Source organism: Acipenser ruthenus, chromosome 5, assembly GCF_902713425.1.
Source record: "Acipenser ruthenus chromosome 5, fAciRut3.2 maternal haplotype, whole genome shotgun sequence".
Lineage (NCBI taxonomy): Eukaryota > Metazoa > Chordata > Actinopteri > Acipenseriformes > Acipenseridae > Acipenser > Acipenser ruthenus.
In genome coordinates this window covers 88,294,642-88,438,820 of record NC_081193.1, presented here as the reverse complement: position 1 = coordinate 88,438,820, position 144,179 = coordinate 88,294,642, and the positions used below count along the sequence as shown (strand labels likewise).

Genomic DNA, 144,179 nt, shown 5'->3' with positions numbered 1-144,179 from the left:
TTGTTATTTTGACCAGTTGTCATTTTCTGCAAATAAATGCTTTAAATGACAATATTTTTATTTGTAATTTGGGAGAAATGTTGTCAGTAGTTTATAGAATAAAACAAAAATGTTCATTTAGCCCAAACACATACCTATAAATAGTAAAACCAGAGAAACTGATAATTTTGCAGTGGTCTCTTAATTTTTTCCAGAGCTGTATATATATATATATATATTTAAAGCTTTATCATTTAGGTTTAATATGATATTTAAATAAAATGCACTCATGATTATTTGAAATCCTTTGCATTTAATTTAATTTGAATCTAGGTAGACCAGCTATTTTATTACAGCAAAGCTCTTCCATGCGAATGATTAAATGCCATCATAGACACAAAAGCAGATCAGGCAACAAAACAGGGGTATTAGGAGAGCCAAGCCCACTGAATGTGTAAAACACAGAAAGCAGCCCTCCTCCAGTCTGCCCACAGAAAGCAGCGCTCCGCCAGTCTGCCCACAGAAAGCAGCGCTCCTCCAGTCTGCCCACAGAAAGCAGCCCTCCTCCAGTCTGCCCACAGAAAGCAGCCCTCCTCCAGTCTGCCCACAGAAAGCAGCCCTCCGCCAGTCTGCCCACAGAAAGCAGCGCTCCTCCAGTCTGCCCACAGAAAGCAGCCCTCCTCCAGTCTGCCCACAGAAAGCAGCCCTCCTCCAGTCTGCCCACAGAAAGCAGCCCTCCGCCAGTCTGCCCACAGAAAGCAGCCCTCCTCCAGTCTGCCCACAGAAAGCAGCCCTCCTCCAGTCTGCCCACAGAAAGCAGCCCTCCGCCAGTCTGCCCACAGAAAGCAGCCCTCCTCCAGTCTGCCCACAGAAAGCAGCCCTCCTCCAGTCTGCTCCCGCTGTCACCCAGACACAATCAGAGGAGCCTGTAATTATGTCTCTCTGTAAGCCACTGAACATCCTGTACAGTAAGCCCTGGATAGCTCTAATCCCATTCCAATACATCAGTCATTTTAATACAGCAGTAGGAGCTAAACAAGCTTTTTGTATGTAATTGAATCTAGGTGCAAGGTCAGCTAGGAAGCAACGTGGCTGTACAGAACAGAGCTGTAGAAATGGGTTGCATGAGGATGAATGAGACAGTGGAAATGACTTCTCATGTATTATTATTATTATTATTTACAGTTGTTTTTAATGTACTGATAAAGCACAGAAAAGAGTGTGGAGTTGCAGTATGCCTCCCTTTGTTGGGATGCAGCAGACCATGGTGATATACTTTATTATTATTATTATTTATTTCTTAGCAGACGCCCTTATCCAGGGCGACTTACAATTGTTACAAGATATCACATTACTTTTACATACAATTACATTATTTTTTACACATTATTTTTACATACAATTACCCATTTATACAGTTGTTTTTTTACCAGAGCAATCTAGATAAAGTATCTTTACTAGAGCAATCTAGGTAAAGTACAGCAGCAGTGCCCCCCACCTGGGATTGAACCCACAACCCTCCGGTCAAGAGTCCAGAGCCCTGACCACAACTCCACACTGCTGCCCTGTGGAAAGTGAAAGACCAGCATGTTAGGGTTATTATTTTGTACTTTTTTAAATGTAATTTAAGAGTGTGGCGTTGCAGTGTGCCTCCCTCTGGCAGTGTCTCCAGTATTGTGATATCACTTGGGAAGCAGTAGATCATGATTACTGTATAGTCTCTGCATGAGGTGAGCACAAGACGGCACAACAATACACGCCTTTTTGTGAACAAGCACATCAAGGTTCCTTACAGAGACAACACAATCAGGCCACAGTCAAGCAGGGCTTGTGGTAAAGTGGGCTGCAAGAGCATATCTGGTGGTACCCATGAGCTTTATATCTGCAGGGCTGGTCTTTGTGCTCCAGGGACCAGCAGCGTGTTGATATCCTCTGGTGAGCTCCTGGGTTTACAGAGCTGATGGGATTAATAAAGGAATCAAATGACAGTGATTGAAAGCTGGCACAGTTACTTGTGCATTTGTTTAAACACAATTTGTAGTTATTCTGACCTTTATATTCAAGTACAGTATGGAAAAGCATGATACTGTGCTATCACTGAACACTGATGGTACAAGATAACTAACTGGCAAAGGGCAGAGCTTGGCAGCTGCTTTGTAAAGGAAGCCATTGATCAAGGAAGAAGATGCATGAAAGTGCATTCATGTCTGTAAGAGGGGAAAAGGGACACTTTTATAACAAAATAGCTTTCATCTTGAAAGGGAGAACACGCCTTGATCTTCAAACCTGTTCTTAATTTTAGATGACAAGGAATAATAGATAAAACAGAGAAGTGAAAGGAACCCCAGTGAATACCCAGCTATCTAAAGGAATACTCCTTCCAGACACACAGCAGCCTTACTTAATAACCCTTATTAAAGAATACACCGTACCAGAAGCAGTGTGTATTTAACCTTGTTAGGTATTGTATCAATATTCACATTCATTTGTTAGACTGTATTAAATGATAAGTACTAATGGTTTGCACTGTGCTTTGGTGAAGCTGTGTAGCGGGTATCCATTCCCTGCTGAGAACCTGCTTTTCCAGAGCTGATAACAATGACTAGATGTAATAATACACTGGCCTTATTACCCGCAGGTCTCTCTGCTCAGGGCGGGTCATACTGTGTGGAATTGTCTTTGAGGTACCTCCCGGGACCTTGACTGGTTTTCTCACCCTTTGATTGGAAATCAGTCACCTCTTTCCTCTTCCTGGGGCTGCCCATGGCTTGAGATCGCTGGCGTCAGTGTGCACTTACTGTCCCTGCAAACCCAGGTTAGTTATTGTACCTTTCACCTTACGGGATGGGCTGGTGTTTCCAGCAGGGGGATTCATTGAGATAAGAAAACACTGTCACTGTTTATTTCTTGGTTGAAGCAGCTAGGCTTCCTTTGAGCATGGAAAGATGCTGGTTTAATGACAAAAGTACATACTTAATCCCTGTAATCCAACCACTGGAAAAGAAACAGAACGCTGGATTTCCAAAGTAACTATATCATATGTACTCATGGTATCTAGGGCTGAAACTTGCGTCTCAGTGTGTATTTTCACACACTGTGCCCAAAATAGCATAATTAATGACTCAGAGGGACTATGTGTTGTGAGCCGACAGCGGCTCGCCACTGAAACTTGTTAATTTCTCAAAGCTTGTCAGAGGCTTTCCCACTTGTGTGATAAATTTTAATCATTTTTTGATCAGCTGCATTAAACCGTACCTGACTGAGTGGGTGGAGGGAAACAAGGCTGGCACTCAAACTGGACGTCTGTCTTGTGTCAGGATGGTAACCCACTCCTCACAAAGAACACCAGGGAAACGCTGAGGATCCTGGGATTGTTCAACTGCGATTTAAAAACAAAAGCCCAGCTCCTTTTTGAGAACTAACTAAACAACAAGTTAGTTTACTCTCTGATGTAAAGGGAGGCTGTGCCTCCTATCCCTTTTATAACTGTGTCCGAATCACAATCCGTATTTACAATGCCAGTCCATTAAACAAAAGTCCAAACACATGGAGTTCTTTGCAGTTTCAATAGTTATCTGCATTACCTTTTAGCAACTCACACTGCTGTCCCACCAAACAAACATTTCTTTGTTCTTTTTTATGTAGTGTGGTGTCTTCTCCAGGTGGTTAATTGGCTGATTGATCAGCTAACCAGGAACGGCATTGTCACAAATATGGCCGGAGTGGGTGGCGGCAGACCAGAAACAGGAAAATAAACAGAGAGAGATGTGGAGTTTGGTGAAGCTGAGCGAATGCATTTAATAAATAAACAGAACAGAAAATAAACGGTGGTAACAAACAAAAACACAAGGACACGGCACATTCGCCAAACAAAAGAGATAAACAAAACGAACTATCACTAAACAAAACACGGTGAGCTTCTTTAATGATTATTAATTCATTATTTATTCTCATTACCTCCGTCTCCAATCCCGTTCTCCACTCACCGAACACACAACCCCGGGTGAGTGAAAACATGCTGCTTTTATGCAGCTGTACCGAGACTCGACTGCTAATCAATCATTCAATTGGAGTCGCGGTACAACTGCATGTGAATCAATAAAGTGCAATTCCCCGTGCTCACATATTACATTTTACTTGCACGTGAAGTGCTGTGCAATCCTCGTGCCTAATGTTAAACACTCGTGTTACACAGATCCGTTTATATCCCGTGTACCAATGACTATACACCAACATTTAACACACCACATGCAACATATAACAGAAAATACACACAGGGGTGGGCACTTCGTCACAGGCATGCTTAGCATTCTCAGGCTGATCAATCAGCCTCCCCAGAAACACAGCACACCACTTACCTTATTAAAACCATGTGGCTGTGCAAAGGGTGGCATTCTTGGTTGCACACAGTTCCCCTGCTCTTGTGCCAAGATGAAACACCCATATTGGAATGCATAGCCGCTCTGCCCTGCCACACCACCTCATCGGCGCAGGCTTGGTATCCAGCATGCATTCAACGTTGTTCACCGGAGTCAGACGCACTGTAATGCAACCGATTACAATCGACCAATAATGTGAACTTACTGGACAAGCAACAGTTTTCATGATGCTTTATTATTTATTATTGTGTTCCTGACAAAAATAATCACCGGAACCATCCAATCTATCTATACATTTATTGTGTATATATATATATATATATATATATATATATATATATATATATATATATATATATATATATATATATACACAAGACAAATAATCTTCGACTCTGACAGCGACTAAAAAATAAAATAAAAAGCATACCCCACTGAAACACCTTTTCCTTAAAAATATGTTATTTTTTGCAGTTCATTATCAATCTAGTTTAATTCACCATTCCTGAATTATCAAAAAGAAAATTATATTTAAGATTATTTAATATTAACTTAATTTACATTTTACACATACAGTTTACTGATATATCCTGCAGAACGACACATACTGTTTACTGATATATCCTGCAGAACGACACATACAGTTTACTGATCCTGTCACTGCACTTCACGCTGCACTTTAAAGATTTAGCTGTGTTTTCTCACAATGCCGTCCAAAAGTCCATTACTTTCAGAAATTTACAAACCGATTTGTTTTCCCCTGAAATTCAACAGGGCTTGACTTCAGCAGAGCTGCTTTAAGCATTTGTCCAGTTCTTGTGTTCCAAATATTGACAAAGAACTTGATTCATTCTGTGATGAAGGCACTGAGAAGCCCTCAGCATGACATCCAGGAGAAGATGGCTTTTTCTGTTTGTGCTGGAAAGCTGCTGATGTTTCTGACAGGGTTTCTCATTCCAGGCATCACATTGCACCGCGTTTAATTGTGCAATGTGATTGCGGATAGCACTGATATCCGTAAACTCTTTAACACCTCTCCCTCCCCCCCACCCCCTCCCACTCCAACCCGAACACCCTCTGTCTCCCCTACTAACTCACCCCCCTTCTCCTCCTTCTCTCCCCTCTCAGACTGTGACCTCTCCTCCCTCCTCCAGGGCCACAAACCCACAACATGCGCCCTGGACCCCCTCCACTCACATCTTTCAAGCTGCTGCTCCTGCTCTACTTTCCTTCATCTCCTCCCTTCTCAACACCTCTCTCCTCTCTGGCCTCTTTCCCTCTGCCTTCAAACAAGCCTCTATCAACCCCTCCTCAAAAAACCTACACCTCCCACCTCCCTCCAGAACTACAGTTCTGTCCTCCCTCTTACCCTTCTTCTCTAAATCCCTCGAGCGGGCAGTACACCACCTGCTCTCTGCTTTCCTGTCTAACCACTCTCTGCTCGACCCTTTCCAATCTGGTTTCCGCTATGCTCACTCCACTGAAACTGCTCTCCTGTCTGTCACTAACTCGCTAAACTCTGCCCGTGCTGCCTCTCTCTCCTTTGTCCTAATTCTCCTTGATCTTTCTGCTGCCTTTGACACTGTCGACCACTCTATTCTCCTATCCTCTCTCGCTGATCTGGGAATCTCTGGCACTGCTCTGGCCTGGTTCTCCTCCTACCTCTCAACCGCACCTACCAGGTAACCTGGCGCTGCTCAACCTCCACACCTCGCCCTCTCTCAACAGGAGTCCCCCAAGGATCAGTCTTGGGTCCTCTCCTGTTCTCTCTCTTGCTCTTAAATGTACTGTAATTTTTTATATGTATTTTTAGTAGACAACTGTATGTCGTCCTGGGTAAGAGTGTCTGCTAAGAAATAAATTAATAATAATAATAATAATAATAATAATAATAATAATAATAATAATAATAATAATAATAACTACCTGGAGCCTTCTTTACCAAACACCTCACAGGCTGGGCGCACAGGGAACAAATCTCCTCCCTCACTACTGGACCCTAAACAAGCCTCACTTTTCATTCACGGAAGGTTTGCAAGGCTTGCCTACGCAAGCTGTACTGTAACCACTGGGTGATGTATGCAGGAAGGTTGTGGCCAGTGCATTGTGGGTCCAGACAACGGCTGTGTTACCAGTGTCTCTCTCCTCATCCAGTTCAACTACCCATCTCCACCACTGCCGTTCCCACACACCCTCCACAGCAAGCACTTGAGACGATACATGACGCAGTGTAAGTGCTGTACCAAGGCTTTACAAAATAGCAACAGCATTGTTAACATTGCTGTATTGAATTGCAATGAAGGATTTATTCTTGGATTCTCACTGCTGGGCTCGAGAGCAGCACAGACTCACTGTGCCTTTCAGCTCTCGCAGCCACAGTCTTCACCGCACACACTTTAACTGTAATGGATGGAAACAAAGCCATTATTACCAAACTGAATTATTGTGCAGTCCGTCCCATTCCCCCATCACGCAGCAGGGCACACCACATCCCCCCTGCCTCCCACAGCCCTCATTCGGAAACCAATCTCTGTTACTGCCAGCATTGCAATAGAGACCAGCAGTGATTGATTGATGCTCTTCATGGTATTGCTGATCTATATTTGAGGGAAATAAATTACTTTTTTCAGTGGCAGTGTCCCAGGCTGCAATGGGAGCCAGAGGACAGGGAGGGATGCTCTTATACTTCCATCTTGCTGTGCTGCCCAGAGGGGAGGGAGGGAGGCTCTTATACTGCCAGCTTGCTGAGCTGCCCAGAGGGGAGGGAGGGAGGCTCTTATACTGCCAGCTTGCTGTGCTACCCAGAGGGGAGGGAGGGAGGCTCTTATACTGCCAGCTTGCTGTGCTACCCAGAGGGGAGGGAGGGAGGCTCTTATGCTGCCAGCTTGCTGTGCTACCCAGAGGGGAGGGAGGGAGACTCTTATACTGCCAGCTTGCTGAGCTGCCCAGAGGGGAGGGAGGGAGGCTCTTATACTGCCAGCTTGCTGTGCTACCCAGAGGGGAGGGAGGGAGGCTCTTATACTGCCAGCTTGCTGTGCTACCCAGAGGGGAGGGAGGGAGGCTCTTATACTGCCAGCTTGCTGTGCTACCCAGAGGGGAGGGAGGGAGGCTCTTATACTGCCAGCTTGCTGAGCTGCCCAGAGGGGAGGGAGGGAGGCTCTTATACTGCCAGCTTGCTGTGCTACCCAGAGGGGAGGGAGGGAGGCTCTTATACTGCCAGCTTGCTGAGCTGCCCAGAGGGGAGGGAGGGAGGCTCTTATACTGCCAGCTTGCTGTGCTACCCAGAGGGGAGGGAGGGAGGCTCTTATACTGCCAGCTTGCTGAGCTGCCCAGGTGCATGGAGAGGAGATCTACGAGGTCTGCGTGCTTGGCAGCTTTACAAGGCTCTTCAAGGCTGTGTTTATCAAGCAGTTTCAAGTGGTCTCCATGTTCCAAAGATAATGATAATAAAAAACCCAAGGGAAATGCTCAGCAGTGACGCTCTCCTCTGATCCGTGGAATTTCATTTGTCAACCTCCCCCCTCCGTGCCGCTGCTCCTCGCAATCACTGTGCACTATTTTGTTTATAATAATTCATTCTCTTTCTACAATCAATTGCGCTGTGCTCATATATCTCAGGGTTCATATACTTCACACAGTCAGCCTCAGGTGTTTTGTTTTCCTTATCGCATATCTTTGCCTTTTGCACAACGATAGTGTTTTATTTGGTGGTTGTTATTATTATTATTGGTAATTGCCCTGTCCGGTGACCCTTTGTTCTACTCCTCCTGGTGCCTTGCTGTCCTGTCCTTTTATTCTTCAGTGTCCTTTGGGGCTATTATATATCCACCTTGGGCTGAAGTAAAGCAAGGTCAGGCCTAAGTGCCACTTGGATGGTGATCTGACCTGGACCCATGTGTGTAACTTTGTTTCAAAAGTTTGGGGGCGTGGATGGTTGCTAAAGATGGGGCAAGAGGTTACTGTAAAACAATCTCCCTGTTAATGAAAAGGTTACTAATGGAGACTGGGGTTGACACCACTGATGTAAAGCATTTAAACTGATATTGATACTGGAGTGGAATAATCAGATTGTTTTCAATGTACTGTGCTGTGGTTTAAAACACTAACCCTAACGCTGCTCACAGAGGAGCTCTTGTAAACCACTGAAGCAACTGTTTATGAGAGGAGTCTGTCTGATCTGCTCTCCACACACCGCACTTCGGAGGCTGGCCACCAGATTTGAATGCAGAGAATCCCTGGCCTGTGAGCAGAATTGAACAGGCTGTAGGATTTCAGATGTATATTGCTGTTCAGCGCTGCAGGGGGAAGCACTGTTCTTCTGTGCTCTAACACCCACGCTAATAAATAAAAGATCTAAGATGCTGGGCTCTGAATCATGGGGCACTCCATTAAAATCCTCTGTGCTGAGACAGGACGGGTTCACCCACACAGTGAAAGATAACTCTTCTGTATGTGGGAGACACACACAGTGTTTCATTTAGAGTAGTGCAGTATTCAAGTGGCACATTTTTGTCATTTACATTGTATTTTATTATTATATTTGTTTGAACCTGCTTCATAGGCCTGTCTGAATGATGCAAATCTGCTGTATTTCTAAGATAAGAAATGTTTTTCCTAAAGGGCGATTTGAAATGGGAGCTATTGTTACTGTTGATATGCACTGCACATCTCCAGATCTCTTAATAATATATTTTGTCTTGTTTTCTTTCATTTTCCGAGCCTTAGGATGTGTAATCCAAAAAAAAACAAAAAAAAAACAAGTGCAATAAGGCAAGCGACAGAGCCTTGTAGCATTGAAATACTGACAAACTGAGCTTCAGTAAACAATTCATTATATTGTAGATAATCCCAGAGAAAACAAGAAGATGAATGGAAAAGCCATGACTGAATCCTGTATGTTTATCAGGCACACTGGCTCCACAGCAAGGGACAGAGCAGGGCATCACATGTCTGATTATCAATCACACAGGCTCCATGGCAAGGGACAGAGCAGCAGCAGAGCAGGGGATCAGCTGTCTGACCATGTGCACTTGTTTGTCACTCTGGTGTATAAACCGTACAGATTTTAGCCTTTGGCTATGTGATCTTTAATGGAAACAGAGAGCTGTTACTGAAATCTAATCAATACACTCCTGTCACAGCTCCTGGCAGAGCCGCTCAGGTTGCAATGCCCTCATTGCCACTTGTAAAGGGAAAGTCTCTTTTCTTAGCAGCTGATGGACATGGTTATTTACACTGTGGAGGAAGCAGGGGGCTCAGGAGATTGGTATTAAACACAGGGGGACACCATTCAGCCAGTGCTTCCACTTTATTAACTCTGTGGAGGAAGACAGTGGGCTCAGGAGATTGGTATTAAACACAGGGGGACACCATTCAGCCAGTGCTTCGACTTTATTAACACTGTGGAAGAAGGCAGGGGGCTCAGGAGATTAGTATTAAACACAGGGGGACACCATTCAGCCAGTGCTTCGACTTTATTAACTCTGTGGAGGAAGACAGGGGGCTCAGGAGATTGGTATTATAAACAGGGAGACACCATTCAGCCAGTGCTTCCACTTTATTAACTCTGTGGAGGAAGGCAGGGGGCTCAGGAGATTGGTATTAAACACAGGGGGACACCATTCAGCCAGTGCTTCGACTTTATTAACTCTGTGGAGGAAGACAGGGGGCTCAGGAGATTGGTATTATAAACAGGGAGACACCATTCAGCCAGTGCTTCCACTTTATTAACTCTGTGGAGGAAGGCAGGGGGCTCAGGAGATTGGTATTAAACACAGGGGGACACCATTCAGCCAGTGCTTCGACTTTATTAACTCTGTGGAGGAAGACAGGGGGCTCAGGAGATTAGTATTAAACACAGGGGGACACCATTCAGCCAGTGCTTCGACTTTATTAACTCTGTGGAGGAAGACAGGGGGCTCAGGAGATTGGTATTAAACACAGGGGGACACCATTCAGCCAGTGCTTCGACTTTATTAACTCTGTGGAGGAAGACAGGGGGCTCAGGAGATTAGTATTAAACACAGGGGGACACCATTCAGCCAGTGCTTCGACTTTCTCTTTCAGCATTTGTAATCTATTTGTACTCACCATCCCTCCTAGATTAGATTAACTCTAGATGAACAGTTGCTTTAGATTCATGGGTAACACACTAGATTAACAATAGAAATGTGAAGTCAGTCCAATCCCTTTCAATCTTACTGAATAAAGAGCAAACCACTGACCGTCTCCTCTAGGTTCATGTGCCTCTTCGTTCAACGTGGCATTGTAATTACTGTACGCACTGTTGGAACATTTTATTTAGAGATAAATGAATTGTTAGGTCTTAAAATACAACTCACAAGCATAGATTCTGGTTAGATTTCTAATGAGACTAGGGGCCTGATTAACATCTTTTAGTCTTCTGAATTCTGGTTAGACCCTGGGAAACTGGTTGTATCCTGGCTTTTGACTTTGGAACAAAAGACTGACCAACAAATGTCCAGCCCTAACATGAAATATATTTGCCTTTTAGGGAGACCGCTGTTTTGTATCAGAGCTGCAAACCTATTGATAAACATCTTCCCAAATAAGTAAAATAGATATAAACAGGTTTTGCTTAGAAAATACAGCTGGTTTATGAGGGGTCATAAAAGCTAGCCCCTTTAGGGGGACCTGGACAGAGACAGATACTTCAAGGACTGAGAAGAGATTTGTATAACTGTAACTAAGAAACTTGTTTTCTTCTGATTGGGTTAAAGGATAAAATGATGTCATGGGAAAAAGAGTATAATAATCCTCATAAAGTACTGCCTGTTAACGTGCGTCTTTTCTGTGCTTGGAGGCGATACCGTTCCTAACTTCCTCTACCATAGTCAAAGAACTTTGCAACCAAGATTTCAAATGACTTTATTTTTACTCATAAGTGAATGAAGAAATTCACAACTTCTTCATTTTAAATTACAAGACTACAACATGCACGTCAGAATGTCCAAATGAAATGCTTTAATAATAGGTATGCAGGAGGTAATAAGCTACTGTCTTAGTGACAAGTTAATGGGTTAAGCATTCGCCAGCGTGACCCTGATCCTTTCTTATCACTTTCTTCTCAGAAGGGCCCCGTTGTCATGGTGCCAATAAACCAGCAGAATACGAGTCATTCCAAGCACCTTTAAACAGGACTGGACACGAGTCATTCCAAGCACCTTTAAACAGGACGGGACACGAGTCATTCCAATCACCTTTAAACAGGACTGGACACGAGTCATTCCAAGCACCTTTAAACAGGACAGGACACGAGTCATTCCAAGCACCTTTAAACAGGACTGGACACGAGTCATTCCAAGCACCTTTAAACAGGACGGGACACGAGTCATTCCAAGCACCTTTAAACAGGACTGGACACGAGTCATTCCAAGCACCTTTAAACAGGACGGGACACGAGTCATTCCAATCACCTTTAAACAGGACTGGACACGAGTCATTCCAAGCACCTTTAAACAGGACGGGACACGAGTCATTCCAAGCACCTTTAAACAGGACTGGACACGAGTCATTCCAAGCACCTTTAAACAGGACTGGACACGAGTCATTCCAAGCACCTTTAAACAGGACGGGACACGAGTCATTCCAAGCACCTTTAAACAGGACGGGACACGAGTCATTCCAAGCACCTTTACAAAACAGGACTGCCTTCACATATACTGTACTGCAACTCCGACAGATAATCACTAATCATTTGGGCTTCAGAAAGGTTTTATTTTTCAGTGAAATTAAAGAATGACTTATTTTCTTCTGAAAAGAAGCTCTTATATTTTTGAAATGGGAATGCCCATGCAAAAGATTACTTTTGAAGGGAATCTACAGAGTACAGCATGACACATTCACAGCACACTTTTAAACATCCTTGTGTGTGCATTGAAATCACATAACTTACATATTGAGGCAGGGACAGGGGAAGCCAGTCTTTGGAACTTGAAGGCTGTCTCTCATTAAAGCATAAAGAGGACTGCCCTGAAAAGCACTGTGTAAGCATTAGGCAAATGGGATATAAACAGAAGACTTATCTTTGGGTAGTGTTTAATTTGAGAGCTGGAATTCACGAAATTGAGTTTCTAAATCCCTGTGTACTCTATTAAATGTGTCTATTCAATCAGAAAGGCTTAACAGCCAATAGCATATTTTAGAGATTATAAAGAAAAAAAACAAATACATGTGACATGTAGCTAGTTAAATCATACCCCAGTATGAGATGCCCTGGGGCTGTGATATTCTGCACCTCACTGGTTATTATAGCTTGTTAAATCATACCGCAGTATGAGATGCCCTGGGGCTGTGATATTCTGCACCTCACTGGTTATTATAGCTTGTTAAATCATACCGCAGTATGAGATGCCCTGGTGCTGTGATATTCTGCACCTCACTGGTTATTATAGCTTGATAATCATACCCCAGTATGAGATGCCCTGGTGCTGTGATATTCTGCACCTCACAGATGCTTATAGCTTGTTAAATCATACCCCAGTATGAGATGCCCTGGTGCTGTGATATTCTGCACCTCACAGATGCTTATAGCTTGTTAAATCATACCCCAGTATGAGATGCCCTGGGGCTGTGATATTCTGCACCTCACAGATGCTTATAGCTTGTTAAATCATACCCCAGTATGAGATGCCCTGGTGCTGTGATATTCTGCACCTCACTGGTTATTATAGCTTGTTAAATCATACCCAGTATGAGATGCCCTGGGGCTGCGATATTCTGCACCTCACTGGTTATTATAGCTTGATAATCATACCCCAGTATGAGATGCCCTGGTGCTGTGATATTCTGCACCTCACTGGATATTATAGCTTGATAATCATACCCCAGTATGAGATGCCCTGGTGCTGTAATATTCTGCACCTCACTGGTTATTATAGCTTGATAATCATACCCCAGTATGAGATGCCCTGGTGCTGTGATATTCTGCACCTCACTGGTTATTATAGCTTGTTAAATCATACCCAGTATGAGATGCCCTGGTGCTGTGATATTCTGCACCTCACTGGTTATTATAGCTTGTTAAATCATACCCCAGTATGAGATGCCCTGGGGCTGTGATATTCTGCACCTCACAGATGCTTATAGCTTGTTAAATCACACCCCAGTATGAGATGCCCTGGGGCTGTGATATTCTGCACCTCACTGGTTATTATAGCTTGATAATCATACCCCAGTATGAGATGCCCTGGGGCTGTGATATTCTGCACCTCACAGATGCTTATAGCTTGTTAAATCACACCCCAGTATGAGATGCCCTGGGGCTGTGATATTCTGCACCTCACTGGTTATTATAGCTTGTTAAATCACACCCAGTATGAGATGCCCTCGTGCTGTGATATTTTGCAGCAGTCACTCAGGTAACACAGCGTCTGGGCCCGGGTGTAAATCAAAGCATTCTCTTAACTCTAAAATGAAAGCGAGGTGCTGTCTGTAATGCTGCAGAATGTTAACTCACATATGTGGGACTGACAGTTGTATCTAACACGCACCAAGTTCTTTTTCATTGTGTATTCATTTTATTATAAGTTATAGGCAGTGTTGATAAGGAAGAAGCTGGATTGCAATATCCTGGGGTATGATTTAACAAGCTATAATAACCAGTGAGGTGCAGAATATCACAGCACCAGGGCATCTCATACTGGGGTATGATTTAACAAGCTATAAGCATCTGTGAGGTGCAGAATATCACAGCCCCAGGGCATCTCATACTGGGGTATGATTTAACAAGCTATAAGCATCTGTGAGGTGCAGAATATCACAGCACCAGGGCATCTCATACTGGGGTATGATTTAACAAGCTATAAGCATCTGTGAGGTGCAGAATATCACAGCACCAGGGCATCTCATACTGGGGTATGATTATCAAGCTATAATAACCAGTGAGGTGCAGAATATCACAGCCCCAGGGCATCTCATACTGGGGTGTGATTTAACAAGCTATAATAACCAGTGAGGTGCAGAATATCACAGCCCCAGGGCATCTCATACTGGGGTGTGATTTAACAAGCTATAAGCATCGGTGGATTGCAATATTTTGTTATTATTATTATTATTATTATTATTATTATTATTATTATTATAGAGAACAGGGGACAGGGAAGTGATATAGTGAGATGAGCTTCAAGCTTTTATTACTTTTTCAAGGGCAATGTGTTGATCTCAGCATCAACACACATGAACACAATCCCCTTTAAGCATATCAGATTTGTTTAGTTTCCTTGATTTATTTTCTTTTCTCTCTTTCTTGGTTGAGTTTCGAGCACATGTTTTTCATCTGCTCAAAGCTGAGGTAGCTGTACTGGTTTCCAGTTGGTTAGAGTGTTGCTGCTCTGGTTTCCAGTTGGTTAGAGTGTTGCTGCTCTGGTTTCCAGTTGGTTAGAGTGTTGCTGCTCTGGTTTTCAGTTGGTTAGAGTGTTGCTGTACTGGTTTCCAGTTGGTTAGAGTGTTGCTGTACTGGTTTCCAGTTGGTTAGAGTGTTGCTGTACTGGTTTCCAGTTGGTTAGAGTGTTGCTGTACTGGTATCCAGTTGGTTAGAGTGTTGCTGTACTGGTTTCCAGTTGGTTAGAGTGTTGCTGTACTGGTTTCCAGTTGGTTAGAGTGTTGCTGTACTGGTTTCCAGTTGGTTAGAGTGTTGCTGTACTGGTTTCCAGTTGGTTAGAGTGTTGCTGCTCTGGTTTTCAGATGGTAGTTGTACTGGTTTCCAGCTGGTTAAACCTGGTAGCTGCATTGGTTTTTCAGCTGAGTTGCTTTGTTTATTTTCAGATGGTAGCTATACAAATTCTGTGCAGTTATGTCTTATCCAATGCTCCTTACTCTGTGTACATTTTAAAAATAATATCAAATATCATTTTTTAGTCAAGTCTCATTGTATTCAATGACACTTTCCCACTGAATTTCAATTAGCTTTAAAAACAATAAAAGCATCATGCGTCCCTTCCTGAACATGCATGACTCACAATGCCTTTGAAGGACTCAGCCATGGCAGCCAAGCCACAGCTATCAGCATTTAGAGGTTTTATTTAACAGCATGTAATTAACGAACCTACAAAATGAAGCCATAACAGCAGTACCTTATTTCATGTAAGATTTTGAAATGTCACATTTTTCAGTTTTTCATTAAGTATATGGAAAACCACAAAGCGGTGTGTAATCAATATATTAACGTAACATTATTTAGCAGGTTTCATTTGACTTTATGAAGCAAAATGAGTTAATTCTATAGGGTGATGTAAAATGTTTGTCCACAGCTGTAGAGTTTGTTCACGTAGCTGACAGTCTAAAGCACATGAACATATTAACAACACAGTTGCTGAACTAATTTCCGTTTTAATTATTTGTTTGTAATAATTTAGAAAACTAGTTTTGGGAGTTGCTGTATAGATGACAACCCATAATCCCTTCTTAACATTCATTATTATATTCCATTGTACAGTATCTCCACTCTTCAGTTCTAACTGTTAGAGAGATTAAGTTAATTAGACACTCTCTGTGCTGTATGTTGAAGTTAATTACGCACTCTCTCCATTGTACTTTGACATTAATGATGCACTGTGTTTTATCTGTGCTTCCACTTGTTTGCTATGGTAGTGCATTAGCTGCACAAAGCTGTCATGTTGCAGAAAGGCATCTACACTCCTCTGCTTCCTCTGTCTCCTACTCATTATATTGTAAACACTTCTACAATCATCGCCATTCGTTTGCATTACCCAATTATCAGTCTACATAAAACTGCTACACAGTAACTAAAACTCTGATAAAGATTTACCATTAGGCAATTATTCTATTTATCAGCTGGGCTGTGCAAACACTGTGCCAGTAGTTGCTTTAATGGGAGAGCGATTCAGATCTCAAGTGTGTATGACCCCAGCACAGCAGCTCTGCAGCGCCTCCATAATTTAATAGTACAATAGTGCATACAGTGTGAATCAGCTGCAGCTTCGAATCCTCCCACAGAGCATCGAACTAGAACCAGTAATACTGAGGGTTAGAAGTTTCAACTGAACACTCTGTATGAAGAAACTTGGAAGTGGGAAATTCTGCTTTTTTAGTGGTTGAAAAACGCCATTCACTGGTAAGCTTGCTAAACAACGACTTGAGCAGAAAAACAACAGAGAGTGACAGAGAACACACCAAATATCAGAGTCTTGTAATTTTTTTTTAAATTGTGTCTAAACAGCTCCCACTGCCAAGCCAAGTACCGCTTCCCACAGGAGCTCCACAGTGTCGACAGACTACTGCCCCTGGAGGACAAAGGACAGTCCTGCAGGCGTCTGCTCTGAGATCCCCAGAAACATTTCCAGCTGATTTTACCTCTCTATCCCTTCCGGAATTCCCAGCGAAGACAAGCAACTTTGCACAGCCAGGATGTGAACCTGTGCTCCTCTGACTGTATGACTCGCTCATAGCATCACGGGACCTTGCTTTTACCAGGTGGGCCACTCAGGGACCACTGTAAGAGGTAAGCAGGTAACTAAGCAGGTAAACATCAAATATGAAGAAAATCTAGATTGTATAACATATCCCCAAACCACTGATCCATTGAACTGCCTCTTTTAGGTTGTGTGGGGGTTTTGTTTTGAATTGAATTGTTTACCACAATGTATCCTGCTGTAATATATGTTTTTCTAATGAAAGATCTTAAAGGGAAGGTCCAATCTACAGTTAGATTGTGCATGAATACCTGTGAGCCATTGTTGTAATGGACTCTTGTAATTGATGAGATTCCTTTAAAAAAATTCCAATCTATTGTCTTTTAAAGTCTTTTCAGAATATACATCTTATAAAGAAGCTGGTATGTGAGTCTGGATTAATGACAGTGAGGTCCAGTCAAGTGCTAGTCAACTGGCACTGTCCTGTAAACTGCTTAAACACACATCTCTAACTGTGCACACCTTGTTGCCCTTCGCATCGACTAGGGAAAGACTTGCAGACCTCGTTTCACTCAGAGAGCACAATATCTCAATTATCACTTACTGAGGTCCCAGGGAGATAAAAAAAAGCCATTCATTTTGAATATGCAAAATTTTTCCCAGACGGGGTAATTAACCCACAGCTCCAGCCGTCCTGATTAATTTAGGGTGAGATTGTTTGCAGGTGAACTCCTTCAGAGCTACCCCATACGTGGCTCTTGAAGTTTATTGTGTCACGGGGGTGGAATAGAAGGGGGCTCCCCTGCTAGCTTCACTGACAGCTAGAAGGGAGGACAGTCTTGTAACTGGAGGCGTAAGGAATGTGAAAGTGCACAGCAGTGCGTGTCAGACAAACAGAGTCTACAAGGGGTGATGATCTCTACACTAAGTATCTGGATTTAATTCCAGGAGTAGGCAGATAAGCGAACAAGCGAACACCATCAATTACTGTTCCCCACACCCCATCCAACTGCACCACAGACTTTAACAATACTATTCTTTATTAGTAAGGCAGGTATTTCAGTACTCATTGCGGGATTAGAATCTTTTTCTTTATATTCTTTGTACAACAAAGCAATTTCCACAGGGATGAAGTTATTCCACAAACTGTATCCTCAAAGACACCTAACTGGCTCAGCTATTGAAGGTGTTTGCTGTGATACACCATTCTCCATGTGTTCACAGTGTCCTTGCTTCACGTTGTGTAACACTGGTGTGCGCAGGTACTGCATGTTTCAAAAAGTACCTGGGACCCTTAACAATCACTCATTATCATACATGAGAGCCACAATGAGATGTTTAATTCAAATCCTGATTAACTGTATCCCTCTAGCATACTGATGAGGTGCTTTGCACTGAAGCCACCATGTTGTTGTGTTAATTAGTGGATGTGTTAATTAGCTAATAGGGTAATGAGATGGGGAGATAGATTGTGACATTACCAGTAGGGATCCTGACAGCTTGCCTTGAAGTGTTGATGAAATAAGAAAATCTGACGTTTCGTGTACCAGTAAGCAAATACCTGCATAATTAAATGCAAATCTCTATTAAAAATCTTTCTGAAATATTTCTTAACTCTAAATAGCCAAGATGCATTCCGAAATTACCCATAAAAGTATGTGATTGATGCATCTTGGAATATTCTGGATTATAATCCTGGAGAGGTGGGATCCCGGAAATCTCCCCCGGTAAAGGCATTACTGCGTGGTGTGCAGGGTGAGTCATACAGTCAGGGGAGCGCAGGGGTCCCCGAGGGTTTCCCTTGGTAAAGGTACTACCGTGTGGTGTGCAGGGTGAGTCATACAGTCAGGGGAGCGCAGGGGTCCCCGAGGGTTTCCCTTGGTAAAGGTACTACCGTGTTGTGTGCAGGGTGAGTCATACAGTCAGGGGAGCGCAGGGGTCCCCGAGGGTTTCCCTTAGTAAAGGTACTACCGTGTTGTGTGCAGGGTGAGTCATACAGTCAGGGGAGCGCAGGGGTCCCCGAGGGTTTCCCTTGGTAAAGGTACTACCGTGTTGTGTGCAGGGTGAGTCATACAGTCAGGGGAGCGCAGGGGTCCCCGAGGGTTTCCCTTAGTAAAGGTACTACCGTGTTGTGTGCAGGGTGAGTCATACAGTCCTGGCTGAAGTTGCCGGTGATTGCTGGGGATTTTGGAGGTAGCGTCGCATTGGGAGGCAAGACTAACAGGGACTGTGTCTCCTCATCACGCTACAGCAAACCCCGCTGGCCAAGTGGACACCTGCATGGCTGGCCTTTGTCCTCCAGAGGCTTGCTGACATTCACTCTTGAGTTCCTGGGTGTAAAAGAGGAAACTGGCTCAGTCGTGGGATCGGAAGACGCCAACTGAACCTTCAGTTCTCCTGAACTTTGTGGGGAGGAAATTAGTGCAAGGTTTTCATTTCCAAAAATTTAAGAACCACAAAGGTATAAATGTCCATGTTGTCTGAACACGCCCCTTTCTGAAGCAGTGTGTGACGCCATGTTGTCTGAACACGCCCCTTTCTGATGCAGTGTGTGACCCCATGTTGTCTAAACACGCCCCTTTCTGATGCAGTGTGTGACCCCCATGTTGTCTAAACACGCCCCTTTCTGATGCAGTGTGTGACCCCATGTTGTCTAAACACGCCCCTTTCTGAAGCAGTGTGTGACACCATGTTGTCTGAACACGCCCCTTTCTGTCTCACACAGGCTGTTCTTTCAGTGCTCATCAAAACTGATTAATAAAAAGGACTTTTCAAAATAAGGGGAACAAAGAGGCAGTTCTTTCCATGAGATTTACAGATGGCTAAGTGGTGTTGATATGTCACTTACTTCAATGTCATTAGTGGGTTTAAGGAATTAGACAGTGAAAAGATTTTAGTGCTCAAACAGAATTCAAAGTGCTTCATTATAACATCAGAGGGGAGCAGGCAATTATCACAGCGAAGTACATTTTTAGAGCAGTGGAATTCAAAGCAGATTAAAGACCTGAAACAGAGGCGGGTCTGGGGTGGGGGCTTTTCTGAGGATCTGCAGAGCTGCTTTTTGTACAATTTAAATGCAATGTCTCCCTTGGCCTTTCTAAATCTGTTGGCTCACTGACAATCTTTTTCTATGAGAATCTCTTAATCTTTTACTGTGGGAATCTCTTAATCTTTTACTGTGGGAATCTCTTACTCTTTTATGGTAATCTCTTACTCTTTTATAGGAATCTCTTAATCTTTTACTATGAGAATCTCTTAATCTTTTACTGTGGGAATCTCTTACTCTTTTATGGGAATCTCTTAATCTTTTACTGTGGGAATCTCTTACTCTTTTATGGGAATCTCTTAATCTTTTACTGTGGGAATCTCTTACTCTTTTATGGGAATCTCTTAATCTTTTACTGTGGGAATCTCTTACTCTTTTATGGTAATCTCTTACTCTTTTACTGTGATAATCTCTTAATCTTTTACTGTGGGAATCTCTTACACTTTTATGGGAATCTCTTAATCTTTTACTGTGGGAATCTCTTATAAAGAAAGGTCCAGTAGGTCCAGTAGGGGCCGAGAGTTCCTAGGGGGCGGCGCACAATTGGCTGAGCGCTGCCCGGGTAGGGAGGGCTTAGGTCGGCAGGGGAATCCACGGCTCACCGCGCATCAGCGACCCCTGTGGCCGATAGGGCGCCTGTGGCTCTGCAGCGGAGCCGCCAGATCTGTGTTGTCCTCCGGCACTATAGGTCTGGTGGCATTGCTGTGGATCTACAGTGCGAAAAATGACGGCTTTGAAGGAGCACGTTTCGGAGGACGCGTGTTCCAGCCTCCGTTTCCCGAGTCGGCGGAGGGGTTGCGAGCGGTGAGCTGGGGATACAGATAATAATTGGGCGCATGCTAAATTTGGGTGAAAAACCGGGGTAAAAATAATTGGCGACGACTAAATATAAAAAAAAAAAAAAAAAAAAAAAGAAAGGTCCAGTAAAGGAGCATTGCATGACCAGGGACATCAATCAGTCAATCAAGCTTTATTTTATATAGCGCCTTTCATAGTGGATCGCCATCACAAAGCACTTTACAAGATAGTGAGGAACAATGCATAATACATTAAATACAGATAAATACAAGGCATAGCACATTAAATACAAACAGTAAAAAACAATGCAAACACATTAAAAGGTACATAAGGACTGTTTTATTTTATTGTGTTACATGTTCCCATGTAGTCCTGAGAGGTCCATGCGGGTCCATGTGAAGCCATCTTGAGGCAGGGAATGAAGTTAAATGAGTGTTCGCCAAGTGTGGTGCAGTTTTGCTTGGGGATAACAAGCAGGCCAGAGTCGGAGGACCTCAGCTTGCGGGCAGGGACATAACGGGTCAGTAGGTTGAGGAGGTACTCGGGACCTGTGTGATGAAGGTCCTTGTAGGTGAGCAGGAGAATTTTGAAAGTAATCCTGAACTTTACAGGTAGCCAGTGCAGCTGGGCAAGATGGGGGGTGATGTGTTTACATTTTTTACATCTGGTGAGGATCCTGGCAGCGGCATTCTGAACTAGCTGCAGTCGGCTGAGGGCGTGTGCCGGAAGACCACCATAGAGAGGGTTGCAGTAGTCGAGTCGAGAGGAGACAAATGCATGACAAAGTATCTTCGCATCCGGGAGGGAAAGGTATGGATGGACTTGGAGATATTTTGAAGATGGTAGAAGGAAGATTTGACCACAGAGGAGATGTGGGCATCAGAGGAGAGGTTGCTGTCCAGAAGTACACCAAGGCTTTGTACTATGGGAGAAGGCAGCAGCAGACAGTTTCTGAGGTTCAGCGCAGCTATATGCATCCACACAGAGGGGAAGAAGCATTGCATGATCAGGGACATGCTGTATGCGTGCATCCACACAGAGGGGAAGGAGCATTGCATGACCAAGGACATGCTGTATGCGTGCGTCCACACAGAGGGGAAGGAGCTGGACTTTGAAGGGAGACTCTACTGGGTGTAATCTGGATTAGCTCACTGTCAGCAGAGGGGTTCATTGCATTGCATTTACTCTTCGCACCCCATTCATTTGCTAGCATGTTTGTCTTTTTACAATCCTCAGTATCTGGAATGAATGGAATTAATTGATAATGATAATAGTATGACCATCTGTACTGCCTATCATTCTCTTCTCATCATGAATTACACTTTTAATCTGTTTGCAATTCTATGATAGAATGCAACTCTACAATCTGTTATTGGAGATATCATTAACAAGTATAGATCATGATTGGAAACTGATTTACAATAAACTTTTAAAATAAGATTGTTGTTGTTAATAATTGACTGCATCTTTTATCTTTCCCGAGTGGAAGACTGTTCTGCAGTTCACGGGTTATCCCTCGATCCCCACTGGCCGCTCGTAACATGTTGCTTGGCAGATTACCTGTGACCTCCTATTCGTCTGTAAATGGCAAAGACCCGTTCGGGAGCAGCTCTCGTTCATTCAGCTTCTTTTCTCGCTGTCAGCTGTTGACCCTGCGGCTGTCCACACTGCCGCGCATGCTTCATTGCGATTAACTATTATTGTTTACCAGGGAACATGTTTATCAAATCAGATGCTTTTTGATCACAAGTACAGTTACTTAGTAGAGGTTTTCTTGTAACCGAAACATATCTGCTGAAACAAACTGCTGATAATTGCTAATAGATGTTTGTCCAAATTCCACTTGAGATTTCCTTTTAAAAAGACTAAAGGAATACAGAGGGAATAACCAAGGAGATAAAAAAAAATACCTTTACCTGTAACTTTTATAATATTCTCTTTACTTACTGCTGCACTCTCTTTGTTTCATTATTGTGTTTTTGTGAAGTGCCTTTGACTACACTGTAATTACTGTATGTGTATACGCCTGTCCATTAACTTCACTCTTTAAACTAAGAATGCTTTAAACACAAGCGTCCTTTAAACATGAAATAAAATGGACACAGCTCAAGGATAAGCGTAATGAACAGGGTGCATGATCTCATGCAGAGGCAGGCAAGGGGGGCACTGCCGTCTCGAAAAGTTAAGCAAAAAATAAATAAAAATCACATGCTGAGTGATCACATACATTTACTTTTATTTGCATAAATATTACTTATTTTGGACGCACGATGCTCCACGAATGTGGTAGTATCAGTTGATATAACCAGTATCGGTGTTTTTTAACACCTGCCTGAACTCTAGCGTGTGTTGATTGTGAGTGGAGGACAGCAGTAGAGAGAGAACGAGAGGTGGTGAATGACGATATCAGTAACTCTTATTTTCATTTTTTTTTGTAATAAGTTAAGAAAACAGAATGACTTTTGAGCTCCAGTTAAAAATAAAAAATGAGGATCGGCTACTTCAAAGCTCAACACCATACGTGTTGCAGGTCCAAGAAAAGATGCTAGACATCGGAACGCATTTTCATGGAAGCAAGAGTAATAGCAGCATAGTAATTGCATTTCTTGCCATTTGTTGGCGATGCAATCCGCAGGTACCTGGGCCGAGGGTTTTGTGGGGCACATTCTCATTGGAGAGCGAGACTCCGCCCCTCGGCTCTAACGGGTGCCTGCGATTCTTGGGGGCTTGCAGGCGAAGAGGAACAGGCCGTTCGGCCCTGGATGTCCGCGGGTTCGGCTGAGTCTAGTGACCTGCCTCGTTGGATTCTAGAAAAGGGCGTGGGTGACTATTGTGATAGTCCTGGCTTGCAGGGACCTTTTTGTTTACATTTGATGCATACCAATATTCATTAACCTGCTGCTAATGAGTCATCCTGTTACATATATTATGCATACTGAGCAATATTAACTTGCTGCTAAAGAGTCATTTTGTTTACATATAGTATGCATGGTAATGAGTATTAACCTGTTGTGAACAGTTGTCAAACTACCTGTATTGTGTGCTAATGTGTGTGTGGTGTATATATTAGTGTTATTAGATAAGTGACTAGTTAGGTCACTTATGAGTGGTTTGGTGTGCATGTAGGTATGTATATACTGTATATATGATCCATATCGTATAGTCCATTGATAGTTGTGCAGGGTTGCTTTATGTTTGTGAGCTCTATAATAAAGTGAACTGAGATTTTACTTACCTGGTCTGTGGTCATGGTTGCTCTTGTGGGGGTAGGGGTGAGGAGCACGAAATCAAAGGTACCTGTGGGGAAGGGGGAGAATAAAGTAAATAGTGCTGGTGATTCTGATCAGTATAGTCTGTTGATCAGTAGCAGTGCGTGACACTTCATCCTGATTTAGTTTACATGATCACTGAGTCCTCCAGGTCCTATCTGAGCTTACATGCTGATTTAGTTTACATGATCGTTGAGTCCTCCAGGTCCTATCTGAGCTGACATCCTGATTTAGTTTACATGATTGTTGAGTCTTCCAGGTCCTCTCTGAGCTTACATCCTGATTTAGTTTACATGATTGTTGAGTCCTCCAGGTCCTATCTGAGCTGACATCCTGATTTAGTTTACATGATTGTTGAGTCCTCCAGGTCCTATCTGAGCTGACATCCTGATTTAGTTTACATGATTGTTGAGTCCTCCAGGTCCTATCTGAGCTGACATCCTGATTTAGTTTACATGATCGCTGAGTCCTCCAGGTCCTATCTGAGTTTACATCCTGATTTAGTTTACATTATTGTTGAGTCCTCCAGGTCCTATCTGAGCTGACATCCTGATTTAGTTTACATGACCGCTGAGTCCTCCAGGTCCTATCTGAGCTGACATCCTGATTTAGTTTACATGATCACTGAGTCCTCCAGGTCCTATCTGAGCTGACACCCTGATTTAGTTTACATGATTGTTGAGTCCTCCAGGTCCTATCTGAGCTTACATCCTGATTTAGTTTACATGATTGTTGAGTCCTCCAGGTCCTATCTGAGCTGACATCCTGATTTAGTTTACATGATTGTTGAGTCTTCCAGGTCCTCTCTGAGCTTACATCCTGATTTAGTTTACATGATTGTTGAGTCCTCCAGGTCCTATCTGAGCTGACATCCTGATTTAGTTTACATGATCGCTGAGTCCTCCAGGTCCTATCTGAGCTTGCATCCTGATTTAGTTTACATGATCACTGAGTCCTCCAGGTCCTATCTGAGCTGACATCCTGATTTAGTTTACATGATCGCTGAGTCCTCCAGGTCCTATCTGAGTTTACATCCTGATTTAGTTTACATGATCGCTGAGTCCTCCAGGTCCTATCTGAGTTTACATCCTGATTTAGTTTACATTATTGTTGAGTCCTCCAGGTCCTATCTGAGTTTACATCCTGATTTAGTTTACATGATCACTGAGTCCTCCAGGTCCTATCTGAGTTTACATCCTGATTTAGTTTACATTATTGTTGAGTCCTCCAGGTCCTATCTGAGTTTACATCCTGATTTAGTTTACATGATCACTGAGTCCTCCAGGTCTTATCTGAGCTGACATCCTGATTTAGTTTACATTATTGTTGAGTCCTCCAGGTCCTATCTGAGTTTACATCCTGACTTAGTTTACATGATTGTTGAGTCCTCAGGTCCTATCTGAGTTTACATCCTGATTTAGTTTACATGATTGTTGAGTCCTCCAGGTCTTATCTGCTAAAGCTTACATCCTGATTGCCTGTATGCAAACAGGCTGAAGTACATTATGTTATGAGAAGCTATATCTCAGAATAATGAACTTGTTTAAAATGTGCTGTGCATGGTTCCTCTTTGTTTCCATTGCACATTCTTGCGGAATAAATGATCCAGCTGACTTTCTGTGTAGCGGAAAGGTCATGGATAATTCTGCTCGAAAAGGTCAGTTAATATTAATAAGGTAAAGACAACAGCTGTAAATAATAATTCTAAAACATCTTGATGTTTTAATCTAAATGCAAATCAATACCTGAATAGCTGACAAAAAAGAGAGGTCTTTACAGGGCTTGGGCCACTCTTCAAACGCTGTGTCTCGCATGAAGATTATTTTCTCTCACTTGGATTTGTTCTTATTTACTACTGATTATATTGTATTTTATAACTGCTCTTATCTGTAGTGTGATATTTTGTATCGTGATACATCGTTACAACTGTAAGTCTCCCTGGATAAGGGCATCTGCTAAGAAATGAATAATAATAATAATAATAATAATAATAATAATAATAATAATAATAATAATAATAATAATGTGATTAGTTACTTATAAACCAGCCCTGGATAAAGGTAAGATTTACTACACTTTCTGCATGGGCAACACTTCATTATAACCAGGCAACAAGCACTTACAGAATGTTTTTAACATAATGAGGTCATTACCCTTAATTTTCTCTGTGAAGATACTGTGAGGAATGAAGTGATCCAAGGGTGAAATTTCAATAATATGGATGCATTATAATATGTAGGATGCACACATCTGCGTGTCTGTGATGTCTGATTAAAGTAATGTAATGGTTGAAACTATATGCCAGATGTCTATCATAAAATGAAACAATACAAACTGAGTTGGTAATATCTTTTTAACAATGAGAATCACTGGCAACTGTCGCCAGCTACTATGCCTTATGCAATTCAGATGCTGTGTAAATCGTCTGTATCTTTAATATCTCACCTGCTTAGCATCCTAATTAGCTGTAAAGTCAGAGCTCGCAGGAGCAGAAGGCTCTCTTCCGCAAAGGCCAGCCCAGCAGGTGTCCGCAAGCGAAGACCGATGACTTTGCACAGCTAGGACATGAACCTGAGCTCCCCTGACTGTATGACTCACCCTGCACACCACGCCTGCACTCCCGTGACTGTTTGACTCAGCCTGCACACTACGCCTGCGCTCCCCTGACTGTCTCTCACCCTGCACACCACACCTGTGCTCCCCTAACTGTATGACTCACCCTGCACACTGCGCCTGTGCTCCCCTGACTGTATCACCCTGCACACCACACCTGCGCTCCCCTGACTGTATGACTCACCCTGCACACTGCGCCTGTGCTCCCCTGACTGTATCACCTTGCACACCACGCCTGCGTTCCCCTGACTGTATGATTCACCCTGCACACCATGCCTGTGCTCCCCTGACTGTATGACACCCTGCACACTACAAGGCTGTGCTCCCCTGACTGTATGACTCACCCTGCACACCATGCCTGTGCTCCCCTGACTGTATCACCCTGCACACCATTCCTGTGCTCCCCTGACTGTATGACACCCTGCACACTACAAGGCTGTGCTTTTACTATGGTTTTGATCTGTATTCAGAACCTTGAAATGAAGTCCTGAAATGGTGCTAACCATGCTGAAGGGTACTGGATCATTTTGTGTGTTGTGTATATTTCCTCCTCCCCACTGCCACTGTTTTTGACTAATTGGCCTTTCCTCTTTAATCTTGCCTCCTTATCCACTGTAATTCAATCTCTTTATACATACACATTGTCTCTGTTTTATTGTATATGGCTTGAAGTGTTTAAATTCCAATAAAATCAAATATGTTTCTTGTCCTAGAGATAGATACTAAAATCAAATATATTTATCAAAACCTCCTGTGCCTCAGGAACTCCACACAATATCATTACTGATTCTCCTGTTTCTTGTGTGTTACCTTGTCTGTTACTAAAAGAGTTACACTAATTCATTACTTGAGCTTCTCTGAGTTCTCATCAATGCTTTTTAGTAACTAATGCATTCTTTTCTAATAAGTTTTCATCAATGATTAATTGAATTTGAATGAGAAATGGGATTTCTGAAGTCTTACTGTGTTTGTATAAAGCTGAGGTGCGCTTACAGTTATACTGATGTTATATTGAGTGTAATGTCAAAGCTCTTAAGAAAATTTGATTTCATATTTAAAATAATGAATAATATCTAACCCCCTCTTCAAGTCATCACCGGTTCTGGGTTGAAAAACTCTTTGTGAGAATGTGAGTCAGCAAGCAGTTCACTTCCTAACCATTCTTAACCTGTTCTATTTTATATTAGACGTGTTGATTAAACTCCAAAGCTTAAGACACAATCAGAAAGCAATTTATCATTTACAAAACATGATTTCCTCCAGGACAAAAACAAAGACCAGGCAAAACACCTCTTACAATGTGAACTTCGGGAAACTGTAAATTAAAAAAGAAAGAAAGATAGATACCAGCAGAAGTTGCAGCCATTTTAATATAATAACATAATAATATACATCGCAATGTATTCAGTCCATGCTGGGCTCTGACTGAGATGAAAGCAAGCATTGTCACAGGAGGGAGCATGATCTGGATACACTGCAAGCCTTAGAAGGAATCTGGTGAACGCTCCAATGTAAATGTTGAGAAATGTGCAACTTGTGATGTGTGATTAAAATTTCCAAAAGAGTCAACAATATGTTTAACATTATAACACTGTGGTACAGACAGCACAGGCACAGCACAGGTAATGTGATGTGTTTCTTGTAAGCACTGCAGAGTGCTCTGTACCTCTTTAAAGAGTGCAATCCTGTAGAGCAGCTGGCATTAATAAAACGGAATGCATCTGCAGTGCCCATGGTTCAGCAGGCCCTTCAAACAGACAAACGGATATCTGAAATGTGCTTTGCAATTACTTCACACTCACAAGGCCCCATTATCTCTGTTTTAAGCATTCATCAATAGTAATGGTGCACATAGATCAGATTGCCAGCTCGCAAAGTTCCATCAATTACGTTTGCTTACACAGTAAATATTTAGAACCCTGATTCATTTATGAAAACAAATTGCAACTCCAGGTCTTTCCTCTTCTCAGGTGCCTCATTCATTACAGAGAGACGTCCTTCCCTCTCCATAATGCAGAGAAGTAGCTGCTGTGCATTTAATGAACTCAATCGGTTCACTCTGCTGCCAGCGCGCGGGGAGCAAGTCCTCCTGATTATACAAACAGGCTTTGCTTTTGGAGGATAAAGCAGCTTGCAATTCTGCACAGTGGGCTGGAACACACAAAGCCCTTTCTTTCCCTGATTTTGCAGATACCTGATTTTGCAGATATCTGATTTTGCAGATACAGTTCCAGCACTCTGACTGATGTCTTTGAATTAGGCTGGGTTCAATACGTCACTCTCCACTGAGACTGTGTGTAAACGGCAGCCTCCTTCCACAACTCCACCAGCTTTCCTACTGGGAGACTTTCTGTGCCAAAGTGTGAATTTAACAGCTTAGAGAAAAAAAAACAGACAGCATTCTTCTCAAGATGTGTTGTGTAATGACTATGTGTTTATAATGTATAGGGAGAGACCAGAATAACTGTGAACTGTTGTCACATTTTGCACAGGTGTTGCCAACCACAGCACTGCACACCTTTTTGTTTCTTTGTAAGTTGTTATGTGCTCAATTATTTAACCCCTGTTTTTTTACCCAATTTACAATATCCCATTAATGTTTCCCTCACTGCAGCAATTCCCCATGCAGCTCAGTAGAACTGAAGGTTCAGTGGGCCTCCTCCGATCCCACGAGCAAGCCAACTTCCTCTTCAACACCCAGGAACTCGAGAGCGGATGTCAGTGAGATTCTGGCCTAGGACCTAGGCCAGCCCTACAGGTGTCGGCTCTGAGCTCACTGGACACCTGACCACAGGAGTGCCAGAGCCAATGTGACGCTCCCTGTGGAATCCCCAACGAAGACCAGTGACTCCACACAGCCAGGACGCAAACCCGACTCACCCAGATGAGCCACTCGGGGAGAGGGCCCTCATTTCAGATTTTCTGTATTACACAATACAATCACACAATGTGCTAAAACTCAGGTTATGAAACCGTGCACAGTCATGACAGTCACCTGCAGTTTATCAGCCCAGCTGATGGGAATATAAGCCACAGCAAGAAACCTGGCTCCCCATCCTAAATAATATCACAGATCTGTCTTTCTGCTGCTACACTTTGTCACACGGCTGGCTGAGTGGTGACGTCAGAACCAGAGAATGAACAAGACAGACAGGATGGATGAAATGGTAAATGCGCTTGCTTGCGTCAGTTTATTGTAAAATAAAAGGTTTGAACAAAACAAGACACAGGACACGGCACTTGCGGCCAAGATAAACAGACAAACAAAACAAACAGACACTAACAAACAGGGACGAACACTAAACAAACACGTACCGTGCTGGTCTTCCAGCACCACGTAGCAATTGCTTACTTTCTCTTTTTACTTTCTCTCCTCACTCTCTCCTGTTCTTTCGCCCTGAACACACAACCCCGAGTGAGTTCAACGTGCATCTATATATACTATTGTGCCGGGATTCAATTTCTAATTAATTATTCACTTGAATCCCAGCACGTGAATTAATTATGTGCAACCTCGTGCTCACATATTAAATACTTTAAATGCACGTGAAGTGAAGTGCAATCCCCGTGTCTAAATACAATTATACATTTTAAATAACTTGTTCTGCACACACCCATTTATATCCCGTGCAGCCATATCTATACACCAACATTAATACACTACATGCAACATATAACACACAAATGCACACAGAGGCGGGGCACATTTGCCACACACTTCCACACCAGTGAAAAGATGGACTTTATATTGATGCACTACCCCTGGAACTGGAGCCATAAATGTGAATACAGAGGCACTTTGTTTAATTGTGTCATTTAAAGACAATATGTCACTTAATCACAGTGTCATCTGTAACTGAATCTCCCTCTTCTTCACCAGCATGTCTATATGTCTGCTCCTTGGAGAGCCCTGTAGTAATTACTGCTGAAGTGAAGTTATTGCCAGGGGCATCAGTGGTGTTGAGAGCTGACAGATATAACCAGTACACAATGGGGTTTCACTCACACTGTCAGGAACCCGGGGGCAGGTTCAGCCACTAGTGAACAATTCAGTTGCTAAAAAGACAAAACATTGCAGCTATGAAGTGAAATCGCTCATCTTTATAAACTGCCAGCACCAGGGAGACACAGATAGGTAGAGCCCTGCACACTGCAGTTACTCTGAGGTACCAGGGAGACACAGATAGGTAGAGCCCTGCACACTGCAGTTACTATACCGGTACCAGGGAGACACAGATAGGTAGAGCCCTGCACACTGCAGTTACTATACCGGTACCAGGGAGACACAGATAGGTAGAGCCCTGCTCACTGCAGTTACTCTGAGGTACCAGGGAGACACAGATAGGTAGAGCCCTGCACACTGCAGTTACTCTGAGGTACCAGGGAGACACAGATAGGTAGAGCCCTGCACACTGCAGTTACTATACCAGTACCAGGGAGACACAGATAGGTAGAGCCCTGCACACTGCAGTTACTATACCAGTACCAGGGAGACACAGATAGGTAGAGCCCTGCACACTGCAGTTACTCTGAGGTACCAGGGAGACACAGATATGTAGAGCCCTGCACACTGCAGTTACTATACCGGTACCAGGGAGACACAGATAGGTAGAGCCCTGCACACTGCAGTTACTCTGAGGTACCAGGGAGACACAGATAGGTAGAGCCCTGCTCACTGCAGTTACTCTGAGGTACCAGGGAGACACAGATAGGTAGAGCCCTGCACACTGCAGTTACTCTGAGGTACCAGGGAGACACAGATAGGTAGAGCCCTGCACACTGCAGTTACTCTGAGGTACCAGGGAGACACAGATAGGTATAAAGATATAATAATAAAAGGGGCTTTTTTGAAGTTTTGTAGTTTAGTATAACGGTTAACAATTAATTTCCTAACACGTTAAACAGTGTTGCATGTTTTGTGTTAGTGGTTAATTTAAAAACGAATTTCAGAAGTTATATAAAAGCTGGCCTCATAAGTAAAGCTTTAATACAGTAACATCACAGTCTGTAAAGAAATGTAACCCCATGGCAATGATGTGTCTGTTAATCCCTAAGCAGGAGCCTGACACTGGCTGAACAGGGTTTTTTTTTTGCAGATTTAGTTTTTTTAATTCGTTTATAAATAGTTTCTAATGGTCTTCTGTTGTTTTATTTTCATTGCTAGTTTCAGTTTTATATTTCTACATGACCAAAAAGTTCAAGTTAGCCTCGATATTCTGAAACATCTTCATTTGCCTTTATGTTTTGTTTCTTCAATAAGAACGCTCATATCTCCTAATCTATCAGCAGACAGTACACTTTTGAAATACGTACAGATGTGTGCAGCAAGGTAAGCAGAATGGCTTTTAAACAATTGGAACTGACAGTCCCCTGGTTTGGTCCTGTATACTGTAACTGTGGATGCTGTGAACAAAGTCTGACGGATTAATAAAAACTGTCTTCAATACCATGTCAAAGATAACACACGATCATTGCCCTGGTATCATTTGCAGGATAAACCATTTTTCAAATCAATAAAATTAACCTGCTTCATTGATCTCAATTATGTCCAATTAGTTTTGTTTCTCCTTTGCAGAATAAAAAAATCCCTGAAAATTAAATCAATCTTTCAATGCATTTGAAATACGCCAAGCAGCGCTCAGTCAGGACAGCACATGCAGTTTGTAAGCCACACAGTGTTTGAGCAGCCATGTTGATCTGGGGCGCTGTGGTTCAGGTAGAGATCAAGCCAGGTTTACCTCACTCGCCAGACAGCGTTTGAGCAGCCATGTTGATCTGGGGCGTTGTGGTTCAGGTAGAGATCAAGCCAGGTTTCCCTCACTCGCCACACAGCGTTTGAGCAGCCATGTTGATCTGGGGCGCTGTGGTTCAGGTAGAGATCGAGCCAGGTTTCCCTCACTCGCCACACAGTGTTTGAGCAGCCATGTTGATCTGGGGCGCTGTGGTTCAGGTAGAGATCAAGCCAGGTTTCCCTCACTCGCCACACAGCGTTTGAGCAGCCATGTTGATCTGGGGCGCTGTGGTTCAGGTAGAGATCAAGCCAGGTTTCCTCTCACTCGCCACACAGTGTTTGAGCAGCCATGTTGATCTGGAGCGCTGTGGTTCAGGTAGAGATCAAGCCAGGTTTCCCTCATTAACCAGACAGCGTTTCTAAAGAGCTGCTCGGGGGACTCGTTAACACCACGATCACGAGAGCAGGATGGCAGAGCAGAGCAATTCTACACAGACTCTCCCTGGAATGGATAGGAATAAACTCAAGAGCCCTCAGTGAGAGGAACAGTGGCGCTGAAGAGCAATATGCAGCAGCGATAGGGGCAGGGGGACCCAGCTGTTTCACAGTTTTAGACACAAACTATTGAAGAATAAAACTATGGCCAGTGTGACCTAGTAGTTATATAGCTGGAGACTTCTGCTCTCCACACTTTCTTTTCCTCCTCTCCCTGTTCTTCACCTTCAATCACTTATTGTGAAGCTGGGGTTTGCTGACTGTAAAGGGTTAATAGAATCCTAATGTTACATAACAAAATCAGAATGGTCAAAACAATTAAGTAAATACGTTTATTTATTTATAGTGTGCAGTGGCCAGCAAGGTCACAGGATTATTATTATTATTATTATTATTATTATTATTATTATTATTATTATTATTATTATTATTATTATACAGCCCTATTGTTCATCCTGAACACATTGGGCTAGTCCACTTTTATAACTGTCTTCACAGGGCACACTCTGAGGGGGGCAGAGTTTTTCCCAACTTCATTGAAGCAAGGAGAGAAATATGGAAACATCCTGTCAGTAAATCTGTGTTTAAAAGTGTAGAGAGGTCTCATATCACTGGAGTCAAAGAATGCCACCTCCCCCACATCACAGTCCAGCTGAACTCTGATCTTCTGGGGTTTCTTCTCCACAGTGAGTCCTGTAGACCATGGTGAGGTCCATGCCCAGTACTGATCCCCACCCCTCAGGCCTATAACCCAGTATCCTGCTCCTGGGTTCACAGTGAATTCCCCTTTCCTTTGGCTGGACTCTTTTGTCACACCCAGATCCCAGTCAGTTTTGTTTCCAACTTCAACATCCCAGCAGTGTTTCCCTGAAGTGAATCCCTCAGACCCCAGCACAAAAACATAGGAATCAAACCGCTCTGGGTTGTCAGGAAGCTGCTGCCACTCATCGCTGAATCTCACACTTGTTAGATCCTCAGACAGTGTGAGCCAGGGTGCTGCTGTGTTGGGATCCAGAGTCACTGGAGCTGAGAGAGGAAACGAGAGACAGGGTTAGAAATGAGAACATCTACCTGCAGACTAAAGCATTGTAATACATTAGGAGGCAGGAGATGTGTATTCTATTTAGTATTATAATGCATCATTTCAAATATTATTATTCAACATCAAACAATATAAAAAAGCAGGTATGTGCCTGTCAAAATATCACACTAACAGCATGTAAACCTGTTTAATCACAGCGTGTAAAGACCCTGCCCTGATTGGCTGAGAGGGTGTACAGTATATAAATACTGAACTAATGTCCGGCTGGATGATTTGAGTAGAACTCTGGCACCGGAACTCTGGGCAGTGAGAATTGTAGCTGCTCACAAAGTTCTATCACAGAGCACTAGAACAGAACACTGTGACACTGCTCAGCACTAACATTCTTAGAGCTCTGGGAGCATTCCAAGACAATGGGCTGAACTCAGAGAAGTCTGTGTTCTACTGCAGGAGTTTCTTTACAAGGAGTTTTAATGCAGACCAACATGGGATCAGAAAGCCTTTTGCTCTCTTGGAATGCTCTTCCAGCTCACCTCAATACTATGAGCAGCTCACAGTGATTAATATTGAACTGAGAGATGATCTCTGTGATGGATAGAAGTGTATTTGCTACAGGTGTGTACATTTCATTGTGTATTATTATTGATTGTAGAGAGCTGTATCTTGCTGCTTACACATGTTGTGGATTGTGGTTATATGCACCCCCCCCCCCCCCCCTCCTTTGTGATGCTCCCCACAGGACTCACTGTATTGAACAATCCCCAGCATCTTCTCCCACACTTTGTACTTCAGAGAGCCCAGGTGCTCGGCTACATCTATCAGCGCTCCTGAAACACACTGTGGATCCTGCAGTGTGCACTCGGCTCTGCAATCATATTCAGGAGTTAGTGCTGCTCTGTGTTTGCATTCAATACAATACAAGAGAGGAAGACAGGCCAGATCTTACATACCTTCTCTTTGTGTCTTTGTACTTCTGAAACAAACAAGGAAAATAATTGAATACATTATTAAACAACAATCCACATTTTATATAAAACAGCAGCAGCGATGCCCAGCTTTCCATGTTAAACTCAGTGTTGATACTTCACATACACTCTGGCATTCCCAATAATGACCCGCCTGTGCTGGTTTATGGTGCGGGGGGGGGCGGGGGGGGGGGGGGGCTCGCTCGCTCACTCAGTGTCTTGCTATCCCTGGGGGGATATTGGTGTGTGAGTGTCGTAGCAGTCTTGCAGTCTCCATTGCACAAACACATTGTATGGGCACATGTCTAATCATCTGTTCCCTGTGCTAGTCACTGTGCATTCACAATAAGAACATGTCACACACAGTTAAACAATCACTACCTGCAGGAAGAAGATGTCTTCAGCTTCCAGCTCCTGTTCTATCACTCGGATTGTGTCTGAAAGGGATGAGATTTCTCTTGTAATATTTTCAATCTTCTCTTTCATGATTCTTCCCTTTTGTTCCTCTTCCCTCCTCAGTGCAGCTATCCTGGCCTTTTCTTCATCTCGTAGAAACTGGTGAAGTTTCTCAAACTCCTCCTTTATCTGCCTCTCTGTTTGCTGGGCTTGTTTCTATACATGAAAAGGATCACTTTAGAGTTAGTTTGGGTGTCCAGTGAGCATGTATGTTGTGTATTGTTTAAATCACTAATCTAGTTCTCTTACCTTGATGTGCTCTGCTGTTTCATCACATTGTGCTTTAACTTTATTAAAGGTTTTCAGCTTGTCCCTCAAGGGCTCCAGCGCAGTCTTGAGTTCTCCCTGAAATGCAATGAAACCTGGAACTGAAAAGTGTCTTCATAGGTGTAAGAGCAGCAGCATCTAGTGATCACACAGCGTTCTCTACAGCTAGAGCCAGACTCTAAAACTGAAAGTGTCTGAAAGGTTAAGGACAGCTGCTCAAAAATAGAAAATGTGTTCTCAACGCAGTCTTTCAAGGACTGCCCAATGCGCCCCCACTTTAAAATAATTCTGTACTGGTGAGTTTATGACTACTTTATTACTAAAGATTTGAGGCATTTTAAACTAAAGTAGGTTAAAGAAAAGGGCTTGTAACCAGGAGGTCCCCAGTTCAGATCCCGGCTCACTCACTAACTTACTGTGTGACCCTGAGCAAGTCACGTAACCTCATTGTGCTCTGTCTTTTGGGTGAGATGTTGTTGTAAGTGACTCTGCAGCTGATGCATAGTTCACACTCCCTAGTCTCTGTAAGTCACCTTGGATAAAGGTGTCTGCTAAATAAACAAATAATAATAATAATACTGTGTATATGCTCACATGTACACACTGGTATGTATATTTTAAGTAACACGAATGAACATGAATAGTGATGTATTATGAATAGATTTAAAGTGAATTAAAGTAAAGCAAGGTTATCTGGTGTAGTTTAAGTACTGGACCACACAGCCACCAGTATGTGTGAATGAAGCATCAGTAGCACTGGTAGTACAGTATGGTATAGCTATACTTTAGTATAAACAGTACTTCGACCGTATTCCTGCAGTTACTACTTTTTACATTAGTAATTTAAATACACTTTTTTCCAAACCTTATAATTCCGTACAGCTTCCTGGACTGGACGGAGCTTGTGATTTTCATGTTTCTCTGAAGTTTGACACACAAGACAGACAGCCTCTTCATCATCCACACAGAACAGCTTCAGTTTCTCCTCATGCAGACTGCAGAGCATTCCAGGAGGTGCTGGAGGTTTCTCACTGTGATCTTTTAAGAAGCACTCCACGATATTCCTGAGCCTGAAATCCACAGCAGGATCCTCTATTGAAGCCCTCCTCCTGCACACTGGACACTCCCGAGTTCCCTTCTCTTTCCAGCACTGATCCAGACATGCTTTACAGAAACTGTGGTTACAATGAAGAGTTACAGGATCCTTGAAAATCTCACAGCACACAGCGCAGGAAAGCTCTTCTTCCAGACAAGAAGTGTTTGCTGCCATTTCTGTACAAAGTCACACCCTGCCTAGCTCTCTGTAATGACTCCTTTCAAACTCACACAACCTCAAACTTGTTCACCTTACACTCGGATTTGCCTTAATTCCTGCAATAATAAGAATCCCTGCTGATAATGATATACTCTACTGTGTGGCAGATTTACTTCACTGTGAGCTTTAAAGTCTTCCGTTTCATGGATGTTCTTATGTTTCTCATGTTCCCCTTTCTCATTCAATCACAAAGCTGTTCCCAAGATAGACCCCCTTGCACTTCCTGTACAGACCTGTATTTCAAGCTGCAGATTCCTTAAGTGGGCGAGGTTGTACTGAGTCAAGGTTTTTAACTCCTGCGGCTTTGTTTAGTACTTGATTATCTCATTGTCAATGCTAGGTATATTCACAGCTCCTGCATGGTGTAATATAGACAGACTCGCATCCTGGTACAGTAAAGCAGGGGTATTCTCTTTCTTTGCACTCACATTTACTGAAATATGTTTGCTTTACAATTAACAGGAGTCTTCATGCACTTACTCCCCACTCATAACTATTACAGTAAAGCTACATCAGCTAATAGTGTGAGAACAAACACTGGAGAAATACAACCAGGATTTCAGACACAATACAACTGCTACAGCAGCAGTGTCTCCCACCTGGGATTGAACCCACAACCCTCCGGTCAAGAGCCAGAGCCCTAACCACTACTCCACACTGCTGCCCTTACTACTTCCTCCTGTCCCAGTAGAGGAGCCTGGCCTGCGTGCAACACTCCCTAAAACGATATGCTGCTGAGAATGCTGAGGATTGAAGAAGTGATCTTCAGGGGTTAAACACAGCCTGCAGTTCTTGGCACTGGAAGGGTTGAAAAAGACCTGACAGCGCCTCGCTCTCATTGTGTGAGTCCAGACCTGCTCCACCACTTCAGGAACGAGGAACAGAGAAGGAGCAGCAACTCCTTTACAAAGCATGTTTGGATTCTAGGCTTTCACAGTTTGTTTAAAATATTTATCACTTGTGTAACACTGGTTAGAAATACTAATAGAAACTAATAGAGGTGTGACCAGTCTCTGTTCGACAAAAACCCCCTTAGCTTCCGCTCTTTAAAATCTCCACTTTCACTGCTCCCACTAGAGGTCGCCAGTGGCCAGATCTTACAACCACCCAGCACTGGAAACACCTCTTTATTAAAGCCCAGATTTAAAGATATTCTGAAACTGAACAATCACGCAATTATAGTACTGGGCAACACAGTAGAATGGGAAAATCTATTTAAGAAACTACTTAGCGCCCTCACAGGTCGGGAGGGAGATTTACCACCAAGAATCACTGTATTTCTGTCCCCCGCGTCAGTGACTTGAAAAGAAAAAAGGAACGTCCTCTGCAAATCTGGTAACCCTAATTACATTGACAGTGCGAGAAACTAAAGCTCTGAAATAAATTTGGTCAGACACCAAAATCCAAGCAGAACAACTGAACAAAACTCACAAAAAGAGTCAAATATAAATCTTTTATTTCCTATTAAGTGCTGTTGTAACTGTTAGTATTAACCTGTATATTTAAAGTTAAAAAAATACTTCCCATGCACAAATCATATTTTAAATATAAGAGTGTACCGTTCAGTCACCTCTGTGACAGATCCTTATTATAGTTTCCATGATTTTACATATGATTGATGTTAAACTTGTAGGTATGTAGTTCCCAGGGTCAAATATATCACCTTTTTTTAAATATGGGAACAACATTGCCAATTTTCCAGTCCAGTGGGATGGCTCCTTTATTTATAGATGTGTTGAATATATAACATATTGGTTAAAAAAGCTGTTCCCTAGTTTCCCTGAGGACTCCTGGACAGATTCCAGCAGGCTCTGGGGATTTGTTTATTTTAAGTACTGCTAGCTCCCTTAGTGCTTCGTTCTCTTCTGTAACAAACTCTGGTAATGATGTTTGTGTAGATTCTGCTAACTTTGATATATTATATAAATCCTCCTTTGTAAATACTTGTACAAATATGGTAGTCTTTAGTCACTAAATGACCACTGCTCTCACGTAAACTACTAACTTCCTCTTTCAGTTTCCTTTTAGCACGAACATATTGGAAAAACCCTTTTGGAAGAAGTTTACTATCTACTGCTGCTTGTTCCCTTTTTCGCTCTCCTCGTCTGCTTTTTAAAAATAGTTCCAGTTTAGTCCCTGCCTTATAAAACAATCTAATAGAAATGGAGACTTTTTACTACAGAAATCTATAGAAACTATAATAATCAATAATCAATAGTCATTTTTAGAAACAAATCTTTGATTAGATGTTTTTTTAATTAAGATTATTTTTTAATTTTGCTTGATGTTTCTTGAAAATGAGACCCAGTTTACAATATTCATATGAGGTATTGACTGTGCTAGGTCGTGCAGGGTTTTATGTAATGTGCAGTGGGCAGTGGCAACACCAACAGCTGTGAATGTTCAGTACAATGGGGCTCCCTGGAATGAAAGGTAAAGGTATTTGGAGCACTGTGGACTCAGATTCAATCCAACATTTCTGTACTGCTGTCGGGGCTCTGTTGCTGTCCCTTGCACTGTACACTGGGATTGCTTTCACTGTGAAATAGAAGCCAGCTATTACAGGGTCCTGATTTGTGATCACTTCTACAGGACATCACAAGCTCTGTCAGGGGTGCTGGTACCAGGGATTGCTTTCACTGTGAAACAGGAGCCAGCTATTACAGGGTCCTGATTTGTGATCACTTCTACAGGACTTCACAAGCTCTGTCAGGGGTGCTGGTACCAGGGATTGCTTCCTGCCTGTTGTTACTGTGTGTCAGTTAGCGATGAATGAGGCTGTGAGGCTAGAGGAAGCATGCTGTTAATACAGTAACAAGATTCCACAGGAAGCAAGTCTCCTGTGCCATGCAGCATTTTTTTTAAAAACATGAAACCTTTATCAGTCGTTTAAGAGATTACAAAAAAAAAAAACTTTAATCAATCACAATATATTTATACACTCCTGAAGAAATGGTCCTTAACATTTTTTTTAAATCCTTGAAACAGTCTTTACATTTTTGTGAACAAGGTGGGCATTCAGAACAGAAAATAGGAGGCACTTTTTTACACAGAGAATTGTGAGGGTCTGGAACCAACTCCCCAGTAATGTTGTTGAAGCTGACACCCTGGGATCCTTCAAGAAGCTGCTTGATGAGATTCTGGGATCAATAAGCTACTAACAACCAAACAAGCAAGATGGGCCAAATGACCTCCTCTCGTTTGTAAACTTTCTTATGTTCTTATGTTCTTATGTGTTTATTTGTTTGCATCATTCATATTTAACACAGCAGTAAATCCAACACAACTTAAAAGAAAGGAGAGCATCTCTGACAGCACGAGCCGCCTCAAATTGAAAAACAATTTGGTCAAGAGCAGTAAAGCCCATTATTATCCAAGCAGGAACAGGGTATTTTGCTTTATTACAGCAGATTAGATTCACTCATGTACCAGTTCTCTGCGCATGGAAACCACATTTTCACAAAATGTCACTAGTAATCTTCAAAGACAACACGAGTACTTTACGCATAGTTAATTTACATATCAACCCCCACCTTTCCCATTCATTTGCATGACGTCGGGTGAAAACCAACCAAGCTCACATGCAAATTGAAAGTACTCAGGGGCTAACCAAGCTAGTATGCAAACTGAAAGTACTCAGGGGCTAACCAAGCTCATACTGGGGAATGGGGCAAATTGCTGTGCAATTGGTCTTATTCCCATCCCTGGTGTGATCTTATTCCCATCCCTGGTGTGATCTTATTCCCATCCCTGGTGTGATCTTATTCCCGTCCCTGGTGTGATCTTATTCCCATCCCTGGTGTGATCTTATTCCCGTCCCTGGTGTGGTTTTATTCCCATCCCTGGTGTGATCTTATTCCCATCCCTGGTGTGATCTTATTCCCATCCCTGGTGTGATCTATTTACACCCACTGAAAGTTCAAAGGGCTGGTCACAAAATGACTGAAGGGCACAGCAGGATGGAACAAAAACATGGGACTGGAGTCATTTTTTGACCAGCTCTGACAACTTTCAATGGGTGTAAATAGGTAAGACAGGGGATGGAATTAAGACTCCTATTGCACAGCAGCTTCACCCATTCCAGGTTTTACTACGAGCTTGATTAGCCACAGTGTATAGGACACAAGCTCAGGTGTGTCTCATTAAACTAGTAAAACCAGGAATGGATCCAACTGCTATGCAACAGGAGTATAACTTCCATTCCATCACATGATGGCTAAAAGAAAGTGGGCCATTCCAATGGTTAACAATTAGGTTCATTATGGGAGGAGACCCAACCCATTTCCAATGAGGGCAGTAAATCACACCTCTTATCCAGGGTTTGCGCTACACAATAAAAGTAAATTGCTGGTGAGATCTTGCTTGACTCATGAATGCTGTTCAAGCTGGCGTCTCTTTCAGGTAAAGTGCAGTGTCACTGAGCTAGTTAATGATACCCTGCATTGATAAGGAATACCAGGCGGGCAGGTATGAGGGGAGATGTCTCTGTCATCTCTTCATTAATAATTAGCTGCCGGAAACACTGGTTCCTACACAAGGATTCCATTGCTTGAAAACTTCAATCGGATAAAGACAGGCGTGGAGCACGGGGACGAAACGGAGAGACACAATTAAGACTTGGGGAAACAGGTAACTATTAAAAAATATATACATATTATTATTATTATTATTATTAGCATTATTATTATTATTAGCATTATTATCATTAGCATTATTTGTAATGTAAAATGTACTATAATTATAAAATGATATATTATTATTATTATTATTATTATTATTATTATTATTATTATTATTATTATTATTTGTAGTAGTAGTAGTCGTAGTTATGGGTGGAGGGTTTGCCATTAGTGAGTGCTGATAGAATATAGACACAATAAAGTGCTTTTTGTTGCCTGATTTCTATCATAATGCCATTAAGGATCATCCAAGGCCAAGTCCAAAATGATCAATTTACATTTTAAAATCAGTAAAATATTTACCTGGAGAAATGGTGATGCAGGTATATTAGTATAGTTAATATACACAGTATACTCGGACAGGCCATGGCCTATAAATTAAAGCTGATAGCATTCAATGCTTTATGATAACATTTTGACATCTTAGTCCTGTGAAACAGCAACACAATAATGTGACACTTCAGCCATTTTCAATGCTTTATTTCTGTTTGGGCTGTAAGGGCGACAATGTTAACTGGCAACATTGAATATCCAATGTTTAAGTATTGTCAGCATAGCTACAAGTATTCTAGCATATGTGACACTTTGATATATTCAAGAATATGTTCTAAAGCAGTTCAGCTGGGCCCAGCCCATCCTGTGACAAGCCTGCAGCATATGTGGAGAGTGATACAGTACATGCCCGCTCCTCAGTCATGTTATAAAGGTATAGGCTAGGCTGGGTGCAATGCCACTCCTCAGTCATGTTATAAAGGTATAGGCTAGGCTGGGTGCAATCCCACTCCTCAGTCATGTTATATAGGTATAGGCTAGGCTGGGTGCAATCCCACTCCTCAGTCATGTTATATAGGTATAGGCTAGGCTGGGTGCAATGCCACTCCTCAGTCATGTTATATAGGTATAGGCTAGGCTGGGTGCAATCCCACTCCTCAGTCATGTTATATAGGTATAGGCTAGGCTGGGTGCAATGCCACTCCTCAGTCATGTTATATAGGTATAGGCTAGGCTGGGTGCAATGCCACTTCTCAGTCATGTTATATAGGTATAGGCTAGGCTGGGTGCAATGCCACTCCTCAGTCATGTTATATAGGTATAGGCTAGGCTGGGTGCAATGCCACTCCTCAGTCATGTTATATAGGTATAGGCTAGGCTGGGTGCAATGCCCGCTCCTCAGTCATGTTACTACACTGTAGATCTACAGTACAATACAAATGGCACAGACACTGTGCAGGCTCTGCAATGTTCGATCCCTTGTTCTTGTGTATTTTGCTGCCATCAAGAGATAACAGCTACTGTATGTATTTAAAATGTCTTGCGGCTCTCGACACTATGGAAACTTGGGTATGCGGCTCGTAGGGTCATTCTTATCTAGTTCCAGAGGGCCGGCAGGGTCCCTGGGTTCTGGGTAATTCTTATCTAGTTCCACAGGGTGGGCAGGGTCCCTGGGTTCTGGGTCATTCTTATCTAGTTCCACAGGGCGGGCAGGGAAGTCCACATGGACAATGCATCCATTATTCAAATGCAAAGCCTGAACCAGAGGGCTGGGTTGGACTGTGGATATTCCTTCTTGTAAATCAGAATACATTTACATTTACAATCCCTACAAAGACCCGGTCCTGACTAAATGAAATGTAACACTGTACACCTGCACATAACTGACTGCCCTTCATTCAGCTCTGGAATCATCGGCTATTATTTAAAGGTAGCTTTTCAATAGTACTGTGTCATTCACAACACCTGCTATCGCCAGTGATTACGCTTATAAATCTGATTTTCATAATTTTTTTTTATCCATTTATCTTGGGTGATATTTTTAACAGTGCTTCTTAATTGTAATAATGACAGTTACTGTGAGTGTTTGATCTGGTAATTGGTGGCTTAATAATGCGTGTGTTTTCAAACACACACACACACTGAACTCTTAATAATGCGTGTTTTCAAACACACACACTGAACTCTTAATAATGCGTGTTTTCAAACACACACACTGAACTCTTAATAATGCGTTTTCAAACACACACACTGAGCTCTTAATAATGCATGTGTTTTCAAACACACACACACACACACTGAGCTCTTAATAATGCATGTGTTTTCAAACACACACACACACACACTGAGCTCTTAATAATGCATGTGTTTTCAAACACACACACACACACACTGAGCTCTTAATAATGCATGTGTTTTCAAAGACACACACACACACTGAGCTCTTAATAATGCATGTGTTTTCAAACACACACACACACACACACACACTGAGCTCTTAATAATGCATGTGTTTTCAAACACACACACACACACACTGAGCTCTTAATAATGCATGTGTTTTCAAACACACACACACACACACTGAGCTCTTAATAATGCATGTTTTCAAACACACACACTGAGCTCTTAATAATGCATGTGTTTTCAAAGACACACACACACACTGAGCTCTTAATAATGCATGTGTTTTCAAACACACACACACACACACACACACACTGAGCTCTTAATAATGCATGTGTTTTCAAACACACACACACACACACTGAGCTCTTAATAATGCATGTGTTTTCAAAGACACACACACACACTGAGCTGTTAATAATGCATGTGTTTTCAAACACACACACACTGAGCTCTTAATAATGCATGTGTTTTCAAACACACACACACACACTGAGCTCTTAATAATGCATGTGTTTTCAAACACACACACACACACACACTGAGCCCTTAATAATGCATGTGTTTTCAAAGACACACACACACACTGAGCTGTTAATAATGCATGTGTTTTCAAACAGACTGAACTCAGACGGTCGCGAAACACTAACTTAAAGAACCTCCGCCCCGCCCCGCCCCGCCCCGCCATGGTTATAGTGTACATTTATTCTAGTTTAGCATGGATTGACACGTTTTCCTGTTTTAACATCCCTCTCGGTGGTTTACGACACTTTTCATTAGGTTTGAGTTTTACTGTGGGAAACGTGTAGGGTAATTTAAGAACCGCTGAGAGGGATTGAAAACATCCGACAAACCAGTCTGCTCAGTAAAAACAAAAACAAATAATAATACCGTTATATATTATAAAAAATCAAATGAAAATGGAGCTTCTTACCTATATTTTATAATAATAATAATAATAATAATAATAATAATAATAATAATAATAATATCCAGCGTGTGGCTTTTGTGCCTGCTTCATTCCCCAACTATTTATTATTAAGCCATATACAAATTAGCAGATCAATCAGCGATCAAAAAAACGTTCATTAGTTATAAGCAAACAACGAACAACGCGTATAACTAGACTAAACAGTACGCTAATGTGCAACGCATCGCCAACTGATACACATCATCGTCATCATCATCATCATCTTACTACACATTCCGTCACGCTTTTACAATCCAAAGGAACATCAGCAACCCCCATGATTCCATTGCATCGCCTGGGAATTCTGGGACTTGTAGTTGTTTTCCGTGAAGTTGTTTGAAACCGTTTGACGTCAACACCAGACGTAATAATACAGCTTGCTGTCAATGTTTGATGTCCGAAGCAAGTGGAGTTCACTGCGCTGCTGCTGAAACGTGCTTGCTTTATGGAACCCTTCTGAAGAGAAGGCTCTTCTCTTATTTTGCTGCTTTTATTATTTTTTTTCCAGGTGAACACAAAACAAGTCAGAAACAAACGCTGACCTCGAGGTACATACAAGCTAGTGGAGGAGGCGAGTACACAGTGCCCGAAGAATCTTTCCAGGCAAGTGCATTTCATAAAAACAATACATTTTTAATATCTAAAACAACCAACCTATATACATAATAATAATAATAATAATAATAATAATAATAATAATAATAATAATAATAATAATAACTGCTGCACAGTATTCACTGTGTTTTAATGGTGCAATGTAACTGTCACAAGAGGTAAACTGATGAACCCACTTCACATTAAACGAATACAGCGTTTACTCGCGCCTCCTCTCCTGTGAGAAGTGAATCCAGCCCATACCAAGGGTTCTAACCCACAGTCCTGCACATAATGTACTGAAGGGATCTGTGCTTACCCTTAGTGCCCACCATGGCACTGACCAGCCTGGAACACCAAAAACAGCTCGCTCTGCACTGCTCTTTATACACCACTGGCTCCCAGCCCCGGTCCTGGGGACCCCCTGTGTCTGCTGGTTTTCATTCCAACTGAGCTCTCAATTACTTAACTAGACCCTTCATTGAAATGAAAATTTGCTTAATTAGATCTTTTTCATTGTTTTCAGCTCTTAAGAACATGAGAACATAAGAAAGTTTACAAACGAGAGGAGGCTATTCGGTCCATCTTGCTCGTTTGGTTGTTAGTAGTTCAGACAGTTGCAGAGTTCAAGTTACTTATACAATGTTATAGCTAACTTGGAATCTACAACTTTAAGAGCTGAAAACAATTAAAAAGGTCTAATTAAGCAAATGATCAATTCAATGAAGGGTCTAGTTAAGTAATTGAGAGTTCAGTTGGAATGAAAACCAGCAGACACAGGGGGTCCCCAGGACCAGGGTTGAAAACCACTGCTTTATACACACATGCCTAATAACACCCAGCTCAAGCTATCAGCACAGCTCTTTAGACACAATGTGTAATAACACCCAGCCCAAGCTATCTGCACAGCTCTTTAGACACGCAGTGTGTAATAACACCCAGCTCAAGCTATCTGCACAGCTCTTTAGACACGCAGTGTGTAATAACACCCAGCTCAAGCTATCTGCAGAACTCTTTAGACACAATGTGTAATAACACCCAGCTCAAGCTATCAGCACAGCTCTTTAGACACGCAGTGTGTAATAACACCCAGCTCAAGCTATCTGCAGAGCTCTTCAGACACAATGTGTAATAACACCCAGCCCAAGCTATCTGCAGAGCTCTTCAGACACAATGTGTAATAACACCCAGCTCAAACTATCTGCACAGCTCTTCAGACACGCAGTGTGTAATAACCCCCATTCTCTCTTCCAGCGTTCTGTTCAGAAGAGCACTCCGGCGACATGGCGGAGCGTGTTTCGGTGACACAGCTGGGAATGTTTTCCCGCTGGTACCTGTACGCCCTCCACGGGTACTTGTGCGAGGTGCTGTTCACGGCGGCCTGGAATTTCAGCCAGCAGGGCAGCTGGAAGCTGCAGGGCAACACCAGCGTCTGGGCACTCTTTATCTACGGCACCTGCATCCTCATCCTGGAGGGGATGTACTGCCGGCTGCGCAATCGGTGCCCCCTGCTGGTCCGCTGCCTCATCTACACCGCCTGGATCTTCGCGTGGGAGTTCAGCACTGGCGTGGTCCTGAGCATGTTCAACGCCTGTCCCTGGGACTACTCGGGATTCAGGGGCAGCTACAAGGGCCTGATCACACTGGAGTATGCAGCCCCCTGGTTCTTTGCCTCCCTCATCGCAGAGCTTGTGATAAAAAACACCCTGCGTCTGAGAATGGACCATCCGAGCAGCAGCAGTGCCACGAAGAACGCATGAGCTGCACTTCAGACTGGAAAACAAGCATGCTGCGGCTGAAACGCAGGGTTCAGGAATAAAGAGCAAACATCATGATTCACCCAAAGCACCGTCACTCAGGACTCAAGCTTTTACTGATCACTGTATGAATGGCATTTTATGATTGCAATAATAATAATAATAATAATAATAATAATAATAATAACAAATTGGGAATTACTTTTTTTCAGCTTTTACTCTGGAATGTTCGCCAGCAGAAAGATTTTTTCCGCAGTGTATCCAGTTCATGCTCCCTCCTGCAACAATGCTGTTGCTCTGACTGAGAAGAGTGGCATATCGGGTGAAAAAGAAAACCAGCATTGTTGCAGGAGGGAGTGCGATCTGGATACACCGCGATCCGAAGATGACTTTTCGTTTTCTCCTGCCGAACGCTCGAGGAAATGTTGATTAATGTTGGGTCAGTTGATCTGTGATGCACGTGTGATTGAAAATTCCAAAAGGGTTTAAAAATATAACACTGCGATATGAATGATTCAGGAAAGGAAGAGAATGCACTTCTTGTAAACTTTGCAGGGAGTTCTGTAACACTTTAAGAACCCTGCTCTGGGGGTACATACATAACAGATTTCCTTTAGGTACAAAATGAGATACATTGCCCCAAAACTCAGATTTTTCCATCACAGCATCAGAATAATTGGTCTCCAGCTATAGCTCACACTCTTTGTGAGCTTCTTATGACATTTTAAAAATCAGTGTTTAAATGTTCTCCGGACTATTACCCACTTCTAGTTTGGAGACTGAACGGAAATACCCCCTCCTCCAAAAAAGTAACAAGATCAGACACAGCAGCCAATTCTGCGTAGACTGACCGTATCATTTTCCAGTGATTTAATCAGACCAAATCAATCAGATCATGTTAATCACACTAAGACATCAAATAAAAATGGAGTCTGAATTCATTTTGCATGAATTGTTTGTTTTAATACTGTATATTAAAACATACTGTTTTCTTAATATATCATCACATATCATAAAAGTAATACAAAAAGCATCTAAAAGAATGTTTTACAATAATGTATCTTTTGTACAGAATTACTGGACAGGAATGATTAACTATATGGATATTACTAGGGGTGTGCCAAAACACATTACTCATACTCGGGATTGACTGAAGTATTTCTCAGCAGGTATTCAATAAATCCATTTACTACCGTAATGACTTCAAAACAAGAGAAGCTGCCCTCCCTCACATTTACAATCCGTACCAATCAATGGCAATGAAGATTCTTTTCCTCTCACCCAGGGCGCTGTCATTGCTTACTGGCATACCAGCGTACCGCATAGGCACCGGAGACGAGTGGGCCAGCGAGTCAATGCCCACGACAGGGGGTCCCTGCCCACCCACTTTTAACAACGAGAAGAAAGAAATAATATATATATATATATATATATATATATATATATATATATATATATATATATATATATATATATATAGGGCAGCTGGCTCTCTATATATATATATGTGTATATTTGTAATACCTTGAATCTCATCGTTCTTCCAAAACACAGTGACACAGATAAGTCAAATAAATCCACAGATTAAGACGACACCGGGACTGTGTTGACAGACAGTAATCGTAACGTTTCTCACGCTGCTCTGCCAGCTTCTACAGAGGAACAGTGAAGCTTTTAACAAATCACATGGGAGAGAACGAGCACAGAGAAGCCGAGTTTATGTGAGGTAGCGAATGCTGCTACATTCATCATCTTATAACACTACAGAACTGTTGAAACATGTTGAAACATTTGTTACCATTTCATGTAATTTGTATCCAGAGCTGTAAATAACCGTAGAACTGTAAAAAAAAAAAAAATAGTCCATAGGTTATAAAGCTAAACAAATACTGTAGACAGCAGTTTAATATTCTATATCAATATATTATTTATCAATGCTGTACATGGACATTTTCTGTTTTGTTTGTTTTACAAAACAAACATTGAATTTATTTTGTAAGTTAAACGGTGTTTGTGAGATACCACTCACTGCCCGACATTCAGGTAACAAGCTCACTATTATTAGCAGTCGTAGCTGTCGTAGTGTTGTTGTAAACTTTAATACCCATATAACCTGCTTCAATATTTGAAGCAGTTGTTAAATTGGATTCATTTATCCATAGAAATACTTCATACCTACCCCCACCTTGGCCACCCACTTTTAGAAAGGCTCAGGTGCCGTTAGCATACCTATTGTGGCTTTTAAACCATTGATTGGTACTCAATTGTAAACATGGGGGAAGGACAGATTTTCTTGTTTTGAAATCAACACAGTAGCGAATGGATTTATTGAATACCTGCAGATAAATACTTGTTAAAGATGATTCCGAGTACGTGCAGCGAGTTTGGCACAGCCCTGAATGATATTATTGTAATGAATGTATCAAGTTGAATGTGATGAAGCAGTCTCTGCAGATCCAGACTGAAGGGTCATCTTCAGGAGTGTGGTCTCTTTCTCTCAGGATCCTGTACTACATACAGTGCAATACAGCCTTCACTTCTCTTCCACTGGTACCTGGACAGACAATTGAGAAAGAGCTTTAGTTGAAATGTGTCTCCTTGGATCTACAAAGCTTCTTCTGGTATTTGCAAACTGTTTCCACTCACTTGTTCTGCCCGGGGATGAGGTAACTGTCTCCCGCTGACAGTGTGACGCTTTCTTCCCCCAGTGTCACCCGTGACGTGCCTTCCTGTAAGAAAAACAGGATCTGTCAGACACTTCCATCTCTCCCAGCCAGGGTATCATGCACCTGCATCCACACTGCGCTGAGACAAACAGGATCTGTCAGACACTTCCATCTCTCCCAGCCAGGGTATCATGCACCTGCATCCACACTGCGCTGAGACAAACAGGATCTGTCAGACACTTCCATCTCTCCCAGTCAGGGTATCATGCACCTGCATCCACACTGCGCTGAGACAAACAGGATCTGTCAGACACTTCCATCTCTCCCAGCCAGGGTATCATGCACCTGCATCCACAGAGCGCCGAGACAAACAGGATCTGTCAGACACTTCCATCTCTCCCAGCCAGGGTATCATGCACCTGCATCCACAGAGCGCCGAGACAAACAGGATCTGTCAGACACTTCCATCTCTCCCAGCCAGGGTATCATGCACCAACACCCACAGAGCTCTGAGACAAACAGGATCTGTCAGACACTTCCATCTCTCCCAGCCAGGGTATCATGCACCTGCATCCACAGTGCGCTGAGACAAACAGGATCTGTCAGACACTTCCATCTCTCCCAGCCAGGGTATCATGCACCTGCATCCACAGAGCGCCGAGACAAACAGGATCTGTCAGACACTTCCATCTCTCCCAGTCAGGGTATCATGCACCTACATCCACAGAGCTCTGAGACAAACAGGATCTGTCAGACACTTCCATCTCTCCCAGCCAGGGTATCATGCACCTGCATCCACAGAGCGCTGAGACAAACAGGATCTGTCAGACACTTCCATCTCTCCCAGCCAGGGTATCATGCACCTACATCCACAGAGCTCTGAGACAAACAGGATCTGTCAGACACTTCCATCTCTCCCAGCCAGGGTATCATGCACCTGCATCCACAGAGCTCTGAGACAAACAGGATCTGTCAGACACTTCCATCTCTCCCAGCCAGGGTATCATGCACCTACATCCACAGAGCGCCGAGACAAACAGGATCTGTCAGACACTTCCATCTCTCCCAGCCAGGGTATCATGCACCAACACCCACAGAGCTCTGAGACAAACAGGATCTGTCAGACACTTCCATCTCTCCCAGCCAGGGTATCATGCACCTGCATCCACAGAGCGCTGAGACAAACAGGATCTGTCAGACACTTCCATCTCTCCCAGCCAGGGTATCATGCACCTACATCCACAGAGCTCTGAGACAAACAGGATCTGTCAGACACTTCCATCTCTCCCAGTCAGAGTATCATGCACCTACACCCACAGTGCGCTGAGACAAACAGGATCTGTCAGACACTTCCATCTCTCCCAGCCAGGGTATCATGCACCTGCATCCACAGAGCTCTGAGACAAACAGGATCTGTCAGACACTTCCATCTCTCCCAGCCAGGGTATCATGCACCTGCATCCACACTGCGCCGAGACAAACAGGATCTGTCAGACACTTCCATCTCTCCCAGCCAGGGTATCATGCACCTGCATCCACAGAGCGCTGAGACAAACAGGATCTGTCAGACACTTCCATCTCTCCCAGCCAGGGTATCATGCACCTACATCCACAGAGCGCTGAGACAAACAGGATCTGTCAGACACTTCCATCTCTCCCAGCCAGGGTATCATGCACCTGCATCCACAGTGCGCTGAGACAAACAGGATCTGTCAGACACTTCCATCTCTCCCAGCCAGGGTATCATGCACCTGCATCCACAGAGCGCTGAGACAAACAGGATCTGTCAGACACTTCCATCTCTCCCAGTCAGGGTATCATGCACCTGCATCCACAGAGTGCTGAGACAAACTGTCAGACACTTCCATCTCTCCCAGTCAGAGTATCATGCACCTACATCCACAGAGCGCTGAGACAAACAGGATCTGTCAGACACTTCCATCTCTCCCAGCCAGGGTATCATGCACCTGCATCCACAGAGCGCTGAGACAAACAGGATCTGTCAGACACTTCCATCTCTCCCAGTCAGAGTATCATGCACCTACATCCACACTGCGCTGAGACAAACAGGATCTGTCAGACACTTCCATCTCTCCCAGCCAGGGTATCATGCACCTGCATCCACAGAGCGCCGAGACAAACAGGATCTGTCAGACACTTCCATCTCTCCCAGCCAGGGTATCATGCACCTACATCCACAGAGCTCTGAGACAAACAGGATCTGTCAGACACTTCCATCTCTCCCAGCCAGGGTATCATGCACCTGCATCCACAGAGCTCTGAGACAAACAGGATCTGTCAGACACTTCCATCTCTCCCAGCCAGGGTATCATGCACCTACATCCACAGAGCGCCGAGACAAACAGGATCTGTCAGACACTTCCATCTCTCCCAGCCAGGGTATCATGCACCAACACCCACAGAGCTCTGAGACAAACAGGATCTGTCAGACACTTCCATCTCTCCCAGCCAGGGTATCATGCACCTGCATCCACAGTGCGCTGAGACAAACAGGATCTGTCAGACACTTCCATCTCTCCCAGCCAGGGTATCATGCACCAACACCCACAGAGCACCGAGACAAACAGGATCTGTCAGGCACTTCCATCTCTCCCAGTCAGGGTATCATGCACCTACATCCACAGAGCGCCGAGACAAACAGGATCTGTCAGACACTTCCATCTCTCCCAGCCAGGGTATCATGCACCTGCATCCACAGAGCACCGAGACAAACAGGATCTGTCAGGCACTTCCATCTCTCCCAGTCAGGGTATCATGCACCTACATCCACAGAGCGCCGAGACAAACAGGATCTGTCAGACACTTCCATCTCTCCCAGCCAGGGTATCATGCACCTGCATCCACAGTGCGCTGAGACAAACAGGATCTGTCAGACACTTCCATCTCTCCCAGCCAGGGTATCATGCACCAACACCCACAGAGCTCTGAGACAAACAGGATCTGTCAGACACTTCCATCTCTCCCAGTCAGGGTATCATGTACCTACATCCACAGAGCGCCGAGACAAACAGGATCTGTCAGACACTTCCATCTCTCCCAGCCAGGGTATCATGCACCTGCATCCACAGAGCTCTGAGACAAACAGGATCTGTCAGACACTTCCATCTCTCCCAGCCAGGGTATCATGCACCTGCATCCACAGAGCGCCGAGACAAACAGGATCTGTCAGACACTTCCATCTCTCCCAGTCAGAGTATCATGCACCTACACCCACAGTGCGCTGAGACAAACAGGATCTGTCAGACACTTCCATCTCTCCCAGCCAGGGTATCATGCACCTGCATCCACAGAGCTCTGAGACAAACAGGATCTGTCAGACACTTCCATCTCTCCCAGCCAGGGTATCATGCACCTGCATCCACACTGCGCCGAGACAAACAGGATCTGTCAGACACTTCCATCTCTCCCAGCCAGGGTATCATGCACCTGCATCCACAGAGCGCTGAGACAAACAGGATCTGTCAGACACTTCCATCTCTCCCAGCCAGGGTATCATGCACCTGCATCCACAGAGCTCTGAGACAAACAGGATCTGTCAGACACTTCCATCTCTCCCAGTCAGAGTATCATGCACCTACATCCACAGAGCGCTGAGACAAACAGGATCTGTCAGACACTTCCATCTCTCCCAGCCAGGGTATCATGCACCTGCATCCACAGTGCGCTGAGACAAACAGGATCTGTCAGACACTTCCATCTCTCCCAGCCAGGGTATCATGCACCTGCATCCACAGAGCGCTGAGACAAACAGGATCTGTCAGACACTTCCATCTCTCCCAGTCAGGGTATCATGCACCTGCATCCACAGAGTGCTGAGACAAACTGTCAGACACTTCCATCTCTCCCAGTCAGAGTATCATGCACCTACATCCACAGAGCGCTGAGACAAACAGGATCTGTCAGACACTTCCATCTCTCCCAGCCAGGGTATCATGCACCTGCATCCACAGAGCGCTGAGACAAACAGGATCTGTCAGACACTTCCATCTCTCCCAGTCAGAGTATCATGCACCTACATCCACACTGCGCTGAGACAAACAGGATCTGTCAGACACTTCCATCTCTCCCAGCCAGGGTATCATGCACCTGCATCCACAGAGCGCCGAGACAAACAGGATCTGTCAGACACTTCCATCTCTCCCAGCCAGGGTATCATGCACCTGCATCCACAGTGCGCTGAGACAAACAGGATCTGTCAGACACTTCCATCTCTCCCAGCCAGGGTATCATGCACCAACACCCACAGAGCACCGAGACAAACAGGATCTGTCAGGCACTTCCATCTCTCCCAGTCAGGGTATCATGCACCTACATCCACAGAGCGCCGAGACAAACAGGATCTGTCAGACACTTCCATCTCTCCCAGCCAGGGTATCATGCACCTGCATCCACAGAGCACCGAGACAAACAGGATCTGTCAGGCACTTCCATCTCTCCCAGTCAGGGTATCATGCACCTACATCCACAGAGCGCCGAGACAAACAGGATCTGTCAGACACTTCCATCTCTCCCAGCCAGGGTATCATGCACCTGCATCCACAGTGCGCTGAGACAAACAGGATCTGTCAGACACTTCCATCTCTCCCAGCCAGGGTATCATGCACCAACACCCACAGAGCTCTGAGACAAACAGGATCTGTCAGACACTTCCATCTCTCCCAGTCAGGGTATCATGTACCTACATCCACAGAGCGCCGAGACAAACAGGATCTGTCAGACACTTCCATCTCTCCCAGCCAGGGTATCATGCACCTGCATCCACAGAGCTCTGAGACAAACAGGATCTGTCAGACACTTCCATCTCTCCCAGCCAGGGTATCATGCACCTGCATCCACAGAGCGCCGAGACAAACAGGATCTGTCAGACACTTCCATCTCTCCCAGTCAGAGTATCATGCACCTACACCCACAGTGCGCTGAGACAAACAGGATCTGTCAGACACTTCCATCTCTCCCAGCCAGGGTATCATGCACCTGCATCCACAGAGCTCTGAGACAAACAGGATCTGTCAGACACTTCCATCTCTCCCAGCCAGGGTATCATGCACCTGCATCCACACTGCGCCGAGACAAACAGGATCTGTCAGACACTTCCATCTCTCCCAGCCAGGGTATCATGCACCTGCATCCACAGAGCGCTGAGACAAACAGGATCTGTCAGACACTTCCATCTCTCCCAGCCAGGGTATCATGCACCTGCATCCACAGAGCTCTGAGACAAACAGGATCTGTCAGACACTTCCATCTCTCCCAGTCAGAGTATCATGCACCTACATCCACAGAGCGCTGAGACAAACAGGATCTGTCAGACACTTCCATCTCTCCCAGCCAGGGTATCATGCACCTGCATCCACAGTGCGCTGAGACAAACAGGATCTGTCAGACACTTCCATCTCTCCCAGCCAGGGTATCATGCACCTGCATCCACAGAGCGCTGAGACAAACAGGATCTGTCAGACACTTCCATCTCTCCCAGTCAGGGTATCATGCACCTGCATCCACAGAGTGCTGAGACAAACTGTCAGACACTTCCATCTCTCCCAGTCAGAGTATCATGCACCTACATCCACAGAGCGCTGAGACAAACAGGATCTGTCAGACACTTCCATCTCTCCCAGCCAGGGTATCATGCACCTGCATCCACAGAGCGCTGAGACAAACAGGATCTGTCAGACACTTCCATCTCTCCCAGTCAGAGTATCATGCACCTACATCCACACTGCGCTGAGACAAACAGGATCTGTCAGACACTTCCATCTCTCCCAGCCAGGGTATCATGCACCTGCATCCACAGAGCGCCGAGACAAACAGGATCTGTCAGACACTTCCATCTCTCCCAGCCAGGGTATCATGCACCTGCATCCACAGTGCGCTGAGACAAACAGGATCTGTCAGACACTTCCATCTCTCCCAGCCAGGGTATCATGCACCAACACCCACAGAGCACCGAGACAAACAGGATCTGTCAGGCACTTCCATCTCTCCCAGTCAGGGTATCATGCACCTACATCCACAGAGCGCCGAGACAAACAGGATCTGTCAGACACTTCCATCTCTCCCAGCCAGGGTATCATGCACCTGCATCCACAGAGCACCGAGACAAACAGGATCTGTCAGGCACTTCCATCTCTCCCAGTCAGGGTATCATGCACCTACATCCACAGAGCGCCGAGACAAACAGGATCTGTCAGACACTTCCATCTCTCCCAGCCAGGGTATCATGCACCTGCATCCACAGTGCGCTGAGACAAACAGGATCTGTCAGACACTTCCATCTCTCCCAGCCAGGGTATCATGCACCAACACCCACAGAGCTCTGAGACAAACAGGATCTGTCAGACACTTCCATCTCTCCCAGTCAGGGTATCATGTACCTACATCCACAGAGCGCCGAGACAAACAGGATCTGTCAGACACTTCCATCTCTCCCAGCCAGGGTATCATGCACCTGCATCCACAGAGCTCTGAGACAAACAGGATCTGTCAGACACTTCCATCTCTCCCAGCCAGGGTATCATGCACCTGCATCCACAGAGCGCCGAGACAAACAGGATCTGTCAGACACTTCCATCTCTCCCAGTCAGAGTATCATGCACCTACACCCACAGTGCGCTGAGACAAACAGGATCTGTCAGACACTTCCATCTCTCCCAGCCAGGGTATCATGCACCTGCATCCACAGAGCTCTGAGACAAACAGGATCTGTCAGACACTTCCATCTCTCCCAGCCAGGGTATCATGCACCTGCATCCACACTGCGCCGAGACAAACAGGATCTGTCAGACACTTCCATCTCTCCCAGCCAGGGTATCATGCACCTGCATCCACAGAGCGCTGAGACAAACAGGATCTGTCAGACACTTCCATCTCTCCCAGCCAGGGTATCATGCACCTGCATCCACAGAGCTCTGAGACAAACAGGATCTGTCAGACACTTCCATCTCTCCCAGTCAGAGTATCATGCACCTACATCCACAGAGCGCTGAGACAAACAGGATCTGTCAGACACTTCCATCTCTCCCAGCCAGGGTATCATGCACCTGCATCCACAGTGCGCTGAGACAAACAGGATCTGTCAGACACTTCCATCTCTCCCAGCCAGGGTATCATGCACCTGCATCCACAGAGCGCTGAGACAAACAGGATCTGTCAGACACTTCCATCTCTCCCAGTCAGGGTATCATGCACCTGCATCCACAGAGTGCTGAGACAAACTGTCAGACACTTCCATCTCTCCCAGTCAGAGTATCATGCACCTACATCCACAGAGCGCTGAGACAAACAGGATCTGTCAGACACTTCCATCTCTCCCAGCCAGGGTATCATGCACCTGCATCCACAGAGCGCTGAGACAAACAGGATCTGTCAGACACTTCCATCTCTCCCAGTCAGAGTATCATGCACCTACATCCACACTGCGCTGAGACAAACAGGATCTGTCAGACACTTCCATCTCTCCCAGCCAGGGTATCATGCACCTGCATCCACAGAGCGCCGAGACAAACAGGATCTGTCAGACACTTCCATCTCTCCCAGCCAGGGTATCATGCACCTACATCCACAGAGCTCTGAGACAAACAGGATCTGTCAGACACTTCCATCTCTCCCAGCCAGGGTATCATGCACCTGCATCCACAGAGCGCCGAGACAAACAGGATCTGTCAGACACTTCCATCTCTCCCAGCCAGGGTATCATGCACCTACATCCACAGAGCTCTGAGACAAACAGGATCTGTCAGACACTTCCATCTCTCCCAGTCAGGGTATCATGCACCTGCATCCACAGTGCGCTGAGACAAACAGGATCTGTCAGACACTTCCATCTCTCCCAGCCAGGGTATCATGCACCTGCATCCACAGAGCGCCGAGACAAACAGGATCTGTCAGACACTTCCATCTCTCCCAGCCAGGGTATCATGCACCTACATCCACAGAGCTCTGAGACAAACAGGATCTGTCAGACACTTCCATCTCTCCCAGCCAGGGTATCATGCACCTGCATCCACAGAGCGCCGAGACAAACAGGATCTGTCAGACACTTCCATCTCTCCCAGCCAGGGTATCATGCACCTACATCCACAGAGCGCCGAGACAAACAGGATCTGTCAGACACTTCCATCTCTCCCAGCCAGGGTATCATGCACCTGCATCCACAGAGCTCTGAGACAAACAGGATCTGTCAGACACTTCCATCTCTCCCAGCCAGGGTATCATGCACCTGCATCCACAGAGCGCCGAGACAAACAGGATCTGTCAGACACTTCCATCTCTCCCAGCCAGGGTATCATGCACCTACATCCACAGAGCTCTGAGACAAACAGGATCTGTCAGACACTTCCATCTCTCCCAGCCAGGGTATCATGCACCTGCATCCACAGAGCGCTGAGACAAACAGGATCTGTCAGACACTTCCATCTCTCCCAGCCAGGGTATCATGCACCTACATCCACAGAGCTCTGAGACAAACAGGATCTGTCAGACACTTCCATCTCTCCCAGTCAGAGTATCATGCACCTACACCCACAGTGCGCTGAGACAAACAGGATCTGTCAGACACTTCCATCTCTCCCAGCCAGGGTATCATGCACCTGCATCCACAGAGCTCTGAGACAAACAGGATCTGTCAGACACTTCCATCTCTCCCAGCCAGGGTATCATGCACCTGCATCCACACTGCGCCGAGACAAACAGGATCTGTCAGACACTTCCATCTCTCCCAGCCAGGGTATCATGCACCTGCATCCACAGAGCGCTGAGACAAACAGGATCTGTCAGACACTTCCATCTCTCCCAGCCAGGGTATCATGCACCTGCATCCACAGAGCTCTGAGACAAACAGGATCTGTCAGACACTTCCATCTCTCCCAGTCAGAGTATCATGCACCTACATCCACAGAGCGCTGAGACAAACAGGATCTGTCAGACACTTCCATCTCTCCCAGCCAGGGTATCATGCACCTGCATCCACAGTGCGCTGAGACAAACAGGATCTGTCAGACACTTCCATCTCTCCCAGCCAGGGTATCATGCACCTGCATCCACAGAGCGCTGAGACAAACAGGATCTGTCAGACACTTCCATCTCTCCCAGTCAGGGTATCATGCACCTGCATCCACAGAGTGCTGAGACAAACTGTCAGACACTTCCATCTCTCCCAGTCAGAGTATCATGCACCTACATCCACAGAGCGCTGAGACAAACAGGATCTGTCAGACACTTCCATCTCTCCCAGCCAGGGTATCATGCACCTGCATCCACAGAGCGCTGAGACAAACAGGATCTGTCAGACACTTCCATCTCTCCCAGTCAGAGTATCATGCACCTACATCCACACTGCGCTGAGACAAACAGGATCTGTCAGACACTTCCATCTCTCCCAGCCAGGGTATCATGCACCTGCATCCACAGAGCGCCGAGACAAACAGGATCTGTCAGACACTTCCATCTCTCCCAGCCAGGGTATCATGCACCTACATCCACAGAGCTCTGAGACAAACAGGATCTGTCAGACACTTCCATCTCTCCCAGCCAGGGTATCATGCACCTGCATCCACAGAGCGCCGAGACAAACAGGATCTGTCAGACACTTCCATCTCTCCCAGCCAGGGTATCATGCACCTACATCCACAGAGCTCTGAGACAAACAGGATCTGTCAGACACTTCCATCTCTCCCAGTCAGGGTATCATGCACCTGCATCCACAGTGCGCTGAGACAAACAGGATCTGTCAGACACTTCCATCTCTCCCAGCCAGGGTATCATGCACCTGCATCCACAGAGCGCCGAGACAAACAGGATCTGTCAGACACTTCCATCTCTCCCAGCCAGGGTATCATGCACCTACATCCACAGAGCTCTGAGACAAACAGGATCTGTCAGACACTTCCATCTCTCCCAGCCAGGGTATCATGCACCTGCATCCACAGAGCGCCGAGACAAACAGGATCTGTCAGACACTTCCATCTCTCCCAGCCAGGGTATCATGCACCTACATCCACAGAGCGCCGAGACAAACAGGATCTGTCAGACACTTCCATCTCTCCCAGCCAGGGTATCATGCACCTGCATCCACAGAGCTCTGAGACAAACAGGATCTGTCAGACACTTCCATCTCTCCCAGCCAGGGTATCATGCACCTGCATCCACAGAGCGCCGAGACAAACAGGATCTGTCAGACACTTCCATCTCTCCCAGCCAGGGTATCATGCACCAACACCCACAGAGCTCTGAGAAGCATATCTCACTTTAAATGCCAATGCAGTTTCATCAGAATCAGACAATAGTTAAACAAGAGGTGGACTTCAACAGCACAGACAGTCAGGCATCAGTTGCCTGGAAAATGACCTCACTGTACAATCATAGCTTTTTGGAATAACTTTGATCTGATTTAGAGATGAATCTAAATCAGATCAGCCTATTAGAGATTAGAACTGTTCTGCAATTGGATGATGAGCTGTTCTGAAGATACAGCTGACACTTTGAAGTATGCAATCCCCAGATGTCTCCACTATATCTCTGATACATGAATCTCCTATAATGCAGGGAAATTCCATGGGTCTAGATACACAAGACCATTGCTTCTCAGCATCAAAAATAACAACAAATGTGTCTTTATTTGCTTTTATAACAAACACAGTAAGACAGACCTACCAGCTGCCATATCCAGATGTCTGCATAGGGTTTGCATCCTTCACTTTCTCCGTCCCCATATAGCATAGTCTGTGGTAAAGAAAGGAACAGAAACGGAATCTTTGTTATAAGAATTCAGAACACACGTGACATCACAGGGGTCCCTGCTTCTGCAAGGATGAAAGCACTGAGTGCGCAATGAGGTCCAATCAAAACTCCAGCTACAGAAACACAACGGCTGCACAAATAAGCACTACGGGTGGGTCATTATTAAGCAGTGTTACATCAAAAATGCACACTGAATTATAGTTATATAAACGTCTTTGAAAAAAAGCCTGGCTTTATAAAGATGATCCTGAAGGTACTGTAAAGCCATACATATTTGCAAGACTTTTATCATGCTTTTTTCAAAACACAAACATTTTTTTGGCACGAATATCAATACATACTTTGTATATTGCAACAGGTCACCAATATTTCTGGAGCATAATAGGTTTTATGGATGTGATTCGCCAAATATTTTGGTCGCAAATATTTATGGCTTACACTATCATTTTATAAGATGTTCTGCAGAACTGAGAAATATCCTTCTGATACTCACTAAACACCCTTATGAATGTTTACCACAGTACATTTGCAGGGTACAGTAATTTTGCAGTGTTGCTCCATGGTTATACTATGCATTTATTATAATATACCACGCTTTACCATACCTCTCTGTGCTTCACAATGCTTTACCTATGCTTTCACTGTGCTTTATTACACTTTGCTGTGTTTTTACTATGGGACGCTTTTAGAAGGGCAAGCTGCATTGGTATTTTATTAAAGCCTAGATCATTCCTGTTCATATTTTTTGCTTTTATTTAACATGACCGTCATTTCTCCTGTAAAATAACAATTTAAGAATTTTTTAATGGGCTTTACAGCAGTTAACAATGCATTTGCTGTGCTTTGTGAGTCGTTGCTATGCGTTTACCAGGGGACGCTTCCAGAAGGCTAACTCCATGTTCCCTGACATTCTCATCACAGAACTCAGGTAGCTCATGAATGTCAGCGTGCATCAGAAAAACAAACTGCACCCCTCAGTGAAAGCGAAGAGGGAGAGGGCACCTCTGTCTCAAACTGCACCCTTCAATGAAAGCAGACAGGGAGAGGGCACCTCTGTCTCAAACTGCACCCCTCACTGAAAGCAGAGAGAGAGAGAGGGCACCTCTGTCTCAAACTGCACCCCTCACTGAAAGCAGAGAGAGAGAGAGGGCACCTCTGTCTCAAACTGCACCCCTCACTGAAAGCAGAGAGAGAGAGAGGGCACCTCTGTCTCAAACTGCACCCCTCACTGAAAGCTGACAGAGAGAGGGCACCTCTGTCTCAAACTGCACCCCTCACTGAAAGCAGAGAGAGAGAGAGGGCACCTCTGTCTCAAACTGCACCCCTCACTGAAAGCAGAGAGAGAGAGGGTTCCTCTGTCTCAAACTGCACCCCTCACTGAAAGCTGAGAGAGAGAGGGCACCTCTGTCTCAAACTGCACCCCTCACTGAAAGCTGAGAGAGAGAGGGCACCTCTGTCTCAAACTGCACCCCTCACTGAAAGCTGAGAGAGAGAGAGAGGGTTCCTCTGTCTCAAACTGCACCCCTCACTGAAAGCAGAGAGAGAGAGGGCACCTCTGTCTCAAACTGCACCCCTCACTGAAAGCAGAGAGAGAGAGGGTTCCTCTGTCTCAAACTGCACCCCTCACTGAAAGCTGAGAGAGAGAGGGCACCTCTGTCTCAAACTGCACCCCTCACTGAAAGCAGAGAGAGAGAGAGGGCACCTCTGTCTCAAACTGCACCCCTCACTGAAAGCTGACAGAGAGAGGGCACCTCTGTCTCAAACTGCACCCCTCACTGAAAGCAGAGAGAGAGGGCACCTCTGTCTCAAACTGCACCCCTCACTGAAAGCAGAGAGAGAGAGAGGGCACCTCTGTCTCAAACTGCACCCCTCACTGAAAGCAGAGAGAGAGAGAGGGTTCCTCTGTTTCCAACTGCACCCCTCACTGAAAGCTGAGAGAGAGAGAGAGGGTTCCTCTGTCTCAAACTGCACCCCTCACTGAAAGCTGAGAGAGAGAGGTCACCTCTGTCTCAAACTGCACCCCGAACATGTCCAGGGAGGGTCTCCTACTCAGCTCCTGCCTGTGCTTGTCAATCCACTCTTTGAAGCAGAAAGGAGTCATCACATGGGTGCTGTTGAAAGGGAAGGGTGTCTGTTTCAGAAGCTCCTCTGAAAAACAGAATGGGTATGAGTTACAGCTCTGGGGAAATCACAGCGGCTCAGCATATACATATATATATATATATATATATATATATATATATATATATATATATATATATATATATATATATTCACACACACAATGAAGGGCTATCCAGTGATGTGTATAGTAATGTATGTTTCTAAGTGTTCAGTGGCTTCCTCTGATCAGTCGGGCATGTCAACTTGATTAGGGGTAGCCAACGAATATGTATAAACATACAAGTCATTAAATCTAAATAAACAAAAAAACCAAACACAGGAAAGCTGGTCGTAACACACACAGTCTGTTTCTATAAAGCTTGTTGTGGTTTAAACATTTTGAATGCTTCGACACCGACATTCTGAGTGAGATCTACGCTGAGTGTAGCTGCTGCTGATTGGTTCCAGTGGGGATGTGATGTATAACGATGTCAGCACAGACACTCATTCCCAGTGTGCAGACTCAATGCCAGCCCTGTGTTATTGTCTGTGCTCAGCACACACTATATTGACAATGTATGCAGGGTGCAATTGGGACCCCCTGTAATGTGGTGTATTTTCATATTCCCATCACCTGGCACAGTTCCTGGCTTTGTTTAAATATAGGACCAAGTCTTCAAGCCTGTATTATCAGTTAAAAGACGTCAAATAAATAAAGTACTGTACCTGGGTTTGGTTTGCCTGTTCTGTACTGCTCAGAGCTAAAAAACCTAAAACAGCAAAAAGAAATAAAAACAGAACTGTTTACCACCTTTCAAAAACAAACAAGTGACTTACGCAACAGTTTAATGCATTTATTTCAGTTTAAAACAGCCCAATTTCACAATGCTCTCCTAACACTTTCCCCTGTAAATGTTACTGCCTGACCCTTATTAAAATATGAATTAAATACTGTGCTGAGTTCACTCTGGAATGCAAGCAGATAATACTAGGAGATGCAACTGATCTGTGTCTTTCATGCTCACATCTTAACTTCTAATCTTTTAGTAATAACTACCTGGAAAAACAAAAAACTGAACCTACCGCAGCTGCTGAGCAGAAATCTAACAACGAACGATTTAATACTGAACCTACCGCTGCTGCTGAGCAGAAATCTAACAACGAACGATTTAATACTGAACCTACCGCTGCTGCTGAGCAGAAATCTAACAACGAACGATTTAATACTGAACCTACCGCTGCTGCTGAGCAGAAATCTAACAACGAACGATTTAATACTGAACCTACCGCTGCTGCTGAGCAGAAATCTAACAACGAACGATTTAATACTGAACCTACCGCTGCTGCTGAGCAGAAATCTAACAACGAACGATTTAATACTGAACCTACCGCTGCTGCTGAGCAGAAATCTAACAACGAACGATTTAATACTGAACCTACCGCTGCTGCTGAGCAGAAATCTAACAACGAACGATTTAATACTGAACCTACCGCTGCTGCTGAGCAGAAATCTAACAACGAACGATTTAATACTGAACCTACCGCTGCTGCTGAGCAGAAATCTAACAACGAACGATTTAATACTGAACCTACCGCTGCTGCTGAGCAGAAATCTAACAACGAACGATTTAATACTGAACCTACCGCTGCTGCTGAGCAGAAATCTAACAACGAACGATTTAATACTGAACCTACCGCTGCTGCTGAGCAGAAATCTAACAACGAACGATTTAATACTGAACCTACCGCTGCTGCTGAGCAGAAATCTAACAACGAACGATTTAATACTGAACCTACCGCTGCTGCTGAGCAGAAATCTAACAACGAACGATTTAATACTGAACCTACCGCTGCTGCTGAGCAGAAATCTAACAACGAACGATTTAATACTGAACCTACCGCTGCTGCTGAGCAGAAATCTAACAACGAACGATTTAATACTGAACCTACCGCTGCTGCTGAGCAGAAATCTAACAACGAACGATTTAATACTGAACCTAGCGCTGCTGCTGAGCAGAAATCTAACAACGAACGATTTAATACTGAACCTACCGCTGCTGCTGAGCAGAAATCTAACAACGAACGATTTAATACTGAACGTACCGCTGCTGCTGAGCAGAAATCTAACAACAAACGATTTAATACTGAACGTACCGCTGCTGCTGAGCAGAAATCTAACAACGAACGATTTAATACTGAACCTACCGCTGCTGCTGAGCAGAAATCTAACAACGAACGATTTAATACTGAACCTACCGCTGCTGCTGAGCAGAAATCTAACAACGAACGATTTAATACTGAACCTACCGCTGCTGCTGAGCAGAAATCTAACAACGAACGATTTAATACTGAACCTACCACTGCTGCTGAGCAGAAATCTAACAACGAACGATTTAATACTGAACCTACCGCTGCTGCTGAGCAGAAATCTAACAACGAACGATTTAATACTGAACCTACCGCTGCTGCTGAGCAGAAATCTAACAACGAACGATTTAATACTGAACCTACCGCTGCTGCTGAGCAGAAATCTAACAACAAACGATTTAATACTGAACGTACCGCTGCTGCTGAGCAGAAATCTAACAACGAACGATTTAATACTGAACCTAGCGCTGCTGCTGAGCAGAAATCTAACAACGAACGATTTAATACTGAACCTACCGCTGCTGCTGAGCAGAAATCTAACAACAAACGATTTAATACTGAACCTACCGCTGCTGCTGAGCAGAAATCTAACAACGAACGATTTAATACTGAACCTACCGCTGCTGCTGTGCAGAAATCTAACAACGAACGATTTAATACTGAACCTACCGCTGCTGCTGAGCAGAAATCTAACAACAAACGATTTAATACTGAACCTACCGCTGCTGCTGAGCAGAAATCTAACAACGAACGATTTAATACTGAACCTACCGCTGCTGCTGAGCAGAAATCTAACAACGAACGATTTAATACTGAACCTACCGCTGCTGCTGAGCAGAAATCTAACAACAAACGATTTAATACTGAACCTACCGCTGCTGCTGAGCAGAAATCTAACAACGAACGATTTAATACTGAACCTACCGCTGCTGCTGAGCAGAAATCTAACAACGAACGATTTAATACTGAACCTACCGCTGCTGCTGAGCAGAAATCTAACAACGAACGATTTAATACTGAACCTACCGCTGCTGCTGAGCAGAAATCTAACAACGAACGATTTAATACTGAACCTACCGCTGCTGCTGAGCAGAAATCTAACAACGAACGATTTAATACTGAACCTACCGCTGCTGCTGAGCAGAAATCTAACAACGAACGATTTAATACTGAACCTACCGCTGCTGCTGAGCAGAAATCTAACAACGAACGATTTAATACTGAACCTACCGCTGCTGCTGAGCAGAAATCTAACAACGAACGATTTAATACTGAACCTACCGCTGCTGCTGAGCAGAAATCTAACCGAACGATTTAATACTGAACCTACCGCTGCTGCTGAGCAGAAATCTAACAACGAACGATTTAATACTGAACCTACCGCTGCTGCTGAGCAGAAATCTAACAACGAACGATTTAATACTGAACCTACCGCTGCTGCTGAGCAGAAATCTAACAACGAACGATTTAATACTGAACCTACCACTGCTGCTGAGCAGAAATCTAACAACGAACGATTTAATACTGAACCTACCGCTGCTGCTGAGCAGAAATCTAACAACGAACGATTTAATACTGAACCTACCGCTGCTGCTGAGCAGAAATCTAACAACGAACGATTTAATACTGAACCTAGCGCTGCTGCTGAGCAGAAATCTAACAACGAACGATTTAATACTGAACCTACCGCTGCTGCTGAGCAGAAATCTAACAACGAACGATTTAATACTGAACCTACCGCTGCTGCTGAGCAGAAATCTAACAACGAACGATTTAATACTGAACCTACCGCTGCTGCTGAGCAGAAATCTAACAACGAACGATTTAATACTGAACCTACCGCTGCTGCTGAGCAGAAATCTAACAACGAACGATTTAATACTGAACCTACCGCTGCTGCTGAGCAGAAATCTAACAACGAACGATTTAATACTGAACCTACCGCTGCTGCTGAGCAGAAATCTAACAACAAACGATTTAATACTGAACCTACCGCTGCTGCTGAGCAGAAATCTAACAACGAACGATTTAATACTGAACCTACCGCTGCTGCTGAGCAGAAATCTAACAACGAACGATTTAATACTGAACCTACCGCTGCTGCTGAGCAGAAATCTAACAACGAACGATTTAATACTGAACCTACCGCTGCTGCTGAGCAGAAATCTAACAACGAACGATTTAATACTGAACCTACCGCTGCTGCTGAGCAGAAATCTAACAACGAACGATTTAATACTGAACCTACCGCTGCTGCTGAGCAGAAATCTAACAACGAACGATTTAATACTGAACCTACCGCTGCTGCTGAGCAGAAATCTAACAACGAACGATTTAATACTGAACCTACCGCTGCTGCTGAGCAGAAATCTAACAACGAACGATTTAATACTGAACCTACCGCTGCTGCTGAGCAGAAATCTAACCGAACGATTTAATACTGAACCTACCGCTGCTGCTGAGCAGAAATCTAACAACGAACGATTTAATACTGAACCTACCGCTGCTGCTGAGCAGAAATCTAACAACGAACGATTTAATACTGAACCTACCGCTGCTGCTGAGCAGAAATCTAACAACGAACGATTTAATACTGAACCTACCGCTGCTGCTGAGCAGAAATCTAACCGAACGATTTAATACTGAACCTACCGCTGCTGCTGAGCAGAAATCTAACAACGAACGATTTAATACTGAACCTACCGCTGCTGCTGAGCAGAAATCTAACAACGAACGATTTAATACTGAACCTAGCGCTGCTGCTGAGCAGAAATCTAACAACGAACGATTTAATACTGAACCTACCGCTGCTGCTGAGCAGAAATCTAACAACGAACGATTTAATACTGAACCTACCGCTGCTGCTGAGCAGAAATCTAACAACGAACGATTTAATACTGAACCTACCGCTGCTGCTGAGCAGAAATCTAACAACGAACGATTTAATACTGAACCTACCGCAGCTGCTGAGCAGAAATCTAACAACGAACGATTTAATACTGAACCTACCGCTGCTGCTGAGCAGAAATCTAACAACGAACGATTTAATACTGAACCTACCGCTGCTGCTGAGCAGAAATCTAACAACGAACGATTTAATACTGAACCTACCGCTGCTGCTGAGCAGAAATCTAACAACGAACGATTTAATACTGAACCTACCGCTGCTGCTGAGCAGAAATCTAACAACGAACGATTTAATACTGAACCTACCGCTGCTGCTGAGCAGAAATCTAACAACGAACGATTTAATACTGAACCTACCGCTGCTGCTGAGCAGAAATCTAACAACGAACGATTTAATACTGAACCTACCGCTGCTGCTGAGCAGAAATCTAACAACGAACGATTTAATACTGAACCTACCGCTGCTGCTGAGCAGAAATCTAACAACGAACGATTTAATACTGAACCTACCGCTGCTGCTGAGCAGAAATCTAACAACGAACGATTTAATACTGAACCTACCGCTGCTGCTGAGCAGAAATCTAACAACGAACGATTTAATACTGAACCTACCGCTGCTGCTGAGCAGAAATCTAACAACGAACGATTTAATACTGAACCTACCGCTGCTGCTGAGCAGAAATCTAACAACGAACGATTTAATACTGAACCTAGCGCTGCTGCTGAGCAGAAATCTAACAACAAACGATTTAATACTGAACGTACCGCTGCTGCTGAGCAGAAATCTAACAACGAACGATTTAATACTGAACCTACCGCTGCTGCTGAGCAGAAATCTAACAACGAACGATTTAATACTGAACCTACCGCTGCTGCTGAGCAGAAATCTAACAACGAACGATTTAATACTGAACGTACCGCTGCTGCTGAGCAGAAATCTAACAACGAACGATTTAATACTGAACCTACCGCTGCTGCTGAGCAGAAATCTAACAACGAACGATTTAATACTGAACCTACCGCTGCTGCTGAGCAGAAATCTAACAACGAACGATTTAATACTGAACCTACCGCTGCTGCTGAGCAGAAATCTAACAACGAACGATTTAATACTGAACCTACCGCTGCTGCTGAGCAGAAATCTAACAACGAACGATTTAATACTGAACCTACCGCTGCTGCTGAGCAGAAATCTAACAACGAACGATTTAATACTGAACCTACCGCTGCTGCTGAGCAGAAATCTAACAACGAACGATTTAATACTGAACCTACCGCTGCTGCTGAGCAGAAATCTAACAACGAACGATTTAATACTGAACCTACCGCTGCTGCTGAGCAGAAATCTAACAACGAACGATTTAATACTGAACCTACCGCTGCTGCTGAGCAGAAATCTAACAACAAACGATTTAATACTGAACCTACCGCTGCTGCTGAGCAGAAATCTAACAACGAACGATTTAATACTGAACCTACCGCTGCTGCTGAGCAGAAATCTAACAACGAACGATTTAATACTGAACCTACCGCTGCTGCTGAGCAGAAATCTAACAACGAACGATTTAATACTGAACCTACCGCTGCTGCTGTGCAGAAATCTAACAACGAACGATTTAATACTGAACCTACCGCTGCTGCTGAGCAGAAATCTAACAACGAACGATTTAATACTGAACCTACCGCTGCTGCTGAGCAGAAATCTAACAACGAACGATTTAATACTGAACCTACCGCTGCTGCTGAGCAGAAATCTAACAACGAACGATTTAATACTGAACCTACCGCTGCTGCTGAGCAGAAATCTAACAACGAACGATTTAATACTGAACCTAGCGCTGCTGCTGAGCAGAAATCTAACAACGAACGATTTAATACTGAACCTAGCGCTGCTGCTGAGCAGAAATCTAACAACGAACGATTTAATACTGAACCTACCGCTGCTGCTGAGCAGAAATCTAACAACGAACGATTTAATACTGAACCTACCGCTGCTGCTGAGCAGAAATCTAACAACGAACGATTTAATACTGAACCTACCGCTGCTGCTGAGCAGAAATCTAACAACGAACGATTTAATACTGAACCTACCGCAGCTGCTGAGCAGAAATCTAACAACGAACGATTTAATACTGAACCTACCGCAGCTGCTGAGCAGAAATCTAACAACGAACGATTTAATACTGAACGTACCGCTGCTGCTGAGCAGAAATCTAACAACGAACGATTTAATACTGAACCTACCGCTGCTGTTGAGCAGAAATCTAACAACGAACGATTTAATACTGAACCTACCGCTGCTGCTGAGCAGAAATCTAACAACGAACGATTTAATACTGAACCTACCGCTGCTGCTGAGCAGAAATCTAACAACGAACGATTTAATACTGAACCTACCGCTGCTGCTGAGCAGAAATCTAACAACGAACGATTTAATACTGAACCTACCGCTGCTGCTGAGCAGAAATCTAACAACGAACGATTTAATACTGAACCTACCACTGCTGCTGAGCAGAAATCTAACAACGAACGATTTAATACTGAACCTACCGCTGCTGCTGAGCAGAAATCTAACAACGAACGATTTAATACTGAACCTACCGCTGCTGCTGAGCAGAAATCTAACAACGAACGATTTAATACTGAACCTACCGCTGCTGCTGAGCAGAAATCTAACAACAAACGATTTAATACTGAACCTACCGCTGCTGCTGAGCAGAAATCTAACAACGAACGATTTAATACTGAACCTAGCGCTGCTGCTGAGCAGAAATCTAACAACGAACGATTTAATACTGAACCTACCGCTGCTGCTGAGCAGAAATCTAACAACGAACGATTTAATACTGAACCTACCGCTGCTGCTGAGCAGAAATCTAACAACGAACGATTTAATACTGAACCTACCGCTGCTGCTGAGCAGAAATCTAACAACGAACGATTTAATACTGAACCTACCGCTGCTGCTGAGCAGAAATCTAACAACGAACGATTTAATACTGAACCTACCGCTGCTGCTGAGCAGAAATCTAACAACGAACGATTTAATACTGAACCTACCGCTGCTGCTGAGCAGAAATCTAACAACGAACGATTTAATACTGAACGTACCGCTGCTGCTGAGCAGAAATCTAACAACGAACGATTTAATACTGAACCTACCGCTGCTGCTGAGCAGAAATCTAACAACGAACGATTTAATACTGAACCTACCGCTGCTGCTGAGCAGAAATCTAACAACGAACGATTTAATACTGAACGTACCGCTGCTGCTGAGCAGAAATCTAACAACGAACGATTTAATACTGAACCTACCGCTGCTGCTGAGCAGAAATCTAACAACGAACGATTTAATACTGAACCTACCGCTGCTGCTGAGCAGAAATCTAACAACGAACGATTTAATACTGAACCTACCGCTGCTGCTGAGCAGAAATCTAACAACGAACGATTTAATACTGAACCTACCGCTGCTGCTGAGCAGAAATCTAACAACGAACGATTTAATACTGAACCTACCGCTGCTGCTGAGCAGAAATCTAACAACGAACGATTTAATACTGAACCTAGCGCTGCTGCTGAGCAGAAATCTAACCGAACGATTTAATACTGAACCTACCGCTGCTGCTGAGCAGAAATCTAACAACGAACGATTTAATACTGAACCTACCGCTGCTGCTGAGCAGAAATCTAACAACGAACGATTTAATACTGAACCTACCGCTGCTGCTGAGCAGAAATCTAACAACGAACGATTTAATACTGAACCTACCACTGCTGCTGAGCAGAAATCTAACAACGAACGATTTAATACTGAACCTACCGCTGCTGCTGAGCAGAAATCTAACAACGAACGATTTAATACTGAACCTACCGCTGCTGCTGAGCAGAAATCTAACAACGAACGATTTAATACTGAACCTACCGCTGCTGCTGAGCAGAAATCTAACAACGAACGATTTAATACTGAACCTACCGCTGCTGCTGAGCAGAAATCTAACAACGAACGATTTAATACTGAACCTACCGCTGCTGCTGAGCAGAAATCTAACAACGAACGATTTAATACTGAACCTACCGCTGCTGCTGAGCAGAAATCTAACAACGAACGATTTAATACTGAACCTACCGCTGCTGCTGAGCAGAAATCTAACAACGAACGATTTAATACTGAACCTACCGCTGCTGCTGAGCAGAAATCTAACAACGAACGATTTAATACTGAACCTACCGCTGCTGCTGAGCAGAAATCTAACAACGAACGATTTAATACTGAACCTACCGCTGCTGCTGAGCAGAAATCTAACAACGAACGAATTAATACTGAACCTACCGCTGCTGCTGAGCAGAAATCTAACAACGAACGATTTAATACTGAACCTACCGCTGCTGCTGAGCAGAAATCTAACAACGAACGATTTAATACTGAACCTACCGCTGCTGCTGAGCAGAAATCTAACAACGAACGATTTAATACTGAACCTACCGCTGCTGCTGAGCAGAAATCTAACAACGAACGATTTAATACTGAACCTACCGCTGCTGCTGAGCAGAAATCTAACAACGAACGATTTAATACTGAACCTACCGCTGCTGCTGAGCAGAAATCTAACAACGAACGATTTAATACTGAACCTACCGCTGCTGCTGAGCAGAAATCTAACAACGAACGATTTAATACTGAACCTACCGCTGCTGCTGAGCAGAAATCTAACAACGAACGATTTAATACTGAACCTACCGCTGCTGCTGAGCAGAAATCTAACAACGAACGATTTAATACTGAACCTACCGCTGCTGCTGAGCAGAAATCTAACAACGAACGATTTAATACTGAACCTACCGCTGCTGCTGAGCAGAAATCTAACAACGAACGATTTAATACTGAACGTACCGCTGCTGCTGAGCAGAAATCTAACAACGAACGATTTAATACTGAACCTACCGCTGCTGCTGAGCAGAAATCTAACAACGAACGATTTAATACTGAACCTACCGCTGCTGCTGAGCAGAAATCTAACAACGAACGATTTAATACTGAACCTACCGCTGCTGCTGAGCAGAAATCTAACAACGAACGATTTAATACTGAACCTACCGCTGCTGCTGAGCAGAAATCTAACAACGAATGATTTAATACTGAACCTACCGCTGCTGCTGAGCAGAAATCTAACAACGAACGATTTAATACTGAACCTACCGCTGCTGCTGAGCAGAAATCTAACAACGAACGATTTAATACTGAACCTACCGCTGCTGCTGAGCAGAAATCTAACAACGAACGATTTAATACTGAACCTACCGCTGCTGCTGAGCAGAAATCTAACAACGAACGATTTAATACTGAACCTACCGCTGCTGCTGAGCAGAAATCTAACAACAAACGATTTAATACTGAACGTACCGCTGCTGCTGAGCAGAAATCTAACAACGAACGATTTAATACTGAACCTACCGCTGCTGCTGAGCAGAAATCTAACAACGAACGATTTAATACTGAACCTACCGCTGCTGCTGAGCAGAAATCTAACAACGAACGATTTAATACTGAACCTACCGCTGCTGCTGAGCAGAAATCTAACAACGAACGATTTAATACTGAACCTACCGCTGCTGCTGAGCAGAAATCTAACAACGAACGATTTAATACTGAACCTACCGCTGCTGCTGAGCAGAAATCTAACAACGAACGATTTAATACTGAACCTAGCGCTGCTGCTGAGCAGAAATCTAACAACGAACGATTTAATACTGAACCTACCGCTGCTGCTGAGCAGAAATCTAACAACGAACGATTTAATACTGAACCTACCGCTGCTGCTGAGCAGAAATCTAACAACGAACGATTTAATACTGAACCTACCGCTGCTGCTGAGCAGAAATCTAACAACGAACGATTTAATACTGAACCTACCGCTGCTGCTGAGCAGAAATCTAACAACGAACGATTTAATACTGAACCTACCGCTGCTGCTGAGCAGAAATCTAACAACGAACGATTTAATACTGAACCTACCGCTGCTGCTGAGCAGAAATCTAACAACGAACGATTTAATACTGAACCTACCGCTGCTGCTGAGCAGAAATCTAACAACGAACGATTTAATACTGAACCTACCGCTGCTGCTGAGCAGAAATCTAACAACGAACGATTTAATACTGAACCTACCGCTGCTGCTGAGCAGAAATCTAACAACGAACGATTTAATACTGAACCTACCGCTGCTGCTGAGCAGAAATCTAACAACGAACGATTTAATACTGAACCTACCGCTGCTGCTGAGCAGAAATCTAACAACGAACGATTTAATACTGAACCTACCGCTGCTGCTGAGCAGAAATCTAACAACAAACGATTTAATACTGAACCTACCGCTGCTGCTGAGCAGAAATCTAACAACGAACGATTTAATACTGAACCTACCGCTGCTGCTGAGCAGAAATCTAACAACGAACGATTTAATACTGAACCTACCGCTGCTGCTGAGCAGAAATCTAACAACGAACGATTTAATACTGAACCTACCGCTGCTGCTGAGCAGAAATCTAACAACGAACGATTTAATACTGAACCTACCGCTGCTGCTGAGCAGAAATCTAACAACGAACGATTTAATACTGAACCTACCGCAGCTGCTGAGCAGAAATCTAACAACGAACGATTTAATACTGAACCTACCGCTGCTGCTGAGCAGAAATCTAACAACGAACGATTTAATACTGAACCTACCGCTGCTGCTGAGCAGAAATCTAACAACGAACGATTTAATACTGAACCTACCGCTGCTGCTGAGCAGAAATCTAACAACGAACGATTTAATACTGAACCTACCGCTGCTGCTGAGCAGAAATCTAACAACGAACGATTTAATACTGAACCTACCGCTGCTGCTGAGCAGAAATCTAACAACAAACGATTTAATACTGAACCTACCGCTGCTGCTGAGCAGAAATCTAACAACGAACGATTTAATACTGAACCTACCGCTGCTGCTGAGCAGAAATCTAACAACGAACGATTTAATACTGAACCTACCGCTGCTGCTGAGCAGAAATCTAACAACGAACGATTTAATACTGAACCTACCGCTGCTGCTGAGCAGAAATCTAACAACGAACGATTTAATACTGAACCTACCACTGCTGCTGAGCAGAAATCTAACAACGAACGATTTAATACTGAACCTACCGCTGCTGCTGAGCAGAAATCTAACAACGAACGATTTAATACTGAACCTACCGCTGCTGCTGAGCAGAAATCTAACAACAAACGATTTAATACTGAACCTACCGCTGCTGCTGAGCAGAAATCTAACAACGAACGATTTAATACTGAACCTACCGCTGCTGCTGAGCAGAAATCTAACAACGAACGATTTAATACTGAACCTACCGCTGCTGCTGAGCAGAAATCTAACAACGAACGATTTAATACTGAACCTACCGCTGCTGCTGAGCAGAAATCTAACAATGCGTGATTTAACCCTGGAGATTTATTTTATCAGGATAAATATTCAGTTTTTGCCCAGCTCTTGTATAATCTAATGATGTATTTGCAGTCTTTAGACTAGGAGATCACTTTACAATTTGTTCTTTGAGATATTTACACATTTATTATTATTATTATTATTTATTTCTTAGCAGGCGCCCTTATCAAGGGCGACTTACAATCGTAAGCAAATACATTTCAAGTGTTACAGTACAAGTAATACAATAAGAGCAAAATAAATACATTTATATAAGATGCAATTTGTATAAGATGCAATGGCCTATCAAATACACTGCTTTTTGGAGATGACCATTTGTTATATAGTGTGCAAATGTATTAAAACATTTCAAGATTTCTGATTTATATCCTTTATATAACTACCTGCATGCAAACCTCAGGGTGTGAGAATTTCCATTTCCAGTCAGTAATCAGTGATATAGAAACAATAGGCACTCGTGTGTGAAAATGTTAGACCACTTTGTGCTTTAATTAGGCATCTTAAACAACTTCTAAAAACTCTCCTGCATTTTACCATATGTGGCTCTGTGTTCATGTTCTCTTACTATTTTAAATGAATTGCATGTGTGGCCTATGAAAGTCATCAATTAAATAAGACAATCACTAATTTGCCTGTTTTGCCAATTATCCAAGATGTTCACTTTCAGTGGTTTGATTTCATATGCACAACAAATCAAAACTACAGAAGCAATGGGGTGTTCTAATACATGAGCACACTGCTGAACTACAGAAGCAATGGGGTGTTCTAATACATGAGCACACTGCTGAACTACAGAAGCAATGGGGTGTTCTAATACATGAGCACACTGCTGAACTACAGAAGCAATGGGGTGTTCTAATACATGAGCACACTGCTGAACTACAGAAGCAATGGGGTGTTCTAATACATGAGCACACTGCTGAACTACAGAAGAAATGGGGTGTTCTAATACATGAGCACACTGCTGAACTACAGAAGCAATGGGGTGTTCTAATACATGAGCACACTGCTGAACTACAGAAGCAATGGGGTGTTCTAATACATGAGCACACTGCTGAACTACAGAAGCAATGGGGTGTTCTAATACATGTGCACACTGCTGAACTACAGAAGCAATGAGGTGTTCTAATACATGAGCACACTGCTGAACTACAGAAGCAATGGGGTGTTGTTCTAATACATGAGCACACTGCTGAACTACAGAAGCAATGGGGTGTTCTAATACATGAGCACACTGCTGAACTACAGAAGCAATGGGGTGTTGTTCTAATACATGAGCACACTGCTGAACTACAGAAGCAATGGGGTGTTCTAATACATGAGCACACTGCTGAACTACAGAAGCAATGGGGTGCTCTAATACATGAGCACACTGCTGAACTACAGAAGCAATGGGGTGTTCTAATACATGAGCACACTGCTGAACTACAGAAGCAATGGGGTGTTGTTCTAATACATGAGCACACTGCTGAACTACAGAAGCAATGGGGTGTTCTAATACATGAGCACACTGCTGAACTACAGAAGCAATGGGGTGTTCTAATACATGAGCACACTGCTGAACTACAGAAGCAATGGGGTGTTCTAATACATGTGCACACTGCTGAACTACAGAAGCAATGGGGTGTTCTAATACATGTGCACACTGCTGAACTACAGAAGCAATGGGGTGTTCTAATACATGAGCACACTGCTGAACTACAGAAGCAATGGGGTGTTCTAATACATGTGCACACTGCTGAACTACAGAAGCAATGGGGTGTTCTAATACATGAGCACACTGCTGAACTACAGAAGCAATGGGGTGTTCTAATACATGAGCACACTGCTGAACTACAGAAGCAATGGGGTGTTCTAATACATGAGCACACTGCTGAACTACAGAAGCAATGGGGTGTTCTAATACATGAGCACACTGCTGAACTACAGAAGCAATGGGGTGTTCTAATACATGAGCACACTGCTGAACTACAGAAGCAATGGGGTGTTCTAATACATGAGCACACTGCTGAACTACAGAAGCAATGGGGTGTTCTAATACATGAGCACACTGCTGAACTACAGAAGCAATGGGGTGTTCTAATACATGAGCACACTGCTGAACTACAGAAGCAATGGGGTGTTCTAATACATGAGCACACTGCTGAACTACAGAAGCAATGAGGTGTTCTAATACATGTGCACACTGCTGAACTACAGAAGCAATGGGGTGTTCTAATACATGAGCACACTGCTGAACTACAGAAGCAATGGGGTGTTCTAATACATGAGCACACTGCTGAACTACAGAAGCAATGGGGTGTTCTAATACATGAGCACACTGCTGAACTACAGAAGCAATGAGGTGTTCTAATACATGTGCACACGGCTGTATACAATAGAATATCCTTGAGAAAGAGAGAGTCCTACTCGCTGATGATCGGTGCCAGCTGCACTCCCAGGTTCTCACAGTAAAACCATCTCTCAAACAGAACGGCAGTGGAATTGTCAACGTAGTACCTGGAGGAGCAGAACCAAGAAACAGGCAGACAATGAAACTGGCTGCCTGCACACCAATACTGATTTCACACAGCTCTTTAGCACCCTTTGCTGGGGGAATCTGTTAATCCACTACAGTCTGTTCATCCCTGCAGTCCGAATGCAGTGCGCTCTGTATGTGAAAGAGTCTGAATCTGCACAACTGCTGCTAAACACGGCCTGGATCGAAGCAGGACTTTGAGAATAACAATTGTGTGTGCAAATCTGTGTAAAGTTGTAGGTTTGATCCTGATTGTAATATCTAAATGGTGGTTGTATTTAGGTCCATGACTTTAGATCAATCCAATAGACCCCATTGTCTAGATACATGTATGTGAAGTGTAACATACATATGACCCACCACCTCCACTATGTGCCCTTTTCAGGGGATTTAATTACCAGTGGGGAGCAACACATAATGATGATCATGATGACCAGGTTAACGAAGAATGTTTCCTAGAATTCCAGTTTTGCAACATTATTATTTTCCGAAGTCTTTTTTCCTAAGAGGCACCTGCAGTCATTAAGGCTCAGTATAATTCAACAAGAGAGCTTGGAAAGCAGCAGGATTATATAGGGTCAGTAGAGTAGAGGGTCAGTAGTGTACAGGGTCAGTAGAGTACAGGGTCAGCAGTGTATATGATCAGTAGAGTACAGCTTCAGTAGTGTACAGGGTCAGTAGAGTACAAGGTCAGCAGTGTATATGATCAGTAGAGTACAGCTTCAGTAGTGTACAGGGTCAGTAGTGTACAGGGTCAGTAGAGTACAGGGTCAGCAGTGTATATGATCAGTAGAGTACAGCTTCAGTAGTGTACAGGGTCAGTAGTGTACAGGGTCAGTAGAGTACAGGGTCAGCAGTGTATATGATCAGTAGAGTACAGCTTCAGTAGTGTACAGGGTCAGTAGTGTACAGGGTCAGTAGAGTACAGGGTCAGTAGAGTACAGGGTCAGCAGTGTATATGATCAGTAGAGTACAGCTTCAGTAGTGTACAGGGTCAGTATCGTACAGCTTCAGTAGTGTACAGGGTCAGTAGAGTACAGGGTCAGTAGTGTACAGGGTCAGTAGAGTACAGGGTCAGTAGTATATATGATCAGTATCGTACAGTTTCAGTAGTGTACAGGGTCAGTAGAGTACAGGGTCAGTAGTGTACAGGGTCAGTATTGCTCAGTAGTAATATTGTATAGCAGCAGCAGAAGTGTAGAGTATTAGTAGCAGTAATGCTCAGAAGCAGTAGTATAAAGCAGCAGTATGGTATAGCAAGAGGATGGTATAGCAGCAGTATGGTATAGCATGAGGATGGTATAGCAGCAGCATTGTTAACAGCAGAATGGTTTAGCAGCAGGATTGTTAGCAGCAGTACGGTTTAGCAGCAGGGTTGTTAGCAGCAGTATGGTATAGCAGCAGGATTGTTAGCAGCAGTATGGTATAGCAGCAGGATTGTTAGCAGCACTATGGTATAGCAGCAGGATTCACAAGATGCAGAGCTGTGCTGTATCGCTGTGTTACCTGAGCCCGTCTGTCTCGCTCTGCAGTCGCTGCCTCTCGATCACCAGCCCCACGGTGCCAGCTTGCCTCTGCGGGGAGTGAGGGATCCGGGCCGGCAGCAAAAACATCTGCAAAGCAAACCCTGCTTCATACTGACACTTGGACTGCTTCACCATGCTCCCTGTGCACAGTACTGTAGCCACACAGCTCACCATGCTCCCTGTGCACAGTACTGTAGCCATGCAGCTCAGCATGCTCCCTGTGCACAGTACTGTAGCCACACAGCTCACCATGCTCCATGCTCCCTGTGCACAGTACTGTAGCCACACAGCTCACCATGCTCCATGCTCCCTGTGAACAGTACTGTAGCCACACAGCTCACCATGCTCCATGCTCCCTGTGCACAGTACTGTAGCCACGCAGCTCACCATGCTCCATGCTCCCTGTGCACAGTACTGTAGCCACACAGCTCACCATGCTCCATGCTCCCTGTGCACAGTACTGTAGCCACACAGCTCACCATGCTCCATGCTCCCTGTGAACAGTACTGTAGCCACACAGCTCACCATGCTCCCTGTGCACAGTACTGTAGCCACACAGCTCACCATGCTCCATGCTCCCTGTGCACAGTACTGTAGCCACACAGCTCACCATGCTCCATGCTCCCTGTGCACAGTACTGTAGCCATGCAGCTCACCATGCTCCCTGTGCACAGTACTGTAGCCACACAGCTCACAATGATCCCTATGCACAGTACTGTAGCCTTGCAGCTCACCATGCTCCATGCTCCCTGTGAACAGTACTGTAGCCACACAGCTCACCATGCTCCCTGTGCACAGTACTGTAGCCACACAGCTCACCATGCTCTATGCTCCCTGTGCACAGTACTGCAGCCACACAGCTCACCATGCTCCATGCTCCCTGTGCACAGTACTGTAGCCACACAGCTCACCATGCTCCCTGTGCACAGTACTGTAGCCTTGCAGCTCACCATGCTCCCTGTACACAGTACTGTAGCCTTGCAGCTCACCATGCTCCCTGTGCACAGTACTGTAGCCATGCAGCTCACCATGCTCCCTGTGCACAGTACTGTAGCCATGCAGCTCACCATGCTCCCTGTGCACAGTACTGTAGCCACACAGCTCACCATGCTCCATGCTCCCTGTGCACAGTACTGTAGCCTTGCAGCTCCCTGTGCACAGTACTGTAGCCACACAGCTCACCATGCTCCATGCTCCCTGTGCACAGTACTGTAGCCTTGCAGCTCACCATGCTCCCTGTGCACAGTACTGTAGCCACACAGCTCACCATGCTCCATGCTCCCTGTGCACAGTACTGTAGCCTTGCAGCTCACCATGCTCCCTGTGCACAGTATTGTAGCCACACAGCTCACTATACTCCATGCTCCCTGTGCACAGTACTGTAGCCATGCAGCTCACAATGATCCCTGTGCACAGTACTGTAGCCATGCAGCTCACCATGCTCCCTGTGCACAGTACTATAGCCATGCAGCTCACAATGATCCCTGTGCACAGTACTGTAGCCATGCAGCTCACCATGCTCCCTGTGCACAGTACTGTAGTCATGCAGCTCACCATGCTCCCTGTGCACAGTACTATAGCCACACAGCTCACCATGCTCCATGCTCCCTGTGCACAGTACTGTAGCCTTGAAGCTCACCATGCTCCCTGTGCACAGTACTGTAGCTACACAGCTCACCATGCTCCATGCTCCCTGTGCACAGTACTGTAGCCACACAGCTCACAATGCTCCCTGTGCACAGTACTGTAGCCTTGCAGCTCACAATGCTCCCTGTGCACAGTACTGTAGCCATGCAGCTCACAATGATCCCTGTGCACAGTACTGTAGCCATGCAGCTCACCATGCTCCCTGTGCACAGTACTGTAGCCACACAGCTCACCATGCTCCATGCTCCTTGTGCACAGTACTGTAGCCATGCAGCTCACCATGCTCCCTGTGCACAGTACTGTAGCCATGCAGCTCACCATGCTCCCTGTGCACAGTACTGTAGCCATGCAGCTCACCATGCTCCCTGTGCACAGTACTGTAGCCATGCAGCTCAGCATGCTCCCTGTGCACAGTACTGTAGCCACGCAGCTCACCATGCTCCCTGTGCACAGTACTGTAGCCACACAGCTAACCATGCTCCATGCTCCCTGTGCACAGTACTGTAGCCACACAGCTCACCATGCTCCATGCTCCTTGTGCACAGTACTGTAGCCATGCAGCTCACCATGCTCCCTGTGCACAGTACTATAACCACACAGCTCACCATGCTCCATGCTCCCTGTGCACAGTACTGTAGCCATGCAGCTCACCATGCTCCCTGTGCACAGTACTATAGCCACACAGCTCACCATGCTCCATGCTCCCTGTGCACAGTACTGTAGCCATGCAGCTCACAATGATCCCTGTGCACAGTACTGTAGCCATGCAGCTCACCATGCTCCCTGTGCACAGTACTGTAGCCACACAGCTCACCATGCTCCATGCTCCCTGTGCACAGTACTGTAGCCATGCAGCTCACCATGCTCCCTGTGCACAGTACTGTAGCCATGCAGCTCACCATGCTCCCTGTGCACAGTACTGTAGCCATGCAGCTCACCATGCTCCCTGTGCACAGTACTGTAGCCATGCAGCTCACCATGCTCCCTGTGCACAGTACTATAGCCACACAGCTCACCATGCTCCATGCTCCCTGTGCACAGTACTGTAGCCATGCAGCTCACCATGCTCCCTGTGCACAGTACTATAGCCACACAGCTCACCATGCTCCATGCTCCCTGTGCACAGTACTGTAGCCACGCAGCTCACCATGCTCCCTGTGCACAGTACTGTAGCCTTGCAGCTCACCATGCTCCCTGTACACAGTACTGTAGCCTTGCAGCTCACCATGCTCCATGCTCCCTGTGCACAGTACTGTAGCCACGCAGCTCACCATGCTCCATCCTCCCTGTGCACAGTACTGTAGCCTTGCAGCTCACCATGCTCCCTGTGCACAGTACTATAGCCACACAGCTCACCATGCTCCATGCTCCCTGTGCACAGTACTGTAGCCTTGCAGCTCACCATGTTCCCTGTGCACAGTACTGTAGCCACACAGCTCACTATGCTCCATGCTCCCTGTGCACAGTACTGTAGCCATGCAGCTCACAATGATCCCTGTGCACAGTACTGTAGCCATGCAGCTCACCATGCTCCCTGTGCACAGTACTGTAGCCATGCAGCTCACAATGATCCCTGTGCACAGTACTGTAGCCATGCAGCTCACCATGCTCCCTGTGCACAGTACTGTAGCCACACAGCTCACCATGCTCCATGCTCCTTGTGCACAGTACTGTAGCCTTGCAGTTCACCATGTTCCCTGTGCACAGTACTGTAGCCACACAGCTCACTATGCTCCATGCTCCCTGTGCACAGTACTGTAGCCATGCAGCTCACAATGATCCCTGTGCACAGTACTGTAGCCATGCAGCTCACCATGCTCCCTGTGCACAGTACTGTAGCCATGCAGCTCAGCATGCTCCCTGTGCACAGTACTGTAGCCATGCAGCTCACCATGCTCCATGCTCCCTGTGCACAGTACTGTAGCCACACAGATCACCATGCTCCCTGTGCACAGTACTGTAGCCACACAGCTCACCATGCTCCATGCTCCCTGTGCACAGTACTGTAGCCACACAGCTCACCATGCTCCCTGTGCACAGTACTGTAGCCATGCAGCTCACAATGATCCCTGTGCACAGTACTGTAGCCATGCAGCTCACAATGATCCCTGTGCACAGTACTGTAGCCACACAGCTCACCATGCTCCATGCTCCCTGTGCACAGTACTGTAGCCACACAGCTCACCATGCTCCATGCTCCCTGTGAACAGTACTGTAGCCACACAGCTCACCATGCTCCCTGTGCACAGTACTGTAGCCACACAGCTAACCATGCTCCATGCTCCCTGTGCACAGTACTGTAGCCACACAGCTCACCATGCTCCATGCTCCCTGTGCACAGTACTGTAGCCACACAGCTCACCATGCTCCCTGTGCACAGTAGTGTAGCCACACAGCTCACCATGCTCCCTGTGCACAGTACTGTAGCCGTGCAGCTCACCATGCTCCCTGTGCACAGTACTGTAGCCGTGCAGCTCACCATGCTCCCTGTGCACAGTACTGTAGCCATGCAGCTCACCATGCTCCATGCTCCCTGTGCACAGTACTGTAACCATGCAGATCACCATGCTCCCTGTGCACAGTACTGTAGCCTTCAGCTCACCATGCTCCATCCTCCCTGTGCACAGTACTGTAACCATGCAGCTCACCATGCTCCCTGTGCACAGTACTGTAGCCTTCAGCTCACCATGCTCCATCCTCCCTGTGCACAGTACTGTAACCATGCAGCTCATCATGTTCCCTGTGCACAGTACTGTAGCCTTCAGCTCACCATGCTCCATCCTCCCTGTGCACAGTACTGTAACCATGTAACATTTTTAATTGATAAGGGTAAAAAATAGCCAGCTATTTCCATTCACTGTTAACCCTACAGCATTGCACAATACATACTGTGCAGATGCTTCATTTTCCACAGAGCTTAATGAAACACTTGGGTTCACTTCAAAGCCATTTAGAATAAAGTCATGTTCTGACACTGAAGGGGACCATAGCTGCTCTGACAACAAAAGCACTCTCGAATGAGCAGTCACACGCTCACCACCCGAAGGAGCAGTCACACGCTCACCACTCGAATGAGCAGTCACACGCTCACCACCCGAAGGAGCAGTCACACGCTCACCTCTCGAAGGAGCAGTCACACGCTCACCACTCGAAGGAGCAGTCACACGCTCACCACCCGAAGGAGCAGTCACACGCTCACCACTCGAAGGAGCAGTCACACGCTCACCACCCGAAGGAGCAGTCACACACTCACCACTCGAAGGAGCAGTCACACGCTCACCACCCGAAGGAGCAGTCACACGCTCACCACTCGAAGGAGCAGTCACACGCTCACCACCCGAAGGAGCAGTCACATGCTCACCTTCGAAAGAGCAGTCACACATTCACCACTCGAAGGAGCAGTCACACGCTCACCACCCGAAGGAGCAGTCACATGCTCACCTTCGAAAGAGCAGTCACACATTCACCACCCGAAGGAGCAGTCACACATTCACCACTCGAAGGAGCAGTCACACGCTCACCACTCGAAGGAGCAGTCACACGCTCACCACTCGAAGGAGCAGTCACACATTCACCACTCGAAGGAGCAGTCACACGCTCACCACTCGAAGGAGCAGTCACACGCTCACCACTCGAAGGAGCAGTCACACGCTCACCACTCGAAGGAGCAGTCACACGCTCACCACCCGAAGGAGCAGTCACACGCTCACCACCCGAAGGAGCAGTCACACGCTCACCACTCGAAGGAGCAGTCACACGCTCACCACCCGAAGGAGCAGTCACACGCTCACCACTCGAAGGAGCAGTCACACGCTCACCACTCGAAGGAGCAGTCACATGCTCACCACTCGAAGGAGCAGTCACACATTCACCTCTCGAAGGAGCAGTCACACGCTCACCACCCGAAGGAGCAGTCACACGCTCACCACTCGAAGGAGCAGTCACACGCTCACCACTCGAATGAGCAGTCACACGCTCACCACCCGAAGGAGCAGTCACACGCTCACCACTCGAAGGAGCAGTCACACGCTCACCACTCGAATGAGCAGTCACATGCTCACCACTCGAAGGAGCAGTCACACGCTCACCACTCGAAGGAGCAGTCACACGCTCACCACTCGAAGGAGCAGTCACACGCTCACCACCCGAAGGAGCAGTCACACGCTCACCACCCGAAGGAGCAGTCACACACTCACCACTCGAAGGAGCAGTCACACGCTCACCACTCGAAGGAGCAGTCACACATTCACCTCTCGAAGGAGCAGTCACACGCTCACCACCCGAAGGAGCAGTCACACGCTCACCACCCGAAGGAGCAGTCACACATTCACCACTCGAAGGAGCAGTCACACGCTCACCACTCGAAGGAGCAGTCACACGCTCACCACTCGAAGGAGCAGTCACACGCTCACCACTCGAAGGAGCAGTCACACGCTCACCACTCGAAGGAGCAGTCACACGCTCACCACCCGAAGGAGCAGTCACACGCTCACCACTCGAAGGAGCAGTCACACGCTCACCACTCGAAGGAGCAGTCACACGCTCACCACCCGAAGGAGCAGTCACACGCTCACCACTCGAAGGAGCAGTCACACGCTCACCACTCGAAGGAGCAGTCACACATTCACCACTCGAAGGAGCAGTCACATGCTCACCACTCGAAGGAGCAGTCACATGCTCACCACTCGAAGGAGCAGTCACACATTCACCACTCGAATGAGCAGTCACACGCTCACCACTCGAATGAGCAGTCACACATTCACCACTCGAAGGAGCAGTCACACGCTCACCACTCGAAGGAGCAGTCACACGCTCACCACTCGAAGGAGCAGTCACATGCTCACCTTCGAAAGAGCAGTCACATGCTCACCACTCGAAGGAGCAGTCACATGCTCACCACCCGAAGGAGCAGTCACATGCTCACCACCCGAAAGAGCAGTCACATGCTCACCACCCGAAGGAGCAGTCACACGCTCACCACTCGAAGGAGCAGTCACATGCTCACCACCCGAAGGAGCAGTCACACGCTCACCACTCGAAGGAGCAGTCACACGCTCACCACTCGAAGGAGCAGTCACACGCTCACCACTCGAAGGAGCAGTCACACGCTCACCACTCGAAGGAGCAGTCACACGCTCACCACTCGAATGAGCAGTCACACGCTCACCACCCGAAGGAGCAGTCACACGCTCACCACCCGAAGGAGCAGTCAAACGCTCACCACCCAAAGGAGCAGTCACACGCTCACCTCTCGAAGGAGCAGTCACACGCTCACCACCCGAAGGAGCAGTCACACGCTCACCACCCGAAGGAGCAATCACACATTCACCACTCGAAGGAGCAGTCACACGCTCACCACTCGAAGGAGCAGTCACACATTCACCACTCGAAGGAGCAGTCACACATTCACCACCCGAAAGAGCAGTCACACGCTCACCACCCGAAGGAGCAGTCACACATTCACCACTCGAAGGAGCAGTCACACGCTCACCACTCGAAGGAGCAGTCACACATTCACCACTCGAAGGAGCAGTCACACGCTCACCACTCGAAGGAGCAGTCACACGCTCACCTTTGAAAGAGCAGTCACACATTCACCACCCAAAGGAGCAGTCACACGCTCACCACTCGAAGGAGCAGTCACACGCTCACCACCCGAAGGAGCAGTCACACGCTCACCACCCGAAGGAGCAGTCACACGCTCACCACTCGAAGGAGCAGTCACACATTCACCACTCGAAGGAGCAGTCACACGCTCACCACTCGAAGGAGCAGTCACACATTCACCACTCGAAGGAGCAGTCACACATTCACCACCCGAAAGAGCAGTCACACGCTCACCACCCGAAGGAGCAGTCACACATTCACCACTCGAAGGAGCAGTCACACATTCACCACTCGAAGGAGCAGTCACACGCTCACCACTCGAAGGAGCAGTCACACATTCACCACTCGAAGGAGCAGTCACACGCTCACCACTCGAATGAGCAGTCACACACTCACCACCCGAAGGAGCAGTCACACGCTCACCACTCGAAGGAGCAGTCACACGCTCACCACTCGAAGGAGCAGTCACACGCTCACCTCTCGAAGGAGCAGTCACATGCTCACCTCTCGAAGGAGCAGTCACACGCTCACCACTCGAAGGAGCAGTCACACGCTCACCACCCGAAGGAGCAGTCACATGCTCACCACCCGAAGGAGCAGTCACATGCTCACCTTCGAAAGAGCAGTCACACATTCACCACTCGAAGGAGCAGTCACATGCTCACCTCTCCCTCTCGAATGAGCACATCCTTCTGTGTGTTGTTCTCAATCACCTTCAGGCACATGTCACCTCTCAGCTGGTAGAACAGCTGGAATAGAGGAGGAAGACATGGGTTAAATGAGCACTGTGCACGTGTATGGCTGGTTTCATAGATCCTGTGCACTAATCTTGGATTACTTAACTAAAATAACATGAGGTAGTCTATAGTGCTAATCTAGGTCTGTGAAACCAACCAATAGTTGTGTTTACTGATGCAACATCTATGTGTTTGAGAATAGAAACACAGTAACAAAGCAGATGTGATAAACATGAAGAGGGGGTTCTTGAATCATGAGTCAGTGTTCACGCATTCCATTCCCTATTATCCTGGGAGCCTGGCTGGATCACAAATACATGTGTGAACTTTGTCTTATTGAACAGCTTATCACTCAAGACACAGTAACAAAGCAGATCAGTTACACCGACGCCAGACAACAGCTACAAGCAACAGGATCTTGTGCAACAGAGATCAATAGAAGAATTGTAAATAAAACTGATCTCTGATAAAAACAAGTGGGCAGCGGGGGTGGCAATGCCTGAACTAAGAGACAGTGGACAGTTTAAACTCCAGGATGAGTCGTGGTTTTACCTCTTCCCCTTCTTCAATGTGGTAGTCATTCCTCATGTTCGGGCCCCCGACAAACATGACATTTAACTGGGAGAAGTGCCTGACAAAACAGAAAGAGAAAAACTAACAGCACTCCTTTAATCTTCTACAAACAAATCATACTTCATATGATTCACCTCGGCTTTCTAGAAGCTGAAGTTCTTGAGAAACACAGGGAGGGGAGAGGAGGGGGACATGGGACAGGACACATACAGTGCAGAGCATAATCCCACCCCCACTATTGTAGAATGAAGGACTGGCTCTATTTTTTACATTACACAACATTTCCTCCGAGGTCTTTGTGTAAATGACCTGGCTATGCATTGAGAAGAGCAGTCCTGACCCCTCCACACGGACTGATTGTTGGATAATATGCAGGAATAAGCTGCTGGTTACTGCTGTGTGCGGTCTGACAGGATCCTGGGGGAAGGAAACCTAAGGTATCAGCTTGAGAGAAAAGCTCCAATCTTGATGTCAGCAATTGTTAGATTTCCCAGCTGTCCACTAAACCATAACTTAAATACATTTGATGGCCGTGTGTAATTTTTGAGAAAGCAGGGACGGAAGTAAGACTCCAATTGCATAGTATTTAGATGAATTCCTGATTTCACTACGAGTTTAGTAAGACACACCTGAGCTTGTTACCTATACACTGTGGCTGATCAAGCTCATAGCAAAACCTGGAATGGTGCAAACTGCTTTGCAATAGGAGTCTTATTTCCATCCCTGGAAAGGCTTATCGTCAACATGTCTCTTATAGAACAGTATCCATTAACATTGCTACAGATTGCCCTGCTCCCTCTGATTAGGAGAGACTCTGAGAATGCAGGTGCGCTGGGTTGCAGTCTCAGTCATTGCTACAGTATTATGTTCAACAGGTTCTCACATGATGTAATAGGGTGGCAATAACCCTCACATTGCATGAGCAGTTAAGAACAGAAGAACAGAAGAAAGGTTACAAACGAGAGGCCAATTCGGCCTATCTTGCTCGTTTGGTTGTTAGTAGCTGATTGATCCCAGAATCTCATCAAGCAACTTCTTGAAGGATCCCAGGGTGTCAGCTTCAACAACATTACTGGGGAGTTGGTTCTAGACCCTCACAATTCTCTGTGTAAAAAAGTGCCTCCTATTTTCTGTTCCGAATGCCCCTTTATCTAATTTCCACTTGTGACCTCTGGTCCTTGTTTCTTTTTTTCAGGTTGAAAAAGTCCCCTGGGTCGACATTGTCAATACCTTTTAGGATTTTGAATGCTTGAATCAGATCACCCTGTCGTCTCCTTTGTTCAAGACTGAATAGATTCAATTCTTTTAGCCTGTCTGCATATGACATGCCTTTTAAACCCGGGATAATTCTGGTTGCTCTTCTTTGCACTCTTTCTAGAGCAGCAATATCCTTTTTGTAGCGAGGTGACCAGAACTGAACACAATATTCTAGGTGAGGTCTTACTAATGCATTGTAAAGTTTTAACATTACTTCCCTTGATTTAAATTCAACACTTCTCACAATATATCCAAGCATCTTGTTGGCTTTTTTTTAAATAGCTTCCCCACATTGTCTAGATGAAGACATTTCAGAGTCAACATAAACTCCTACACAGCATTTTTAGGTTACTTACAGATGTTTTTGCATTGAAATATTTTGCATAATTGCCCGTTGTGGTTCAGTGCTATAGAGCTGACGTGATAAAACACACGCGGACCACAACTAATCATACAACACAACTAATCATACAACAAGAAGAAGAAGAAGAAGTTTATGCCCTGAGCTGTCAGGAAGTACTTTTTTATTTATTTATTTTTATAAACTACTGTACAGCAGCACTCTTCAGGAAAGTTACAGCGCTTACATTAATTTGTTACAGACGGGTGGCAGAAACGAAGCCTCGTTCTCCTCGATCCATTTGTCGACGTTGACCATCAGCGGACCCATGCCTGGTTTTGATTCGGTCTCGTTCTCTAAGGCGTGCGCACTCACTCGCAAGCTGCGTTGCTTTCTGCTTGTTTCCTTCACAGGGCTGGGGCTGTGTTTCTGTCAGGACCCGGTTAGCTATTTAAAAGACAGTCAAAGCAAAACCAGTTTTCAGCAGAGCCTTCCTTGCTGGCAGTGGGATGGGGGCGTGTTTCTTTTTGTGTGTGTGTATGCTTTGTCAGGTTCAGGGTCAAAGCGTCCACATCACGTTGCTTCTCGGAAAACAACGTTTTAAAATAAAGCCAGGGGTTGTGTATTAACCAGCAACACTTCCAAACATGCGGGTCACCTGTGCATAACAGCTCCCATCCTTCTTACAACTGTGTCGACTTGTGGTCGGTTATTCATACTGGCTGAAGTAAATATATTTCTGTTTTTATTAATGTCATTTTCCCTGCTGTTTTCGAGTTTTATGTAAAATTATGCACACTCACGTTGTATCTTGTTCCCTTTGCTGTCTAGGCTCTGTTTTAAATTCTCCTTATCTGTAATAGACACAGGGGGTCCCCTGGGCCGGGGTTGGGAACCGCTGATTCGTCCACATTAGCCTGGTCTGTACTGGTCCAGATTGCAGCGTACCAAGCAGATGATACCGGGAATTATTTACGTGATCAGAACAAGAGGGAAAAAGTTTGACCGGTACTAACGGGGGACTAACCCACAGCTACGGCTTTGCATCACCCCGTAGAATTAACACATTTTCACAAGTCGAATGAAACCTGTTAAATAATGTTACGTTAACATATTAAATTGCATACCACTTTGTAGTTTTCCATCTACTTAACAAAAAACTGACACATTGAAAAATGTGATATTTCAGAATCTAACATGAAACACTTAGTACTGTTCCGGTAGAATTCTGCGATATCATTTCGTAGTTTCTTTGACTGCATGATGCTGAATAAAATATCTAAATTATGTTCATGTAGTTATTTATTTATTTTATTTTTTAATGATCTCAATCCTAACATTATAGCTGCACAAACCTTTGTTTACTCATCCGATATACGTATTCACTGTCAGATAAATATATAAAGGGATCCCAGCACAGAAAGAAAGACTCGTTGTTACATTAAACATATTGAAGTACAAATGAATGCCACGTCTTTTTCGTGCACATTTCAAACTGGCGGATCATACTTGTATTGAAATTTCCGGCACTGCTGCATAGACACAGAACAGTTTAATGGGCCATTAGTTGTTTATCGTTAAAGCATATTAACTGAAATTGAATTATGTTAAACTGAAAACGGTATCAAAGGTACTATCGATATACAGTATGTAGCTCGCATGCTCAAAGGAGCCGAATGAGTGTACGTGCTGTGTCAGGGTGCGTTCACGGAGATCATTCTGCGTAGAATCTGCGCAGAATCTGACCGAATTAGCCAATAATCTTCTAAGAATGATCTCTGCGAACGCACCCATTGGCTAAACTGGTCAGATTCTGCACGGAATCTGCGCAGAATGATCTCCGTGAACGCACCCACAGTCACCTCGCTGCCTTCAGTGGTTTGCATGATGGGAGAGGGGTGGGTAAGAGGGGCGTGGCGATGAGGGGGTGGTGTTGAACTTTGGAACTTTGCAAGCGACACTTTTGGACTCAAGCCAGTCTGTGCATTATTATCTAACCAGCTTTATCGATCAGGACTGGTGCTGATAAGGATAGTTGGAAAGAGCTTTCAAAAAGAGTCCAGTCATAGTTCGAGGCTGAGAGAGTGCACGTGAACTCGTTCCACTGTCTAATAATCCATTACAAGACACTGCGGGACACACTGACTGACTTCAGGGCTGGAAATAAGACTCCTATTGCACAGCAGTTTGATCCACTCCTGGTTTTATTGTGAGTTCAAGATCACACAGCCGAGCTTGTTACCTATACACAATTCATAAATACATAGGTTAATTAATACATTTAGTTATCTTCTAGGTTGGACCACACGCATCTGGCTTGTAGTTCACTTTCATTGCCACACTGACTCCTAGCGGCCCTCTAGGGAATAATAATGATTTTGCAGAAGAGGCAGATGGTGAAATGTACCCACTTAGTATGTGGAAATATGCAGCCCAGGTTCATGTAATGGTCACCTTGTAAACATATACAGCACATCACACGTGCTGGTGCTGTCTCCAGCACTTCTCCCGTGTTTTAGTGCGTTATATAAATAATACTTGTTTGTCGTCCTTCATGTGGTTTCTGTGTACTTTGGGAACTTAACTGTTATTAATAATAGTGGTGTGTGTGTGTGTGTGTGTGTGTGTGTGTGTGTGTGTGTGTGTGTGTGTGTGTGTGTGTGTGTGTGTGTGTGTGTTTAATAAGTTGAAAATACTGACTGACGTGCAGATTGTTAGATAAACTGCACCTACAAATTGAAGCACTGCAGGCACCAGTTAGTGGCCCCGATGTGTGTGAAACTGAACTGATGTTATATTTATAAATAACAAAATGCTTACTGCAGATTGTTATAAAAAAAAAAAGCGTTTTTTTTGTCCTGGTTTATAGTTTAGTGAGACAGCGTATAAACTGTGCTGCTGCATTTTAACGCCGAAGCTCCAGTGGCGCAATCGGTTAGCGCGCGGTACTTATACAGCAGTACAGGATGAGCAATGCCGAGGTTGTGAGTTCGAGCCTCACCTGGAGCACGTGTTTTTTATGTGACTATTTAAAAATAATAATAATAATAACAATATACAAGTATATTTTTGCATTAAATAATGTTTTTGAAACTATTATCTTCATTATTATTATTCTTATGCTTGGTTAGTTGTGGTATCCCACTTTGGTGTAAATTGTTCATTTAAAAGATGCAATTTAAAATTATTTTGAGTGTATTTGTTTTTAATTGCTATCTTATGCCAACCAAATAATCAATATATATTTTACATAAGCAAAAATAAAACGTTTTTCACAGTCGGTCTTGAAATAATTCTGTTAAACAAACCCAGATGTAGTTGGTTTATGTGTTTACCTCTCTGGTCAGCAGAGGGGGCTAAAAGCACGTCTACAGCATTTTCACATTCAGCACAGATTAAACTGCTTAAAAGAACAGTGCAGGCCAGCTATTAGTGAGCTCTCTGTGTGTGCGTGCGTGCGTGCGTGCGTGCGTGCGTGCGTGCGTGCGTGTGCGTGCGCGTGCGCGTGCGTGTTGAGTAGTGGATTGGGCTCTGCTCTCTTGAACAGAGGGTTGTGGGTTCAATCCCAGTACAGTAAAAATTGTATAAATGGGTAATTGTATGTAAAAATAATGTGTAATAATGTAATTCTATGTAATAAATGAATAAAGGTGTCTGCTAAGAAATAAATAATAATTGCGTGTGTGTATGTATGCTGAAGACATTCTCGAATTTATCGACACCAAAGCAGTTAAATAAATATATAATATAATATCACAATTGGTCCAGGAAGTTACAAAGCATACAAACATAAAAAGTTTACATACGAGAGGAGGCCATTCAGCCCATCTTGCTTGTTTGGTTGTTAGTAGCTTATTGATCCCAGAATCTCATCAAGCAGCTTCTTGAAGGATCCCAGGGTGTCAGCTTCAACAACATTACTGGGGAGTTGGTTCCAGACCCAGACTCTGTGTAAAAAAATGCCTCCTATTTTCTTTATCTAATCTCCTAATGTTTCTTTTTTCAGGTTGAAAAAGTCCCCTGGGTCGACATTGTCAATACTTAGAATTTTGAATGCTCGAATCAGATTGCCTCGTAGTCTTCTTTGCACTCTTTCTAGAGCAGCAATACCCTTTTTGTAGCGAGGTGACCAGAACTGAACACAGTATTCTAGATGAGGTCTTACTAATGCATTGTAAAGTTTTAACATTACTTCCCTTGATTTAAATTCAACACTTTTCACAATATATCCGAGCATCTTGTTGGCCTTTTTTTATAGCTTCCCCACATTGTCTTGATGAAGACATTTCTGAGTCAACATAAACTCCTAGGTCTTTTTCATAGATTCCTTCTTCAATTTCAGTATCTCCCATATGATATTTATAATGCACATTTCTATTGCCTTCGTGCAGTACCTTACACTTTTCTCTATTAAATGTCATTTGCCATGTGTCTGCCCAGTTCTGAATGCTGTCTAGATCATTTTTATACATACACACACTAATATCAATTATTAAACACAAAATTAGAATTATTAATAAACAAGTAATCCATAAATGTCTTCATTGTATTTTTGTATAATTCATTACTTTGCTGTCAACTTGCTGAGTGCACTGCTACAGTTTAGTACTTATAAAAAATATGAATACAAAATAGTAAAACTAGGACAGTCCCAGTATCCCGGGGCATCTGGCAACCCATCGTACAGAATTTGTGTGTGTATCTTTTCTCATAATAAAGCTGCTGTCTAGAGGCATTGTAATCTTGGTGAATGCAGATGTCTTGCTATTTTTACCCATCTCTTGTGGCTGGCAAGGATGGGCCCAGCTTTACGCTGTAAGGTCAGCAGTCTCCCTGCTCGTCCCTGCAAGCCTCAAGGTTGTCTGGTCCTTGGATGCTATCACTGCACACTGTGTTTGTTCCCCAGTGCCACGCAGTTCTTGCAAGAAAACCATTCAGTTCCATTAGCAAGCAGCTGTATTCCTTCCACTTCAGCCTCCAGCGCAGGTACAGTGCAAGGGGTTTGTATATGGACAGCAGCAGAAGCTCCCCATGCCAGCGTTAGGCTCCTTCTGTTTTTATTAACAATGCTGCCCTGCATCTTCCAGGATAACAATCCTAACATCGCAGTGCCTCTGTGGGCCTGGGTTCAAGCCCTGCTTTGCTTCACAAGTGCAGATCCTCAATGTAATTTTACCATTGCAAAAGCACAGCAAAATGAATAAAGCACAGTGAAAGCATGGTAAAGCATAGGGAAGCATTGTAAAGCACAGAGAGGTCTGGTAAAGCATAGGGAAGCATTGTAAAGCACAGAGAGGTCCGGTAAAGCATAGGGAAGCATTGTAAAGCACAGAGAGGTCTGGTAAAGCATAGGGAAGCATTGTAAAGCACAGAGAGGTCTGGTAAAGTATAGGGAAGCATTGCAAAGCACAGAGAGGTCTGGTAAAGCATAGGGAAGCATTGTAAAACACAGAGAGGTCTGGTAAAGCATAGGGAAGCATTGCAAAGCACAGTGAGGTCTGGTAAAGCATAGGGAAGCATTGTAAAGCACAGAGAGGTCTGGTAAAGCATAGGCAAACACTGTAAAGCGCAGAGAGGTATGGTAAAGCATAGGGAAGCATTGCAAAGCACAGAGAGGTATGGTAAAGCATAGGGAAGCATTGTAAAGCACAGAGAGGTATAATAAAGCATATACATAAAGAAATGATATACTATGGCAAATGCATAACCATAGGAAACCAGCAGAGTTATTACTGTTGTAAACTTTATAAGGGCTGTTACAGCTTCCGATTGTATATTGTGACAAGATCTCAAAGACATGCTGAACAATTGAATGATATCTTCCACAATGAAAAAGCAACATTGAGGGGCCGAGTGATTAAACTATTCTGTACATGCCTCACTCAGGCATGCACCTGTGCACTGTGCCAGCAGCACCACCAGCACCAGCAGCAGCAGCAGCAGCAGCAGCAGGGGCTTTCTGTTTGTATTGCTCGCTGTGAAATATTAAACTGATCTCCAGCCCCTCGCTTCCACTCCCTGTTTGTTGTGTGAAATATTAAACTGATCTCCAGCTCCTCGCTTCCACACCCTCTGTTTGTTGTGTGAAATATTAAACTGATCTCCAGCCCCTCGCTTCCACACCCTCTGTTTGTTGTGTGAAATATTAAACTGATCTCCAGCCCCTCGCTTCCACACCCTCTGTTTGTTGTGTGAAATATTAAGCTGATCTCCAGCCCCTCGCTTCCACACCCTCTGTTTGTTGTATGAAATATTAAACTGATCTCCAGCCCCTCGCTTCCACACCCTCTGTTTGTTGTATGAAATATTAAACTGATCTCCAGCCCCTCGCTTCCACACCCTGTTTGTTGTGTGAAATATTAAACTGATCTCCAGCCCCTCGCTTCCACACCCTCTGTTTGTTGTGTGAAATATTAAACTGATCTCCAGCTCCTCGCTTCCACACCCTGTTTGTTGTATGAAATCTCCAGCCCTAGCTGTTAGGAGTACGCTGAGCAGTCCTGTTGTAAGTCTGTAATTCATGTGATGTAACACTAAACAGTATTCCATGAACACGGCAGCCTCTATCCGTGCTGTAATTCATGTGATGTAACACTAAACAGTATTCCATGAACACGGCAGCCTCTATCCGTGCTGTAATTCATGTGATGTAACACTAAACAGTATTCCATGAACACGGCAGCCTCTATTATTATTATTATTTATTTCTTAGCAGACGCCCTTATCCAGGGCGACTTACAATCGCAAGCAAATACAAATACATTCAAGTGTTACAATATAAGTCATACAATAAGAACAAGAAATACAATAATAATCAAGTGTGACAAACCACAATTCAATAATACAGCAGATAATAGTGAAAGTTACATCAGGATATGATTAAAATAGTGATAGTTACATCAGGATATGATTAAGTACAAAATACTACAGATTAAACACTTGGCAGATTACAATATTCTGAGGTACAGGATTAAATGCAGTAAAATAGGGGGCAGATAAGAGCAAAATAAAGCATATTTAAATGAAGGGTGATAGTGTCCCAGGATACAACAGAGGAGTTCTACAGGTGCTGTTTGAAGAGGTGAGTCTTAAGGAGGCGCCGGAATGTGGTCAGGGACTGGGCAGTCCTGACATCTGTAGGAAGGTCGTTCCACCACTGCGGAGCAAGGGTGGAGAAGGAGCGGGCTCGGGAGGCAGGGGAGCGTAGCGGAGGTAGAGCCAGTCTTCTAGTGCAGGCGGAGCGGAGAGGTCGAGTGGGGGTGTAGGGAGAGATGAGGGTCTGGAGGTAGCTGGGTGCAGTCTGATCAAGGCATCTGTAGGCTAGTACAAGAGTCTTGAACTGGATGCGAGCGGTGATCGGGAGCCAGTGGAGCGAGCGGAGTAGTGGAGTAGCGTGGGCGAAGCGAGGTAGAGAGAACACCAGGCGAGCAGCAGAGTTCTGGATGAGCTGGAGCGGACGGGTGGCGGACGCAGGGAGGCCAGCCAGGAGGGAGTTGCAGTAGTCTAGGCGGGAGAGTACCAGGGCCTGGACCAGGAGCTGGGTAGCATAGTTGGTGAGGAAGGGTCGGATTCTTCGGATGTTGCTCAGGAAGAATCTGCAAGTGCGTGCCAGAGTGGAGATGTGCTGGGAATAAGAGAGGCAGGGGTCCAGGGTGACTCCAAGGTTCTTAGCTGAGGAAGAGGGAGAGAGTGTGGTAGATTCCAGAGGAACAGAGATAGAGAGATCAGAGGAGGGGGAGGAGGAGGGAAAGAAAAGGAAGTCAGATTTAGAGAGGTTGAGTTTGAGGTGATGCGAGTGCATCCAGGAGGAAATAGCAGACAGACAGGTAGAGATACGGGAGGAGATGGTGGAGTCAGAGGTGGGGAAGGAGAGGAAAATCTGAGCATCATCAGCATAGAAATGGTATGAGAAACCATAGGATGCGATGAGGGGGCCCAGGGAGCGGGTGTAGAGAGAGAACAGGAGAGGACCCAAGACTGACCCTTGGGGGACTCCAGTTAAGAGAGGGTGAGGTGTGGAGGTTGCTCCACGCCAGGTTACCTGGTAAGTGCGGTTGGAGAGGTAGGAGGAGAACCAGGCCAGAGCAGTGCCAGAGATCCCCAGGTCAGCAAGAGATGATAGTAGAATAGAGTGATCAACAGTGTCAAAGGCAGCAGAGAGGTCGAGGAGAATTAGGACAGAGGAGAGAGAGGCAGCTCGGGCACACTTAAGTGAGTTGGTGACAGACAGAAGGGCGGTTTCAGTGGAGTGAGCAGAGCGGAAGCCAGATTGGAGAGGGTCAAGCAGAGAGTGGTTGGACAGGAAAGCAGAGAGCTGGCGGTGTACAGTCCGCTCGAGGGTTTTGGAGAGGAAGGGTAGGAGGGAGACAGGACGGTAGCTCTGGAGGGAGGTGGGGTCGAGGGTAGGTTTTTTGAGGAGGGGAGTGATAGAGGCTTTTTTGAAGGCAGAGGGGGAGATGCCAGAAAGTAGAGAGGTGTTGAGGAGGGAGGAGATGAAGGGGAGTAGAGCAGGAGCAGCAGCTTGAAAGAGGTGAGTGGGGAGGGGGTCCAAGGCACACGTGGTGGGTTTGTGACCCTGGAGCAGGGAGGAGAGGTCAGAGTCTGAGAGGGGCAAGAAGGTGGAGAGGGAGGGCGAGTTAGTAGGGGATGTAGTGGGTGTAGGGGTTGGAGCAGGAGGGGGTGCGGGGGAGGGAGAGGTGTTAAAGAGTTTGCGGATATCTGAGATTTTAGAAGAGAAGAAGGAGGCAAAGTCGTCAGGGGAGATAGAGGAGGGAGGAGGAGGGGGGGAGGGTTTAGGAGGGAGGAGAAGGTAGAGAATAGTTTACGTGGGTTGTTAGTGGAGGCTTGGATTACAGATTGGAAATAAGCACATTTAGCAGAGGAGAGAGTAGAGGAAAAGGAGGAGAGAAGAGTGCGGTAAAGGTCTAGGGCAGCAGGGAGTTTGGTTCTCTTCCATTTCTTTTCAGCAGATCGCAGTGTGATTCTTGCCGAGCGGAGCACAGAGGAGAGCCAGGGATGGGGAGGGGAGGGGCGAGCAGGTCGGGAGGTGAGGGGACAGAGGGAGTCGAGGGAGGAGGTGAGTGAGGAGAAGAGGGTGGAGGTAGCAGAGTCTACGGAGAGTTGTGAGAAGGAGTCGATAGGAGGGAGGTGAGAGAGAGCAGTGGAGGCAAGGACAGAGGGGGAGAGAGAGCGGAGGTTACGGCGAGAGGTGACAGTGGGGGTAGGAGGAGCAGGGAGAGGGGGAGAGACAGAGAAAAATAGATGAAATAGTGATCAGAGAGGTCCAGGGGGGTGACAGAGAGGTTGGAGGGGCAGCAGGCCCTGGAGAAGGTGAGGTCCAGTTGACGGCCAGCTTTGTGGGTAGGAGGGGACGGAGAGAGACAGAAGTCGAAGGAGTGAAGGAGAGGGAGGAATCCAGCAGAGTGGCTGGGGTTGGAGAGATGGATGTTGAAGTCACCCAACAGGACAGTCGGGGTAGACAGAGAGGGGAGGGAGGAGAGTAGATAGTCGAGTTCATCCAGAAAGTGAGTGAGAGGCCCAGGGGGGCGGTACAGAACAATGAGCAGGAGTTGACAGGGAGAGGTTAGTTGGACTGCATGAAATTCAAAGGTAGTGACAGAGAGGGAGGTGAGATCGGAGGGGACAGAAAAGAGTAAGGAGGGAGAGAGGAGAAGACCCGTCCCACCTCCCCGTCCGGTGAGACGCGGGGTATGGGACAGGATGTAGAGAGAGAGGACAGGGCAGCAGGAGTAACAGTGTTATCAGGGGACAGCCAGGTTTCAGTGAGAGCAAGGAAATCGAGCGAGAGGTGGGAGGCAAAGGCAGAGATGAAATCAGCTTTGTTAGCAGAAGAGTGACAGTTCCAGAGTGCACCAGAGAGTGTGCGGGAGGGGGGGAGAGGCAGAGAAATGAGGTTAGAGGGGTTGGAGGAGCAACAGCGGAGGGAGGGCAGAGGACGAGGACGGGAGGACAGAACAGGGATGTGAGAGACAGTCATAGCAGGACAAGCAAGACAAAAGGCACAGTAGGAGCAGTGGGGTGGAGGATACAGACCTGACTAGTAGATGGCTTCTTCCAGAGCGCTGTTATGTTCGGATCTAGTCGAACAGCGTCTCAGCGCAGGCCTCCCCTCGCTGGACTCCCACAGCTAGACTCCCGGCTCTTTTGTTGAGGCTCTTCAGTGTGCTGGCGCTAAAATAAGCTGCTTGAATAAATGTTGTTACCCCTGCTTGGCAAAAGAACCAACTAAACTGTGTGGAAACCAATCAAATAGCAAAATCAACTGCTAATCAATTTAGCCACTCACCTGGTACTAATCACACACAAACTCAGCCAATTCAAACACCACCTTACAATGTCACCAAATGTAGTAGTTACAATTACAAAAAGCAGGAACTTATCTATCTGCCTCTCTCCCTGGTTCCCTGTAGACTGAACTAATTACCAGATGCCCACTCTTAAATAACTCCCTTCACTTAGCAAGGGAACTAGCTGCTAACTGCTCTGGAGACAATAGTTTCACACACTTTGATGGGATCACACAACTGCAGGAGCTGTTTGGAGACCAATTCAAATGCAAACTGCTCTAATCAAGTTAACCCACCCTGATTCAAATTTACAAATTACAAATTAAGTACTCAAAATAAGCACACTGCCTGGGATAAAATCACACACTCCTCCCCAATTAGAAACACCAGATAATGATACTATATAGTTAATGGAAAAATTACTAGGAGCAGGATCAAATACCTATCTTGCTTCAGATGCTGGTTACCTGGTTACCTGGTTACCTGTAGACTCCCACAGCTAGACTCCCGGCTCTTTTGTTGAGGCTCTTCAGTTTGCTGGCGCTTCGTGCTGGCGCTAAAATAAGCTGCTTGAATAAATGTTGTTACCCCTGCTTGGCAAAAGAACCAACTAAACTGTGTGGAAACCAATCAAATAGCAAAATCAACTGCTAATCAATTTAGCCACTCACCTGGTACTAATCACACACTATCTGTGCTGTAGTTCATGTGATGTAACACTAAACAGTATTCCATGAACACGGCAGCCTCTATCCGTGCTGTAGTTCATTTGGAGACCTGCATGGCCCCACACAAGAATCTTCAGTATAAATGAACTCATCTTTCTTCCACACCAAGCCAAGCAATATTATTCTGCCCTGTAAACACAGGGGTTTGAATTGTCCACACACATAGACTATATTTTACTTTTAGTGTTTTTTTGAGTTGTAATACAGGGAGAGATGGTGGCTGTGTTTCTTTGGTGTGTTCAGCTCATTATGTATGAATATGAATAATTTACCCTCATGACCGCACTCCCCAGGGTTCTGCTGTCTGGTAACATGACCCATCTCCCCAGAGTTCTGCAGTCTGCTAACATGACCCGCCTCTGCAGGGTTCTGCAGTCTGGTAACATGACCCGCCTCTGCAGGGTTCTGCAGTCTGCTAACATGACCCGCCTCTGCAGGGTTCTGCAGTCTGGTAACATGACCCGCCTCTGCAGGGTTCTTCAGTCTGGTAACATGACCGCACTCCCCAGAGTTCTGCAGTCTGGTAACATGACCCGCCTCTGCAGGGTTCTTCAGTCTGCTAACATGACCCGCCTCTGCAGGGTTCTGCAGTCTGGTAACATGACCCGCCTCCCCAGGGTTCTGCAGTCTGCTAACATGACCCGCCTCTGCAGGGTTCTGCAGTCTGGTAACATGACCCGCCTCTGCAGGGTTCTGCAGTCTGGTAACATGACCCGCCTCTGCAGGGTTCTGCAGTCTGGTAACATGACCCGCCTCTGCAGGGTTCTGCAGTCTGGTAAGATGACCCGCCTCTGCAGGGTTCTGCAGTCTGGTAACATGACCCACCTCTGCAGGGTTCTGCTGTCTGGTAACATGACCCGCCTCTGCAGGGTTCTGCAGTCTGGTAACATGACCCGCCTCTGCAGGGTTCTGCAGTCTGGTAACATGACCCGCCTCTGCAGGGTTCTGCAGTCTGGTAACATGACCCGCCTCCCCAGGGTTCTGCAGTCTGGTAACATGACCCGCCTCCCCAGGGTTCTGCAGTCTGGTAACATGACCCACCTCCCCAGGGTTCTGCAGTCTGGTAACATGACCCGCCTCTGCAGGGTTCTGCAGTCTGCTAACATGACCCGCCTCCCCAGGGTTCTGCAGTCTGCTAACATGACCCGCCTCCCCAGAGTTCTGCAGTCTGGTAACATGACCCGCCTCTGCAGGGTTCTGCAGTCTGCTAACATGACCCACCTCCCCAGGGTTCTGCAGTCTGGTAACATGACCCACCTCTGCAGGGTTCTGCAGTCTGGTAACATGACCCGCCTCCCCAGGGTTCTGCAGTCTGGTAACATGACCCGCCTCCCCAGGGTTCTGCAGTCTGGTAACATGACCCGCCTCTGCAGGGTTCTGCAGTCTGCTAACATGACCCACCTCCCCAGGGTTCTGCAGTCTGGTAACATGACCCACCTCTGCAGGGTTCTGCAGTCTGGTAACATAACCCGCCTCCCCAGGGTTCTGCAGTCTGGTAACATGACCCGCCTCCCCAGGGTTCTGCAGTCTGGTAACATGACCCACCTCCCCAGGGTTCTGCAGTCTGGTAACATGACCCGCCTCTGCAGGGTTCTGCAGTCTGCTAACATGACCCGCCTCCCCAGGGTTCTGCAGTCTGGTAACATGACCCGCCTCCCCAGGGTTCTGCAGTCTGGTAACATGACCCACCTCCCCAGGGTTCTGCAGTCTGGTAACATGACCCGCCTCTGCAGGGTTCTGCAGTCTGCTAACATGACCCGCCTCCCCAGGGTTCTGCAGTCTGGTAACATGACCCGCCTCTGCAGGGTTCTGCAGTCTGCTAACATGACCCGCCTCCCCAGGGTTCTGCAGTCTGGTAACATGACCCGCCTCTGCAGGGTTCTGCAGTCTGGTAACATGACCCGCCTCGGATGGGTTCTGCAGTCTGGTAACATGACCCGCCTCTGCAGGGTTCTGCTGTCTGGTAACATGACCCACCTCCCCAGGGTTCTGCAGTCTGGTAACATGACCCGCCTCTGCAGGGTTCTGCAGTCTGGTAACATGACCCGCCTCTGCAGGGTTCTGCAGTCTGGTAACATGACCCGCCTCTGCAGGGTTCTGCAGTCTGGTAACATGACCTGCCTCCCGAGGGTTCTGCAGTCTGGTAACATGACCTGCCTCCCGAGGGTTCTGCAGTCTGGTAACATGACCTGCCTCCCGAGGGTCCTGCAGTACAGACCATTCATGAGAAGCCTATCCAAGTATTATCAGTAACTAACAGCCAGACCAGTCCCCTGCTTGGCTGGCTTCAAGTCAGAGCAACAAGTTTCCCACATTATTAAACTGTATTTTCCAGCCATCACATCACAGAGCTCAGCTTCGAGCCAACTCTCTGGGCTGCTAAATCTCTCTACCTCTGAGAGAAACAGTAAGCAAGTATTTCATAAGTGGAGCACAGTACGGGCCAGTGAACAGATAATAGCTCTCTCTCTCTCTCTCTCTCTCTCTCTCTCTCTCTCTCTCTCTCTCTCTCTCTCTCTCTCTCTCTCTGTACTTCTGAAACAGAATTTTGCAAAGCAACTAAAAAAGGATGATACAGTCTTTCAAGAAGTCAATTATTGGTTTGCATCAAAGTGATTAAGGTTTCCGGTTCTAGTTTCCTGTCAAAGTGCTTAAGGTTTCCGTGCTTAAGGTGTCTTTATAGTGCTGTCTTGTGCCTCCCTAACACACAGCCATATCAGAAACTGCAATAAGAACCACTCGCAATGATTGCAAACATCACAAGAAGGTAAAGGCAGAGGAAAATATATACGTTTTTGTAATCTTCTGCTAAATTGCCACCAGATGGCAGTGTTGTATATCTTTTCCCACCTCTGGCTCTATTCCAGCTCTGCTCTGCACACACAGAGAATTAATTCAGTTTACATCCTGGAGTCTCGTCTTGGTGTAAGAGCAAATTGCATGTAAATGAAAGTTGTGAAACAGTTCACACACAAGCACTGCAAAAAGATTATTGTTCTACAGTACAAAAATATATTATTATCAGCAAGCACTTACCCACTCCCTGCACTTTACCTGAGTACGATGCTATACTGAGTCCCCTCTCTGCACTTTACCTGAGTACGATGCTATACTGAGTCTCCTCTGCACTTTACCTGAGTACGATGCTATACTGAGTCTCCTCTGCACTTTACCTGAGTACGATGCTATACTGAGTCTCCTCTCTGCACTTTACCTGAGTACGATGCTATACTGAGTCTCCTCTCTGCACTTTACGTGAGTAAGATGCTATACTGAGTCTCCTCTGCACTTTACCTGAGTACGATGCTATACTGAGTCTCCTCTCTGCACTTTACCTGAGTACGATGCTATACTGAGTCTCCTCTGCACTTTACCTGAGTACGATGCTATACTGAGTCTCCTCTCTGCACTTTACCTGAGTACGATGCTATACTGAGTCTCCTCTCTGCACTTTACCTGAGTACGATGCTATACTGAGTCTCCTCTCTGCACTTTACCTGAGTACGATGCTATACTGAGTCTCCTCTCTGCACTTTACCTGAGTACGATGCTCTGCTTTACTTTATTATGTACGGTAACTTCTCGTACCCCTTATACAAGTTAACACTGTATTTTCTGCATGGCATTTTTGCAGTCTTCCCATGATTATACTGTACTATGCATTTACCATAGTATACCCTGGTTTGCCATGCTTATTAATATGCATTACCAAACCTCTCTGTGCTTTACAATGCTCACCTATGCCTTTTAACATGCTTTCATTGTATTTTATTACACTTTGCAATGTTTTTACTGTGGGGAACTGTTATAAAGATATAAATTTAAAAATAACGTATACTGCTGGGTAGTGCTGCTCAGAGGTGGACTTCTTATACAAAAAGAAAGCAGGAGAGAAGAGGGAGGCAAGCAGGCCCACTGTGCTGTGCATCGTTCCCACAGACCCCTCTGAGAAGAGGGAGAGACAGACCCACTGTGCTGTGCATCGTCCCCACAGACCCCTCTGAGAAGAGGGAGAGACAGACCCACTGTGCTGTGCATCGTCCCCACAGACCCCTCTGAGAAGAGGGAGAGACAGACCCACTGTGCTGTGCATCGTCCCCACATACCCCTCTGAGAAGATGGAGAGACAGACCCACTGTGCTGTGCATCGTTCCCACAGACCCCTCTGAGAAGAGGGAGAGACAGACCCACTGTGCTGTGCATCGTCCCCACAGACCCCTCTGAGAAGAGGGAGAGACAGACCCACTGTGCTGTGCATCGTCCCCACAGACCGCCTTGTGCAGAATGCCCCTGGAACAGCTGGAACTTCTCAATGCTGTGTGGACTCGGAGAGCAGATAAGAAGAAGCGGAATGGGTGGTAATGGATTCAGGGGCATTTAACATTAAATTACAGCTCAAGTGCCCTGTACTATGACATATTTAAGAAGGCTGTTGTCTTATAAGTCTATGGTTAAAATATCAGCCAAGTTGCTTCCTGTAAAACTGTATCCAGTATAACAAAACACAGTTTGTGGGGGAGTAAAACAATCCTTTTTTCAGTTTACCATGACATGCTGGCACAGTATTTTTTCAGTTTACCATGGCATGCTGGCACAGTATTTTTTCAGTTTACCATGGCATGCTGGCACAGTATCTTTTCAGTTTACCATGACATGCTGGCACAGTATTTTTGAGTTTACCATGACATGCTGGCACAGTATCTTTTCAGTTTACCATGGCATGCTGGCACAGTATTTCTGAGTTTACCATGGCATGCTGGCATGGTATTTTTGCAGTTTACTATGCTTTAACCAAGCTTCTACCAGGTATCTGTGATTGGCCATGCTTTAACACATTATACTATGCTTGTTACCATGCGTAAGCACCATGTTATCTTTTACCCTTATTGAGCTCTGTTGCAAGCCGCACCAGCTCACAGGAGGGAAAAAGTATTTCAGAGAGAAATTGAACAGGATAACGGGTAGCTTTAACAACTAAAAGAGCAGGGTTTGTTTTTCCCTTTGATGTTGTTCCTGGTACATCCAGCAGCAGGGTGAGGAAAGCTTCAGGTCCAATCATGTACAGTGCCAGGGGCAGAACAGCTTGTGAGTTAACACTGGTAGCAACACCACATTGATTAAAGGCTTTTAACACTGATTAAAAGCACTCTGACATGCATCGAGAAGGCTGTAATTGCTGCTGATACCATATTTATTAAAACACCTCAAGATTTGTCATTTATATCCTTTTTATACCTACCTGCATGAAAACCTCTGGGTGTGAGAATTTCAATTTCCAGTCAGTAATCAGCAGGGATCCTAGGAATCCATTTGCGACGGAATAAAGCAGAAAAACACAGATTTTCTATGCTGTCAAAGATTTTTTGTTTTACATTTGCAAAAAACATGCAAGGCTTTTTTTTGTTTGTTTCTAACCAAATCAATACATTTATCACATATAATCATCAACACATGCTGTATTGCTTTAAATTTAGTAAACTTGTTCAATAAAACTGCTTCTGGTGAACGAGGTGCACTGTCAGTGTCACATTCATGCTGAAACTTAGCTGCAGTTTACTTCAGTATCCAGTGTGATGTTCCTACTGAACAAGCTGTTTAAAGATGCCGAAAATGCTGAAAAATCGGGTCAATGAGTTTGGCAATAGCCATCCAGGTGACAAAGACTAACTCGAGATAAACTAATATAAATACTATTTTTTGTTTTTTATTATTAGTACACAGACGTAAAATGGTACGTTTGTTTACATTATTGATTGTGACTTCCTTTGAATTTGAAAGTGTACCAATACTGACCTGAAAAAAGAAACAAGGACCAGGGGTCACAACTGGAGATTAAATAAAGGGGCATTCAGAACAAAAATAGGAGGCACTTTTTTACACAGAGAATTGTGAGGGTCTGGAACCAACTCCCCAGTAATGTTGTTGAAGCCGACACCCTGGGATCCTTCAAGAAGCTGCTTGATGAGATTCTGGGATCAATAAGCTACTAACAACCAAACGAGCAAGATGGGCTGAATGGCCTCCTCTCGTTTGTAAACTTTCTTATGTTCTTATGTTCTCTTTTAGGGAACCGGGGTTACATCGGTAACCTATCGCTCCCTTTCAATTCGAAGATAACCGCCAAACAATACTTTTGGGAAAGTATACCAAAGCCATTGCAAGGGAGAATGAGCAGACAGCATATGAGGGACATCTCACTATCGCCATCTAGTGTTGGTGGTGTAAGCGTGCAACCTCAAGGACCCTGATGCCTATTGAAGGCATAGAGGAATCTACAACATTAAGTCAGTAGAACCTGGTAAATGTATGCGGGGTAGTCCAGCTAGCCGCAGTACAAACATCGGTCAATGAGGCACCTCGAAAGAAGGCCCATGACGTAGTCACACCTCTGGCTGAGTGTGCTGCCCTCCTCCCAGGTGGGGGTAGGCCGGCATTAGTATACGCAGTCAAATCCGTATCCACAATCCAATGGGACAGTCGCTGTTTAGAGAGGGCTTGACTTCGGGTTTGTTTACCATGAAAGACGAAGAGCTGGTCAGACTGACGCAGTGCTCTCGTTTTATTCATATAGCATCTCAATACACGAACCGGGCAGAAGGAATTTAATCTCCTATCTGTCTCCTCCGCAAAGGGAGGGGGATGGAAAGCACCTTGGGGAGGAAAGCAGCGTTCATGTGCAACAACACCCTGTTTCCATTGTCCCAAATACGCATACAGGAACTGTGCACGGACAGTGCCTGTAGCTCACTGACCCGCTTAGCGGAGGTGATAGCTAACAGAAAGGCTGTCTTCATAGAGAGAGATTTCAGCTCTATGGGCTCAAATGGGGCCTTAGTGAGAGCCTCCAGTATCACGTCTAGACTCCATTCGGGGAGGACGTCCTTTATAGGAGGATTTAACCGCCAAGCACCCTACTGAAAACGGATCGCCAGTATATGAGTGCCTGGGGATACTGAGTCAATGGGAAAATGGCATGCAGATATGACTGGAGACTGCCTGGTTCTGGGTGCCAGAGGGCACTTTCGCATGGCTGAGGAGATCCAATGCACAGCCGGATCTCCCAGGGCTGGCCTCGCAGCAACTGGCAGAGGTTTGAAAACCAAATTCTTCTGGGTCATCTGGGGGCCACCAGGAGAACTGTCATCTCGTCTCTCCTGACCTTTTCAAGGAAGACAGGGAGCAGCGGTATAGGCGTGAAAGCATACAAAAGCACTTTGGGCCATTCGTGCGCCTAGTGGACGTCCGCAGTTGCGGAGGGAGAACCACTGGGGGCAATGGGTTGTCTCATCCGTGGCAAAGAGATCGACCTGGGCTTCTCCGAAGTGCAGTCGCCATTCTGACGGGTGAGGACCCTCCTTGAAGAGGAGGTCCGCTGCCCAGTTCACCACTCCCGGGAGGTGTACAGCCCGGAGGGACAGGAAGGCTATGCTGTGTAACCCCCTGATGGTTCAGGTACGCAACTACTGACACGTTGTCCGTGTGGACAAGGACATGTTGGTTGCGGAGCACAGGGAGGAAATGTTGCAGAGCGAGGTGAACCGCTTTCAGCTCTAGCGCGTTCATGTGCAGGGATGTCCAGCGACCTGACAAGGATCCGCAAACTCCTCTGTCTGCCCAGACCGCCCCCCCAACCCAAGTTGGATTCGTCTGTCGTCACCACTTGACAGTTGTAAATCACTCCCATCCTTACACCTTCACTCAGGTGAGGGGTTTGCCTCCACTAGCGTAGCGCTTTCTAACATTTCCGACAGTGTCTGCCGTGCTTGGGGTGTAGCCGAAAGGCATTGAGCCACTCTTGAAGCGGGCGCATGTGGAGTAACCCCAGTTGGATGGCTGACGAAGGTGCGGGCATCAGACCCAGTAATTTTTGACACAACACCAATTGTACTGTGGACCTTTGTTGAAACAGGGCCAAACAGTTGCGAATGTAAACCAGGGCCGGATTAACGCAGGGGCTTTAGGGGCTGCAGCCCAGGGACTCCCCAATATATATATATATATATATATATATATATATATATATATATATATATATATATATATATATATATATATATATATATAATTTATAATACTATATCTATAAAATGAATAAGTAACGTGTGACTCTATGGATCAGAACAGCAGGTCTGTTTAACCAAGCCGTATTGCGTTGGAGGAGCAGGGACTGGCTGATCATATGACCTGCGATCGAGTCATGTGCCACTTTTATCAGGCGTGCTGCGGCGCGAACGTGATGCAGATCAGAACCAGATCTTACAAAGCAGCACCTAGGAAGTATGAGAGCGACGCTGAAAAGCAGAAACAAAACGCGTAGGACAGTGGCATTGCGAGGAAGATAAGTTAAACAAAACACCAACGCTGACACGCTATTTTAATACAATATCAACAAGTGTATGTGGAGGTACCAGTACTTTGGAAAATACATTGGAGAGAAATCAACAGGAGGAAACGACCTAGGTTTATATGGATTACAGTGGGACAATCTCCATGGAAAAATAGTTTTCTTTTAGACTGAGAAATTCTCATTCTAAAATACAGGAGGTTATGTTTGTGCCTGAGTTCCAATTTGGCCTTGCATGACTTACTGATATCTTATAGCTTTCTTAAACTGGGTTTCCATGAAGTTTTTAGGTTGTCTTAAAACACAGCCTGCCTCATTTGATTACCCCCCCCCCCCCCTCCAAAATAAAAGAAAAGCTGTAGCGTAACACAAATAATAATAACAAAAAACAACATTACATAAGATAGCTCTGTGTACTATCCTTGTATTATTAGCTAAACATTTTTGACTGCATATATATTTACTACAAACCTATTTGGAACAGGGCGAGCAGCCCTGTACATTGATTTGTTTATTTTATTTTAGAACAGGGTCCCCCTCCGCCCCTGTGTTATTTTGTATTTGTTTATTATGATTTAGTATTGTATTTATATGACAGCGAGGCGCCGTGTGTTTATTTGTATTTCTTTAAAAATGTATTGTTATTTTTGTATTTATTTAGAAACGTATTTAAATGATGGCGTAGCCGCATTGTTGTATTAAGTAGCGTGGATGGGAAGCCCCATCCACAGTAGTTAGGAAACTTGTGCAGATTGTGGCCGAGGGGTAATAGATTAATTGCCAGCTAGTTAAACCCCTTGGCCACGATATATAAACCGGCAGCTCTCTGCACTCTCGCTGGGTGTACGAGAGGAGCGTAGAGAGTGAGGAGAGAGAGAAAGAGAAAAACGAAGCTTAAAAAAAAACCACACAGGAACAGTGAAGGCAACCTTTTATTTTTGCTCTGTGAGCACTGTGTGTTTTTATTTAAACCTTTTATTTTTGCTCTGTGAGCACTGTGTGTTTTTGTTTAAACCTTTTATTTTATTATTGTGTTGCTTAATAAAAATGATGGCCAGCCGCGTCTTCCTTTTGAAACTGCAGTGCCTGGTGTCAGTGCTTTAGTTCCTGCTTCTGCCTGACGTCACCGCACAGTCATCCTGTCACACTATTATACACATATAATACATATTCGTAAGAGATAAGGACAACACGTTTCCACGACAAGAGTCTGCAGTTTGTATTTCCTATCATTGAATCAGGTCAAATATGGATCATCTAAGACTGAATAATTTGACATTAATGTTAATCAAGTGTGATGGTAGTAAAACAGTAAAGGGAAGCAAATTATTATGGAAAGAGGGCCCCCCAAAACGATAACAGCCCTGGGCCCCCATTAAACTTAATCCGGCCTTGATGGCAACTTCTCTGTCGTCCAACAGGTAGGCTTGCATCATGAGGGAATCTAGCTGGAGACCCAAGTAGACCTCACTCTGCACCGGTATTAATTGGCTTTTAAAATCGTTGAGGGTGAGACCCAGCCTCGACAGATGCTCCGTCACAATCGTTGTGTGGGCCACTGCTCCTTCCTGGGACTGGGAACAAATTAACCAGTCGTCCAGGTAGTTCATCACTCTGACCCCTAGGGAGCTATGATGGCGTCCATGCACTTTGAAAATGTGTGTGTGTGTGTGTGTGGGGGGGGGGGGGGGGTGCTAAGGAGAGACCGAATGGCAGCATGGAAAACTTGAATTATAGAAAAACACACGTAGCAAGCTACAAGGTTAGAAAAGCAGACTACGATCGCTACACGAAATAGGCTGTTGAAGATATATATATTTATTTATTTTTTTAACGAAACGTTAAGTTGCATAGCGTCAGCACAGCCTTCAGCTGGCGAGTTTCTGATTCCGGGGATGTGGCAAGACTACTTCCAGCAATAAAATTGCAAGGGAACTACAGAAAAACTCGATAGGAAGAGCTCTTAAAGAGAGTCAATCGCACAACTGGGTGTTATACTCACCCTACCTACCTGTTCGTGAAAGGCAAGAGACTGAAGTCTCCATGCAGTGACTATTTATTAGGCGGGACTGAGGATGTCACTCCACGGTGGGGCCTATCAGCAGCTTTGATATAAAGTGCTCAGCAAATACCTGACAAACAGGCATAGGCATAAGTATTTTCAACTACTAATTGAAAGGGAACTCACTGTTATTCAATAGTACTGTTTGTGTATCTAATAATGTGATGGGGGGTGGGGGGGTGCACTCCATTTTAGCCTTTTATTTGAATTGCAGAATAACGTAGATTTTTTTTTTTTTTCATCTGATAATTTCTTTTTTTTATTGCGGAAAACTAGGATCCCTGGTAATCAGTGATATAGAAACAATAGGCACTCGTGTGAAAATGTTAGACCACTTTGTGTTTTAATTAGACATCTTAAACAACTTCTAAAAACTCTCATACATTTTATCATTTGTGGCTACTGTATGAGTTCCTTTTCTCTTACTATTTTAAATGAATTACATGTGTGGCCGATTAAAGTCATCAGTTAAATTAGACAATCACTAATTTGCATGTTTCAATCCTCCAGCCCCTGCGGCAAAACAGTGCCACTGACTAACCTGAAACACGTACCTATAAGAATGAAAAACTCCCAGCTCCTTATCGCTTCATTGAAGCTATGAAACCCAGGACTGGGTGCAGGGCTAGTGCGAACTGCAAGGCCAGCCACGTGCACACAGGCAGAAGTGACAATAAACACAACTCATTAACTCATTTTGCTTCATAAAGTCGAATGAAACCTGCTGAATAATGTTACGTTAATACTGCAGCAATGAAACACTGCGTTTTCATGGATTGATACCAAAGAGATTTTGTTTTGTTTCGCTGGATGTTCTTGCTCATTTCCCTCACACCCCCCCCCCCTCTTACTCTGCCAAGATCACAATAGATTCAAGAGTGAGTGGTCGCCGGTTTGCCCCCAGCCTCTGCCCTGTTACATAAGCAGCAATATTCAAGCACCACACCATGTGAAAATATATAACTAATATATGACTGTAAAATCACGGTACTAGTTTTCACAGAAGTTTCCTGTTTTTTGTTTTTTCCTTTTTGTATTGTCCTTGTGTGGATACAGTAAGTGAGGCTCTGTGTGGAAGGGGATGTTGCAAGGATTCCCAAGGCTGACTCCCTGTGACAATGGCCCCATCAATCGGCACTGACACATTACCTGTTCTGTTTCCCTCTGATCTCAGTCGCTCATCCTCTCGGGAAGCCTGAGGTGAATCTATTACATCCTGCCCGGTCAGTGCCCCCTGATCCTCCACACACACACACACACACACACACACACCCGTCTCCCATTGCCCAGTCAGTGCCCCCTGATCCTCCAGCCTGCCCCTCTCCCGCTGCCCAGTCAGCTCTTGATCCTCCAGCCTGCCGCTCTCCCACTGCCCGGTCAGCCCCTGATCCTCCAGCCTGTCCCTCTCCCTCTGCCCGGTCAGCCCCTGATCCTCCAGCCTGTCCCTCTCCCTCTGCCCGGTCAGCCCCTGATCCTCCAGCCTGCCCCTCTCCCGCTGCCCGGTCAGTGCCCCCTGATCCTCCAGCCTCACCCTCTTTTGCTGCCTGGTCAGCCCCCCTTTTTCCTTTGTTACACTGTCATATTCTCAGTTTCAGTGTGTGTGTGTGTGTGTGTGTGTGTGTATGTGTGTTTTCTCAGCAAAAGTTGGTTTAAGAAAAACTTTGAATACATGACATTTAGTTTAGCCCCAGCTTTCATGGTAGTGGTGATCAATGTTAAATCTAAATTAGAGGCCTCATTCACCAAACAGTTTCTCCACTTTTTCCATAATTTTACTCTGTTTTATTATTATTATTATTATTATTATTATTATTATTATTATTATTATTATTATTATTATTATTATTATTATTGATAATAATAATAATAATATTAATAATAATAATAATAATAATAATAATAATAATAATAATAATAATAATAATAATAATAATAATAATAATAATTTCTTATTTTGCAGGATATTGTCAGTGCTCTCAAGTTCAGTGTCATTTCATTGTTTTTGTATTTAGTCCTTGGAGTTTATTCTGAGAAGTCGCAGATAAGCACGCTTGCTTTATCTGTTGAGTCTGGGAGGTGAGCTTTAAATACCTTTTACTGTATATTAAGTGCAACTATAAGGGCAGAATTCCAGGTTACTGTGGATGACTGACACTCTGAACAGCGACCAGCCTGTCTGCCTGGTGAAAGCAATACCAGTGAAACGTATCTCTGCTCTCAGGGGCACAGCCTTGATCATGCTGCTGACTGCACTGTGACACTAAATACCTGTTGCTGCTATTTCAGTCCAGGAGCAGCCATCACTTGAGTGCAGCCTGCCGTGGGTCTGTGCTTTGGAATTGGAATGAATGTTTCAGTGGGAGTGCATTGTCACTTGTACGTCATTTAACCATGTTTAAGTTGTAGCAGCTCTCTGTGATCCCACAGTTCATTGCATCTAAATGAGTCCCTATACAAAGGTCACAGATTTGTCTGTCTTCTAATATGTGAGACTTTTTAAAAAAATAAAGTCTCCCAACAAAGACATTGCCTGATGTTGAAGCGCAGCAATGGCTGATGACTGAAATGTCTTGCACTGGTATTCTGTGGTGCACGTGTACAATGCAGCATGTTAGGGCATTGAATGTGGCTGAAGTTATTATTATTTGCTTATTTAGCAGACGCCTTTATCCAAGGCGACTTACAGAGACTCGGGTGTGTGAACTATGCATCAGCTGCAGAGTCACTTACAATTACGTCTCACCCGAAAGACAGAGCACAAGGAGGTTAAGTGACTTGCTCAGGGTCACACAATGAGTCAGTGGCTGAGGTAGGATTTGAACCGGGGACCTCCTGGTTGCAAGCCCTTTTCTTTAACCACTGGACCACTCAGCCTCCTAAGTTAAGACTGGACCGCACTTTAACAGAACCTCATCTTCTTGATGGGTTAGTATAGTATGTGTTTTACTCTATCTCTCATGTTCTGAGCTACACTTATTCACTCGTGTGCAGTAAATGCATCCTTACCTCAGGCATGTGAGCATCCCTTTCCTAACCCTAACCCTTTCCTAACCCTAACCCTAACCCTAACCCTAACCCGACCTTGCTTATAAATAAAGATGACCCTCTCAGAAACCGTTTCAATTACCACACCCCAGCACAGTTCCAAGGGTTTATATGAGCACGCTCCATTCTGACACTCTGAAGTTCTGCATGGAATAATAAGAATAAGAAGAATACGTTAATAAAGAGAATGTTACCATCCCCTCAATCGCATGCCCCAGCAGGTTGCCTGTGTGAAGATGACAAGAAGAATAACATCTCAATTTAGCAATTTAACAAGATCACACTGTTCCTAATGAAAGAGCGAGGCTAAGCGAGGCTCAGGGGTAGTATAGCCTGATACAGAACATTAGGGCTCAGGTGTAGTATAGCCTGATACAGAACATTAGGGCTCAGGTGTAGTATAGCCTGATACAGAACATTAGGGCTCAGGTGTAGTATAGCCTGATACAGAACATTAGGGCTCAGGTGTAGTATAGCCTGACACAGAACATTAGGGCTCAGGTGTAGTATAGCCTGACACAGAACATTAGGGTGTAATCAGGAATACAGCTTTTAAATTGCAATGTTTCCATTCATAATTGCTGATTATCTTACTGCTCCTGCATGTTATGGCATTCTAGGCTATAATTACAGACCCGGCACAGGAGGCAAGGGGAGGTGGAATGAATGAAGAGTTTTTGATCTTAGCGAAAGGAAATTGCAATTCACACATTAAAAGGCCATTTGCACTTTAAAAAGCAAATGAAAAACAACATTTGAATGTTGCCTGCCCTAATAATTGCCTCCAAGAGGAAGATTCCACTTGAATGGATCCTTCATCTACAATGGCACAGCAGGCTGCTCAGCGGTGAAGCCAGGCCCTTTTTAACAGGAGTCTCACTGATTAATCCTGTAGAAAATGTACTGGCAGGCATTGAACACAGAGAAGCATACAAGAGTCCCAGCCCTACAACAGGGTTAGTGGTGAACAGTGACTATCTCCTAGATTGGTAGTGCAATTATCACACCTGGGAACTATTGCACTGTGGCTAAGGTAACCCACAGTAACTATACAGAGTGATTCATAAACAATGCATCATATACAAATCTATAACAAGTTCACAAGTAGACAGTCTGAAAAACTGTTTCAATTACCACACCCCAGCACAGTTCCAAGGGTTTATAGGAACACGCTCCATTCTGACGTCTTAGTTTGTAATTGGAATCACTTTTATGGCAAATATTTCTTTACCCTCTGTAGCAGGGCGATTGCCCTGCACGTGTGTATTTAGTGTTGATATCATTTGTATGGGGAAATGGGTCTTATTGTATGTCGTTTTGGAGTTGATTTGTTTAATTGAATTATTGTTTTACAGACGGGCGCTCGATTGAGACTTGCTGCCTGCTAGGCTTAGTTGAGGGGAAGGGCAGCAAGTGATTGGCTGTGCTGGACCTCAATCAGCAGATGGGCAGGTCTTGATTGAGTGTCTGTCAGTTCAAAAGCATCCGCGGGAGATGGTTCAAGGCGACTGCAACGCCATTGCCAGAGGGGAGCGGCGTATACTCGGGAGGAGAGGGTCCGCACTGCAGGAACGACAGCTACGCAACCCTGAGACTGCAAGCGGTGCTTGTGAAGGCAATGCCCAGCCAAGGCCGTATGAAGCAGCAGGAGTCATTGTATGAATACCGGCTCATGAGTAGGCTAGTTAGGGGATTGTGATCCCATGTGATGTATAGCGAGGGTTACGTAGTGTAGCCGGTTCCTGGAGCGGGACGCCTCGTTTTAAGGCTAGCGCTCGCCCTCTGGGGCACCTTTTATTTGTAGTTTTTGTACTGTGTTTTATTTTGCCTTTTGTACAGCTTGCTGTATGTGTCCTCTGTGCGTTACCATGGCTGGTAACGTCACATGACCACCTTTACTTTCGTTTTCTGTTTGTTTGTGAATAAAACCTGCGCGCCTGTGCCGGCGTTTTCAAATCCACCCCCAGTTGTCTCTCTGTAGTTTGTAAACAGCGGCTATCCATGCAAGTGACGTAAGACCTGGTCACACCCTCTTTCCTGTGGTCCTTTCTAGAGAACTGCATGTCACAAAGAAACAAAACAAAACAAAAAAAAACTTCTTAAACAAATTTGCTTCAGTAGTCTCCAGCAGGCCTACTTGTCATAAAGCCCTCCCTCCAGGTATCGCCATCATCCTCGATCCATCATAACCTCATCCTGGATGAAACTGTATCCCGACAGTCATTGTCAAAAGAAACATGTTGTCCATGGCAGTGTGACGAAGCACCAGACAGGAACATGAAACTGGATCCCAGGGAACATGCCGCGTGTGTTGTTGTGAGATCCCAGGGAACATGCCGCGTGTGTTGTTGTGAGATCCCAGGGAACATGCCGCGTGTGTTGTTGTGAGATCCCAGGGAATATGCCACGCGAGTTGTTGTGAGATCCCAGGGAACATGCCACGTGTGTCTGTCGGATCCCAGGGAACATGCCGCGTGTGTTGCTGTGAGATCCCAGGGAACATGCCGCGTGTGTTGTTGTGAGATCCCAGGGAACATGCCGCGCGTGTTGTTGTCAAATCCCAGGGAACGTGCCGCGCATGGCTGTCAGATCCCAGGGATCATGCTGCGCGTGTCTGTCAGATCCCAGGGATCATGCCGCGCATGTCTGTCAGATCCCGGGGATCATGCCGCGCGTGTCTGTCAGATCCCAGGGATCATGCCGCGCGTGGCTGTCAGATCCCAGGGATCATGCCGCGCGTGGCTGTCAGTGGACGGTAATAGCCCCTGCAGTGCACTTCAAGGCTGCTATGCTAATGTGCTCATCTGTTAGTGACCTGCTAAAACTGCCAACTTTTCAAACAAATCCTGTCAGGTGTTGAAGTGAGAGCTGGGAGATGCCGCTGGAGAGAAAATAAAAAGCCTTCTCTTTATTTTTGAATCACAACGCTACAAGACAAGACAAGGACATATCAGAGGGCAAAACAGAACCGCATTTTAATATCAAACTTATGCTCACTCTTAATTTATTTTATTTCTTATTTATTTTTATTTTTTTACCATGTGTCAGTAAGTTTGTAACTTTGACCAAGGTTTCATGCCTGGTTGTCTTATTGAAATTTGCAATTCATAAATTATTATTTTTTTATATTTAATTACCACCACATCATTTTTGTGATTTCATGTCCAGTGTTACAAACATTCCATTTTCATGGACTGGGCCCACAGTGCCGTCATATCCACTATGAGTGATGTGATCTATAAATTAGGATTCGTTCTGCCAGTCTGATTTACAATCTGGATGGGCAGTCATTGTGAGCAGTAACCTCATCCCACAGGACTCCACAGCCCCCCTGATTCATACACTGAGACTGGTACATTCTTAGAGAATGTAGAGGCCTGGACAGGGGTAGGTTCAGGGTTATGAGCAGAAATAGAATTGCTTGAAGCAGCTTCTTATTTCACAATGTGAAGAGGCTTGGAGAGGAACAGGGATAGAATTATGGTCACAAGTACCAATTGTACTAATTGGGATTAGTAGAACCTAAAAACAATAACTTATGAAAGTGAATCAGGATTTCCAGTTTTTAATTCATGTGTTTTCAGGAGAAAGGCAGAGGGAATTGGGTCAATATCTTCCAAGAACAATAAATAAGGGCAGTATTCTGGACAAAGTTGTCTAAGGTTTGATCAACCTTTTAAAAATGTTTTTACCTCTCCCAGCAACACTGTTTACTTTAACACATTGTTTCGTTCTGAACTTAATTCCTTTTTCCATTAAAGCATTTAGTTTCCCTGTGAGAATATTTTTTTGTACGTTTGAATAACTATTTCTACACCCTCTTTCCTGCTGCTCTTTCAGCTGTATTAAAATGACACTTCTGTAATAATAATAATTATAGTATTCATAGTAGATCTTTTTTTAGCAGCACCTATGAAACAAGCGTTTAATTACAAATGTGTCCGGGAGCTGTGTTTCTGCATGACTGAAGTCATGGAATTATCACTGAAAATAAAACCTCTTTTAAAAATAAGCATTCATCATTACTTGAATAAATCCTGAAGCAGCAGTGCCAGCAGCACACACACCCACCCTCGCTGAGCAGCAGTGCCAGCAGCACACACACCCACCCTCGCTGAGCAGCAGTGCCAGCAGCACACACACCCACCCTCGCTGAGCAGTAGTGCCAGCAGCACACACACCCACCCTCGCTGAGCAGCAGTGCCAGCAGCACACATACCCACCCTCGCTGAGCAGCAGTGCCAGCAGCACACATACCCACCCTCGCTGAGCAGCAGCGCCAGCAGCACACACACCCACCCTTGCTGAGCAGCAGCGCCAGCAGCACACACACCCACCCTCGCTGAGCAGCAGCGCCAGCAGCACACACACCCACCCTCGCTGAGCAGCAGCGCCAGCAGCACACACACCCACCCTCGCTGAGCAGCAGCGCCAGCAGCACACACACCCACCCTCGCTGAGCAGCAGTGCCAGCAGCACACACACCCACCCTCGCTGAGCAGCAGCATACTTTCAGTGTTAGTGCTAAACTGTGACAGATTCTTACTGGCACTGACGTCCTAAAACTGGTAACCCACATCTATCATGTACCTCTTCCATCTGTATATGCCTTGTTTTTAGTGATGTTAAAAGAAGAAAGTACCGCACTACCTTTCTCTTTTTCTCTGGCACTGCAGTTAATAGCAGTGCTCCTGTTTGCTGTAATACCAATGTTTTCAAAACATTCCTCAGAAAAGAGCGATGCATTCAAATACAATGGATATATAAGAAAGACGTTACCGATGTTGCTGGAATCTCTATGGGAATACCTTGCTGAAAAATACTGTACACAATAAGCCTAAACTCAAGTCAGTATGTACTGTATACCCCTATAAAAGTTTACTACATTAAAAGCACAGCAAATTGTAATAATGCACAGTGAAAACAGGGTAAAGCATTGTAAAGAGGCTGTGTGGTCCAGTGGTTAAAGAAACGGGCTTGTAACCAGGAGGTCCCCGGTTCAAATCCCACCTCAGCCACTGAATCATTGTGTGACCCTGAGCAAGTCACTTAACCTCCTTGTGCTCCGTCTTTCGGGTGAGACGTAGTTGTAAGTGACTCTGCAGCTGATGCATAGTTCACACACCCTAGTCTCTGTAAGTCGCCTTGGATAAAGGCGTCTGCTAAATAAACAAATAATAATAATAATAATAATAATAATAATAATAATAATAATAATAATAAAGAATAGCAAGGTATGGTAAAGCACATTAATAAACATGGCAAACCAGGGTAAACTAACCAGCCCTGTGCAGCCGTGCTGGATCCAGAGCCCCAAACCAGCCCCGTGCAGCCGTGCTGGATCCAGAGCCCCAAACCAGCCCTGTGCAGCCATGCTGGATCCAGAGCCCTAAACCAGCCCTGTGAAGCCGTGCTGGATCCAGAGCTCCAGCCCTATGCAGCCGTGCTGGATCCAGAGCCCCAAACCAGCCCTGTGCAGCCGTGCTGGATCCAGAGCCCCAAACCAGCCCTGTGCCGCCGTGCTGGATCCAGAGCCCCAGCCCTATGCAGCCGTGCTGGATCCAGAGCCCCAAACCAGCCCTGTGCAGCCGTGCTGGGAGCTCCGGTAGGGACTCTTCCAATCATACTGGAGAGGGCATCAGCTAATCAATCAATCACATGTCTACAGCACTTGCTAAGAACAAATAAAGCACTGTTCTGTATGAATAGGTATCACACCCTGTTGTTCTCCTTGTCTTATTCAGCGTGCCACCGCTTCATCGTGAGCGTGAGCTTCCTCAAACACTGGCATCTCTCCACAGTGATGTGAATTCCCTCTTGTAGGCTGATTTATGCAGACAGGGAAGAAGGTTGTCTAAATATTTGGAAAGCGCGATGATCTCAGCAGGCAGTGCTGATCAAGTGTTTAAACAAAAAGAATGACTTCTTAATCCTGACAAATAACACTGAAAGTTTCTATCACATAAAATACAGGGAGAGATTCCATTTTATTTTCTTACACATTCTCCAGTACTATTGGTATAAGACTTGAGTAGCTTTTCAGCCTTTCACAATAGTTATATTTCATGTTTTAAATGTATATGAAATCAAACCACTGTAACAGACAATCTTAATTTAAAAGAGAAAGAGAAAGGGAACACAGAGCCACAAATGGTAAAATGCAGGAGACTTTTTATAAGTTGTTTAAGATGCCTAATTAAAGCACAAAGTGGACTAACATTTTCACACGAGTGCCTATTGTTTCTATATCACTGATTACTGATTGGAAATGGAAATTCTCACACCCTGAGGTTTGCATGCAGGTAGTTGTATAAAATATATAAATCACAGATCTTGCCTTTTTAGAGGTGGTTTACAATGCCTAATTAAAGCATGGTAACCTGTGTTGCAATACAAATCATTTTCTAATGTAAGTGTTCAAAGTGAGATGTTCAAAATGTTCACCTTTTGTTGCATTATAGATTGGAATTAAAATGCATTAAAATAGCTTTTTTTTCATTGATCTACACATCCTACCCCACAGCTTCCAAGTGAAAAAAATATTCTAGAAATTTGTAGAAAATTAATTAAAAATACAAACTGAAATAACTTGGTTGGATAAGTGTCCACCCCCTTGTAATAGCAATCCTAAATTAGCTCAGGTGTAACCAATCACCTTCAAAATCACACACCAAGTTAAGTGGCCTCCACCTGTGTTAAATTGTAGTGATTTGCATGATTTCAGGATAAATTCAGCAGTTCCTGTAAGTTCCCTCTGCTGGGTAGTGCATTTCAAAGAAAAGACTCAACCATGAGCACCAAGAGCTTTCAAAAGAACTCCGGGACAAAGTTGTTGAAAGGCACAGATCAGGGGATGGGTATAAAAAAATATCAAAGCCCTTGAATATCCCTTGGAGCACGGTCAAGACAATTATTAAGAAGTGGAAGGTGTATGGCACCACCAAGACCCTGCCTAGATCAGGCCGTCCCTCCAAACTAAATGACAGAGCAAGAAGGAGACTGATCAGAGAGGCTACCAAGAAGTCAATGGCATCTTTGCAAGAGCTACAGACTTGGCCAAGACTGGTCAAGGTGTGCATGTGACAACAATATCCCAAGCACTCCACAAATCTGGCCTGTATTTTACTCAAGAAAGCCCACCTTGAATCCCATTTGAAGTATGCAAAAAAACACTCAGGAGATTCTGTAGCCATGTGGCAAAAAGTTTTGTGGTCTGACGAAACTAAAATGGAATTTTTTGGCCTAAATTCAAAGAGTTATGTTTGGCACAAACCCAACACAGAGCATCACCCAAAGAACACCATCCCTACTGTGAAGCATGGTGGTGGCAGCATCATGTTATGAGGATGTTTCTCATCGGCAGGGACTAGGGCACTTGTCAGGATAGAAGGGAAAATGAATGGAGCGAAGTACAGAGAAGTCCTTGAGGAAAACCTGCTGCCCTATGCAAGAAAGCTGAAACTGGGTCAGAAGTTCACCTTTCAGTATGACAACGACCCAAAGCACACAGCCAAAGGTACACTGGAGTGGCTAAGGAACAAAAAGGTAAATGTCCTTGAGTGGCCCAGTCAGAGCCCCGACCTAAATCCAATCGAAAATCTGTGGCATTACTTGAAGATTGCTGTCCATCAACGCTCCCCAAGGAACTTTACAGAGCTTGAACAGTTTTGTGAAGAAGAATGGTCAAATGTTGCCAAATCTAGGTGTGCAAATTTGGTAGAGACCGATCCCAACAGACTCACAGCTGTAATTGCTGCCAAAGGTGCTTCCACCAAGTATAAACTCAGGGGGGTGGAGACTTATCCAAGTATTTTTAATATATAATCTTTTTCTCAATAAAAAAACTTTTTTCCCCTTAACAGTGTGGAGTATGGTGTGTAGATAAGTGGAAAAAATCCTCATTTAAATGCATGAAGCTCTGAGGCACTGACACAACAAAATGTGAAAAAAGTTCAAGGGGGTGTAGACTTTCTATAGGCACTGTATATCTATATATAGCTCATGCTGATCATGATATTGGTCTCTCTTCATGTCATCAGTGAGCTCTTGCTGGGTATTGTGCTTGCATGGAAAAGTCCCCCATTCAGCTTTATTACACCGTGGGCTTTGCGAATACCCACAGATGGTTTCTGCACATTATTTCCAGGGAATGACTAGTGTTTGAGTGCTTTCCCATTGAACAGTCTCCTAGATGAAACGCCTGACTTACTCCACACAGCTGTGTAGGACTGCCCCATTTAATCTACCCGGCCATGTCATTTTATTATTGTTGTGATTGTTTTAGTTTTTTATTCTGTAACCAACGCGATTGTGCTGTTATTTCAACACAAATCCCAGTTGCATGCACACAATAAATAGCTTTGCAGATAAACAAAACAAGCAAAACAAAAGTTTCTCTGTCTCCTAACTGCAATTTTTGTGCAGTACCAGGAGCAGCTTGGGCTGGTCGGTTGAGATTTCTCTTCATGCTCTCTATTCTAGGGGGAACATACATTGATACTTGAAGGGAGAGAGGGCAGTTTACCCCTTTGACCCGGAGCTGATGAGAAACTGTTTCACTTCATCAACATGACCTTGGCGGTCAGAGCAGCAGGACTTGTTACCTGATAAGGAAATGTGACCTTTGCCCCCCCCCCCAGCCGCTCTGAGATTGAATACAGGCTCTGAGTGGTAAATGAATGAAAAAGTGATAACGAAAGTGCAAGGGTAGTGCCATGATGGAGCAACCCTTATAAAAGCCTCCCATCACAAAGTGTAATAAAGCATACAGCAGTAAAAAGCATGGTCAAGCATTGAAAAGCTCAGCGAGGTCTGATAAAGCATATTAAAAACCATGGAAAACCATTATAAACTATAGTAAACTCCCATTTTCTGATGGAAATGGGAGCCATGACCATGCTGTCTTACAACTTGTTTGTGGTATAAACGGCACTGTATTACACTCAACCATGTGCCTGAGTTTACACCAGTGAATTCAGAAACAGAACAAGATTTGACTGATCCACTGTGAGTGATGGACAGATTAATATGAACCTGAAAACCCGAAGGCTTCAAAGACAGCTACCACATTCCTCTATTGTCTCCTCGGAGAAGTTAGTTTTCAAGGTTCATTAGAGCCTTTGAGAAACCCAAAGACTCAGGATATTATGAGCTGGTGTACAGCCATACAGTCCAGGAAAAACAAACAAACTAAAGAAAACAAAACAGAAAAAACAAACTCTTTCTCCTTTTGTATTTGTTGATGCATGGGCCGCATATGATCTCTATGTTGAAATCTTTCCTGGGTGTGGTATTGTAGCTCCTTCTACAAGAAACTGATGAAAATATAATGATAACATTGACGATAATGACCCCCCCATGCTTGCCAGACACTATCTCTCCATCTACAAACCTGGCATGCTGTTAACAGCTGCTGCACACTAAAGCAGGCCGCTAGGATCTGAGACTGCGCTATGATGTGCTGCGTTACTTCCACTCCTGGTCTGCGCCGGCCTCATTATGTAATCGCTGCCCGTGTGGAGATGAACATTGCTTACCGATGCATGAGAGACTACTGGTGTTTTCTCTGTGCCTCCCTTGTGTTTTTAATGCTTATGGCTGGATAAAGAGGCTTTGCTGTCCTCTATCTGTCTCTGGCTGTGTCACTATTCCTGTTTGAGTTCAGTAACCCTGAAGCAAGGGAAATGCTGAACCTCGAGCCTGCTGTACTGTGACAGAGAGCTTCGGTTCGCTTCACACTGGAGGATCAAGTCTGTGTATTATTATTATTATTATTATTATTATTATTATTATTATTATTATTATTATTATTATTATTATTATTATTATTATCTGAGCTGTTCATGTTAGGTTGAGAGAATTACATATACAGTATAATATATGGATAACTGCTAGAACGGAATCTCAGACTACATGAACAAAAAAGTTGCAATTAAGCAATGTGATGACACATCACCTATTTATCAATCAATCTTTATTTATATAGCTCCTTTCATAGCAGACCACCATCACAAATATTATGAATTTCCCCATATATTCTCTGTATGTCTTTTGAACTGCTGGCTGTTGTTTTTTTTTTTTTTTTTTTTTAAATCCACGCATTGTAAATATCGTCTCATTTTGAAATTCCCACACTAGAAGCCAGAGAATCATTCATCAGCGACCAAGCGAACAAAAACACAACAAAGAAAACTACCTTTGGTGTCAACTTTGAAAGTCATGAAACCCATATATTCCATGGAGCACAAGGAGGTTAAGTGACTTGCTCAGGGTCTCACAGTGAGTGGCAGAGATGGGATTTGAACCGGTGACCTTCTGGTTAGAGGCCCTGGACTTTAACCACTGGACCACACTGTCTCCAACTTATAGTTTCATCTCTGTCGGATGAGGGCGGTACTTACATCAATAAGGGAGGCTGGACGCAAGGCAAATTTAGGAAATGCGCTTTTGGAAAGGATGAGGCCAAATACTTGGGTTTTATGTTGGGTCACGGTAGGTTGAGACCAATTAGAGGAACAATTCAAGCACTGGTGGAGGCACCTATTCCCAAAACTAAAAAGCAGGTGAAATCAACATTGGGACTGGCCAGTTACTACCGTCGGTTTATACCGGATTTTTCTATGGTGACAGCACTCACTGATTTCACATGTGCAAATCAGAGGGCCTTTGTTTAAGTCAGGCCCCGGCCTTAATCAGTCTGGACCACCAAACTTTTTGTTTTACAGACTGACGGCTCACAGTTGGGCTTGGGGGCGGTTCTGTCACAGGATATAGACAGAGTAGAGCATCCGGTCCTTTATATCAGCCGTATGTTACTGCCCAGGGAAACACGGTACGCCATGATAGAGAAGGAGTGCCTGGCAGTAAAGTGGGCTGTGGATGCTTCCTGTTATTATTTAACAGGGAGAGCCTTTAACCTTGTTACAGACCATGCCCCGCTCAAGTGGCTACATTCCATGAAGGACACTAACTCCAGAATAACCAGATGGTACTTGGCGCTGCAACCCTTCTCTTTTGAGATTAGACATCAGGCTGGTAAGTTACATGTCACACTGATTTCTTTTTTTAAGGAGGGTGGGACAGTGGTTGGTTCCACTCTGAAGGGGAAGGTATGTGGCAGGGTAAAGTATTCTCCCTCGTTTATTGGTGAAATCCGGCCTCCAGACAGGTGGTGATGCTATGTTCACTAACTCCGTTCCTTACCAAGATGGTGTGGACCTTAAGGCTAGTGTCTGATTGTGGTGGCCATCTTGATAGAGGAAAAACGCACATGTGCTACAGACGCCATTTCTCTGAGTCATTGTTAGATTAGCTGCACCTGTTCATTAGGGATGGGTGCAGGACTGATTGAACTGATTAAAATCCAATTTATTATGTAAGCAAATGAGTGGGCAAGTGAGCTGGTAAGGTGTGATTGCAGAAGTCAGACAATGAAAGAGGCCTGAATGCTCTCTATTGGCATCTCTATAGCAGAACCACAGCCACCATAGGAGGACAGACAAGCCCTGTCTGTGGGTCTACATACGTAGCAGCCTGCAAAACTGCTTTCTGAAAGCTCTGTGTTTGGATTAGCTGCTGTGAATGGCAGCTGTGGGGAATGGGAGCCTCTTTCATAACTGGGTAAAACCAGCCCTAGTTCAATGTTTCTGGACGGTATCTGCCCCGAGACACAAGCCTTCACGCAACCCGCCCCCCCACCCCACCCACCAGAGAGGCTGGAGCTGCACTCAGCACCCGACACTGAGATCTCCACAAGCCCCTGGGAGGCTGCCAGGAGATTCTAGACTCCGAGGTGCTTGAGTCAGTGTGAAAACAGATGATATAAAGCTCTTTGTAAGATGCACGGAGGGTGGAAATGTACCTAGCAACATGTTTCTTTAGTTTGTTATTGTTTGATATTCATTCTGTAAGCCTTGTTGATATTAATTTCCTGAATTGCTGTTAGCTAGAGTAATAACTGCAACAAATCTACAACTGTCACTTGAAAAGAAACACAGCACTGATGAGTCACAGATTTGGTAATGTTCGTGAATGCTGAAGTCTTCTCATGGTTTACTTTATAAACAATACAGTCTGTGCAAAACCTTAAAACAGCAGCTCCAACGTTTCTGCAGTGTGCAAAGTGACAGCAGGGAAAGGCAAGGGCTACCTTGCTATTATTATTTGTTTATTTAGCAGACACCTTTATCCAAGGCGACTTACAGAGACTAGGGTGTGTGAACTATGCATCAGCTGCAGAGTCACTTACAACTACGTCTCACCCGAAAGACGGAGCACAAGGTGGTTAAGTAACTTGCTTAGAGGCACACAATGAGTCAGTGGCTGAGGTGGGATTTGAACCGGGGACCTCCTGGTTAATTACAATATACTTAATTAAGCATGTTTTATTATTATTATTATTATTATTATTATTATTATTATTATTATTATTATTATTATTATTATTATTATTTTATTATTTAAGTATTTAGCAGATGCTTTTATCCAAAATTGCTGCACTGCAACAACACAACCATATGTGTGTCAGCTGTGTTATTACAGTGTAATTACATGGAGAGAGACTCAATATAAAGAATTTTCCTTTAAGTCACATCCCCAGTGGAACCTATTATGATTTTTTTTTTCCTATGCTGCGGCTGCTGTATATTGCCAGCAACCCTACAGAGCAGATGTTCATTGCAAAGGGTCCTTTCAAGCTGTAAAAATAATCCAAACGCAAAGCAGAATCAATGACCTGTGAATGCACCGTGACTATGCGATTGTTGTTTTCTGTAAATAACCTTTATTATAACCTGGAAGTTGTGTCTATTTACAGCGTTGTCATTTGATTCAGTGATTGCGCTCCTTTTTTTCTTTGTGAATGTGACACTGATTCAGTCTTGCAGTGCCTTCATGCTAGTTTATACTTGTTGTGATTTTTGGTGTTTCATGTGGTTTAAGAGAATAGGTTGTATTCTTGTACACATGAATCAGAGCTTTGCATGAAAACCTCACAGGAAAACCTACCTTCAATTTACAGTTTTTCTGGATGCTAAATCAATGTTAATGAAACTGTGGTCAAAGACATCAATACCAAAACCTACGCAACCCGAACTGCATTATTTTTTGCATAACTATAAGTAATTTATGGTTCTTTTCACACAAAATGCAAATCTTAAACATGTTTTTGCAAAACACTAAATACAAGTCTCAACATTTGACACAAAATGCAATCGAATGAGTGTTTGTTTGCAGCAGAAAGCAATCAATTCCAATTGCATTAATCTTTACCTCACATGTGCAAATGCAAATTACTCAATTGTTCAATCACCCATCAGACCTTAATCACGAATAAAAAGAGGCCAAAGGTGAATTCACAGTTGTTGGTGAGAAATGGAGCAGGTCAGAGAGGGAGGTCCTGAAAGACAAGGACGACAACCTGGAGCCCTAAGAGGAAGGGGTGTCCATATTGACCATGTGATAAATCATGGACTTACGATGAGAGAAGCTGGGCAGAGGGTACAGCCTAATCTTAGCAGATCCACAGTGGCATCAATCATTCGAATCTTCAGGAATGAGAATAGGAAAGTAATGGTACATCTAATTTCTGTATTCTATTACAGTACATTTGTAAGTGCAGTTTTGCTGTCATTCAATTCCTGCATTCTTATCTGTCAACATTCAATTCATTTATAGATTTGAAAGAAAACCCCCTTCTGGAGGCTGAGGATGAATCTTTACAGCTCAACAGGAGGCTGCTGGAGTGGATATGCTGGCTGCTGCCAACAACACCATCCGTTTGAGGGAGATTCAGAGAGTCATCCAAGATAATGACATATTTCACAATGTAAATAGTGTCAGTCTAGCAACAAGTGACCGTGTCCTGAAGCGAAACCAGCTGACAGTGAAGCAGGTGTACAGGGTTCTTTTTGAACAGGATAATGATCGGGTGAAGGTACCAGTATGTACATTAAATGCAAATGTATACTGCTGTAATAGCTAAGAATATATATGTATACTGATATCTCCACATTGTATGATCTGTGATACTGTTTTTCTTTCTTCAGTGAATAATGGAGCTTGAGGCCAGTATACATGATGTTATATATGTGGGTGAGGCTGGCTTCAATTTGAACACACTGAAGAGACGTGGGAGGAATGTCATTGGTCAGCGAGCCACAGCTGATGTACCCGGTCAACGAGGAGGGAATATTACCATGGGTGCTGCTCTCTCCAGGAATGCTGTTGTTTCCCATATCCCCACCATTGGCCAATACAACACAGCACGCCTGCTTGCGTTTTTAGATACGATGTACAATAGTCTTGTACCCCTTACTCTCTGTTCCTGAACCCCATAGGGGAGTTTTTCTCTGCCTGGCGATGGAAGGTGTATGAGCGATACTGCTAGATGCCATGAATGCCGCTGGTCAGGCCATCAGAGCAGACACTTGGCTCCATCACGCAAGACTTTTTTTCCCAAGGGAAGCTATTCGATGTGATGTTGATGAGAACGTGTGGCCTGACAGAAATCAGAGGCTGGATATAGAATAATCAAATGGGTATGTTTGAGTAAAGTTACCTTTCATTATATTCCATGTTTATTTCTCTTCAGTGTGTTCTTTGGCACAACTGTATCTTTATGAGTGCTATGATTTACTGTTAGCGGGTACCCCTAAAAATGGAAGAAATGAATAAACTACTTTTTTGTTGTAAAAACAATTCTCATTGTCTGTTCTTGAGCGTAAAAGTTGTCCACTGTCTGAGTTATTTTTGGGTTAAGTCGACTAAAAGGAAATGTATGTAGCTCTTATTATTATTATTTATTTCTTAGCGGACGCCCTTATCCAATGCGACTTACAATTATTACAAGATATCACATTATTTTTTACATACAATTACCCATTTATACAGTTGGGTTTTTACTGGAGCAATCTAGGTAAAGTACCTTGCTCAAGGATACAGCAACAGTGTCCCCTACCAGGAATTGAACCCACAACCCTCCGGTCAAGAGTCCAGAGACCTAACCACTACTCCACACTGCTGCCCTGTGTGGAGCTCTTACTGTAAAGGTAACATGTTTGTTTTTACACAATTTGATTATACTGTTTTTATAATTTGATTAAACATACTGCATTGATGTTTGTATTTAGTATTTATTGTACCGTTGCGAAATGGCTGATAATGTGAGCTTTTCATTAGATGACAAATTGTATTGTTTTGATGTACTTATTTCATTTTGTGACTTATATTTGATATTTTGAGAGCATTAGAGCAATTTGCAAATTAAATGTGTTATTTTGCAAACTATGTTTCAGTTTTGAGTGTTGTGTTAACTGTTTTGAGAAAGTAGCACAATGTTTCAAGAAATGTATGTAAGCAATTGGGAAAAACTAATTATTAAAAAAGAAAAATGGAAAAACTGGATCACTTCCCCAGGGCTGGTGCATGTTTTTCAAAATTCAGTGTCTCCGCTAAGAGGAGACTTGATAGAAGTCTTTAAAATCAGAGACGGTCTAGATAAATTTAACCCAATACATTACTTCAAATTAGTATATTGCAAACAATTGTAAAAATTAGTATATTGCAAACAATTGTAAAAATCTGCTTGTAAAAGTAAACAGCTGTGCTGAGTACCGGCGGCTGACAGAGAGCGAGTGCCTGAACTTGACTGTAATGGAAAATTCCAACCTCGCTCCCTGATCAGGGCTTATCGGCTTCTCATCTCATTCACCTCAACTCCACCGCTGTCCATCAGAAGGCAGAGCAGGAATTGGACATGACTTAAACCCGGCTTCCTTCAGAATGCACTGCCGGCACTGCTGGTGTCCCTGCATTAAACATTGTTTTCCAAAAGTTTTTATTTTTTTTTTTGCAGTGCTTGTTCCTGCTTGCCATCAGATAAAGCATGACTTCTGGTAAAGCGATTGCACAACTTTATGCTTGGCCCTGATTGCTTCCCTGCTGGAACAATCCCACACTTCCCACACTGGGCTGGGATAAGGAGGCCGGTGCTTCAGCTGTCTTATTGTGAGAGTCTAATCTTCACCTGAGGCGGCTGACATGTCAAGACCACTGATTTATTCAGGAAAGCAAAACAAAAACTATTTGATTTGCACTGCACTAGATTGATTAAAAGCACAAATATGTTTTTCTTATTATGGAATTGAAAAGTATGTTTTTATTTTGACATATACACATGACAGATAAATAAATTGACAATAAGCTTCATTTCAATGAGTTGAGAATATCAAGCAGGTATGAAACATACCGTTTAATAAATGGAACCCCCCCCCCCCCCCCCGCCCCCACCCCTGCCCTGACAATTTGTTCTGTAGATATCTGTATAATGATAAGTTCTCTCATCTGTCTCGTTTTACTTATAGGAAATAAAATGCACAGCGCAAATGGATGTATGTTTCTGTCTACAGATGCTTTTGACACTGTACAAATCATACAGCAATAAAACCCAACACATAAACATTTACTACAGGTCCCACGGAGTAATGTTGTTGAAGCTGACACCCTGGGATCATTCAAGAAGCTGCTTGATGAGATTCTGGGATCAATAAGCTACTAACAACCAAACGAGCAAGATGGGCTGAATGGCCTCCTCTCGTTTTGGAAACTTTCTTATGTTCTTATGTTCTTATGTAATGTAATAGTTCACAGTGTGTGGCTTTGGCGTTACAGGCACATGTTGTACAGGGCCAGGCTCAGCAGGTGGAGGGTATAGACTTCTACAGACACCAGTAAGGCTTGTCCAGTCCCATCCCTGGACTTGTGGAGGTTCCTGAACCTGATACCACATCCAGTTATTGAACTGCTCATAACTGTGCAGCATCAGCGTTGCAGCATATTCATAATGACATCCATTCATTCACAGTGTGAGGCAGCAGAAAGGAGCTAATGCACCACGGTGGACAAAAAGGTACTTTCATGATGCCAGAGGTGGGTTTCGGGGCAGATAAGATAAGATGAGGCAGCAGTGTGGAGTAGTGGTTAGGGCTTTTGACTCTTGACCAGAGGGTTGTGGGTTCAATCCCTGGTGGAAGACACTGCTGCTGTACCCTTGAGCAAGGTACTTTACCTAGATTGCTCCAGTAAAAACCCAACTGTATAAATGGGTAATTGTATGTAAAAATAATGTGATATCTTGTAATAATTGTAAGTCGCCCTGGATAAGGGCGTCTGCTAAGAAATTAATAATAATAATAATAATAATAATAATAATAATAATAATAATAATAATAATAATAATAATAATGAGGGATTCTTTCATGACATGAAAGAGAGGAGGGTCTCGCAGGTAGAATGGCTGGATGAGACAAGCTGTGTAAATACAGGGGGGTACATTGAAACACAGCTGGGAAGTCACAGCCCTGGCCTCACACAGTTCATTAACCTGCAGCCCTTTTTATTTTTGAATCAAGCTGGTGAGATTAGTACAGAGAGGGCCGCTCGGGAGGGATATTAAAAGCGACTGGGGCTCATGGAGAGAGTAATGTGAGATCAAAGTGCCGCTACACTGCTCTGGTTCATGGGAAGAGTCACATGATATGACAATATATATCACAATATTTCCAGACCACTGGGTTAGAGATAACCATGGGGGGATGTTTTTATGATTATTATGATTATTATTATTATTATTATTATGAAGCTGAGACACTCTAAAGCACATTTTCAGTGTGAGATTCCAAGGCATTAAAACCACTCAAAGTTTATCAGTGGTCTTTGACAGCCTCAGTGTGTTTACTCATTTCAAAGAGATGAATTGAATAGATTTGACTATGGGCCATTCAAAGTAAGTACACAGCAAATATGTGTAATGGAGCATTTTCCAATAAGTTTGATTTAAAAAAAAACTAAGTGTTATTACTTTGAAGGCATTACTCATGGCTTGTGACAGCCCTGATTATTGCCTGCCAGTTTTCTGGAGCAATCGCTGTTTACTTTATAAATGGGTACTGGAGTACACGTTTACTGCCTTTTTTTATGTGCCTGTGAGTCAGCAGTGAAGGAGTCAGTGCCCTGTAACCAGTGAATGCTGTGTAAATGAAGCCTGTTTGGCTTGGCTGTGCTCTCGGGTTCCAGTTCAAATCACACAGCTTGTTTCTACTTAACCTTTTCTCTTCCACAGCAAAACTAACGCTATGCCCCTTCTGGGTGCTGTATAAAAAGATTGGATCTACGAGAAAGCTCTTCGGGAACATAATACAGTAGGTATGTTAACTGAAAACAGATTTTAAGTGGTCAACTGCACACCCCTAAAATATATTTTAAAATGCATTTCGCATTAATGTAAAGTTTCCACTTGGCAACACTGTTTCTGTCACTCACAGAGAAAATAGCAATTACATGTATACCCACACACACACACAGTACATATCAGTGAAAACCACTATACTGTAAACAGCATTAAACAACTACATGTATACCCACACACACAGCACATATCAGTGAAAACCTCCACTATACTGTAAACAGCATTAAAGAACTACATGTGTGTGTCAGTGTGTGTGTGTGTCAGTGTGTGTGTGTGTGTGTGTCAGTGTGTGTGTGTGTGTGTGTCAGTGTGTGTATGTGTGTCTGTGTGTGTGTGTGTGTGTGTCAGTGTGTGTGTGTGTGTGTCAGTGTTTGTGTGTGTGTGTGTGTCAGTGTGTGTGTGTGTGTGTCAGTGTGTGTGTGTGTGTGTGTCAGTGTGTAAGTGTGTGTGTGTGTGTGTGTGTGTGTCAGTGTGTGTGTGTGTGTGTGTGTGTCAGTGTGTCAGTGTGTGTGTGTCAGTGTGTGTGTGTGTGTGTGTGTCAGTGTGTAAGTGTGTGTCAGTGTGTGTCAGTGTTTTATGCATCTAGCCCCGGGGATTAAATAGCAAGCTGATTGATGACTGGAATAGAGAGGAGCCCTTGCCCCTGCCCCCTGAACCACACATTGGTTACAATTTCATTGTGGCACAAAACCATTTCATTGAGAAATACATTAAGAAATGCTTGTCAGATAATTGCATGATGTTACTACATCTGAAATGTATGGACTTCATCTTTCAAGCTGACAGATAGTGCCTGTGGCAAACCCTCCAGTGTCACGCTCTGCCAGCAGCTCTCATGTCTTGGTAATGCTGTTAAAATAAACCTTCACATTTCTTTTTCTTCCAGCCGCTCCTAAAACATAATAAACGGATGCTATTTTATTATGTCAAGTGAAGCTGACATCAAGCATGCAAAATATTGCTGACCTTCATCTATAAAATGTTTTTCCACAAGAAAATTCCACAGACTCAGAGATAAATACACACAGTTTGAGTTTCTTATATCATTGATCCAGTGTCTTATCTAAGGCTCAGAGAGATAAATACACACAGTTTGACTTTCTTATACCATTGAACCTCTGTTGTCTTTTATCTGCTGTATGTTTGCAATAACAATCCTTTAAAAGAATGAGCGGTTCATTTGTGAATTTGCATGGTGAGTTTGCAGTTTTCCCATGCCTTTCCCATGGTTATAGTAATGCATTTACCACATTTTAGCATGGTTTGCCATACCATGTCATTTACTTTACCATACCTCCCTGAGCTACACAATGCTTACCTGTGCTTTACCATACCTCTCTGGGCTACACAATGCTTACCTGTGCTTTACCATACCTCTCTGGGCTACACAACGCTTACCTGTGCTTTACCATACCTCTCTGGGCTACACAATGCTTACCTGTGCTTCACCACGCTTTCACTATTCATAATTTCCTTTTGCTTTGTTTTTACAGTGGCTGTGTTAAAGGCATTCCAGAGAGAGAGAGTTGCATTCGTTAAAAGCTGTCTTGCATGTTTAAAGTTTTGCAAGCAAGGCGCATTCACAGGCAACCTCTTCACGTAAAGCTGTCAGCCTGAGAAAACACAAGTGCCTCGCTTCAGTGGGAATGTCAGCTCAGTCACGCCGCAGAGATGGATTTACACGGATCCCAACAAGAGAGCGCTTATTGAGCACCTGGCTCAGGGCCGTAGCTGCGCCGCACTTACTGGAGTTCATGACCTGGAGCCCCAGTCACGCAGAGGGTGACACGTTTAAATAAACCTCGAGGCAGCCGGTGAGAAAGACACAGTCTCACGAAAAGAGCAGTCTGAAAACTCTTCTTTTATTAAACGGACACATTTCATTGGCGCAATATGCTGTTGTAATAAAAACAAACTTGGTCATAAAATAGTATTGCATTACTGCATGGGCAGCCAAAGCATTTACTCCAGCCATTTATCTACCTGTTTCTTTAAGGCGAAAGTTCATGGTGATGTTGCAAACTGACAAAAGTGCTCAAGAGACCTTTTAAAGAAATCGAATACTTCATTTTTTTAGGTCTAGTTTTATTCAATTAAAACTGCGATATTTTATTGTTCATGTGTCTTTGCCTTCAGAATCAGGCTCTCTGTGTAATGTGGCATGTCAAGAATAAACTGCTGTAGTCGGCCCCCCATGTTTGCCTGGTGTTTTGTTTTTCAGTTGTCATGTAGGCCTACGCTAGGAACTGGACGGATTAATAAATCTGTTGGCTCAGCCATGGGAATCCTTATGAAGTCTATTAGTCAAATCCTGAATTAGAGACAGTTAATCCCTCTTGTCAGGCTGATTTCCTTATTGAAAGCATTATTTATATGAAAAGGTAATTAATGCACAAACAGGAAAGAGCATTCTTCTGTTTTCCGTTGAAACTGACTTGACTTGCTCCAGAATCTTCCACTCTTGTTTGGGAAGAGTGAATAAACAGGCATAATCATTCTGGAAAAGCGCCAGGTTAAGTGAAACCCTTTAAAATCATCCAAACAAATGTGTTTTACGCTTCAGAGCGATTAATTTTTTTCAGGAATAAATAGGAAAATGTAATGATATCAAATTGTGTAAACTACTTATTAATGGGAAACAGACAAGAAAGACTGAATTAGCTAACATCAATATTTTAATGCGCTGTAAGTGTAAGGGCCTTTTAGAACAAAGTACACTCACACTGGCTGGTGGGTTAACATTTGTATTTGGCTGTGTGTTTTTATGCATACATAGCTGACATTTTGAATAGCCACTGAGCTTGTTTTTGAAAGCAAAAAGTAATTTGTTTAGAAATACTGTGCACATGCAATGGAAAAGCACATGGAACAAAAACTACACATTCTGTCTGCTTTCAAAGGACTCATACAATTAGATCCATTGGTTCTGACATCCTTACGGCATGTCTCCTTCTGGTTGTGCAATGGATGCATTCGTCTAAATGGGCTTCTATACCAACTGCTCTACTACTTTTAAGGCATGGCACCACATACATGTTGCATTATAGTGGCAGTAAAGGCACTGCTGTCATATTCACTGCAGCAGTGTGGCTTATGCTTCTATGTGATTATTTTTCTTTGGTTTCTGTGATGAATATCGGTGCTCACAAGTGGTGGATGAATTGGGCATGAGACAGTTAAGATCAGCATGCTGGGAGAACGCTATCACACTGGTGTATTGGGCACAAGGCAGTTAAGATCAGCATGCTGGGAGAACGCTATCACACTGGTGTATTGGGCACAAGGCAGTTAAGATCAGCATGCTGGGAGAACGCTATCACACTGGTGTATTGGGCACGAAGCAGTTAAGATCAGCATGCTGGGAGAATGCTATCACACTGTTGTGTAATAATTCTGATCTGCGTCACAGTGTGGACTGTCTGCTGTTCTGTGTGATGGATGGCAGTGAAAGCTTTATGCATGATATGTGAGAGAATTTAAAGACTCCCAGGTCAACCCAGGATTCTGATAGTTTACAGCAGGAGCCATGGAGTGAAGGTCAGGGCATCAATTAGACGCTATCTCTACAGAGTTTAAACACTGGATGAAATGGACAGAAACATACAGGTCTCCCAAATAAATCAATCATTTTGTAGATGGAACATGGTGTTCTTTATTCAATAGACAGCAATTGCAAACACACTGCACTTTCTCATAATCCAGATGAGGATAACCCCACATCTCTCACATCCAGTTTGGACAAGCTACTCAGCCCAACAAGGGTATTTTATCATTTCTGTGTGACCAAATTTGCTGCGTGCCATGGCAACTGACATCACAATGATCAAGTCAATTATCTAGTATTTATACCCTCGCTTGTGCAATTAGCAAGTAGACCATTATATTCGTTTGACAGCCCAGCTCTACTGCTTCTAGCAGAGGGTCTCTGAAGGAATGCTCAGCTAAAAGATGGGGGTACAGGCCTGTGCTGAGATGAATGACAGTTTGCAGCCATGTCCACAGCAACCGACATAACATTGAACATAAGAACACAAGAACAAAAGAAAGTTTACAAATGAGAGGAGGCCATTCGGCCCATCTTGCTCGTTTAGGTGTTAGTAGCTTATTGATCCCAGAATCTCATCAAGCAGCTTCTTGGAGTATCCCAGGGTGTCGGCTTCAACAACATTATCTTGCTCTTATTGTATTACTTGTATTGTAACACTTGAAATGTATTTGCTTACGATTGTAAGTCGCCCTGGATAAGGGCGTCTGCTAAGAAATAAATAATAATAATAATAATACTGGGGAGTTGGTTCCAGACCCTCACAATTCTCTGTGTAAAAAAGTGCCTCCAATTTTCTGTTCTGAATGCCCCTTTATCTAATTTCCATTTATGACCCCTGGTCCTTGTTTCATTTTTCAGGTCGAAAAAGTCCCCTGGGTCAATACCTTTTAGAATTTTGAATGCTTGAATCAGATCACCACGTAGTCTTCTTTGTTCAAGACTGAACAGATTCAATTCTTTGAGCCTGTCTGCATACGACATGCCTTTTAAACCCAGAATAATTCTGATCGCTCTTTCTAGAGAGGCAATATCCTTTTTGTAACGAGGTGACCAGAACTGAACACAATATTCTAGGTGAGGTCTTACTAATCCATTGTAAAGTTTTAACATTACTTCCCTTGATTTAAATTCAACACTTTTCACAATATATCCGAGCATCTTGTTGGCCTTTTTTATAGCTTCCTTACATTGTCTAGATGAAGACATTTCTGAGTCAACCTAAACTCCTAGGTCTTTTTCATAGATTCCTTCTTCAATTTCAGTATCTCCCATATGATATTTATAAAGCACATTTTTATTGCCTGCGTGCAGTACCTTACACTTTTCTCTATTAAATGTAATTTGCCATGTGTCCCAGTTCTGAATTTTGAATGACCTTTGCTGCTGCAACAGTGTTTGCCACTCCTCCTATTTTTGTGTCATTTGCAAATTTAACAAGTTTGCTTACTATACCAGAATCTAAATCATTAATGTAGATTAGGAATAACAGAGGACCTAATACTGATCCCTGTGGTACACCACTGGTTACCTCGCTCCATTTTGAATGCATTGAATTCCCACTCTTACAGCTAAAAGCCATTTGCACAGTAGAATAGCTCTTCTGGAAAAGGTGGAGAGGGTAAAGGAGTGACGAAGCAGACTCTGCCACTCTTCCAGAAGAGACAAAGGAATGCACCCTCTATGGGGCTCATCATTTACCATACTCAAGAGTCCATGAATCTATGCCAATGTGCTATCTATAATACTGTAGTGCTGCAAAATATGATTCTGAAATAATGGTGGGCTATAGTTACTGGATTCCGGAGTTTTGTTATGGAATTCCAGATCTTAGATAAAGGTAGAAACAATTCACACCTGCCAGTACATTGGCTAGGTATTGAAGTGTGAGGAGCGATGAGCGCAGACTCAGGATCAGAGAAGCTTCGCTCAATAGCAGTCAAGCCCAGGATGGATGCTTGCTCATTGAAGTGTGTGTGTGTGTGTGTGTGTGTGTGTGTGTGTGTGTGTGTGTGTTTGTAACAGGGGCTGCATGTTGTTGCAGTCTAGGCAACATTTCTGTGCATTAAAATACTCTTTTAAAAATCAGTTTTAATCTTTGTGTTAAAAATCTTTGTAACCCTTTACATGTAGTGTCTCTAATTACTATGTATTTACATAATATTTACTTAGTAAATATATATGTACTTACAATGTTATTATGCATAGTTACAATGTACTTAATGTGTAATTTTTTTTACCCATTACACAAACCTAACCCTAACCCTAACTCTAAACCCAACTGTAACCTAACCCTAACCCTAACCCTTTCCTGATAGAATTGTGTAATTACATATATTGTTCAAAAAGATAACAGGCTATGCAGAACAAATGGTTTACTGGTTTGGAAGAGCTTTCTGTCAAGATTGTAAACAAGCTTCTATCTCTAAACCAGCTGGCTGAGGAAAGTATTTTGGTTTGTGCCTGTGTTTTCAAACACAGAAAGAACAAATCTCACTTTGCTGTGTCTGTTGGTTTATATAACCTCTGTTTCATCTATAAACAAATGGGAAAGCCCTCATGAAGTAAAAAGCAAACAGCGCCATGTGATTCACTGGAGACTCAAATGATGGGACTCAGCTTGGAGACATGAGGCATCAGCGTGCCAGAGGATTGGGTACAGTGTGCTTATTGTCACGCTAACGGCCATTGAAGCTGCATATGATTTCTAATTGCTAATTACCTCTAGTAGCAATTATAATCTTAGAGCAGACCATTCTAAATTTCTCAGTTGCTAAAGCTCGTCAAGAATTTTGAAAAAAAAATGGCCTTCAGTTTTCTTGCTCCACGGTCTTGGAATAAACTTCAGGAATAACTGAAACTTATTTTTATTGTCCTGGACATGTTTTTGTTTTGGCCGGTTCTCCTAAATTGTCTCTTGTAATTTGCTTAACCTGTTTGTATTGGTTGTGCTCATTTGAATTTGTTTGCTTATTTGTATTATTTGCCACCTTCTTGACCAGGTCTCCCTTGTAAAAAAAAAAAAAAAACGAGATTGTAATCTAAAGGTAACTTTCCTGGTTGGATAAATAAATACAAATAAATGTACTCTTGACTACTGAGATAAAATGACTTGAATAACCACAAACAAAAAAACAGAGAATAAAATGAAATCGCGACCAGAATTATCCCGGGTTTAAAAGACATGTCGTATGCAGACAGGCTAAAAGAATTGAATCTATTCAGTCTTGAACAGAGAAGACTACGCGGTAATCTGATTCAAGCACTCAAAACTCTAAAAGGTATTGACAATGTCGACCCAGGGGACTTTTACAACCTAAAAAAAGAAACAAGGACCAGGGGTCACAAATGGAGATTAGATAAAGGGGCATTCAGAACAGAAAATAGGAGACACTTTTTTTACACAGAGAATTGTGAGGGTCTGGAACCAACTCCCCAGTAATGTTGTTGAAGCCGACACCCTGGGATCCTTCAAGAAGCTGCTTGATGAGATTCTGGGATCAATAAGCTACTAACAACTAACGACTTCCTGTTTCCGCCCACCGTCAAGTCGGCCCGTCTATGGAGAAGCGTACCACTAACCTTACACAGGGTCCTTTCTGATTGGGAGGGAGATTTACGACATTGATTCTTTCTCTATCACGTAACCCCTGATAAACTGGACATTCCATCACTCACTCACACACCAATCCTCCAGATCAACAAACCATCTTAACGGATCCAATACAAAATCGATTCTAATTCACCGTATGCTTACACACGGATGTAGCAGCCCCTTATTTTCATTTCCCTTGATGCTCGTGCTGGATTCATGATAATAATTAACCGCTCCTGCCGTCAGAACAGAACAAGCCTCCAGAGTGTGGCTTGCTCTGTGGCGTCAGAGCCTGTAACGCCTTCCAGCACGAGGATTCATGCCCAGTGTTCAAGACATCATCACATCAAACTCCCTTTTCAGAGACACATATTATTATCTAATGTTCAGCCTAATGGCAAATTAGATCCCAAAGCACCCGAGCATCCTAGAATACAGACTGGCAGTTGTTATCAGATTCCGTCCTCAATCACTCAGCCAGGTCGCATACTGAAAATCCTATTCTAGAATTCTACTTTTGCTTTAATTGCTGCAATAAGTGTCTCTTTTCACAAACTTCATTGCTCATCAGGTTACAATATCACTCGTTAATCGCAGTTCAGTCATTTTGACTACACTTCCCATGTACTCAGCTCTTCAGCTGTTTTTATCTGTCTGTCAGTCTGATCGGACTGTCTGTCAATATATATTTATTTTTAAGTCCTTTTTTTCAAGACCAATTTTGTGAGGATAATTTTGCTATAAGATGTTCCACCAAAAAGCGTGACTTACATACATGGACATAAGAAAGTTTACGAATGAGAGGAGGACATTCGGCCCATCGGTGCTCGTCTGTATATATCTGGCAGCACTGACAGATACAGAAGTATTTATTTACTTTGGTTTGTTAACAGAAAAGTTCAAGATGAGGAAAGAGCTGAATGGGGGACCAGCGGTTTCTAGCTGTGTGCTCGCTGCGCTGTGCGATGGGTATTTACACAGGGCTGAGAGCTATGAAGTTATTCCTTGCTGTGGATAAGGATGCTGCAAATTCAATTACTGCCTAATCTGGGCCGGGCATCTGGCTTCCATTTGTGTAATGCCTTGCAGATAAGCAGGATGACAAACGAATAGGAATGCAGGGTTACAGCTTTGGCAGGTTTCCATTCCATTAGGCCCACAGCCATGCATGATAACACTGTGTTATGACTTGTGGTGTTACAGGGGGTTTCCAGGTTCTTAAGCCATCCTTGCTCATGATAATCAAAGGCTCTGTTTGCCTGAATCCCATATTGCTTGCTTTTTTGGATTGTACTCTAGGGCTCGAGTGCTAACTCCTGTTTCTCCTGATTCTGTGTCAAGGTTCACATGCAAGTTTTAGGTTTGTTTTTTTTGGGGTGGGGATTAACATTGGTGAATGGTTTGCAATGGTACTTCTGGCCATAAAAAAAAATAAAAAATACACCTCTTCTTGGTTCGGACTACCTGTGTATATCTGAAATATATATTGTGTTAATTTGTGTGTTAAATTTGTTCATCTAATAAAACATAATGCTTTTTTTTTAATACACTGGAAAAATAAAAACATTAAAACATTGTAGCATGGCTGTTTGCATTTGTACCGATCCAAGAGTTTTTCAACTACTTTACAATGAAGATTTTCAGCACTGGACAATCATTATTTGTAATACAGTCAGTGGCCAGGGGGCATCTTCTTTTAGATCAGGATTGGCCACCCTCCCAGTCCTGGTCTGTGTTCTAACCCTCTTCTGAATGATTTAATTGAACCAGTTCAACTCCAGACTGCAGATCCTGAATTACTGTTGTTATTTATTCACTTTACTGGTTAAACCTGGAGTGGAATAGTCCTCCATGATTGCCCACTCTTTGCTCTAGATGTGCTAACTGAACCCGTCTCCCATTAATCTTCAAACGGTACCAAACCTACCAATAACCCAGACATGGGGGGTCACCATAGTTCCGTGTGTGGTCAGTTTCTGCTTTCAGCAGTATGTACTGAAGAAGGCGTAGGGGGTGGTGAGGGAAGACTTAATGGCATAAATGCATCAGAAAAACGCCTTGGGGTCAAAATTGCGTACAGAGATCGGGGGAGGCTGAAGGGCAAGACGAAGGGCTTGTCAGGAGCTTATCTGTTACAGTTCTATTTATTTTAGATAATACTGGGACACTGCATTTGTTTAGTTTTTGGTATTTTTCTATATCATTGAAATATCCAGCTAACAAAACACAACTTTAGCTCTAACCTAAAGGATGAAAAATGTGGGGGTAAAAATCTGATTTCAACATGGAATATAGAATGACACTCTGAAGGTACGTGTTTTTATTTTCCAAATACAGTAGAAATATATTTTGAAACACGTGATAAAAGCTGATACAAACTGTATTCATTCAGTATGACTGTGACAGGGAGAGAAGGAATCTGAGCTGCAGGTCTCCCTCCCGACCAGAAAGGGCGCTGTGTAAGGTTGGTGGTATGCATTCTCATAGACAGGGCGACTTGATGGTAGGTGGCAACCGGAAGTCAGCCATTTTGGAGGAAACGCGTAGCTGTGAGTTTGCTAAACAAATCCATTTTGATCAGCTGCAGGGGAGGCAGCGATTGGATAGACCATGGTGCCGGGCTGATCACAGGTAGGAGTTTGACAATAATAGTTTGACAATACGTGAGTACATGCCCTTACGCTAGAGTTACTGATGCGCCAGAGACTCCAATCCATTACAGATGTCTTTGATCACACAAACCCTGAACCCACTGTCCTGGATGAGACTGATCCATTACAAGTGTCTCTGATCACACAACCCCTGAACCCACTGCCCTGGACGAGACTCCGATTGTCTCTGATCACACAACCCCTGAACCCACCGCCCTGGACGAGACTCCGATTGTCTCTGATCACACAACCCCTGAACCCACCGCCCTGGACGAGACTCCGATTGTCTCTGATCACACAACCCCTGAACCCACTGCCCTGGACGAGACTCCGTTTGTCTCTGATCACACAACCCCTGAACCCACTGCCCTGGACGAGACTCCGATTGTCTCTGATCACACAACCCCTGAACCCACTGCCCTGGACGAGACTCCGATTGTCTCTGATCACACAACCCCTGAACCCACTGCCCTGGACGACACTGATGCATAACAAGTGTCTCTGATCACACAACCTCTGAACCCACTGCCCTGGACGAGACTCCGATCCATTACAGCTGTCTCTGATCACACAACCCCTGAACCCACTGCCTTGGACGAGACTCTGATCCATAACAAGTGTCTCTGTTCACACAACCCCTGAACCCACTGCCCTGGACGACACTGATGCATAACAAGTGTCTCTGATCACACAACCTCTGAACCCACTGCCCTGGACGAGACTCCGATCCATTACAGCTGTCTCTGATCACACAACCCCTGAACCCACTGCCCTGGACGAGACTCTGATCCATAACAAGTGTCTCTGATCACACAACCCCTGAACCCACTGCCCTGGACGAGACTCTGATCCATAACAAGTGTCTCTGATCACACAACCCCTGAACCCACTGCCCTGGACGAGACTCCGATCCATTACAGATGTCTCTGATCACACAACCTCTGAACCCACTGCCCTGGACGAGACTCCGATCCATTACAAGTGTCTCTGTTCACACAACCCCTGAACCTACTGCCCTGGATGAGACTGATCCATTACAAGTGTCTCTGATCACACAACCCCTGAACCCACTGCTCTGGACGAGACTCCGGTCCATTACAAGTGTCTATGATCACATGGCCCCTAGGGGGTTTGTATTTACATAAAGGCAGCATTACTCAATTTAAAAGATGAGCCAAAAGCTAGGCTATTGCATAGACACATACTTCTGAGCACGTAGCAGATCTCAGATGTCTTCGGTTAAGATTAATGTTGCCGGCAGAATCTCCCTCAGGGCAAAATCACTATCTAGAGGTAAGCAAAGAAAAAAAAAAAAAATTCCTTTCTGCTTTACTGCACCCCACATGCATATTTAACTACAAAAATATGATTCCCTAAAGGCACAACAAGGTGAGACCCTAAATGCAATGCAATGTTTTGTAGGTGATGAGCTGGTGTTTTGTTGGCAGACACCCGTCCCTTGCCTATGAAGACTACAGCTGTGATTCAGCTGGTATTGGCATGAAGATTGGTGTTGTTTCGTATTGAAAGTTTATTTTTAATTTTTTTCTTCAGAAATCTAATCGTACTGTACTACAGCACAAAAATAGATTCTACCCTAGAACCATGTAAGACCATTGAAGAAGTGAGTTCTAGAGGGACTGTACAAAATAGAGCTCGCATTTGAGCAGGGCCATAATCACAGTCAATAGTAAATCAGCACATCACCATCTCTGCTTAAACTTTCATTCCATGTCCTGTAGGAAAATATAAATCAGAAAAAATTATTATTATTATTATTATTATTATTATTATTATTATTGTTGTTGTTGTTGTTGTTGTTGTTGTTGTTGTTGTTATGGTTTATTTATTTATAAATATGACGGCAGAGCCGTGTTTTGTTATTGTTTTGTATTGTTTTGCAGAGTGGATGGGAAGCCCCATCCACATTAAAAACCCTGTGCAGAAGGTGACCATCTCCCGAGTTAAATAATTGTTTAATTGTTGCTAATCGGGAGATGGTCACCTGTATATAAACCTGCAGCTCTCTGCACTTGGGGTGGGTGTTTGAGAGGAGGAACGAGAGCGGAGGAGATGACAGAAACGAAACTAAAATAAATTAAATCTAGGAACAGTGAAGGCGATTTGCCCAGCCTGACCTGGACTACTTATTTGTTTTGTGTTCGTGATTATTTTGTTTCAACTTTTATTTTGCTCTGTGAACAGTGTTTTTTGTTAAAAACCTTTTCTTTATTTTTGTTATTTAAAAATAAACGGCATACGCCGCGTCTTTTGCCCTGCAGTATCTGCCTTTGTTTTCTTCCTGCTTCTGGCCTGACGTCACCTCGTCAGCCATCCTGTCACAAAGAGAAATAAGGTGATTCAAAACACAGTTGCATTTTATACTATATTTTTAAAATGGTAATTGGGACACTCCCCAATTGACCCTTAAATATAAGTAAATTGTTTCACATCTTCAAT

General features: G+C 44.4%; 3 protein-coding genes and 1 non-coding gene across 7 annotated transcripts; 2 read left to right on the top strand and 2 right to left on the bottom strand.

Moving 5' to 3' along the window:
• Positions 1-29,604: 29,604 nt before the first annotated feature.
• On the bottom strand, positions 29,605-37,055 carry LOC117403017 (zinc-binding protein A33-like). Of its 2 annotated transcripts, none has more exons than XM_034004839.3 (6): positions 36,298-37,055; positions 35,415-35,510; positions 35,091-35,321; positions 34,695-34,714; positions 34,491-34,609; positions 29,605-33,728 (listed from the first exon to the last, which is right to left on the bottom strand). In XM_034004839.3, exons 1-6 carry the CDS (start codon positions 36,700-36,702, stop codon positions 33,172-33,174), a joined length of 1,428 nt encoding a protein of 475 aa, XP_033860730.3. In that variant the 5' UTR covers positions 36,703-37,055; the 3' UTR covers positions 29,605-33,171. The 2 variants fall into 2 exon arrangements, with proteins under 2 accessions (XP_033860730.3, XP_033860728.3); XM_034004837.3 differs by having other exon boundaries at positions 29,606-33,728; positions 34,695-34,717; positions 36,298-37,050.
• A 9,383-nt stretch (positions 37,056-46,438) lies between these two features.
• LOC117402851 (transmembrane protein 229B-like) lies at positions 46,439-47,794 on the top strand. The gene has a single exon (XM_034004431.2). The coding sequence runs from the start codon at positions 46,452-46,454 to the stop codon at positions 46,926-46,928; it is 477 nt and encodes a 158-aa protein (XP_033860322.1). The 5' UTR covers positions 46,439-46,451; the 3' UTR covers positions 46,929-47,794.
• A 68-nt stretch (positions 47,795-47,862) lies between these two features.
• Positions 47,863-90,140, bottom strand: haao (3-hydroxyanthranilate 3,4-dioxygenase). Of its 3 annotated transcripts, XM_059024722.1 has the most exons (11): positions 90,003-90,140; positions 89,447-89,646; positions 87,582-87,660; positions 86,958-87,041; positions 79,019-79,125; positions 77,404-77,493; positions 63,179-63,222; positions 62,352-62,497; positions 60,263-60,331; positions 49,572-49,654; positions 47,863-49,479 (listed from the first exon to the last, which is right to left on the bottom strand). In XM_059024722.1, the coding sequence occupies exons 2-11, from the start codon at positions 89,527-89,529 to the stop codon at positions 49,401-49,403; spliced, it is 864 nt and encodes a 287-aa protein (XP_058880705.1). In that variant the 5' UTR covers positions 89,530-89,646; positions 90,003-90,140; the 3' UTR covers positions 47,863-49,400. The 3 variants fall into 3 exon arrangements, with proteins under 3 accessions (XP_058880705.1, XP_058880704.1, XP_058880706.1); XM_059024721.1 differs by lacking the exon at positions 90,003-90,140 and having other exon boundaries at positions 89,447-89,801; XM_059024723.1 differs by lacking the exons at positions 77,404-77,493; positions 90,003-90,140 and having other exon boundaries at positions 89,447-89,810.
• A 1,975-nt stretch (positions 90,141-92,115) lies between these two features.
• On the top strand, positions 92,116-92,208 carry trnai-uau (transfer RNA isoleucine (anticodon UAU)). Its single transcript is given in 2 exon segments — positions 92,116-92,153; positions 92,173-92,208. It is a non-coding gene; the product is annotated as a tRNA-Ile (tRNA).
• Positions 92,209-144,179: the final 51,971 nt, after the last annotated feature.

What these genes read in the sequence shown, in the direction of transcription:
- LOC117403017 (XM_034004837.3), bottom strand. Translation starts at nt 36,702, where the DNA reads ATGGCAGCAAACACTTCTTGTCTGGAAGAAGAGCTTTCCTGCGCTGTG. An exon ending in AAGACATCTTCTTCCTGCAG is followed by an intron (nt 34,718 to 35,090) that starts GTAGTGATTGTT and finishes TGTTTGTTTCAG; the next exon opens with AAGTACAAAGACACAAAGAG. An exon ending in GCTGGGGATTGTTCAATACA is followed by an intron (nt 33,729 to 34,490) that starts GTGAGTCCTGTG and finishes TTCCTCTCTCAG; the next exon opens with CTCCAGTGACTCTGGATCCC.
- LOC117402851 (XM_034004431.2), top strand. Translation starts at nt 46,452, where the DNA reads ATGGCGGAGCGTGTTTCGGTGACACAGCTGGGAATGTTTTCCCGCTGG.
- haao (XM_059024722.1), bottom strand. Translation starts at nt 89,529, where the DNA reads ATGGGTCCGCTGATGGTCAACGTCGACAAATGGATCGAGGAGAACGAG. An exon ending in ACATTGAAGAAGGGGAAGAG is followed by an intron (nt 87,042 to 87,581) that starts GTAAAACCACGA and finishes CCTCTATTCCAG; the next exon opens with CTGTTCTACCAGCTGAGAGG. An exon ending in TGCTCATTCGAGAGGGAGAG is followed by an intron (nt 79,126 to 86,957) that starts GTGAGCATGTGA and finishes TTTGCTTTGCAG; the next exon opens with ATGTTTTTGCTGCCGGCCCG.